Below are 137,954 nucleotides of genomic sequence, written 5' to 3' on the forward strand. Positions count from 1 at the left end.
TTTCCAGATGCAGAAAATCAATCGATACCATTTCAAAAGGATAGGTGGAGACAATGTTGTTCAATGGTGCTCTGGTTGGTTTATTGGGACGTTTGTCTTTTAGACACTTGCATTCTCTGGTGACATAATGCTCAATATCCTTCTGCATGTATGGCCAGAAAAAGCGTTCTCTAACAAGATTGACAGTTCTTTCTACTCCTAAGTGTCCCATTTGCTCATGAAGTTCTTTGAATACTGTCCTATGGTAGACTTTTGGCAGGACTAATTGTAAGTTATGGCTAGTCTTCCTATAAAGAATACCATCTGAATTGAGGTATAACTTAGACCATTCTCTGAATAAGGCAGTTACAGCTGGTGGTTCTGTTTGTCTCTCCTTCTTAGCTGGAAATCTATTTTGATGTTTGTGGTGTAGCAGTCTCCCAATGATCTTGTCTTCTTCTTGTGCTTTTCTGATAGTTTCTTTTGGGAGCTGGTTAATGCTTGCTCTGAGGCTTTGTTCAGCTTCTCCAGCTGTACTTTCTACAGTTACAGGGCACCACCATGGCATATGTTCCTCCTCTTGTATCTGAACTGCTTGGACAGTGCTACCAATAGCTTCCATGCTGATTTCTTGGGAACATTCCTTCATATACTGGTCAGGATCTAGTGGCATTCTTGACAATCCATCAGCGTCTGCATTTGCTTTCCCTGGGCGGTATTTAATGCTAAAATTGAAGTCTGCAAGTTCTGACACCCATCTATGGCCAGTTGCATTTAATTTCGCTGTAGTGAGAACATAGGTAAGTGGATTGTTGTCTGTATATACAACAAATGATGGACTATAGTACAAGTAGTCTCTAAAACGGTCACATATTGCCCATTTCATTGCCAAAAACTCAAGTTTCCCCGAGTGCAAATGGTAGTTTTTCTCTGCTGCAGTAAGAGTTCTTGAGCCATAACCAATAACTCTCAACTTGCCATTTTGCCTTTGATATAGGACAGCACCAAGTCCTTCCTGAGACGCATCACAGTGCAGTATGAATGGGATGTTGAAGTCTGGATATCCCATCACTGGTGGCTTAACTAACAAATCAATCAGTCTCTCCAGGATTTCTTGATGATGGGCAGTCCAATTGATGGGCTGATGTGCAGGAAGTTGACTTTTTTCCTTCTGTTTGGATCTATCTCTCTTTGCTTTCTTTTGTGTGGGTGATGGTGAACAAGGCCCTACCGACAGTAGATCATACAGTGGAGCGGCAATCCGGGAGAAATTTTGAATATATGTCCGGTAGTAAGACAGAAAACCTAGTGTTTTTCTAAGCTCTCCCACTGTAGATGGAGGTTTGTTTTTCAAAGCCATTACTGGAGCAATTTCTGCTGGATCCATAGTATAGCCATCAGCAGAGACACTCTTACCTAGGAACCGGACTTGTCTTTTGAACAGCTCACATTTCTTCGGTGTTAGCTTGATTCCATGCTGTTGGTAGCGCTGAAGCACAGTCCGTACATGTTCCACATGTTCAGTGAAAGACTTACTGTGAACCAGGTTGTCATCAAGATATGGTTGACAGATACTGTCTCTCAGTCCTTCCAAGCATTCTTCCATGCTTCTCTGAAATTCCGCTGGAGCTGAGCTGAGCCCAAAAGGAATACGGATCCATTCATATAATCCCCAAGGTGTTATAAAGGCTGTCAAAGGCCTACTGGATTCTTCCATAAATCCTTGGTGATAGGCTTTCCCTTGATCAAGCACAGAAAACCATGAACTTCCTGACAAACTATTCAGCATATCTTGGATTCTCGGTATAGGATGACGGTCAGGAACTGACTTCTGGTTTAGTTCTCTATAATCACAGCAGAGTCTCAGGCTACCATCTCGTTTTCTTACACATACTATAGGAGAAGAGTAGGATGATTTTGACTTTCTAATCCATCCTCTATTTATCAGGTCTTGTAGGTACTCCTTCACTTCGTTATGAAGCGGTTTTGGCACCGAAGTATATGTCTTTTTAACGGGGGTGGTGTCTTTTAGATTAATCTTTAATTGGAGTGATGGAATACATCCAACATCAGACTCATCTCTGGAGAAGGCATGACATTCTTCTCTTAACATCTGCCTTACTATGCACTGTTCGTCTGCATCAAGATGATCCGTAGGAACCGGAGGATCCCATTCCTCTTTAACTGAAGACACTTCACCCTCTGCTTTGTCAACATTTTCCACTGTTTGTATGTTTGCAGTCAGAGAAGAAACTTGAACAGGTTTTATGCAAGCTGGATATACCGCTTTGACTGTTTCCAAGTGACCCAACACGGTTTTTGGATCCAGTACAATATCATGTTTAGTGGGGTTCATTACTGGAATGGTTACCCGAGCATAGTTGTCATAAGGTACAATCACAACTGTCTCATCTGTATATATTCCCTCTGGTAACTGTGCAGTGTTACTTGGCACAAAGAGCTTTTCCTGGTTCTTCTTATGAGGTCCCACATGGACACCACACTTGACACCCATTATAGTACCTGCAGGAATAATGGTACGACGTACTCCAGTTCTTACCTCCTTCACAAATGTTTCTGCTTGGCTCACTTGGACGGCTTTTACCACCATCTCTGCTCTTCTTGTCGGCAGTGAAAATGATGCAGCCAGTGTACTCACCAAAGATGATGAAGGGATTTTTCTCAGGATGACTTCCTCAATCACATTATATCCAATGATTGGCTCTTCAGCTACATTATTGTCACTAGATACTAGAAAAGGCACCAGAAGTTCTATGTTGTCATTACCAGAGGACAGCTGAAAGGTTACTTCTATCCAACCAATGAAAGGAATTTCGGTCTTGTTTACCGCTCTCCCGCATAATGGTTCAGAGCCTAGTAATTCTTCCACTGCCCTTACTTCTGTTTGAGGAAGGTACTGCTGCCGCCAACTTTCATTGATGATACTTGCTTGAGCTCCAGTGTCCCATAATGCCTGAAGAGGAACCCCATTTAGTTTACATAGGACCATACACCTTTTTCCTATTAAATTGATGAGTTTTCTTTGGCCTCTCGACACACTTTCACTCATATGTAAGTTAGTTGTCGTGCACTTCCTAGAAGTGACTTGCTGTATATTGTTCTGTTGAAGCTCCAGTTGTTGGATACGATCACATACATTTTGGAAATAAGTATGTAGCAGATTTTCTTTGGCTTCCATACCTGAAGATGGTACTTTCTTTGGTTGGGACTGGGGCTTGGCACAGGTTACTGATTGTCCCTCATCAGCAACCTCCTGTCTTTTAACTGTGCAGATCTGGGTGCACAACATCCCCTAGCATAATGTCCTTCTTTGCCACATTTGTAGCAGTGGCGACATGTATGACCTGGATTTGATGTCTTGCAGGCCTCACAAATTGGATTCTGCTTATTTCTGGAAGTTACTTGGGATGAAACCAATCTTGGTTCTTGAGAAGTCTTAAGTAACTTTTTCAATTCTGACATCTCATTCCTCAGTTCTTTCACAGCCTCCTCCCAGCTTGTCACTTCTGTATCTCCTGAAGGTGGAACTTTCTTTGATTCTAGCGTAGGTGGGGCGGTTTGAGTTGTAGATGACTCTACTTTTGTAAGTAATCCTTGTTGTGTGGTACCAGCCTGCATTTCGCCAAGTTTGCTGATTTTGCTGGAAGAGTACTTCTTTAATTTCTGTTCCCTCTCTTGTTCCCAACTGGCAGCTTCATTCATTTTCTTTATTAATACGTCATCAGTGACAGTGGGATCATCCAAATAAGGTTTCAATTGGAATTTAATGTGTTCACTGAGCAGTCCTGTTCCTACTGATCTCAGGAATTTCCTTTGAATCAAATCCGTTTCAAATTTTTCCTCTGCTCCCACTTCTCTAGAGGCAAAGAGAAGTCTGTCCTTTAGTTCTATAGCCCTGAAGAGGAAATTTTGAGGAGATTCTTTGCTGTCTTGCAAGATATTTACCAACCGGTGGTATAAGTCAGAGTTGCTCTCCTCCTTGTAGTGTCCTTTTAGGATAGTCTTCAGCTGTGGCAGTGTTAGATCACTTTTCATCTGTAACATATTTCTTATACTCAGGCCGGGGCTTATTGCTTTAACTACTGCCTCAATCACTTCTAATTCACTGTAGCCCTTTTGCAGTCCCATGTCTATCTGGTGCATGAGATTTGTGTAAGACAGTTTGTCTTTTTGACCTCTTTCACCAATTTGACCACTAATTTTAAAGTCTTTCCGTATTGTCATTTCTGGCCACATGTTCTGTGGAGAAGTCCTGCAGTAAGTCTCTCTCTCTGACACCTCTTGCTTTGCTTGACTTGATGTCTCAGAAACAAGGGCTTTTTCTAACAGTTTGCTAGATTCCTGGAATGCTTTCTGCAAAGTAAGGTACTGTGCCTTTAAATCTTCCAATTGAGTCTGGGTCTTAGTCTCTTTTGCCTGTGCCCCGACCTCTGCCTCTGAATGCAGATCTGTAATGAACTGTTTGCACTTTTGGAGGAACAGACAGGTAACATCTTCATCTTCTGTTTCTCCCACTTCATCAAGCAGTTTATTGATGGCATTCAGCAGGTGCCTGCGGGTTCTGGCTTTGGAGATTTGCTCCCCTGGCACTTTAAGATATTTGCTAACAGCACCCAGTTCATCAAATGTTAGATGCAGCAAGGACTCACTAATGTCATTAATACAGCTCTCCACATCCATTGTCAGTCTGCTGGGCAGGATCTCACTGAGGGGACACTCACAGGATATCACTGAGATGGCTGCACTTTACAATTGGTTCTTTTCTATCTCTTATTGAGTGAATTCTGCTCTGTATCTTCTATGAATTGTCACTCAATCCCATCCTCGTCGCCATTTTTGTTGCACACCTAATGAACTAACACTGGTGTGGTTGGGGGGGTTTATATTCTTTATTCACTTTATCTGTAATCATAAGGGACATGCATCAATATGGAGAGTAGGACCTCCCTTCTTCTTGCTATCTGAGGTGCACTACAATAAGTGTCCTTACATACTATCTAGTAGTTATACATTAGCATCAAGTTCTCAGTCATTCCTAACATCAGTGACTGTATCAACATATACTGAACAATACAATATGAGAATATAACAACAACATGGCTGCAGCAATTAATCACTGTACCTGTAATCATAAGGGACATGCATCAATATGGAGAGTAGGACCTCCCTTCTTCTTGCTATCTGAGGTGTACTACAATAAGTGTCCCACCAGAAACACACCTCTGAGATACATGGTCCCACTCTAGTGTCAGATTACAGGACCTGTAAACTGGACTTTCTGTCCAGTTAAAAAAAAAAAAAAAAAAAAGGGTTTAGCCACGGAGACCAGAAGACGCTCACGGGCGGACACTTTGCAAACCCATTCACATGAAAAGTGACTGCCAGTTTTCGTCTCCTGTCCAGTTTCTCGGGCAGAGGACGGAAACCTGCAAAGCGGAGACCGGACGCAGGTGTGAACCCGCCCTAACATACATTCAGCACAGTTTACTATACAATTGTATAGTGAATACTGGATATTACCGGAAAGCAGCGGCTTCACTCACAAAACTGCTGCCGATGTTACAAGCCGTGCGGCTTCTGGGTAATACAGCAGTTATTTACTATATATAAGCAGTATACAGTACTCATATTATAAGCCTACATTCACACCACACTGAATAATGGCCATGTCATCACATGGCAGTCTTACATTCAATGAGGGGATTCACGTATCCAGGTCGCGGACCTTCAAACAATACATGTTCTCTTTCCTCACAGATCTCTTCATACACTGACTATATACTATCTTATACCATCTGACACCTCCTAAGTACAGTATATAATACACTATCTGGTACCCGCGACTTGGTCTGCGGTGATTATAGCAGTGGGTATATACAGGGGCGGGTAAGGTTTTCGTACTGTGTATAAGGTATGGGATATGAAATGTAACTTTGTATCTTGTTTTTGCTTTAATTGCGAGAATACATGAGACTTTTGTGTTGAATGTAATTTGTATTTGAGCCGCTATACGGTGTTGGTATAAACTGCACATAGTGTCTTTGGGACAGAGGGATTTGAAGTTAATATACTTCGATATACGACATTGTATGATTTGTTATTTTCTGCCAGTAGTGTGTTGACATTTTTTTGTTTGTATAAGTTGCCATATTCTGACAGCAGTCACTTTTTTATTTGTCTGTGTCGGGGGATGTCTTTTTTTGCGGGGCCGGGTGTAGTTTTTAGTTGTTGCGTTTTCGGGAAATGCTATTGGTTTGATCACTTTTGATTGATATTTGTATGATAATGAAAATAGTGAAAAAACAGCGTTTTTGGACTTTTCAGTATGTTTGCTGCTACGGCGTTAAGCGTCCAGGCAAAATATTTGTATAGCTTTGTAGAGCGGGCGATTTCGGACACAGGGATACCTAACATGTATGTGTTTCACAGTATATAACTACTTTTATATGTGTTCTAGGGAAAGGGGGGGGATTTGAATTTGTAATACCTTTGGTGTAGTGACTATGTTTGTGGAAACTTTCAGCCAAATCAGTCGAGCGGGTTTTGCGTGATTGAGGAACAAACATCCGAACACACAAACTCACAAACTCACTATAATATTAATAGGATGGATACAGTGTGAGACGACTATATACTATCACTGGAAGGACCTCACCAGGATGAAACCCTGTAACATGGAAAAGGTCCTTACGGAGTATAGTAAATAGCCAGGTCAGTGTGAGACGGCTAAATACTATCTCAGTTAAGGACCGCACTGGTATGAAACCTTGTAAGTCAGTCACACTTTTTGCTGAAAATGTTTTTTTTCCATCTTTTATTGATTTCAAAACAATTGTTGGACTAATAAAGATAATATGTGTCTTATCTTAAAATTTTTACAATTTAATCTTGTCCCTTTAAACATTACTGAAGCCGGAGCCCAGTTATTATAAAGGTCCTTACAGAGAGAGGGGTTTAGCCAATTCACAGTGAATACTATAAGAGTTCAGGAGCGACCAATAGGGGAAAAAATGGTCCCTACAAATGATGGGAAATAGACGGCTCACATAGAGTTGGCTAAATACCATCACTGGTGAGGACCTGGCTGTATATATATATATATATATATATATATATATATATATATATATATATATATATATACTATCACTGGTGAGAACCCGGTCCCTCTGGAGTACGGGATTTAGCCAATTCACTGTGGGCTGTCTAAATACTATCTCAGTTAAGGACCCGACCACTAGGGGGCAAAAAGGTCCTTACCAGTAATGGGAAATAGACAACTCACACTGAGCCGGCTAAATACTAGTCGCCATAAGGAGCAGGTCCCTACGGCGTGTAGTATTTAGTCACAACCGATTTGATATTCCCTGTTAGAGTTTGGTATCTCTATCCTGTCAATGGTCAGTATGTGAAAGCAGGTTTTTCACCTTCACATTACTGGCGCCCTCTGCTGGTCACTTCCATCTATTACAGTGTGTATCGTACCGTCGCCCTCTGCTGGTCACTTCCGTCTATTACAGTATGTTTCGTACCGGCGCCCTCTGCTGTTCATGTCCCTATATTACAGTATGTTTCGTATCGCCGCCCTCTGCTGGTCACTTCCGTCTATTACAGTGTGTATCGTACCGGCGCCCTCTGCTGGTCGCTTCCGTCTATTACAGTGTGTATTGTACCGGCGCCCTCTGCTGTTCATGTCCCTATATTACAGTGTGTATCGTGCCGCCGCCCCCTGCTGGTCACTTCCGTCTATTACAGTATGTTTCGTACCGGCGCCCTCTGCTGTTCATGTCCCTATATTACAGTATGTTTCGTATCGCCGCCCTCTGTTGGTCACTTCCGTCTATTACAGTGTGTATCGTACCGGCGCCCTCTGCTGGTCGCTTCCGTCTATTACAGTGTGTCTCGTACCGCCGCCCTCTGCTGGTCACTTCCGTCTATTACAGTGTGCCTCGTACCGCCGCCCTCTGCTGGTCACTTCCATCTATTACAGTGTGTCTTGTATCGGCACCCTCTGCTGGCCACTTCCGTCTATTACAGTGTGCTAGGTAAACAGTGCTCTCTGCTGATCACGTCCGTCTATTACCCGTTCTTGCGCCCTCTTGTGTTCACTTCCCTAAATTACAGTATGTTTCATACCCGCGCCCTCTGCTATTCGCATCTCTCTATTACAGTATGTGTCATACCGGCGCCCTCTGCTGTTCACTTCCATCCATTACAGTGTGCATAGTACTCTGTTGTACCAACACTTTCTTCTCCTCACTTTATACTGTTACAGTGAGTCTCTGACGCCCTCTGCTGTTCACTTACATCTATTACAGTGTTGCCAGGTAATAATGCCCTCTGCAGTTCACTTCCCTTTATTTACAGTGTGTCTTATACCAGCGCCCGCTGCTGTTCACTTTAATCTATTACTATCAGTTTGGTACCGGCGCCCTCTGCTGTTCACGTCCCTATATTACAGTATGTTTCGTACCGGCGCCCTCTGCTGTTCACTTATACCTATTACTGTGGGTATTTTGTACCAATGCTATCTGCTCTTCACTCTAATCTAGTTCAGTGTGTATCACACCGGCGCCCTCTGCTGTTCACTTCCCTCTATAACAGAGTGTCTCGTACCGGCGCCCCCTGCTGGTCACTTGTTTTTAGTTTAGTGGATCCTTTGTGTTGGCGCCTTCTGCTGTTATTATACAGTATATGTCGTGTACTTGCGCCCTCTGCCGTTCATCTGTAGCTAATACTTCTGGCTGCCATTTTGTTGGAGACCAATTTCCATTACTACACACGATGTTTTCTTTCCTCTGTTTTTTTTCTGTCGTCGTACCATGTGACTAGAGCTGACTGGTCATTGGTTGACTTATGTCACCTGACGCGACTCCATTAGAACCGAGCAAAGAAACAAATTTTTCGGCTGCCCGTGCGCCTCCTCAGCCTCCCGCCAGCTCTGCTCTGACCCCCGGGGATTGCTGTGACCGCTGCTGCACCCAGTTCTGCTCCTTCTGCTGTTCCGTTCAGGTCTGGCATTGTTATGTCATTCTCCCGCCGTGTGTAGGACTACAAGTGTCAGCATGCCTCACACAGTCCAGTAGTCTGGCATCTGCGGATCATTGGAGGTGGATCCCTTGGATCTTGTGGGGATCCAGTTTGTGAATGGACGCCCCATGTCTTTCAGTGATGTCCTGCTTCATGTATATGGAGCCAGTAATTATTGTGCTGAGCAGTGACTGTTGTGACCCCGCCGCAAGCTATACCCCCCCCCCCCCCCAATATTCCATCTATTGTTTACCTATCAGGTGGCGGATGTATTGCAGGGCGCCATGTAATAGTGACACTACCCCGTCATAGTAGGGAGACTCAGTAGTGCAGCCTCCAGATCTCAGTACGGTAGCTCACTATAGGGGGCTGCTGTTCCTCTCATTGTCATCCTGCAGTTTTGGTCTTTTCTTTTTGGGGCGTTTGCCTTGCCCTCGTATCATGACCTCCTTTAGGGACTGCTGGCGCCAGCTTAGATAGTGGGTGACAGGCCTCTGCCCCCAGGTTTCATCCGCTCCTGTTGGGTAGCATTGGTGTTATCCTCTGTCAGATCATTGATGTCTGTTCTTTTCTCCTCCTCCAGGTGGGGGCGATGCCGAGCTGCATAGTGAAGGGCTGCACCCACTACACGGGCATGAAGGCCTCCAACCCCCTGCTCACCATGCACGTCTTCCCCCGGGAGCTCAGCCGCATTAAGGTCTGGCTGCAGCAGATCGGTCAGAACTTTGGAGATCTTGATAGTTTTGCTGCCAAAGTTTTTGGCGAAGCAAGAACCGGTAAATACCGCATTTGCTCTGCCCATTTTGCACCAGGCAGTTACACCGCCCAGGGGAGCAGGATAGTGCTCAAACATGATGCCATCCCCACCCTGTTTCCTGGGATTTACCCTCAACCCCCACCAGACTGGAAGCCGCAGCCTTCACAGGAGAAGAAGCCAGACGCTACAGGTAAAAGTGACAATACAGACACCTCTGCACCCAAACCTGCCCCTGCCATCACCCAGAAAAAGGAGGTGGGGCCACAGGCCAGTGTGGACCTTCATAAGCGGCTACAGGAGGGAGTACGCCGGAACCAAGGGGCCAAACAGAGCCGGACTCTGGGCCCTCTGCCGGACAAGCTCCTAAACACCAATGGCCGAAATACAGGAGCTGCACGCAAAGATATGAAGACCAAAGCAGACGAGCTCAGCCACAACGCAACGCAGCCAGTGGACACAGCGGACGAGAACAGGCGAGCCCTATGGTCCCTGGAGAATGTCATGGTGAGCAAGTAACCTGTCATCTACAATCTGTATACTCTAGTTACATTCGGAGCTGCATTCAGTTTTGCTGTTTCTTGCTGGAGCCCTGCAGCTCTGGATGTGATTGTGGTGACATTCTCTGCTTCACATGTGGCGTAGTCTGAGTAGGCGGAGTCATTGGCACTATCCGTCAGGATTCTCCGCCCACTCACAGATGATCAGACACTGCCAGACCTTACTTCTCTCATTCTAGGTGAGTGACTCTCCTCTGCACATTTCCAGGTCTCTCTCCTGCAGCATTTGTCGGACGCTCCTCTCTCCTCCAGAGCGCAGAAAGCCAAGACTGGCCGCCTGTTGAACCAGACCGCTGAGATCGTCTCTGTGCTGACCAAAGAGGTGAGAGACGACTGCAGGGGGCAGCACATTGGGGGGGCATATTTTGAAAATCAATATATTTGGTATTTTGGCATACTAGCATCTGCCCGCGACTTCATCTGCGTGTTGTTGGCATGGATGATCCATGTATATTCAGCAAATAGACGGATCTGCAAGCTCTTTCTTTTGCAGGCTGGTCTATGCAGCCTGCAAAAGAAATGATGATTTTTTTGCAATGCATTAGCATTGTAATGCATTGCATTAGTGATCAGACCCCCTGGGGTTCAGCGCCCCTAGGGGGTCTAATAAATGCAAAAAAAAAAAAAAAAAAAAATATAAAAAAAAACATTTAAAAAAAATTAAAAAGTATTAAAAATTCAAATCACCCCCCTTTCCCTAGAACACATTTAAAAGTAGTTATATACTGTGAAACACATACATGTTAGGTATCCCCGTGTCCAAAATCGCCCGCTCTACAAATGTATAAAAATATTTTTCCTGTACGGTAAACGCCGTAGCGGGAAAAACAGTCTTGATACTGATAAAAATTTGAATAAAAAGCGATCAAAGCAATAGCATTTCCCGAAAATGGTAGAACTAAAAAGTACACCCGGCCCCGCATAAAAAGACGCCCTATACATCCCCGTACACGGATGTATAAAAAAAGTTACGGCCGTCAGAATATGGCGACTTTTAGAAAAAAAAATTTTTAACACAGTTTTGGATTTTTTTTAAGGGGTCAAAATGTAAATAAAACCAAATAAATTTGGTATCCCTGGAATTGCACCGAAACACAGAATACAGGGGACAGGTCATTTTGGTTGCACAGTGAACGCCGTAAAACCGAAGCCCGTAAGAATGTTGCAGAAATGCATTTTTTCTTCAAATCCACCCCATTCTGATTTTTTTTTCCAGCTTCCCAGTACATTATACAGAATCATTAATGGCGGCATCATGAAGAAAAATTTGTCCTGCAAAGATAAGACCTCATATAGCTCTGGGGGAGGAGAAATAAAAAGTTATGGGGTTTAGAAGGAGGGGAGTAAAAAACGAAAATCAAAAAATGCCATCGGCGGGAAAGGGTTAAAAGTAGCAAACTGCTTATTTGGAATAAAGGTGCTTTCCCATCCAGTGTGTCAGCACTGCCTGGAGCAGATCAGATAATATGCAAATACATGTACACAATGGACTGAGGGTTTGCTGAGTGTTTACACAGAGAGGTTCTGGCTTTATGAGAACCTGAGATAAGCTGCTGTAGGGGCAGTGTAATATATGTGAACATAAATTCATAACAGTCGTGAAGCCATGTCATTTACCGGGATAGCCTATGTGTTAATGGAGGTTACAATCTTTCTATGTGCCAAATGTCATCCAAATCCATTCAGCGGTTTTTGTGTGTTTGAGTAACTAAAATCCAAGCACACGATCTTTCACATTTATAATATTAGCAGGATAGGATTGGTAACGTTGATGGGGGGGGGGTTGGGTTCTTTTTGGAAAGGGGTCACATATTTGAATTCTTTTTATCTCTTTGTTCTCTTTTCTTCCATTAGGAGTGGACGGTTGTGAAGAAAAACTCGCACATCAGTAAATTTTATAATATGATACGAGAGGTGAGTGGTCAGTGACCGGTCATGTGATGTCACATTTTGGATGGGTTGGGTGTTCAGTTATGTGACACCATGTGTTTTGGATGGGATGTGTGACTAGTCATGTAATGTACTATGTTCTGGATAGGTCAGTGACTGGTCATCTGATATACCATGTTTTGGGTTACTGGTCATGCCACGTGCTATGGGTGGGTCAGGTGACTGATTATGTGGTGTGCCATGTTTTGGGTTACTGGTCATGTCACGTGTCGTGGTATGGGTGGGTCAGGTGACTGATTATGTGGTGTGCCATGTTTTGGGTTACTGGTCATGTCATGTGCCATGCTATGGGTGGGTCAGGTGACTGGTCATGTGCTACATTTCTGATCCTCGGTTGACATCGACATTGCAGGTTCCCATCAAGTGTGGAGATGTGGCGGTGTTCTTCTCCATGGATGAGTGGGACTACATTGAGGACCATGAGGAGCACTATAAACACGTCATGGTGGAAGAACCCAAGAACTTACCGTTTAATGGCAGCTCAGGTATGTCTTCTGTGTAGTGGAGCGCCATCTACAGGGGGCAATGTAGACTCTCATCTCTTCTATTGCGATTGTACACTCACCGGCCACTTTATTAGGTACACCATGCTAGTAACGGGTTGGACCCCCTTTTGCCTTCAGAACTGCCTCAATTCTTCGTGGCATAGATACAACAAGGTGCTGGAAGCATTCCTCAGAGATTTTGGTCCATATTGACATGATGGCATCACACAGTTGCCGCAGATTTGTCGGCTGCACATCCATGATGCGAATCTCCCGTTCCACCCCATCCCAAAGATGCTCTATTGGATTGAGATCTGGTGACTGTGGAGGCCATTGGAGTACAGTGATCTCATTGTCATGTTCAAGAAACCAGTCTGAGATGATTCCAGCTTTATGACATGGCATTGCATTATCCTGCTGAAAGTAGCCATCAGATGTTGGGTACATTGTGGTCATAAAGGGATGGACATGGTCAGCAACAATACTCAGGTAGGCTTTGGCGTTGCAACGATGCTCAATTGGTACCAAGGGGCCCAAAGAGTGCCAAGAAAATATTCCCCACACCATGACACCACCACCACCAGCCTGAACCGTTGATACAAGGCAGGATGGATCCATGCTTTCATGTTGTTGACGCCAAATTCTGACCCTACCATCCGAATGTCGCAGCAGAAATCGAGACTCATCAGACCAGGCAAAGTTTTTCCAATCTTCAATTGTCCAATTTTGATGAGCTTGTGCAAATTGTAGCCTCAGTTTCCTGTTCTTAGCTGAAAGGAGTGGCACCCGGTGTGGTCTTCTGCTGCTGTAGCCCATCTGTAGCCTCAAAGTTCGACGTACTGTGCGTTCAGAGATGCTCTTCTGGCTACCTTGGTTGTAACGGGTGGCTATTTGAGTCACTGTTGCCTTTCTATCAGCTCGAACCAGTCTGGCCATTCTCCTCTGACCTCTGGCATCAACAACGCATTTCCGCCCACAGAACTGCCGCTCACTGGATGTTTTTTCTTTTTCGGACCATTCTCTGTAAACCCTAGAGATGGTTGTGCGTGAAAATCCCAGTAGATCAGCAGTTTCTGAAATACTCGGACCAGCCCTTCTGGCACCAACAACCATGCCACGTTCAAAGGCACTCAAATCACCTTTCTTCCCCATACTGATGCTCGGTTTGAACTGCAGGAGATTGTCTTGACCATGTCTACATGCCTAAATGCACTGAGTTGCCGCCATGTGATTGGCTGATTAGAAATTAAGTGTTAACGAGCAGTTGGACAGGTGTACCTAATAAAGTGGCCGGTGAGTGTAGATGGAATGAAAACTGACTTCTTCCTGGACACACAGTGTGAACAGAGGCCAAACTTTGGTGCGTTTGGAGCTGGTAACACAATGGCCGACATCTTCCATATATCATGGAGCGGCCTGTATACCCGGTCCTATACACTCCTCCTAGGACTTGGACGAACATGTCCTAAATCAGGCAATCTCAATTATGATTATTGGTGATTATTTAGGTCACACCCCTATTATGTATAAATATGAATATGAGGTGTGTGTTGGGCAAACCTCGCAAGGTCAGCCCGGCGCTTTCATTCGGACCGACCCGAAACTGCTAAAATACTCTGGTGTCTCCTCAGACCCTGTGAAGGTGATCAGACATACAGAGTTACTCATCTTCTGTCCGCACAAAACTGCAGATTGAACCTTACAAATATTGTAATAACTGAAAGAAATGACACAAACTAAATCCTGTTGTCTGACGTTCGTTTTTGATTATTTTTCGACTATTTGTCCAGCTCTACTTTCCCCTTCTCTTTCCTGTTTTATGTCCTGATCTTCTGTGTAAAGCTATACGTCTCCAAACTGTATATATTCTGATCCTAATTGCTTATTCCTATGTCTGTATATTGTGAAATGAATCTGCTCTGAATTTTGTATCTCGCGCCCCCTATTGTAAGGTTACTAGCCAGTGAAAGATCATTCCTTAAATTGATTGGCCCCACTAATGATGATGTCCTGTTTATCTTCCAGGGGATATAGACTTTGGGGGCCCCCTGGACTTTCTCCCAAGCCCCACAACTCTCCCTCCGATGACAGGTGAGCCCCACTGTCACTGTTGTATATTTTTGGAAAGAACATTCTGCTTTAATTCTGGACAATCCCTTGAAGGGGCAGCGTTGTAGATTATTACATTGCGTTTGCATTGGTTTTGCTTTTCGATACTTGATAAATGTGAAATCCTGATAGTCCAGTCCTCATCATCTCTATGGAGAGTTACATTATCCCTCGCCAATATGGCGGTTGCCTTACTCTCGGCTAATAGTATTTTCTTGCTTGGCTTAGATAAAGAGGAAATAACAAGAGAAGATCTACAAGTTCTGGAGATGAGTTGTTCCTCAGGTAAGACGTCTCAGCTCTGCAGGTTGGACTTGCCTGTATATTGTGGAATTGTATTAACCGCCTGATACTTCACTATGCAGATGATGACATTGATGAACCAGTGGCTGACACCCCTCCGCGTGTAAAAGTAGAGTCGCCCTCAGGTATTTATAAAAAAAAAAAAATCATAGCAATGGGTTGTACCATTTTGGAAAAGGGAGATGTTACAATCCCTTTATCATTGGTGTCAGTGGTTTTGAGATAAAGACATTCCTGGATATTCTACTACTACCTTCTTTTTTTTGATTCTCCCCGCCATTTCATTGTAATCCTGGTTAATTACTTTATGTAAATGAGCCCACCGAGCACCCTTGGCGTTCCCCAGGACATCCATTGCTTCAGCTCTGTCTGACCCTACTCCTCTGGAAGTTCTTCCTGCCAGATCTCGCTGCTGCATTTGAATTCTCGGGCATGCGCAGTTCCACTCCTTCAGAGCGCCATTTTGTTGAAGCTCGCTATAGAACTCGGCAAGTTCTCCCAATGATAGAATCCCTTTAAACATTTCCACTTCTGCTGCACCAGCCTGAAGCACCTTCTTGCAACTTTAACTGCATTCTCATAATTTACATCACCGGTGGTAGGGACTAGTAGTTGGATGTGGAGCAGTACTGGTTGTGTTACAACTCTACCTAGTAACACTTGTATGTCCTTACTTATACTTCTTTATCAAGATCTGATGGTGGGATTATACTGGCAGGTAGAAGAGTAGTAATGATACAGGAGCAGAAAGAGTGGTCTCTAAGTAGCAGGACCCTCCTCATAATCAGGGTTCTTGTGTGTTTGTAGAACTGGTCATCTCCTTATATGATGAGCGCTACTTATCTTTCAGGAGACAAGGATGTTGTGGGTCACCTGGACGTTCCCCAGAGCCCTGTGTCACCCCCAGCACAGACAGGTGAGCTGCATGTCGCTGTTAACCAGTGTAGGGCTGTGTATTAAGACTACAGTAACTTGTGGGTATAAGTGATTGGGCTGAGCTACAATACCACACTCAGCCTATGGACCAGGGTTGCTCTTTCTTGCAGGAATCTGACCCATGGTTTCCCCCTATATTTCCTCGTGGGGAGGGTAAATGATGAACTAAATTAGCTGCCAGTAGTGTCGTCATGGTGCCATTCTCAAGATTTATTTTTTTTTACTTATAGGAAAACATTAAGATTTTGGACCTATGGCCTAAAGGTTTGTTTTTTTTTGTTTTTTTTTAGATAAATACAAAGGGAAAAGAAAAAAAGACGAAGATAAAGAAATCCTGGAAGAAAACCAGCCCTCAGGTAAAATATCACATCTGCAGATTTGATGGCAACTCTGTGATCCATTACTTACCCTCTAATGTCTTTCTCCCAGATAATGCCACTGCTGACCCGACACCTGAAACTCCCGAAAGAAGAGACGACTCCCCAGGTACTGTGTTCACATTTCTGTATGATCATCATATAGTATTGGAGGGAAGGTTGTGAGCACCCTCCTGTAACTTTATCTGCAACCTTCTTTCGTTGTTACTGATATGATGTGTCCGTGGAGGGGTACGGCCCTAGAACAGCAGTGATACAGGGGTGTAGTCAGGGGATGTAGAGAGTACCACACTGCTCCAAAAGAGACTTGTAAACTTCTCCCATGTTTCCATGCAGCAGCGGACACCATAGAAGAATCTGAGTCCTCAGGCTCTGAGCTCTGGATCGCTCAGGACGGTACAACTTCTTCTACATGGATCCCACAAGACGACCCAAGACCTAAAGGACGAAACTGCTTTAAATACGGAAAACACGCTGGCAGAATCCAATGTCCAGTCAGCTTGTCTGGCGTCACCATCTGTTTACCGGAGCTGCCTGTGAAGAGAGCGGAGACGGCGCTAGAGCTCCGCTGCGACCTGTGTGACATCATCTTCCCTGATAAATATGAACTGGAGCTGCACGTGCTCACACACAGTAAGAAGCAGCGGCTGTAACCACCAGCAGGAGGAGGGAGGGGGGGCGCGGGCACGTACCATCAGTCCACCCACAGTGAGGAGGAAAAATAGCGAACTGATCGGCTGCCAGCCATAATAACAGGCGTGTGTAAAGATGGCGGCTTCATGTGGAATGTTTGTTCTTTTATAAAGCGACTTCGAGGTTAATAAAAGGTTTGTTTCTGAACAGCTGCAGCAGTTTCTAGAAGACTTTACCACCACATTGTGTGAACCAGCCAGCTGATGGAAAGCTGGGTGAGGACTTGTAGAGGCAGCTTGTTGGAGATACGTGTAGTCATTCAGCCTGCCCATGTGGAAATTGTTAGAAAAGATGGCTGACAACCGAGACTCCAGCCATGCTCCCTTTATTATTGCATAAGCAGAGTAGTAACTACAACCTGGGCTTCAGGCACAAGGCAGAGTGTGAGATCCTAGTGTGTTCCATTACGGTATTTTAGGACCAATTAAGATCAGTCATGAACTGAACCAAACATTGGAACACACAATTGTGTGCATGACGCCTTATGTGTCACCCAAATTTACTAGGAAAGATCTAATTGAGAAAATGCCAAAGACAACCTTATAGTAGAAGATGATGTACAATTGCTGATTCGCAGTTGCTTGCTCCAGATGTAGACACAATGGCTGGTTTTAAGTCTTAGCAGCCCACATCTTATCAAGCCCGGATCCACCATTCTTCTCAGATCTCCAAAGGGTGACTAGATTTACTTTTAAAATTCATTAAGACTAAAGTAGTAATGGAGAGTAATAAGACTGCTCCGCACTAGGTGTAAAAACCATGATGTGAATGGAGCCTAACAACTGTGAACAGATGCAGGAACACAAAATATATACCCTGATCTCTATGTCAGTAGATGGTCATCTGTCTGTATCAGGGTTTTTTTTGCCCACTCTTAGCTTTCTTACACAAATGACAATGAATGCAGTGGAGAAGGTGCCGCCCCTGCTAATGGCGAATTCTGCCGTGTGTCACCACTTTTGTACTTTCAGTGACGAGAATCCTTTAGTGTTCCAGACCAGACTCCCATTCACTGCTTAAAATAAAACGTTAAACCCATTTTTACATTTAAGAAACGAGACCAAAAGAAGAGGCGCAAGTCGTGGCTGGGAATCATTTCATATACATATTTATAGATAGATATTTACACACATACATGTCATGTACAAAGCTACATTCTAACCCCCGAGGGTTCAACGATGGAAATAAATACTCACGTCCCTACATTACAAAATGATCGTTGCGGCTCACACAAGTTAACGCTGGTTACTATGATGCCAGGCAGCTGCTCAGCGAGTCAATAAGAATACCCACAAAAGAGAAGCAAAAACAAAGGAGTAGTTTAAAAAAACCAAAAACCCGAAAATGAAACTTTTTTTTTTTTTTTTCTCAAGGCAACCATGACATCATAGCCCTACATTTTTCAACGCCAGGCTTTTTTTTTTTCCCCCTCCCTTCAACAGAAATGTAAAGCCGGCAGCTCACCTATGTAATATCCTTTGGTACAGTTAAAATTGCAGTGGAATAAATATCAAATTTTTATTTTATTTTTTTGGAGGATGTGGCTGTAAAATCCGTTATCGTAATAAGCCGCAGATTTTTTTAAAAAACAAAAAAAAAACCTTGAACTCAAAGCAATCAAATCATCCTTTATAACCAACCCCCCAAAACAGTTATGTAGGTGTGAGCAGAGAAGCGAGTGATATATACTGTATATATACAAGTTAGTGTTACAGGATACTTTAGACTTATATAAAAAGTTATCTAATATTTTATATATAAAATACAAGTCAGCAATGCAGGACTCAAGTTTTAAAAATGTGCATGAAAAAGCTGGTCAGGACAGGAATTCTGGGGGGGAATTTGGCAAAACTTTGATATGTAATTTAAAAAATATATATATTTTAAGCACGTAGCTTAGGTTAATACACTGATATTTGTCTGATAAATGAGATGCAGAAAGCAGATAATACCAGAGGGCAGCAGAAATGATCTGGGCAGAGCCTGACCTATCAGGAATCAAAGAGGAAAAAACAAAACAAAAAACACCCCTTAAAAGATTTGCTTACTGTCACATATAATACATTAAAATTTAAAATGCTAGATATAGTCATACAATACTTCCCTGGAGGGGAAAAGGAAGAAAAAAATGGAGAACATTCTCGCCCCCACCAAAAAATAAATGGGCGGAGCTTCCTAGGACGACTTTTTGTATACACATTTCATTCTAGGTTGATGACAGCAATAAAATTCAGCTATTCCAACATTCCTCCGCACATACAGGTGGGGGAGGGCAGAATTTATTTATTTATTTTTTCATTTTTTCAGAACATATAAACAATATTTCAGGTTTTGTTTTGCGCTTTAATTTTGGCCTTGTGTACTAGACGCGCGCACGTGCTTGCGTGTGTGTGTGTGTATGTATAATATATATATATATATATATATATATATATATATATATATATATATATATTACGCACACATACATATACACACACCCCTTGGAGGCCACATTACATCCAATACTCAATGTTAGGACAAAAAAATAAATTTAGATGATTTTTTTGAGGAAAGAAAAAATATTTTAGCAGCAAAATCGGGAAGACTTAAACATTTGCTTCCAATATTTCTAGCATTTCCTATAATGATTTCTTTGATAATATGATATTAACAGACCTGATATAAGATGGCACAGAATGTGATGTATCAGTGTGTGGATAGTTGTGCCCCCCACCCTCGTCCATCCACAGGACCTAGATTTACAGCATGTGGTGACACATCTACGCGTTATGGTCAGTACAGATGTCCAGGCTTTCTCTGATATATCTATATTGATTTGGGTTTTTTGGGAAGGTATGAATTGTGTTTTAAAAAAAAAATGAAAATGTGAGTCATGGCCACTATCAAATACACAGCAAAATGAAGGAACTGCAAACTCATCTCTATATTTGTCAGTAACAGCGGAGGGAAGGAGCACGCCACACATCTATACCAGCACCTGGACTGCTTGTTCATTTTGCTGACAATTTCTCGTGTGGTGGCGCTGCAGGGTTACCAGTTTCCTCCACAGATTACAGCAAATCACTAGAACTGTCCGTAGGGGCACTGCGATCAGGTTATCAGGAGACCTTTAATCTCCTTAAAGGGGTTATGTCCAAATAGACTTTTCATACTAATAACCTATCCAACACCCAGACCCCACACAGATCAGCTGGTCTAGCAGCCTCCAGAAGCTGCAAGTGGACGGGGAGAGTTTACAGCACCGTTCCTATTCAAGTATTAGGCGCAGCAATGCAATGTCCCTAAAACCACCAATGTCAAGAACAGGGCTGTTGCCTGACTAGGAGCAGTGACTGACTAGGACAAGCTTCCCTGTCCTACAGCAGCTTCCGGGACTTGGAACAGCTGATTTGTACTGGTTCCGGGAGACAGACCCCACAGATCACATACTAATGGCTTATCCTATGGATATGAAAAATCAATATGGGGCTGGATGCCCCCTTAAAACCTTCAGTTGACCTTAAAGTGACAGTCCACCTTTCATCATCAGGTCATTTTGTGGGGTCTTATGCAGATTTATTATATAATACATCAATACAAGTATAACCTGTCACAATGAAAATGTAATATAATCTGCAGGCAGTATGTTATAGATCAGGAGATGCTGAGCAGATCGATGTAAAGTTCGGGGAAAAGATTCAGTATTACCTGTCGTTTATATATCTCTCCTCTGTCTATGCTTAGAAACGGTAACGGAGTCGTGTGGGAAGTCCTAGCAGTGACTGACAGTCCTCCGTATATGACTGTACATACAGAAAAACCTGTCAATCACTGTTAGGACCGCCCCTTTGACTCAATAATGGTTTGTAAGCGTATAAATAGCAGGAATATAAATGACAGGTTAAACTGAATATATCATTCTGTTCAGCTCCTCCTGCTCTATAACACCCTGCCCGCAGATTATACTGCATTTTCATAGTGACACGTACCCTTTAAAGCTTCAGATTTTCTGCACAGACAGCGTTTCCCATGATAACCTTGTGTCTGTCTGCAGCCTCCACTAGGGAGAGCTCAGCACCTTATCGGGTACAGTATTATTATTGAATTCTTAATATAAATCTGTATGCAGTGAGCTCCTCCAAGTGGTGGCTACAGGTAGCACACAGCTACCATGTAACCCTATGCAGGGGACTAAAGCTGTGATCCCCGTAAACATATAGAGATCTAGATGTCACCTCACTGATGGTAGACATGTGGTTGACAGATTTCTAGTCATAAGATACCCAAATTTGTCACATCCACCTTTATATACAGGTTGTCAGCTGAAAAAACACATCAATCATATGAAATAGAGTCAAAAATTTGGGGAATGGAAACAGTCATCCTGTATCTAAACTAGAACAAGGATCAATGTGGCAATGGACTGCGCCACAAGAACAGAATGCCTGTCCATCCATAAACTCCAACTCCATGACTAGGAGATGAGCAGAACAATTTAAAAAAAGAAATATGAAAAAATTCTGAAAAAAAAAAGTAGTCCTGATAGAAATCACTAGAGAATAAAAGAACAAGGAGGAGTGAGAATTATGTCAGGAGTTTCCGTATTTCACCATAGTGGAGATCATGTACAGTGGTTTAATGGATGCTCAGTGCTGAGACGTGACACAGATGATGTATACAGGGGTCGTACGTGTATATTACACCGCAGTGCAAACTAAGACCAGACCACTTACTGGGCCGTCCATGTAGTTATGGTGTTTGGAGAGAACCACTTAGTGCTTGGTCCAATGTGTTTTGCTAGGCTGCGACGATCGCGTTTTTGTGTTTCCGATAGTTATTGAAGTGTTAAAATATCAGGTAAAAGAATAGGGAATAGAAAAAAAAAATAAAGAATCATGGCAGTAATTATCTACATCATGCACAAGGTTTAGGAGCTCCGCGCCTCAGCTTCAGTCATTGCCATTACACATAACCTGCCAGACTATGAGATGACTCCGCTCCACTTTGGCCGTGGAGGGCTCAAACTGAAGGGACTCGTCCAAACCTTCAGAATCGGTTCCATCATCACCTGCAAATCAGAAAACGGAGCAGCTGTAATGTGAGGAAGCTCCACTCAATGACATTACCCATTATGAATAACCATATACAGCGCTATCATTCCCCTATGATATAATGAGAGCGCTGTACATAGTTAGTCATATGCCCACTAAAATTTTCCACCTGACTAGCAGCCATCACAAAACACGGCCCTTCCTGTTCTTACCCATTCGGAAGTCAATGTAACCCTCTCCACCGCTCATCACCAGCATGAACTTCTGATTCGCACTGTTGGCATCCTGCTGAGAGGAGGCGCCCTTGTCTCCAGACAGTTCTGAAGAGCCACAACTGGACGGGAGAATCACCTGGCCTGGAAGATGAGGTCGCACCATTAGTCGCGCTCTGCGTACTTAACCCTTTCACTACTTATCTTACTAAAAGAGTACCTGGCACCGCAACAAAGAATTTCACTGCATCCCGGTGACCATGGAAGCATAGCTGCGCGTGAGCCATAGAACAGTACGGTATGAAAGTTCCCGGTGTGACCTTGTCGCTGTTCTCGTCACCATAGACGCGGATGACACTTCCTGGACGATTTCCGGAACCAGACAGAGCTTTATTGGCTTAAGGATGAAAAAAAAACACAAAAAAAGAAAAAACACAAATTGACACTTGGTAGGTGAGCATGGGGCACTTACTTATCCCCCTACGCATGACACCGTCCTCTAGAAGCAGAGCTAGAAATAGGGGAATAGTCAGCGTTTAGTATTTCAAGACGTGGCTTGAAATCATGAGAAGGGCATGCGTAGATTCTGGAGAAAGAAGGGATGGAATGTGCTTGTTGCTTATCTAGCCTAGAGCCCTACAAGTTACCTAGAACAATCCTCTTCACATCAGTCAGGTGACGCCAGTCTAGAACCTCCAGTGATGGCCGGACTGGTTACTGACAGCTCAGTGCTCAGGACACCATATTCTGTGTCTAGCTGAGACCATTGGTCTGAGGTGGACACGATGAATTGGTGGGATTGATTATCTGGTATTATGGCAGGCCTGGAAGATCACAAACACTTTTTGGCTGGAGCTTATATTCCACCATTTAGATCTTCTGGTACGTATGAGGTGTTGCATCAATTCTTGGCACAGAATGATCAACTTTAGCTTAAAGTGTTGGCCATTCTGAAACATTTGGGGTTTTACATGACTGACTGGTGCGACCTGTGAGTCTCAATGAGGGCAACACAATATTGTCTTACAAGTTCCCTCAAACCATTCAGATCATTCACCAGCCATCGCCATCCACCACCAGTGACCTCTAAGTGCTGCAGGACTGTACTAGCTGAAGAATTGCTAGATTGACAAGTCACATCCATTAGAATGAGGAAACCATGAGAGGGAGAAGATCGGAGAGGACAGCGGTGCAGGGATGAGAAGCTCCAGAGCAGATGACTATGATGTGGTGACCGGTGTACAGACAGCGACTACAAGATTAGCTGCGACACATGAGGACGCTAAACTGCCCAGCCGTTTAGTAATACATAAGATTGCTGCCAATTAGGGGGAAGGGGTAAGACTTCCAGAAGAAGATGTTCAGGAACATACAAGGAGGGTGAGTCTACACAGCCAGTGGCTACTCGTGAAGCCTGAGGGAAGAGGCTTTGTGTGATCACTTACCCCTTAACCCAAGTAACCGTCCCTGGTGCAGTATTACAGCTATAGTGAAACAGTAAGGGGAGGGGGTAATGAACGGGAAGAAGTGTGAAGAGCACGTTCTTGAGAACCTGACAGTCAAGATTCACTTGTATGACTCTGCTGGGGTTCTTACATTTATGAGGAACCCCCATATATAAACTGTGCACAAGGAGTTGGTTTATGTCCTCCATGACCTCATATGTGACAGCTGGACATGGTCGACGCCTCATCAGAGCTTAAAAACCATGGCAAAAGAAGCAGCCATCACCAGGCACAGAAAGCAAGGAAGAACGAGATTGATCTATATGTGCCCGCTCCCCAATCTGCTGTATCACTGTGTAATCATGTGCTGCAGCTGCCTAATACTCATTTCTCATTTTCAAGATCTCTGCTGTCAGTAGATGGAAATAATTGCAGTTCACATCCACAGGCTGATAACCAATACAGATTTACCGACTACCCCACTGAATAGATGACATAAATCAATATATGTGATGTGCATGACAGCTGTAAACATCCCAGAGGGGCACTTACTTTCAGTCAGGGGTATGGAAATAATGACGCCATTGCCGGTGCCCACCCAGAGGCGGTTGCAGGACACCATCAGTGCGGTTATTCTAACAAAGGAGAAGCCCAGCTTTCCAGTGCCTGGGAAGAGAGGAACATAACCAGATCAAATTCAGTAGTAAAGATGGCAGATCGCCCGCCATTAAATTCTCTGTATGGCTTCATGAACTGAAGGCAAAAAAAAATCAAGGAACCACAGCATGAACAACTTCCCTATTGCTCTTCTGTTACTACCTGACCTGTGTCAGTACTGCAGTTCTTGCATTCTGTTTATGGCCCATGATGATCAGAAGCTGCTTGCAGGTCTTGTTGGAACAGGGGAGTGATTAAGATGGTGCCCTGGGGCTTGAGACTCACCGAGCATTTTGCTAACATACGGTTCAATGTCGACATCCTGTAAATGCTGATAGGTGTGCGCATGGTAGAGCCGCAGCGTGGAATCCAACCGGATGGAGACCCAAACGCCATCACCAACCCAGGCTAGTTGTCGTACTTGGCTCTCCTTTCTTGGATGAGCATCAAAAGATCTCTGGATGAAAAAGAAAAAAAAAAAGAAAGGTATATACAGTCCTATGAAAAAGTTTGGGCACCCCTATTAATCTTAATCATTTTTAGTTCTAAATATTTTGGTGTTTGCAGCAGCCATTTCAGTTTGATCTATCTAATAACTGATGGACACAGTAATATTTCAGGATTGAAATGAGGTTTATTGTACTAACAGAAAATGCGCAATATGCATTAAACCAAAATTTGACCGGTGCAAAAATATGGGCACCTCAACAGAAAAGTGACATTAATATTTAGTAGATCCTCCTTTTGCAAAGATAACATTCTCTAGTCGCTTCCTGTAGCTTTTAATCAGTTCCTGGATAAAGGTATTTTGGACCATTTCTTTCTACAAAACAATTCAAGTTCAGTTAAGTTTGATGGTCGCCGAACATGGACAGCCCGCTCTCAAATGATCTGAAAACAAAGATTGTTCAACATAGTTGTTCAGGGGAAGGATACAAAACGTTGTCTCAGAGATTTAACCTGTCAGTTTCCACTGTGAGGAACATAGTAAGGAAATGGAAGACCACAGGGACAGTTCTTGTTAAGCCCAGAAGTGGCAGGCCAAGAAAAATATCAGAAAGGCAGAGAAGAAGAATGGTGAGAACAGTCAAGGACAATCCACAGACCACCTCCAAAGAGCTGCAGCATCATCTTGCTGCAGATGGTGTCACTGTGCATCGGTCAACAATACAGCGCACTTTGCACAAGGGGAAGCTGTATGGGAGAGTGATGAGAAAGAAGCCGTTTCTGCACGTACGCCACAAATAGAGTTGCCTGAGGTATGAAAAAGCACATTTGGAGAAGCCAACTTCATTTTGGAAACAAAGATTGAGTTGTTTGGTCATACAAAAAGGCGTTATGCATGGCGTCCAAAAAGAAACAGCATTCCAAGAAAAACACATGCTACCCACTGTAAAATTTGGTGGAGGTTCCATCATGCTTTGGGGCTGTGTGGCCAATGCCGGCATCGGGAATCTTGTTAAAGTTGAGGGTTGCATGGATTCCACTCAGTATCAGCAGATTCTTGAGAATAATGTTCAAGAATCAGTGACGAAGTTGAAGTTACGCCGGGGATGGATATTTCAGCAAGACAATGATCCAAAACACCGCTCCAAATCAACTCAGGCATTCATGCAGAGGAACAATTACAATGTTCTGGAATGGCCATCCCAGACCCCAGACCTGAATATCATTGAACATCTGTGGGATGATTTGAAGCGGGCTGTCCATGCTCGACGACCATCTAACTTAACTGAACTTGAATTGTTTGTCCAAAATCCCTTCATCCAGGATCCAGGAACTGATTAAAAGCTACAGGAAGCGACTAGAGACTGTTATCTTTGCAAAAGGAGGATCTACTAAATATTAATGTCACTTTTCTGCTGAGGTGCCCATACTTTTGCACCGGTCAAATTTTGGTTTAATGCATATTGCACATTTTCTGTTAGTACAATAAACCTCATTTCAATCCTGAAATATTACTGTGTCCATCAGTTATTAGATATATCAAACTGAAATGGCTGCTGCAAACACCAAAATATTTAGAACTAAAAATGATTAAGATTAATAGGGGTGCCCAAACTTTTTCATAGGACTGTAGCAGTTTAGTGCAGAGTCACCCGACATCCGGCCCCATTACAACCTACAGCAGGGGAGGTAGTCATACAATTATCTGAGCCTTGTACCTCTATTTTCATGGACTTGGGGTGCACAATGTAGATCTTGTTCCTGTATCCACACCAGACCTTCTCATGTACAACCGTCATACAGCGGATGGAATGGTGAGGCCGGCCCAGGTCCAGCAGGTGGTAGTTGGATAAATCCCACTGACCATCTGCAAATCAAAGTATAGATATATATATTCTCACCCACCACAGAGCTAGGCAGTGATTCTGCGGCAATGTTCGCCCGCAATGAGTCCGTGATATTTGTTATCTCCTGTGGGGCGGCGCTGTTACAGTCTAAGATTAGGGGAGGTAACTGCGCAATCTTCATACATTGCAGATGGAGGAATCAGGGAGAGATCGAAATGACAGTGATACTGTCACCATCTGTGACATCACACTTACCGACACCTCGATGGAATATCGCCAGCGTCCCGTCAGCTAAGGCCACCAGTACAATGCCCTTCACGTGTCTGGAAAATAGAAGAATCGATAGAAGTGCCAAAGGGCAGACAAACCCATGGACTAAAACTAATAGGGAGACCAGTCTAGTTACCCAGAGCAACCAATCACAGCACAGATTTTATTTCTTAAATTGCTCCGGAAAAACGAAAGCTGGCTTGTGTTTGGTTGATATGGGCAAATAGGATCTTATTGGTAAATGAGGCCTGTAAATAGTGTATATGATTCTATATGTATATATGGAGAGATTCCTCTGCATATAATGTATATACATGGATATTGTATAGGATTATACGTATCTCCATATATGGAGACTCCTCTGCATATATGCATATTAGATAGATAGATAGATAGATAGATAGATAGATAGATAGATAAGTGTATGTGATTCTATATGTTCAATTGTGAGAAAATCAGCATTCACCATCCAATTCTCTGCTTTTATGCATCAGGGCATATTCCACCGTGTCATTAGTTACCAAATACTAGGCCAAAGCTGAAAAGTTAAGTCCAAAAAACAAAGTCCCTCCCATGAATCAATAGCTTCTAGAACCTCCTTTACAGTAATAATAATAATAATAATAATAATTACATCTATTTATATAGCACCAACATAAAGGACTGTCAAGACTGTAATCTCCCACAGCACCCGCAGTCCCATAGAAGTGAATGGAGCATCAATCACATAAACGCACTGGTGCTCCATTCACAATGATGCTCAGGGCTCAGACTAGGCTATCACTAAACTGCAATTCTTTTCTATTTCAGCTATTTGTTGTATATTTGCAGCTGTGCTCAGGATTATTGTCCTGTTACATGACCCAGTATCGGCCTCACATTTGGCTCTAGAATAGTTTGGTATATGGAGTAGTTTAGGTGATGCAGGTCCTGTGGACTCAAAACAAGCCCAAATCATCCCCCTCTATCACCATGCTGGACAGTCGATATGAGGAGTCTGTACTTATATGCTGAGTTTGCTTTTTCCTATGTTTGGCCATAATGCACTTCTTCACATCTCCCCTTTGGTGTCTTCTATCCAAAGGACAAAGTTCTAGAAGGCATAGGGTTTATTTAGAGGCACCTTTGCACCTCTGTTCTTTATACAAAAATACCTTTCCTTCTTGGCCCTGTGTCGCACATCTGACTGCTCCAGACCAATGAATCCAGACTAGATTAGCAGCATCAGGCTGATACTTGTTCTCTAAGGTCCTATGGAAGCAGTAAAGATGGACTTCATCTTTTACTCAACGCTTCTGCATTTTGGCCTAGATTTGATAAATGAATGAATGAATGAATCTGCTGATCTTCATCTGAGGTTGGATTTACCAATGATTTAAGACTTTTTAAGGACCAGATTTTTTACCATGTCCTGACTTTTTTTTTTTTATAAACAAGATTCAAAGAGGGTTGACTTGTCCATATCCATCTGAATATTCGCCACTGTACTCACACAATGCTGAGGATGGAGTCTTTCAGTTTAATCTGCAGGAGACATTTTTTCCATTGGGTGACAGATGAATGTACATAGAGTCTGCAACAGTAAAGTGACAGTGTGAATGATCATCTACAAGAGACTGTGTACACTGACAAGGGTCTTCAAACATATGTGTCATGTCCTATTAGTGAATGGCAGTGTACCTGGAGGACCCAGATTCACGTATTCCACACACCCAGCTCACCAATTAGAATGGACACCGTCATGTTTTATTCCTCCTTTAGGGACACTACAGGGGAACTGAGCACTTGTTGGCAGATTCCTGCACTAGATATAGCGATCACTGGGGATCCACACAGTTAGATACCCTCACCAGCTGATCTTTGAAGAACCTTCTAAATTAAGAAAATAAACTAAACTTTTTTTTTTTTTTATTAATTCCAGCAGACATGACTTTTTCATTGTATGTTCAATGTAGCTGTAGGAGGCATTATGTTTAAGAAGGATAAGTTGCACTTTATGAGTAAATATAAGAGAGAAAATATGGCTCCTACATATACATAGATGTATATTTAGTATACCCTAGCAAGAGGGACATGACCAGGGGTCCTTTAGTGGACTCCGGGTTAGATATGGGCGAAAAACGGGGTCTCCCTCAGTCCCTTTCCTTGAATGCCATCATCAGCACTGACCATGGCATTCACAGCGTTAAACAGCAAAGAACAGGGGGTCCTCAACTCCTTTGAAGCTTCTGCTGTATTACCTGATCACATCAGATCAGCAGGAGCAGCGCCCCCCAGTGATGAATGGACACTCCGGTAAGAGGCAGGTTGTGGGGGTACTTACTGTCCATTCTGTGCCCCCAGCCACATGGTTGGTAGGAGGCTGTTCATCTTTTGTGCCTCCTCTCTCATCAGGTCCTGCTCGGTGGGCAGTGTGGCCACTCCATCTTTGTACAGGTCAGACTCACTGCTGAGGGAACAGACTGCTCAATAACAGCATTCATCTTTCATGCAGCATCCCATCTACAAAAAACACTTAGGCAATAAAATATGGTCACTTAAACCTTACCTGGCCTGTCCAGTGGTGTCATCAGTCGTGTTTTGTACACCCAGTGGGTCAGTGAACACATGTTCTGTATAGATCCCTGCCTGTGTAATGTCGGCCACGTCTTCTGTAGGGCTGTCACCTGCTTCAGTAGCCTCTGTGGCCTCCTCTGCTGTTGGAACGTTATCATCTAACTCTGGACTGGTGGAGTCTGGACAAACATGAAGAATAATTCAGGATAGGTTAAAGAGACATGCTTACCCCAACTATAACCATTGTGGGATGTGGTGCAAACACCACCCCAGGTACAGCAGGTCCTCCAGAGCTATACCACCTACCTGGATTACTCTCTGCCTCTGGAGAGATAACACTTGGAGTTTGGCATACAATGGGCTCTGTGTCTTCAGTGGAGGCAGTGGTCACTCTGACACCAGAGATGCCCTGGTCACCCGAGGAGCTGCTGCTTACCAGGCTCTCTGATAAGGAGGACTTGTCTGTCTGAGCCGAGTCTGCATCCAGCTTTGAGGAGTCTCCTGTAGGATAGTCCGTCTCCATTACTCCTATAATTATAATAAGTGATCAATTTCTGTATGTGAACCTAGTCTTGTTTCCCCAGCTAAGAGCTTGTTACAGGTAAATCAAGTGTAAACAACCCAAACGCAGCAGTGATCCAGCACTTTGTTAAAAGTCCATCATTTTATTAGTAAACCATTAAAATCCAGTGGCATGCAAAAGTTTGGACACCCCTGGTCAAAATGGCTGTCAATGTGAACAGTTAAGCAACTTGAAGATGAAATCATCATTATAAGGCATAAGGTTAAAGCAATATCAGTGTATTATGTTTGAGTACAACGCCCCCTCCCCTCCTGATAATACTTGTCCTCCCCGCTCACACTGTATAGCACTATAGGCGCTGCTGTGGAGAAGGACGTACCTTACAGACTGTCAGGAAAGCCCTTCTGACTGTAAAGAGCTACGATACCGGCACCGATAGCTCTTTACCCGGGGCACAGATCGGGAAAGCCAACAGTGCGCTGAATTCAGCGCACTGTCGGCTTTCCAGCAGTATATAGAACTGCCTATGCCCAAACCCATGAAAGGTCCTTTTTAAAATTAGAGACTGTTCATGTTTTTGTCAATAGGCAAACTTACAAAATCAGCAGCGGATCAAATAATTATTTCCTGCAGAGAGTGTGTGTGTGATTATATATATATATATATATATATATATATATATATATATATATATATTACACACACAGATGTACACATGTTAATGGCTTACTAACAAAATGCTAAACTTTTAATGAAGTGCTGGATCACTGCTGTGCTTGGACGGTGTATCAGAGACGGACCAAGTAGACTCTTTGGGCTCCTTCACACGGGATAAGAGGGGGCGGATTTTGGCGCTGAATCCACGTCAGAATCCGCCCCCTCACAATAGAGGTCTATGCAGACCGCTAGCTTCCTTTTTTCCGTGAGCGCTACGTTCCCGCTCACAGAAAAAGAAGCGAGCTGCCCTTTCTTCAGGCGGATTTCCACAGCTGATTCGCGGCAGCAACCTCCAGACTAGGCCCATTTATTTGGGCCTGCTCCAGAGTGGGAAGCCGCGATAGTCGGAAGCTGCGGCAGGCGCATTTTGGTCCTATTCTGACACGGATTCCTGCATCAAAATCAGGACCAAAATACGCCATCCTGTACCCTGTGCGAACGCAGCCTTTTAGGTGAGCTGACTACTTTGCTTCAAGTGTAAACAATCTTCCATCAGCTAAACAGACTGCACTGCTACATTGTAACTAATGCTCAGAAGTGAGACATTGCATCATTAGAGACCACCTCACCTGGCACACTTGAGATGCATAGTACATGGGAGTTGCAGACGATAAAGCTGTCCAGCATGTTTCCTGGGTCATTGGCATCTACAATGATGACCTTCGTTGAGGAGTGGGTACTGGTGCAAATCCATACCAGGCTGGATAGCTCATCCTGATGTCTCAGCTCTTTCTGCTGCACCTGCACAATTACAAGGAATCTTGTCTGGTATTTTTAGGCAATGAGAGGTCAAATGGAGAACAGCACCTCCTGGTGGTCAGGTGTATGAGTGTCCCTGTTCAGTGGTGACTGTACAAAGCAGCATCAACATCACAGTGTTTCACATATGACATGGACCATACCTTTAACTCTTGTTCTAGTTTCTCAAGGCTGCTCTGGGATTCGCTCCTGGGTTTCTGGTTTTCTAAATCAGAGCCAGGGACGTCACTGTAGAAGACACTAGCTCCAATAATGGAGCCTCCGTCCCTGGTCTTTCCTCCAGAAAGGTTAACCCCGACAGCGCACCACAGCTGTGAAAGGAGCAAACACAGTACAAAGTCAGAAAAAGTACAATATGAAACAGACAGACAACACAACTCTGAGTGTAACTGGAAAGGAAGACATGACTATCTGAGGATTAGTACGAGTAGAGCAGACCTTAAATTGTAACTAAAAGTACCGACAACTTTTGATTTTCTGGTAGTATTTATGTCAAAAATAATCTAATCTACTTTAACAAATTTTGGATACTTTGTTAAATCCTGCATTTCTTCACCCTTCTCCTAGTTTCTGTATTAAGAGCTGTTTCTGCCTCTCACTGAATGTTACTGTGTAATGAGAGTGGGGGAGGGTCACTACAAACAGCTCTACCTCGGGCATTATAAAACATACAAACTTGCTTTTGGTGTCATATGAAAGACAAGATTCTCTTAAATTAGAGAGCTACCCAAATTATTTATAGAGATATCACTGGTTGAAAACACAGTCGGGATTAGGATATTTATATGCACCTGTATAATATATAGGACCATGGTGGCGAAACTATGGCATGCATGCCAGAGGGGTACTCACTCAGAGCCCTCTTTGTTGGCACGTGCGCTGTCCAGGCTTCCCGATCGCTCACTTACGAGGAATATGGGTCAGGATTCCCAGTTAGCAAGCAAGAAATTCTTAGCTGTATGTGCAAGTGCACATACAGCTGAAAACTGTCAGTGTAGGCCACGGGACTGTGGCGTACACTGACAGAAGAGTGTGAATTCTGCCTCAACATAGGCGCGATGATGTCATTTATCTGCGCCTGCACCGTTGTGGAAGAAGGAGGTTGCCCGGCTGCTCTTCATGGAAGATAAGGTAAGTAGCTTATTCTGCTGTGTGTGGGCCACTGTGTAGCATATAATATTGTGTGGCGAGCCCCAGTGCAGCAGATAATACTGTGTGGGAGCCCCAGTGCAGCAGATAATACTGTATGGGGATCCACTGTGGAGCACATAATACTGTGTGGGGGCCCACTGTGGAGCACATAATACTGTGTGGCGGCTACTGTGTGTTTTTGGTTTAAGACAATAGATGTTGAATACATGAGGGTTTTTTTTCCCAAAAAATAAAACCTCAGGATTAAGGTTAAATTGCCGTGTTTTCACTTTGCAATAAATTAGTGTGTTTTGGATTATAGTTTGGGCACTCTGTCTCCTAAAGGTTCACCATCACAGATATAAAATATAAAAATCCTAAATCGCAACAGTTTTTTCAACCAGTGATCTGTCTGGAAATAATTTAGATAATTATAGATAATTTAGACACTGTAACCTCCGTGTCAAATGAAAGAAGAGAATCTCCTCTTTCATGAGTCACCTAACATAAGTTTGTACATTTTATAATGCCTAAGATAGAACTGACATGACCCTTCCACACCTTCATTCTCTCTACATATTACACAGCACTGCACTCCATACACATTAACATTCAGTGAGAGGCAGGAACAGCTCTCAATACAGAAGAAATGGGAAGAATAAGTGAAGCAGGATTTCACAGAAAGGAGACAAAACCTATTTTAAAGTACATTACAAAGTTTATTTGGGACACACATACTGCCAGAAAAATCAAAAGCTGTCCGAATGTTTAGTTACGCTTTAAGAACTCAGAAAGTTAATGTCACCTTCATAGAAGTATCTTTCTCATCCAGGGGCCTCAAATAAACCGGGACTGGTAGGTTCTTCATTTTGCCTTCACTCTGGCCGCCATTTGTTGCCTATTAGCAAAAATATATCATATGTTGAGGATGTAAGCAGAGCATTTCCATCCCAGAGTATAACTTATGTAATGTGCCGGCAATTACCTGTTTGTACTTTTGAGGAAGACTCCAACCAAATGCCTGTACACGGCCATCCTCTTTCTGCACATGCGCCTTCATCTGCCGGTACTGCTCCCGCTTCTGCTCCCGCCTGGAGGCCAAAGAGGCTTCACTGCCACCCGAGAGACTGACAAACAGGAGGTAAAATAAGGTTGTAAAATCTCAAGCCTAGCCAACAGAAAGAAGCCAGCTGTGATCATTATTTTGCCTCCTGAACTCCTATAATGCAGAGGCCAGTTAGTGCTTCTTACATCAGATGAGACAGAGCCTGGTGTAAAGATGACACTATTTTAAGCTGAATGGGGGACACAGCCTCATACTGAGACTCAAACTCTAGGTGATACTTCAACATTACTCACTCGTCACTGAGAAAGTCAAAGGCTTTGGATTTATCACTGGGGAGTTTGGCCAAGGCGCTGCTCTTCTTCTTGATCGAGGGGGTGATGTGCGAGGTTGGCGCATTGTACTTGACGTTAACAGGAAGCTCTGGTTTCTTGGAAGCAGTGCCAGAGGAACTGAAGAGGCGGCTGAAGCTGAGAACAAACACAAACACCAAAGAATATTACAGGGATTGTACACAAACTGGTGTTGCCAACTAGTGGCCAAGTGCTCTGTCCTGGGCAGAAGCATTAAACTGTATGAATACTACCAATAAATGAACTACCCACTGTAACCCTTCTGATACTCACAATTGCCAGATGCTCGACCTTTTCTTTTCCTGCATAGCGGGATTTTCTCTTGATGCTCTAGAAAGGAAAAAATAAGTAAAATAAATATATTATATAGTTCCTCTTCACTGTGGCCGTATTGCGAGGAGTTACTGAGGACTTGGGACATCCTCTAACTGGTGACTGTGGGGTCCTAGAAATCGATCACTTATCACCCATCACATGGAGACTTGGTAAATGTCCCCTTTAGGTGATGCCATCACTACAGTCAGTATATAAATGTATTGTAGTTGGACGCTGTGTACCTGATCATTTCTGTCCACCTCACAGCCTCCTGCAGCTCCATCAGTCTCTCCTTGTACTGGTTCCTCTCCATCAGTACTCGTGCCATCTCCACCCGTGTGAACCGTTTCCTCTGGGCCGTGGGAACATCACTCTGCACCGGGGATAAAGCAGTGACAGTCAATAACTGTGTTTATTACATCAATTTTTAAATCCCACTGCAATTCTGAAAGCACTCACATCTTCTTCATCTTTTGACTTCTGTTTTGCTTCCTCAGTTTCTGCTCGAGCCCTGAAAGATAAAAATGGATGTAAAATCTACTGAATTGTCTCAAAACAAAGATTTATCCGCATGTTGATGGTTCCCCTCAGCAAATACCCCCTCCAGCTTTAGTCTTGGACGATAGCTATGAGTGTCAGCCATACTGGCTCTTACTGTGTTGTTTCTGTAGTCACCTGATCACCCAGCAGCTCCTGACCCTCCCCAGGTTAATATAGACATGATCTTGTCCTTGTTTTCTGCAATTAGCCTATTGGTGGAAGGGGGCACATACTTTTTCAGCTCCTCCTCCAGTTCTCTGTTCTTCTCTTCCAGCTTCTGTTTGGCCTGCTTGATGGCATCCAGTTCCCCCTGCAGTACGTCTTTCTCACACATCAACTCGTCCAGCTTGACTATCAGGTCATTCTTCACCACATTCAAGGCGTTCCTGCGTACACCACATTAAATGACCATCACACCAGGGACGCACCCGCTGAACAGTATATACCAGGCAGAAGGTCTAAATATGGCATTTTTTCTTTAAATAGGGGCAGAATAGACAGCAGTGCTGTTCATACAGTGACCATAAGATGCACGTACTTGGTTTCCAGGAGCTGCGTGTTCTCCAAGATAAGGTTTTCAACCTCCCGTCCCATTCCTGCAATATCAAGACAAGAATTAACATCTGAAGATCCAGTATCAAATAAGAACCCAAGAGGAAAAGCTTAAGTAATATGACATCCTACACAGTGTGAAAGCTTCAAGGACTGTTTCCCCAAGACAACACTTCCTGTCCGCTACCCATCCTAGAGTCACTGGGCCTCATGGCAACCAACCAGATTCAATAGTTTTTTTTTAACATAATAAAACATAAATGTAGCCCAGTGTAAAAGTTTAGGTGCTTTCTGACAGGAAGCGTGTACTTTACCAGTGTGAGCAGCTTACACAGACACAGTACAAGACAATGACAGGACTACAGGATCATTACCCAGCAGGTCCGCCCCTTCATCCACATCTCCGATAAGGTCAGTTCCAGCAGACGACAACTCCTCAAATAGTGACTCGGTGTTGCGGTCAAATGCTTTGTTCTCGATGCCTTTGGTTGGAGTACTGAGAATGAGATGGAGGACATATTAGTATGCTGAGGTGGTAACACTGGGGGGGGGGGGGGGGCGTATGAAACCAAAGCACTGCCACTAACTACAGTCCCCCCTAGTGTCACAAAGTACAGCCATTCCTCTGTCCCACCTTGTCATCTGATATGCCCGTTCTTTGTCCATGTCCAGCTCTGGAGTGGACTCTATAATAGACTGGACCTCTGATTTCTCCTCATTATCATTGGTATCTGAAGGGGGGGGGGAAAAAAAGGTACAAGTTGAGGCTCTGCCCTTCAAGATGTTCTACCAATTAATATACATGTGAAAGACATGGTCTGTTTCTATAGGTCATTTTGAGAGGACAGAACGGGGGATTTATTTAATATTTGCAGTTCATGAGACCAATGTGAAGTTATGGAGCATGGAAAGCAGTGTGGCCTCAGGAAGAGGTGGGGTAATGTGAAGTAGCTGGGCCTTGGCATGCCAGATCTCCACTGCAGCTACACCTTCTCAGCTCAGAGACTTGTCCTTTTTACATTGTTAGTTCTCTGACACAACAAACAGTATGGCTTGCCCTGAAGGACAGGAGATCCTGCCATCCCCCTCCTCCCTCCTGTCCTGGCTGCCGCCACAGCATCTCTCCTGCAGACGTAATCGATACCATCGGGTCCATTAGAACAACAGGGTATAAATAAATTAGCTAGTGGATGCATTAAGACACAAAAGAGTATGACCTCTACGACTGAGCCTTGACCTTGAGCTAGTTGATGTGCGCATCCTTCCGACCTACCATTATATTGGGTGTAGGGCGAGACATTTAATAATATTTAGAAGTTCACATTGAAAAAGAGCTTGTCCCAAGGACAGGACTGTGTGTAAGTGGGAGCAGGGAGTCAAGATCAGACTGGATTTTCAAGGGTGAGCCACAGCGTTGAGGGTTTGCTCCATTGTAACAGATCGGCACCAACAATCTGAGAGTCTGAGAGAGAATTTTATGCTGTTGTATTTAGCTCATAGTATTATTTACAATGTAACAAGTGCTCATCTGTGAGAGCAGGACTAGGCCAGATATTTTAAGTCAGTGATGTAGAGAACAAGACAATGTTTCTAGGTTGTTGTTGGCTCCTGACACTGGGCTGCCATTATTAACATGCTGTCAGTGACATCCGATGGGACCGCTCTACCTCACCTCCGGGAACTGCGCTCATCAGGGAGTGAACAGAATATCAATGAGTCCTCACAAAGGACCGAGCCAACAACGTACCAGTGACCTCAGTGCAGAGGCCCCAGTACATTCCAGAGAACTATACTGTGAGAACTAAACGCAGCACAAACTCATGCAAACCTGTCCTCCACACAGCTGATGGAACGTTTCAATGTATCAGTACAGCATGGTGTCTAGGACAGGAGAGAGATTTGTGCAGCTGAAGCTGGTCATCTAGACTGATACCTTGTAACAAGCTTTCAACTGTGTGAAATACGAGGTCAGAATTCAGTTTCTAAAAACACCTTCATTCACTCACAGTAAGCAGATATATTAATAGAGCGGAGATACAATGTGTGTATATACTGTGGTCATCCCTACCTGTGGAGGCAGTGCTGGTCTCCTGGTTGACCTGGACGTCTTCATTCTTCTTATTGTTCTCTACATTGTTGTTCTTCAGGTTTGCCTTCATGATGACTTCATCTTTTTGGTCTTTTGAGGAGGGGTGCACCATGTTGTCAGGGTCTGGGCCGGTCGTCTTGGGCCCCGTCTGACTTAGGGTGTACAGTTCGTCCTGGGGTGAGAGGAGGAATCATATGTACTACAGTAGAGGCCCTCCTATAAAACACTACATGTTACTACAACTACGGGTAGGTGCCTAGGCACTTACCTTTAGACTGGTGTTACAGCGGGCATGGTTCTGGTCTTGCAGTTTCCAGGGTCCATTTCCAGGCGTCTCTGCACCTTGAGTGTCTGGCAGAACCAAGGAGTCTCCAGGAGACAGCGGGAAGATCCCTAAAGAGATGGGCCGCTCTTTCCTGTTCAGTACATGAGATTTCCACAGTTACTTCCATAGGGACATGTCCAATGGTGGAGAGCAGCTTGTTACAATATATCAGTGCAGGCATTCCCAGTGCAAATGACACACTGTAACAAACTCCCAGTTACTAACAAACAATGAAAGTTCTCCCTCATAAGATCTTGCAAGTGGTGAAAAACAGCACCCCATTCAAAAGAGGGATTTTCGGAGATGGGGAATACATGTCCTTAATGGGACAATCCCTTTAAAAGTAGATTAGAAGGTTCCAGAAGACTGGAGGCACTCTATAGTATAAGTGAGAAGGCGACGAGACGGGGGATGGTGAATGGCTCCTACAGATTCACAGGACACAAAGCACAAGACACGAGGAGCTTATCTAAAGTGGAAATTAATTCCAAACTGGACGAACTACAGACTGACACAAGCAGCCGCCAGCGCTCAGCAGTACTGTGCAGCTACATGATGAAGACCTAGCCTGGAATCACACAAACTGGTTCTGGTGCACTTTTTGATAGTTTTTTGTTTGTTTTTTTGATCCAATTGATTTCAAAAAGTAAAGACAAATATAAAGGAAGGACAAGCTCTGGCTCAAAAACAATGCGAGTCTTAGCCTTAAGGTTTGTTCACATGCAGCAGAATTGCTTGGTCTTGGAATCAGTGTCATGCAAGTAAATGGGGCAGTTACTGCAGCAGGTGCATGGACTACTGGCCACCTCCTCCGTATCTGAATGGCTACCTTCTCTGCTCACTCTCAAATGGTGGCCGCTCTAAAGGAGTGAGTGAAGGTACAGAGTTGACCAAAGCAAATGACCTGTCTGAGAAGTTCAGGTACTGAGTGTGAGCAGAGATGGTGGCTGGTCTGAGGAGTTCAGGTACTGAGTGTGAGCAGAGATGGTGGCTGGTCTGAGGAGTGCAGGTACTGAGTGTGAGCAGAGATGGTGGCTGGTCTGAGGAGTGCAGGTACCGAGCGTGAGCAGAGATGGTGGCTGGTCTGAGGAGTGCAGGTACCGAGTGTGAGCAGAGATGGTAGCTGGTCTGAGGAGTGCAGGTACTGAGTGTGAGCAGAGATGATGGCTGGTCTGAGGAGTGCAGGTACCGAGTGTGAGCAGAGATGGTAGCTGGTCTGAGGAGTGCAGGTACTGAGTGTGAGCAGAGATGGTGGCTGGTCTGAGGAGTGCAGGTACTGAGTGTGAGCAGAGATGGTGGCTGGTCTGAGGAGTTCAGGTACTGAGTGTGAGCAGAGATGGTGGCTGGTCTGAGGAGTGCAGGTACTGAGTGTGAGCAGAGATGATGGCTGGTCTGAGGAGTGCAGGTACTGAGTGTGAGCAGAGATGGTGGCTGGTCTGAGGAGTGCAGGTACTGAGTGTGAGCAGAGATGATGGCTGGTCTGAGGAGTTCAGGTACTGAGTGTGAGCAGAGATGGTGGCTGGTCTGAGGAGTGCACGTACCGAGCGTGAGCAGAGATGGTGGCTGGTCTGAGGAGTGCAGGTACTGAGTGTGAGCAGAGATGATGGCTGGTCTGAGGAGTGCAGGTACTGAGTGTGAGCAGAGATGATGGCTGGTCTGAGGACTGCAGGTACTGAGTGTGAGCAGAGATGATGGCTGGTCTGAGGACTGCAGGTACTGAGTGTGAGCAGAGATGGTGGCTGGTCTGAGGAGTGCAGGTACCGAGTGTGAGCAGAGATGATGGCTGGTCTGAGGAGTGCAGGTACTGAGTGTGAGCAGAGATGATGGCTGGTCTGAGGAGTGCAGGTACTGACTGTGAGCAGAGATGATGGCTGGTCTGAGGACTGCAGGTACTGAGTGTGAGCAGAGATGATGGCTGGTCTGAGGAGTGCAGGTACTGAGTGTGAGCAGAGATGGTGGCTGGTCTGAGGAGTGCAGGTACTGAGTGTGAGCAGAGATGATGGCTGGTCTGAGGAGTGCAGGTACTGAGTGTGAGCAGAGATGGTGGCTGGTCTGAGGAGTGCAGGTACTGAGTGTGAGCAGAGATGATGGCTGGTCTGAGGAGTGCAGGCACTGAGTGTGAGTAGAGATGGTGGCTGGTCTGAGGAGTGCAGGTACTGAGTGTGAGCAGAGATGATGGCTGGTCTGAGGAGTGCAGGTACTGAGTGTGAGCAGAGATGGTGGCTGGTCTGAGGAGTGCAGGTACCGAGTGTGAGCAGAGATGGTGGCTGGTCTGAGGCGTGGAGGTGCTGAGTGTGAGCAGAGATGGTGGCTGGTCTGAGGAGTGCAGGTACTGAGTGTGAGCAGAGATGGTGGCTGGTCTGAGGAGTGCAGGCACTGAGTGTGAGTAGAGAAAGTATTAATGCTCACATTCAGTATTTTCTCAGCTCATAACTCCTCTGCTCGCACTTGGTAACTTCCTCTGCTCACATTGAGTATGTTCATTCCTGAGACCAGGCACCTTCTCTGCTCACACTAAGTACTTTCCCTTCTTAGTCTGATCAGCTCCTCGGTTCACATTTAGTACTTGCCTTCCACTATCTCTGCTTACACTCAGTCCTCAGACTCCCCATCCATACGGCCTCCACTCATACTCCTGTCTCAGCTCTCAGACCGCTCACCTCCTTAGCTTTGTGAATATCCAGAGATAGCCATGACTAACATACAAGGAGGCCTATGGTATACAAATTGGAGTTGGCCTCTACTATACATTTGTTACAAATTGCCCTCATCCATTTTAGATCCGATAGCTGAAGGCCGAGAGCGAATACAACACGAACACTACTGTAACTACTCCAAGGCCAAGTGATTAATTCCTCTAGTTTCCACTTCAGCAATGACAGACTCACCCAAGTCAGCTCACAGTACATGGTTACAGAAGAGCTACATATTCCAGAATTCATCCTGAGTCTTTTATAAATGCCACAACTCCCACAATGCCCTACAGCGGATGTGCTCCAGAAAGCTGATGTAGAAGCAGACAGAGGCCACAGCGACCCGTATCATTCTGCCACCCGGACTATAGATAAGCGATACTGGCTGTCTAGGGCAGGGGGTACACCTATTACCTCCATAAAAAAAACTGCTCCTTTAAGACAAAAAGTAACTCAAGGTCAAAACAGAAAAGAAACAAAAAGGATTACGGCACAATAGACAATACTGTATATATCCTGAGAAAGGATATCCAGACGTTAGTGCCATCTCAGGGGGGTTTGTTAGGAGAGCCCTGGTCCTCATGTCTATGAGGGTACAAGGTCTTTGCAACCCTTTTGTGACCGTCAGGTTGGACGTCACCTCCTCTACGGCTGTGTATGACATGGATAATGTACACAGATGCTGAAACACATTGGAAACAGCCATGCAATTTACCAAGATCAACAACTTGTGTCCCCTGCCTGGATAAGACACCAACGCATTCATTACAAAGCAGATTTTCACTGCGTACAGACTACGGCAGAGACGACCAAGATCACAACGCCAGACAGCGTCACCTCATCCAATCTGAGCATCACATATGTCACAACTATCCAAAGTTTATCAAAAACAGCACAAAATACAACACAAACATCACAACATAACAACTCTGATACAATGCTGCTTCCAGAGAAAACCGGAAAGGTAACAGTGTTTGTCCCCACCAATACCCGGGAGAACACAATGGGAATCACACACCAATAGAAACAGGACACACTTACCCTGGTGTAGGAAAAACACAGAGGTAAATAAAAAAAACACATAGCATAATAGTAGTAGTAATAATAACAGGAAATACAATACAATAAAAATACAACAGAAACTATATATGAGGCAAATCCCATGGGTGAACAATGAACCCCGCCACTGTCCTCATCCGGGGTTCCCTCTCACCACCACCTCCTGTGTTTGTATATGAACAGGCATCATCTTATACAATGAAATGCAATACCCGCCATCTACAGGTGTATCGCCACAGATACAGAGTCAGCTTTACATGTCAAAGCGGCAGGCTGGGAGTCACAGGGTTAAGAAGAGGCAGCAACAAGGCCTGAATACCTGAGGATCCTTGGTAGGTTCTCCGTCAAGGCCGGTAAGCCAGTAGAGAAGGAGAAGTGCACCAGCAGCAACACGGAGAGGGACACCAGGATGGCAGAATTAATGACCACCGCCCCGCCAACAAAGCCAAACACAAACAGAAGCATGCATCTGGGACTCATGGTGCTGCCCTGGCATGGTGGCACGTCGGTATCAAGGAAGCCGCCCGACAGACAAGGATGTATGTGGGCTCTGCCGAGGCTCGGTCATTCAGCCGATGCCACAAAAGCAATGCCATGGACAGCGGTGGTGCGAGCCTCTGCAGCAGCCCCACATCGATGACATCATCCCTCACCCTCAGTAATACATGAGGAGGGAATCCAGGCTGCAGCCAATCACTGCACAGCAACTCCTGAGGGAAAGCACACGGGGGAGGTACCACACACACACAAACACACTACACAGCACTAACCACACACACACTACACAGCACTAACCACACAAACACACTACACACAGCCCAGACACACCACACAGCACAGCACTAACCACACACACACACACACTACACAGCACTAACCACACACACAAACACACTACACACAGCCCAGACACACCACACAGCACAGCACTAACCACACACACACACTACACAGCACTAACCACACACACACACACACACTACACAGCACTAACCACACCCACACTACACAGCACTAACCACACACACAAACACACTACACAGCACTAACCACACACACACACACTACACACAGCCCAGACACACCACACAGCACAGCACTAACCACACATACACACACAAACACACTACACAGCAGTAACCACACACAAACACACTACACAGCACTAACCACACACACAAACACACTACATAGCACTATCCACACACACAAACACACTACACAGCACTAACCACACACACAAACACACTACACAGCACTAACCACACACACAAACACACTACACAGCACTAACCACACACACACTACACAGCACTAACCACACACACACAAACACACTACACAGCACTAACCACACACACACACACACACACTACACAGCACTAACCACACACACACTACACAGCACTAACCACACACACACACACACACTACACAGCACTAACCACACACACACACACTACACAGCACTAACCACACACACACACACTACACAGCACTAACCACACACACACACACACAATACACACTACACAGCACTAACCACACACACAATACACACTACACAGCACTAACCACACACACAAACACACTACACAGCACTAACCACACACACTACACAGCACTAACCACACACACACACACACACACACACACACACTACACACAGCCCAGACACACTACACAGCACAGACAATACACTGCACTATCCACACACACTACACAGCCCAGATACAATACACTGCACAGCACTATTCTCACACACTACACACAAACACACTACACAGCACTAACCACACACAAACACACTACACAGCACTAACCACACACACACAAACACACTACACAGCACAGCACTAACCACACACACTACACACACAATACAACAATACACACAGCCCAGACACACTACACAGCACTAACACCACACACACACACACACACACACAATACACAGCACAGCACTAACCACACACACTACACACACACAATACAATAATACACACAGCCCAGACACACTACACAGCACTAACCACACACACAATACACACAGCCCAGACACACTACACAGCACAGCACTAACCACACAGCCCAGACACACTACACACACTACACAGCACTAACCACACACAAAATACACACAACCCAGACACACTACACAGCACAGCACTAACCACACACACACACACTATACACACAGCACAGACACAATACACACACCACACTGCACAGCACTATCCACACACACAATACACACAGCCCAGACACACTACACAGCACTAACCACACACACACAACACTGCACAGCACTATCCTCACACACTACACAGCACAGACACGATACACAACACAGCACTAACCACACACACAATACACACAGCCCAGACACAATACACAGCACAGCACTAACCAGACACACTACACAGCCCAGACACAATACACTGCACAGAACTAACCACACACACACTACACAGCACTAACCACACACACAATACACACAGCCCAGACACAATACACTGCACAGTACTAACCAGACACACACACACTACACAGCACTAACCACACACACTACACAGCACAGACACAATACACAGCTCTAACCACACACACAATACACACAGTCCAGACAATGCACTGCACAGCACTAACCACACACACTCTACACAGCACTAACCAGACACATACACACTACACTGCACTATACACACACACACAAATACACTGCACAGCACTAACCAGACACACATACATACACACACACCACTAACCAGCCCAGACACAATACATTACACAGCACAAACCACACACACTACACAGCCCAGACACAGTACTAACCAGATACTCTACACAGCAGTAACCACAAACGTAAACTCCCCACAACTAACCACATACTGACTAAACTAAAGTGATACACTAACCACACCACACAGCAGAGGTTGTGAAAACTACATTTCCCAGGTGCACTTTGTCCTGTGCTCTTCCTAAATGCTGCACTGGCCATTCTTCCTAATAGGAATTATTCATGCGCCATCTGTTAGGACAGCACATACATGGTGGAGTAGCCCCGGTCTAATAAAAAAGCTACAGGAAATAAAAGAGAAACCGAGCATGCTCATCCTGGATGAAGAGGACTATGGGACATATCCAGTGCTCAGGAAAGGGGATTTCATTGGGCTTCTTCTAGTGACATATAATAATAATAATAATAAATTTTATTTATATAGCGCCAACATATTCCGCAGCGCTGTAAGACAATATTTTGAAAAGTACTGGTTACTGACAAATTTGTTCTTCTCGCAAAAGACTTTAGTGTGAACTAGGCCTTGAGGAAAACAACTTTCAATAAACCTCACAAGACAGGTTAGGCTTCATGCCCACATCCAAGTGTGCAGTCCAAGGGGGTTCTGATGCTCCGTTCTGAGAATTATAGAGTATAGTATAGACCCCCGGGTTGCACAGCTGTGTACATAAAGCCTTCTAGAAAGACATGAAAGTGGAGAAGGCTACAGAAGGTAAAGCCCTGGGTGACCAATCCATAGTTACACAAATTGTTGCTCTTCTCCCTAATAGTGGACATCCCAATAAGATCCCTCCTAGATTAGAATTGGCAATACTGAAAGAGAGAAGGAGCAGAAGACTCCCTGAAGAGTCTCGAAACTACGAGACCTACTATTTATGTGTCTGCTAACAGAAAGACATTAAACAAGAATAGTGCTGACAGGAGGAACAATGAAGGAAGACACTACTATACAAAAGGCACTGCAGCCCATCTGATGTATACCCAAGACAACCCGAATGATTCACCGGGCTTCTGGGAAAAAGTTTAAGGATGGATGGGACAAAGTGGAACACGCACACACAACAAGGAAACTGTACACCAACAGCAAGACTATATTCTGTGCCGCCTGGTGGAGGGAGCATCATGGTCTGGGGGCCTTGTGATCAGGAAGGGTACATTGAAGTGTAAAGTGGATCTTGTACATTTTATGGGAAAATTTCAGAACAGCTGCCTAAGACCTCAAGCTGAAGAGATGCAGGATGAAACCAGTAAATCAACCACAGAATGGTTAGGAAAGAACAGGAGTCCTTGAACCCATCAGGATACTGTAACATGACCTGATGAAGGCGCTGCACACAAGACATCAAAGAAATTTGATGAATTATAACTATTTACAGGAGAAATGGTCCAAAACCAAATTGTTTTACAAATCTTGTCTGCAGCTACAGGTTTGATGGAAGTGACTGCTGTTCGAGGAGGTTGCCTCAATAAGATCAATAAAAAGACATGAACTGTACAACTGCTTTAGTCACATTATATTAACCATGTACATATGAAACACCCTAGACACTGATACATTGCGTTATGCACGATGCGGAGCCTAGTGGAGCCTGACCGACTCAAACAGCCCCAGAGCCTTCTGTCAGCCCGAGTCCCTCAGTCCATGCAGTAGACATGACACGTGTTTGGGTTGAATACCTCTCTTAGTGATACATCACCATAACTGTGCAGGTGTCTCTACAGCCGCACATGCAGGGACATGACCAGCCACAGAACTACAACTACTGAATGTGTACAGGCACAAGCTGCAACTTTTTACTAATTTTTGTAAAAGAAAATGTTCATTTTTCACCATTCCGCAGGTCCTGAGCCCCGCACCATGTCACGTGCAGGCCAGCCTTATTTCTGCACATTTCAGCTCTCCTCCTCCCCACTAAATTCCGATCATTCATCCCTCTTTTCTGAATCAGCCTAAGTATTGTTCCCGGATTTAAATACAATGGCGCCATTCTCTCCGACAGACAAAAGCAGCTCCGGGGCCAGGACATCCCCTCCACCTCCTCCCTGTACCTTCATTATGATACTGACTCACAGATCAGATCTTACCTGATTTTACTGTGGATAGTAGATTCCAGTTGCTCGGACCCTATGAGCTGCTGCAGTTTGGTACGTTCCAAGTGTTCCATATAATTGTGGATTATCTGTGGGAAGATTTGGAATAATCACCTGATATTTGGGATTATCTGTGAAATGTGACCTTTACTTAGGAGAAAAAAAAGGGAATTGAAATAGATGTTATAATAAATGTCTGCAAACCTACTTACATTGTTATTGATGAATATGAATCCTTGATGTTTCCCGATCACAGAGCATCAGTGAAGCTTAATGGTGATGAGGCCTTAAATGAATGTTACTCTTTAGGGGTGCTACTGTCCCTACAGGTCAGTCACAAACTCTATGTGGGTGCAATTGGTTTTAGGTGCAGATTCTACCGGCAGGAGCGGCATCTATCAGGCACTTATGATATACCCCATAAAGGTTTAAGATGAGAATATTCTTCTAATGCTTCTGCCTCTTCTGGAATAACTCACAGTCTTCTCTGTTTAAAACGTAACTCACCATTTCTGGAAACAAACTGTACTGAACTTTCCATAAATCAATAGTGCAGTGTGCATAATACTATATCTAACCATTATCTGACTTGTAATCTTCCCCTCTGCGGGCTCCATTTCGATTTCTCAGTTCTCTCTGAGCTGCAGACTAACTGCTTTGTTATCTCTCATAGACCATACATGGAAAAAAGCAGAATATTGTGCTCTGTAACTCTCAGCAACATACAGAACATTATAGAAAAGTGTACTACAGTGAAAAAAGCACTTGGGTTGAGACAGAAACTTTCTTTTAGCTGCAGCAGCCTCTGTCTGTGCCTAGGTCTCTTGCTTCTCTCTCCCTCACCCCCTTCCTCTATAGACTTCTATGAGCAGCTGTGATCGGTACTATCCTGGGAGATTCAGCAGAGATTTTAAAGTAAATATCAGTTCAGTGGGGGGCTTAAAGAGGTATTTTTCTCTGACGAGCTATATTAAAACGTTTGTTAAATTCATTTGCACTTCTGATGTATGCAAATTATGTTGAAAAGTTAGTGGTCAAGTAACAATTGCCCTGCTCCTTATGTTACTTCCCTGCAGTCTGCTTGATTTTCCAGCGCTCTTGCACCTCTGAGGAAAGATTCTGGTAACCAGGGAATTGCAATTAGCGCAACTCACAGATGAGGATTTACACTAAAACCTACAAATAACAGGAACCGGCCAACCCTTGCAATGTCGCTCTTGCAGTAATATCACTGGGAACACCTCCATACCTCTGAATGTCGCTGGTGCAGGGCATTGTATTCTTTCTTCAGTTCAGCTTCTCTCTCCTCCAAGCGACTGACTAAAAGAGGAAAAGCAACTGGTTTATCTCATGTAATATTAGTTCTGTATATCATGTATATATGTGACCCCTCCACAAGCGATGTGATGTATGAGACTGCAGGAGATGCTATACACATGACAGAATGAAGATGTGTGTGTGTGTATAGGAACAGTCGCTGGGCTATAGGGACGTTTGCAGTAAGTTCACACAAAGCAGATGAGTTGCACATATTTTGACCAGATTTACAGGTGTAAAATGAACAGTCAATTACAGCAGCTGCAAAGTTTATGAGATGAAAAAAAAACCCTGTGAGGAGATTGACCTGCAGTTTGGATCTCAGACCCTCAACCTGTCAATCCATGTTGAATATTTTGACCCTGGAATTAACCATATGCTTTACAAAGGTGAACTCCGGAGAAAATCAACATCAAAATCCGAACATTTGTGCTGTAAATTGTGTCATAACCACAACAGAATTATTTTTTTTTTGCTACAATTTTCAGCATGTAAGAACCTATCCTTAGGGTGGATTCACACATGACAGATTTGTTATAGAAATCTCATTCATCTGTTTCTGCAGTCGGATGATTAAAGGGCTTTTCCCATCAAAGCAAGCTATCACCAGGACGCAGGATGGGGGAATAAGTTGCAGATTGTTGGGGGGGGGGGCATCCACTCAGACCCCCACTGATCTGAACAGAGCTGTAGTTGGGTAGTGCGTGCACTGCTCCATTTATTTAAGTGGGATTTCCAGAGATAAAGGAGTTTCCCCTTCAAAGCAAGTGAAGACAGACACCAAATCTTGTGTGTGTGAACTGAGCCTTATGGTTACAGCCCAATACAGCTCATCCTAATAATGGAACTTTACCTTGAAGAAAAGATATCGAATAACCAGGGGTGTGACTTATAGAACCCCCTGAGGTATTCTCAGTATTTCCTGCAGAGAAACGCTCCCATTCACCTGCTGTGCAAAGCATTGTAACCGCTGGGGGACCGGTGGGGCGTCCCTGGAAACTCCAAGTGGCACCATTATCTCTAGGATTGTGGGGTCCCTTCATCTGGCAGTGACCATGTACCCTGACGCCACGTCATCACTATGTATAAATAAAGATCATCTTACTCTGATCAGCATAGTTTTTCGCTTTCAGCTCCAGTTGTCTGGTCTGCGACTCCAAAACGTCCACCCGAACCTGCAAATCCTTCTTATCCTGTTCCTGTAAATCCTCAAATTCAATGAATTTCTATAAAAAACAAACAAAACAGATATTAGAGACAATGATCACACATCCCTCCAGAGCCTGTTCACACATAGAGGGCACTGCAGCTTCAATTTGCTGAGTCACATACTGTATGTGTCCACTTGGGGGCGCACTGCTCCTGATTTTACTGGACAAGCTCAGGTTATAAAATCATTTCCTGCAGGATTAACCCCTTCAAGATGATGAATTTACCCAATTTACCTGCATTTCAAGTGACAATACGAAAACCCCTCCACCTGCCCCAGATTCTCTCTCATCCATCAAAGGGTTAAAAACTCCTTTCAGCCAGTTATCCGATACAGGGCGACAGCCACATTGGCCGCCATTACAGCTCCCATAGTAGTGGGCACCAAAGTTTCCCAGGCAAGCTCTTCTAGTTATACACCAATAGGGAGAGAAGGAAAGTGTCACTGTACAATCACAGCAGATCTGTCATTCGGGATTCTAAGAAAGCTGGGTGGCTATTTATGCGGAATCCCCAGTGTCAGCCATATTGTTTGTCACCCATCTTTCCCTGACATAGTTATTAACAAAGTATACGTATACACATAGATTATATATCCATCTGGACAGATCATCCTTACATGTAGGATCATTACACAGGCTCCCCATGTTAGAAGGGCAGGACTGGTAACTGGTATACGGCTCCTGACGTCACATCACAAGACCCAGATCTTCTGATCATCACACCGGCCCTGCGGTCACAACCTCACCACTATGAAAGTGCCAGATAACATTCAACTACCGCGGTCACATGACTCCTCATATCATACAAACTTACAGAACTTGTACAAGTTTTTTTTTGTTTTTTTTTAAGAGACACATGAGACTGCTCAGGCAACAGCACCCGCCATAGATAAGATACCACACCGCTCTACAAGACAGTTACAGGATGTAAGATCAGTATACCATATACTTTACATAACATGTAAAGGAAATTTTAAGAGGCCATTACTGAAATGTGACCCCCTTCAGCTCGCCCCACACGGGCCGCAGAGTCACTGCTGACAATGAACCTGCAATGACCCTGCACAGGGATCTAGAAAGTCCCAGACCAGCAATCCCAGCCTGAGCTGATCCATCCCCACCCTTTGTGATATGACAGAGCTACAAATCCCTGGCACTATTATCCGCACCCCATACCCTCATGAGCCACACCGCTGTCCCACACCGCTCAGGAATCTCTCACTATTTACATAGCCGCCCTTAGTATAAGCAAATTAAAGCGGCCACAGCGTCCCCGGCGCATCAAATCCACAGGATGACCTGGCACCGGCACCAAGAAAACAGGTCGGACCATGAAGCACAGCAAGAGGAGCAGCTCCAAGGCCGCAGACATGTGCACAGGTGAGGGAATCCATGTCATTGGGGAGAATATAGGAGTTGTAGTTTTCCTACAGCTGGAGAGCCACGGGTTGGAGACCACTACCCTATTAGTCAATGGGGGGACACAGGGCAAAAAAGTAAGAACAAAAAAAGTAAACAAAAAATATTTCTGGATGAAACCAATTGACTTTATATATTCATAGTCTGGAGCAGCCGCAGCCCTAGGTCCAGTGACCATAATCTGACATGTCCTGATGTCATGGAGGGAGAAAAATACTACATAGAACTAAGAGAAAAATCTCATCAGCCGAGAGTATGAGAAGCACATGATTATACCGTCATGTAGTACAGAACAGGAAGGAGTAATAGTCTGCAGGGACAGAACTGAAAAGCTTATTATAACTCCTACATGGGGAAGGGTCTGTTTTCACTTCTCTTTAGAGAACAGTATTGTGATTTGCATTGCACTTGTGGCGTGTGTGGGTTCAGACAAGCAGAAAAAAGCCCCAAAAAACTGAAAAATCCCTGGTATGACTGCAGGGTGTGAATACGCCCTATGGGGAGCAGCAGCTGCAGAGGACACAGGAGCTGTCTGTATACACAGGAGCTGTCTGTATACACTGTGCTCTGCCCGCATCGAACCTTTGCTCTCCTGACCTTGTGACAACACTTCTGGGAAATCCAACCATAACTATCTTGCACTTTATCAATGTGTCAGCCATTCTTGGTGCCATAGTCATCCTGACTGTGTATAGTGTAAGATTGTGGAGGTTACGTGGCACTCTGTGCCCCAGGCCTCATAGCTGGAGGGGCTGCAGCCTCTGGTTTGTGATTTCTCATCATGTGATGTAGATTATAGAAATATTCAGCTGCTGGGCCACCAGACGTAACACCCGGTGGTCTCCGCAGCAGACGTCCCTGAGATCTGGGAGTGGAGATTTCCTGCAGCTACAGGAACTTCATAGCTGCTGACAAAGGACTGGATTGTGGATGTGACACAGTCGTCTCCCTGCAGCGCCAGCCTATGGCCAGTGCATGACACAAACTCAACTATGAGGCCAACACTCCACATACAGTCAGGAAAGGAGAACACGGGGTTAACGCAGAGCAGCGGAAGCAGCCCCCATAGGAGTCCCTCCACCCAAGCCCATCATGCAAATACATCATGTGCCCATGTGTTATACCATGTAAAGGATGGGCAGACATCTGCAAACTTATTTTATTCCTACAATTTATAGAACATATAACAAAACAGACAGACCTATCGTGTCCCGTATACGGCACCTATAGCTGAGCACAAGGCAGCTGTAACCGTACAATGTACCTATAACAGCCCCTATGAGAGTGGGGACCCCTCAGCTGACCCCGATCAAACATGACAGTCCTGAAGTTTACTGACTGGACAATATGTGGCGACTACTTGAAAGGACATTATATTTTGTGGGACATTAAAAGTATGTGGGGGGAAGGGACACTTCTGAAATCTTTGAACAGGGCCCACTAATGTGTTAAACCAGGTATGGGCCAGCGTTGGGTAATCCTGTGGCCACGTGTCCCGTGAGAGAAGACAAATGGATCAGAATAAAACCTGACTACAATAGATGTGTAGTCTAACCATGGAAAGACACATCCGCACAGGAGCTGTATACAGAATGGCTGGAGACTATTCATCTTGTTTCTTTATCACACAACCTATCTGATTGTCAATGTGAACAAATTTCTTTCATTTCTGGCATCAATGGGAGGAAACAGGTGTCAGATTATCAGAAGTTCTGAATTATTGGAAACTTTATAGGCCAGACTTGTTTTCACTGTAAAGATTCTTCTTATAATATAGAAAGTCTCTGATTGAGAGCAAAAACTTCTGCTTCTGGTCTACAGGAAAATCTATATCACTGTGCCGTTGTATTGTGGGCCTGCCCTGGTGATCAGATTGTGTATTACTAGATGGCAGATTATATCCAGACTGTGGATTACTAGAGGCTGTGTTATTAGATGGCAGATTATCAGACTATATTGCTAGATATTGCATTAGAAAATTATGTATTACTAGATTCCAGATTATATCAAACGATGCATTATTAGATGCCGGATTACATACGGACTATATTACTAGGGAATGGATTAAAACACTCTTCTAATATCTGTGTGGCGGGGGGCCTATGTGTTGGACCCACACCATTCTTTAACCAATGACCTAGGAGACACCTGCAAATTATTCACTGCCGTCCTCAACTAAGCCTTCCTAGGCAGCAGCTGAGGCCAGTAGTGCACCATGTCGGAGTGGCACCATCTCAGTCCTGACAGCAGGAACCCTCCCAGACCCCCAGGGGGCACAGCACAACATCTATACTATTTCAACCTGGCATGGCTCCCCTTCCAATACTCTGGACTCCTCCAGCTGCCGGATGACAGGACGTGTCTGAGTGAGTCAGTATTACTTGGGATCGGCCTCCTTGTTAGCGCCGGCTTTACCTGTTTACAAGACAATTACCGGTCATGCAGCCTCACTTGCCCTAATTTAGCAGGAATTTATAGGGAGCGGGTGCCTGGAAAGTGAAGACATCACAAATCAGCCAAGGAAGCGTTAAGAGCAGAACGTCAGCTCTCTGAGGAGAAATGCTGAGACTTGGAGAACAGATGGCCGTCAATGGCAGACACCAGAGACAGATGTTGTGTCAGAACAGTAATAGTCCACTTTATTACAGTAAACACACAGGAGGCGAGCCCGCTACTCTGGAGGTAATGTGAGGAAGTGGGCAAACACTGCAACTCAAAGACGACTGTCAGCTCTGGGGTACAGGTTATATCTACAGCTCCAGAGCTGAAATCGTCACGCTCCTCGGCTTCTTCAGCCATCATTATACCGCACTCCATACCAGGGATACTCAACTATTTTCAGGTGCGTTGTCCATGTTCTGCCATCAAGGTCCCGGCTGAACACGTCAGTATTTGCAGTATTTTTCAGACAAAACAATATTTCTGAGTAGAAGATAACTTAGAAAACAATATTTCCTAATGGCATCATACTGTGTCCTAGGGAACTATAAGGAGCATTGTAATGTGTGCAGGGGCGAATAACGTGACATTAAACCAGGAGCACACGACCATGCTCTATAAGTGGCCATGAATGAACGACAAAGACGACACACGGATCTCACTCGTGTGCCGGCGGGGCTTCTGTGGCCCCTTTCATTCAATGAATAGGAGTTGCAGAAGCAGGGCCGCAAAATTGGACAGGAATAGTTCCTGTTCCATATTTTGCGGCCCAGACTGTCGGCCCACACACATCACCATGTCATTCATGGTCATGAGTACAGATCCATAGAAATAAATGGGTCAGGGCGCTATTTGGGAAAACCCCAGATAGAACTAAACATGCAGTCGTGTACAAGGGGCTTATACTGTGTGGGGAACGACCAATGTGGCATTATACCGTGTGTGGGGGCACTAAGGAGCATTATATGTGCTCTCATCTCCTGATCACGAAATGTTACTTCCTTCACTTCTGCTGGCCCCTGAGCAATAGGGCCGGCACTCCAACTCTATTGCACAGGCAGACACGAAGACGAAAAGGAGGCGGACTCCCATACCTGCACAATACAGCCGAAGGGGCCGGGGAGGAGGGGGGATGAGTAAGTTAGTTAGGGAAACAGGGAGGGGAGAGAGTGAGAGGGGATCGGAGGGAAGAGCAATGCATCATGGTAGTAGGAGGACAAGAAAGCAGGAAACAAATGCAGAGGATACAGGAGCTCCCAGAGAACCTCAGAAATCACTCAAAACACTGCTAAAAGTATTTGGATGCACTTATTAACCCATTAATAGCACTAACATTTTTTTTTTTTTAAGTTTTTTTTGCCTGGAAAACCACTAAAGTTTGTAAAAGAAAAAAAAAAACTCCAATAACAGCCAACATAAAAGTGCAGCTCTGGAAGTAGCGAATACAGTACAGTACGAGTAACTCAGCATCAGTACAGGATAAGTAATGTAATATATGTACACAGTGACTGTACCAGCAGAATAGTGAGCGCAGCTCTGGAGTATAATACAGGATAAGTAATGTAATGTATGTACACAGTGACTGTACCAGCAGAATAGTGAGCGCAGCTCTGGAGTATAATACAGGATGTAACTCAGGATCAGTACAGGATAAGTAATGTAATGTATGTACACAGTGACTGTACCAACAGAATAGTGAGCACAGCTCTGGAGTATAATACAGGATGTAACTCAGGATCAGTACAGGATAAGTAATGTAATGTATGTACACAGTGATTGTACCAGCAGAATAGTGAGCGCAGCTCTGGAGTATAATACAGGATGTAACTCAGGATCAGTACAGGATAAGTAATGTAATGTATGTACACAGTGATTGTACCAGCAGAATAGTGAGCGCAGCTCTGGAGTATAATACAGGATGTAACTCAGGATCAGTACAGGATAAGTAATGTAAGGTATGTACACAGTGATTGTACCAGCAGAATAGTGAGCGCAGCTCTGGAGTATAATACAGGATGTAACTCAGGATCAGTACAGGATAAGTAATGTAATGTATGTACACAGTGATTGTACCAGCAGAATAGTGAGCGCAGCGTAACTCGGGATCAGTACAGGATAAGTAATGTAATGTATGTACACAGTGATTGTACCAGCAGAATAGTGAGCGCAGCTCTGGAGTATAATACAGGATGTAACTCGGGATCAGTACAGGATAAGTAATGTAATGTATGTACACAGTGACTGCACTAGCAGAATAGTGAGCGCAGCTCTGGAGTATAATACAGGATGTAACTCAGGATCAGTACAGGATAAGTAATGTAATGTATGTACACAGTGACTGTACCAACAGAATAGTGAGCGCAGCTCTGGAGTATAATACAGGATGTAACTCAGGATCAGTACAGGATAAGTAATGTAATGTATGTACACAGTGATTGTACCAGCAGAATAGTGAGTGCAGCTCTGGAGTATAATACAGGATGTAACTCGGGATCAGTACAGGATAAGTAATGTAATGTATGTACACAGTGACTGCACCAGCAGAATAGTGAGCGCAGCTCTGGAGTATAATACAGGATGTAACTCAGGATCAGTACAGGATAAGTAATGTAATGTATGTACACAGTGACTGCACCAGCAGAATAGTGAGCGCAGCTCTGGAGTATAATACAGGATGTAACTCGGGATCAGTACAGGATAAGTAATGTAATGTATGTACACAGTGACTGCACCAGCAGAATAGTGAGCGCAGCTCTGGAGTATAATACAGGATGTAACTCGGGATCAGTACAGGATAAGTAATGTAATGTATGTACACAGTGACTGCACCAGCAGAATAGTGAGTGCAGCTCTGGAGTATAATACAGGATGTAACTCAGGATCAGTACAGGATAAGTAATGTATTTACATTGTTCTGCAGGACATCCCTCAACTTAAGATAACTTGAACAGAATGAAGATGGTGTTATATAACTTTTCTTGATCAGAACTCTGATAGAAGGAATAGGAAAATCCCTTTTGGCCTCTTGTATAAACATTATTTGTATAAAGAGATATTCTGCAGTAACAATAGTAACTCCTGAGCTGTATTTTTGGCTGTATTTTTTTCCTGTATTTTTGGCTTCTCTCCTGTATGACAGAGCCTTCTATAACTGGCCAATACTCTGGTATTTACTCGGCACTTGTTGATTCCAGATTAAAAGGATTCTGTACTGATGCTGTAGTAAGAGTACCCCTTTATCATCTACCCCTTCCTCCCTACCAGTCTTTTATCATAATGCTCCTTTGAAGTTCTTTTTAACATGGGACTTCTTGTCCCTCTCAGATCTGCAGCTCTTACAGTCCCAGAGGCCTTGATGCCACATCAGGACAGATCAGCACAGAGTCATGTGCAAAGGAGGAGGAGGGGGGGGGTAGTATGCAGTTCTGGCACAGGCTCAGCCCCAGCAGCAGAGAAGAGACACAAGACACATCAGCCGGGCCCATACACGGGCTGTGGACCAGGAGGAACAGGGTGAGGCCCCTGGGTGGAGTCCGGGGTGACAGCCATGGCTCTATAAATAGGTGACTGGACAGTGGAGAAGTCAGAGTCCCACATGAGTCACCCAACAGCAGTGCAGAGCTATATAGTACAGAGAGCAGAGATTATATGGCACTTAAAGGGTCGAGATAGATAGATAGATAGATAGATAGATAGATAGATAGATAGATAGATAGATAGATATGGTGTAATCTCTGTACAATGAACCGTTCTGAAATTTACTGGATTTCGGAGTCTATTCTGTACCATTATCAATATACCTGCTTGTTTTTAGCAAATGGAAGCATTCTGGTTAATATTCAGAGACTGCTGAATTATTCTGACCTAATACTTCTCACTTCTGAGGGTTTGTTACAATTCTATCCAGCTTAAAGAATCCTCCGGACACCAGACTGTTATAATATATCACTACAGGCAAAACTTAACACTATGAAGAGAGTTCCCAACTGGTGACGTGTGGCCTCACAGGATCATCCAGACCAGAGACAAATGAAACAAAACTACAGCTGTGACAAGTATCAGGACATGGATTTTGCCAATTCACATATATTCACAGATAACATGCAGAAATCTTGTGAACATGTGATAAGCTGGGGAAGGACCCTGCAGTCCACTGTGGGTATGGGGGGAGGGGGAGTAGGTTTCCTCTTTTACCAGTAGCCTCCACTCCCTCTAGTACAGCTGACATAATCCATCACTCCCTGTTATCAGCCATGTCAGGAGAGGAGAGGCTGACTGTAGGACAGGTGAATACAATCTATTACTATCTGTTATCAGCCATGTCAGGAGAGGAGAGGCTGACTGTAGGACAGGTGAATACAATCTATTACTATCTGTTATCAGCCATGTCAGGAGAGGAGAGGCCGACTGTAGGACAGGGGAATACAATCTATTACTATCTGTTATCAGCCATGTCAGGAGAGGAGAGGCCGACTGTAGGACAGGTGAATACAATCTATTACTATCTGTTATCAGCCATGTCAGGAGGGGAGAGGCCGACTGTAGGACAGGGGAATACAATCTATTACTATCTGTTATCAGCCATGTCAGGAGAGGAGAGGCCGACTGTAGGACAGGTGAATACAATCTATTACTATCTGTTATCAGCCATGTCAGGAGAGGAGAGGCTGACTGTAGGACAGGTGAATACAATCTATTACTATCTGTTATCAGCCATGTCAGGAGAGGAGAGGCCGACTGTAGGACAGGGGAATACAATCTATTATTATCTGTTATCAGCCATGTCAGGAGGGGAGAGGCCGACTGTAGGACAGGGGAATACAATCTATTATTATCTGTTATCAGCCATGTCAGGAGAGGAGAGGCCGACTGTAGGACAGGTGAGTACAATCTATTACTATCTGTTATCAGCCATGTCAGGAGGGGAGAGGCCGACTGTAGGACAGGTGACTACAATCTATTACTATCTGTTATCAGCCATGTCAGGAGAGGAGAGGCCGACTGTAGGACAGGGGAATACAATCTATTATTATCTGTTATCAGCCATGTCAGGAGGGGAGAGGCTGACTGTAGGACAGGTGAATACAATCTATTACTCTCTGTTATCAGCCATGTCAGGAGAGGAGAGGCTGACTGTAGGACAGGGGAATACAATCTATTATTATCTGTTATCAGCCATGTCAGGAGGGGAGAGGCTGACTGTAGGACAGGTGAGTACAATCTATTACTATCTGTTATCAGCCATGTCAGGAGGGGAGAGGCCGACTGTAGGACAGGGGAATACAATCTATTACTATCTGTTATCAGCCATGTCAGGAGAAGACTGAAGAGTATATTCATCTGTACAGTCATGTGATTTGCAGACCCTGGAATGTGGAGTGATGTGGGATTTCCTTAGGAAGTCCTTGCAGTGGGATGTTAGAGATTGTACTTCCTGCAGAGACTCTTCAGTTGTAAGAATAGTTTGAGACCAAGTTTTCATTGTAATATTAAAACGCACATAACAGAATATCAGCGCTGCCCCACCGATGCGCAAGTGTCACCAAAGAGAAAGCAATGTGGATTTATTTGAGTTTCCATTGTCTAAATCTATTGTTATTTTCCCACAGCAGCACAGAGGGTGACTAACGCTCAAGTGACTGACTTTAAGGGGTGTCAAGAATAAAGCAATGTCAATGCAGCAAACGGATTCCAGGCAAGCAGCAGCAAGAGCCACCCAAATACTCCCAGAGGGCTCCCCCTAAATCCAAGCAGCAACATAGCTCACAGCGCCAGGACCAAAAGTGCTAGAAAGTGAGTGACACCTGCAGATGTGTCTAAGAGGGAGGACCACCAGAGTAGTCAGCGACTGACTGCATCTGATGACGGTACCCAAGCACAACAGGTATGACAAAAGAGTAAGGGGGTGATGAAGGGATAAATACCAATACAAACTTTTGAGGGTGACACGAAGTTGGTACATTAGTATTACTGGGGTACACACCAACATGACAGGTGGGGGCCCCCCACAGTAATGACAGGGTGTAGGATACTGATACTAGAGACATCACAGGAGGGGGTGCACAGTAATGACAGGTTTAGGTAAATGATAATACAGACATGACAGGTGGGGGCGCACTTGTACTAGTGGGTGACAGAATTCAGAGTGTAGTGTTAAGAGACTCTGAGCACACAGTTTGGGGAGATTTTAGAGGTATACTGTAACAGATGACAGCCTCTAGGTATGCAATATTGGGGGTACGCATGACACAGGGGGTATATGGTGTCAGGATTCAGGATGCAATATTTGTAGGCTCTGAAGGTGTAGGGGGCCCAGGTGATGCTGTGTTGGGGGTGTCAGTACTGGGTGAGTAATGAATAAGGCTCAGTGGTGACAGTACTGGGGGGGGGGGAGGGGGATCGGGGACTGACTGTATTGGAGAGTCCCAATGTTGCAGCATAAGTAGGTTCCAGTAGTGACAGTATAGGGGACTCTGGGGTGCAGTGCAGGGATGTTCCAGGGGACAGTATTGAGGGCTCTGGGGGTGCAGTGGAGGGAGGTTCTGGGTGACAGTACTGAGGGCTCTGGGGGTGCCGTACAGGGAGATTCTGGGTGGCAGTATTGGAGACTCTGGGAGTGCAGGGAGTTTCTGGGTGACAGTATTGGGGGCTCTGGGGGTACAGAGCAGGGAGATTCTGGGTGGCAGTATTGGAGACTCTGGGGGTGCAGTGCAGGGAGTTTCTGGGTGACAGTATTGGGGGCTCTGGGGGTGCAGTGCAGGAATGTTCCAGGTGACAGTACTGGGGGCTCTGGGGGTGCAGTGCAGGGAGTTTCTGGGTGACAGTATTGGTGGCTCTGGGGGTGCAGTGTAGGGAGGCTCTGGGTAACAGTACTGGGGGGCAGTGCAGGGATATTCCAGGTGACAGTACTGGGGGCTCTGGGGGGGCAGTGCAGCCAGGTTCTGGGTGACAGTATTGGGGGCTCTGGGGGTACAGTGCAGGGAGGTTGTGTGTGACAGTACTGAGGGCTCTGGGTGACAGTATTGGGGGGCAGTGCAGGGATGTTCCAGGTGACAGTACAGGGGGGCACTCGGGTGCAGGGAGGTTCTGGGTGACAGTATTGGGGGCTCTGGGGGTGCAGTGCAGGGATGTTCCAGGTGACAGTACTGGGGGCTCTGGGTGACAGTACAGGGGGGCTCTGGGGTTGCAGTGCAGGGAGGTTCCAGGTGACAGTATTGGTGGCTCTGGGGGTGCAGTGTAGGGAGGCTCTGGGTAACAGTACTGGGGGGCAGTGCAGGGATATTCCAGGTGACAGTACTGGGGGCTCTGGGGGGGCAGTGCAGCCAGGTTCTGGGTGACAGTATTGGGGGCTCTGGGGGTACAGTGCAGGGAGGTTGTGTGTGACAGTACTGAGGGCTCTGGGTGACAGTATTGGGGGGCAGTGCAGGGATGTTCCAGGTGACAGTACAGAGGGGCACTGGGGTGCAGGGAGGTTCTGGGTGACAGTACTGGGGGGCAGTGCAGGAATATTCCAGGTGACAGTACTGGGGGCACAGTGCAGGGAGGTTCTGGGTGACAGTACTGGGGGCTCTGGGGGTGCAGTGCAGGGATGTTCCAGGGGACAGTACAGGGGGGCACTGGGGTGCAGTGCAGGGAGGTTCCAGGTGACAGTACAGGGGGGCACTGGGGTGCAGTGCAGGGAGGTTCTGGGTGACAGTACTGGGGTCTCTGGGTGACAGGACAGGGAGGGTCCAGGTGCCAGACTTGGGGCTGCCGTCTCCCCCCTCACCTCCTCGGCGTGCTTCCTCAGTGCCTTCTCCCGCTCGTACTGGGTGAGCAGTTGCTCGTTGTCTTCCCGCAGCAGCTCCAGCTCCACCTCATGCTCCTGGTTCTCGGCACACACGGCTTCCAGGTTCTCCAGCACGGCCACCACAAGCGGCATCAGCTGCTTCACCGCGTCCTCCTCATAGCGGCCGATAAGCCTCTCTAACTCCCGGTAGATGGAGGCGGCCAGGCCGGACACTCGCTCCGACATGACAGCCCCAGCTGCGCCGCCAGTCTCCTCCTGGTACACCAGGCCGCCCTCCTCCAGCTCCATGGCCGCGGCCTGACTGCTACCCGGGCCCCGGAGCCGACACCACCGCTACTGGGGACACAGGCCTGACGTCAGCGCTGGGCGGAGTCATAGACAGGACCGCCCTTCGCTGCCAGTACCTCACTGGTCTCCGCCCCTCTCCTGAGCCCCGCCCTCATTTACTCATTCCCAGATTCCTGAATGCTTCCTCGAGACATCTGCATAGTCTCCTCCCACTTCATAATAGGACCGCCCTCATTTATCCCAACCCCTCCCCTTTATACATAGACCTCCCTCCAGTCCTCCTTACACATGGATATCTGCTCCTCCTTCATCGATAGCTTCCTCCATATCGCTGGAGGTTCCCTCCTTGCCTTCCTTACACATGGACGGGTCCTCCTTTATTCCCAGCTCTTACTTTAACCCATGACTTCCTCGGTAGAGGTGTCAGCAGTCCATGTCCATTATCACCTCAACAATTACAAATCTGCTCCAACCCCCCCTGGACTGGTCTTCCTCTCTCCTAGACTGTTCTTACAAGTCCTTCATTCCCCCTAGACTGGTCTTCCTCTCTCCTAGACTGTTCTTACAAGTCCTTCATTCCCCCTAGACTGGTCCTTCTCTCTCCTGGACTTGTCCTCCTAGACTGGTTCTCCTCTCTCCTGGACTTGTCCTCCTAGACTGGTTCTCCTCTCTCCTAGACTGATCTTACAAGCCCCTGGATTGAGCCTTCATTCCCCAGGAGAGGTCCTTCTCTCTCCTGGATTGATCCATCATTCCCCCTAGATTGGTCCTCCTCCTGCTTGGACTGATTCTTCAACCTCCTGGACTGATTCTCTCTCCTGGACTGGTCCTCACATCTCCTGGACTTGTGCACCTCCCTACTGGACTAGTCTTTTACTTGTGTATCTTTTCTTCTTTCAATCTTCTATGGATACCTCAAACATGGATATCTAATAGTCTTCTTCTCATCCATAGATGACTACTTCTGCCAGTCCAGAGAGGAGGACCGTCCTTCTCTTTCTCCTCCTTCTGGGGGTCGTTCTCATCCATAACTTCTACTCCCCTCCCTGTCTTCCTCCTGGTTCTCTCCTCCTTTATCCCTTCTTCTCTTCCTCATTGCTCATGGTCTCCTCCTTTGTCTCCTCCTCCATGATCCCCTTCTCCTCCCTTCTTCCATGTTTATCTCTAGATCCTGATCTCCGCCTCCTCTCCTTATGTTAACCACCTCCTTCTCCTCCTTATACTTGGTTTCCCTCCTCTCTCATCATCTTCTCCTGGCAACCTCCTCCTTATTCATCTTGACCCTCCCTTCATTCCATCTACTCTAGTCTGCTCATCTCCATGTTCTCTTCTGTGACCTCCTCCAGTCCAACCTCTGTCTCTGACAGCTTTTCCTTTTTGCCTTTTTTTTTTTTACAACTTTTTCAAGTGTTTATTTCTGTTAATGTTGATGATTATGACTTACATCCAAGGAAAACACAAAAGTCATCATCTCAAAAAATTAACCAAAACAGCTGCAAAGCTAAGCCTTACAAAGTTCAGTAGGCGACACAATCATGGGGAAGACTGATGACTTGACAGATTTCCAGAAAGCAGCCACTGACACTCCACAAGGGGGATAAGCCTCAAAAGGTCATTGCTAAAGAAGCGGGCTGTTCACACAGCGCTGTATCAAAGCATATTAATGGAATGTTAAGTCTTAGGAAAAAGTGAGGTAGAAAAAGCAACCGGGATAACCGCAGCCATGATAGGATTGTTAAGAAAAGGCCATTCAAAAATTTGAGGCAGATTCACAAGGAGTGGACTGCTGCTGGAGTCAGTGCTGCAAGAGTCACCACACACAGACATATACAGGACAGGGGCTATAAGTGTTACCTCCATGTGTCAAGCCACTCATGAGCAATAGACAACACCAGAAGCGTCTTACCTGCGCCAAGAGGAGCAAGAACCAGACTGTTACTCAATGGTCAAAGGTGTTTTCAGATGAAAGTAAATTTTGCATTTCATTAGTTTGGTCCCAGAGTCTGGAGGGAGAGCGGAGAGGCCGCTGTACACAATCCAATCTGCTTGAGGTCTAGTGTGAAGTTTCCACAAGCAGTGATGGTTTGCGGAGCCATGTCATCTGCTGGTGTAGGTTCACTGTGTTTTATCAAGACCAAAGTGAGCGCAGCCATCTACCAGGAGATTCTAGAGCACTTCAGGCTTCCCTCTGCCCACAAACTTTTTGAGAAGAAATTTTCATTTTCCAACAGGACTTGGCCTCTGTCCACACTGGTACCAAGACCTGGTTTAATAACCACAGTATCACTGTGTGAGATTAGCCAGCAAGCTCACACAACCTTAACCCCTTAGAGAATTTATAGGGTATTGTCAAGAGGAAGATGAGAGACCCCAGACTCAACAATGCAGACAAGCTGAAGACTGCTATCATACAACCTGGGCTTCCATAACACGAGCTCTGCAGTGTCACAGCCTGATCCCTCCAGGTCACATTGGCACATTGATGCCGTCACTCATGCAAAAGGAGCCCCGAAATATTGAGGGCGTTTACTGGACCGACTTTTCATTTTGCCAATATTTCTGTGTTACATAATTTTTTTTAACAGTTGGTCTTATATAATATTCTAACTTTCTGAGATAATGACTTTTGGATTTTCTTTGGCTTTTCAATTGAATTACAAAAAAAAAACAACTTTTTGATGATATTCTAATTTATTAAGAAGCACCTGAATGTTTGGGAATGTCAGACCCAACTGCTGAGTAGAGGTGGATGTTCACCTCCATGTCAATGTGATTGTATTGGAGGGTCAAGTCACCCCCTCCCCCAATTATCCTATGTGTGGTGAGACACAGGTAACGTCCCAATAAGATTTACTGATTTTGAATAGATACATTGATCGCACAGTGATCCAGTCATCTCTTGCACAGTTCTTATCAGTTCTAGCTACATATGCAGCACGGATATGACTGTTGGGGTGGTTTCCTTAAATGCAGCAAAATAAAAATAACTTAGATATAGCTATAACGATCTAGTGGCCTCCCTAAAGTCTGTAATAGGTTGTAAAAGGTCCTCTTTAAGTCATACACAGGTATTGAAGGAATTGAGCTTAGTAACTGACAGACTATTGTATCTCGGCTTCTTTGATTCTTGTAATGGTGCCACAGGTCTGTAGGATAGCTAATGTTATACCAGTATTTAAGAAAAGTAAAAAGGTGGAACCAGACAAATACTGTTCATTAAGTCTGACATCCATGGTATATAAAATATTTGAACATATTCTAAAGTATATAGTATAGTGAAAATTTACTAACTAATAGCTAGCATGGATTCATGAAGAACAGGTTGTGCCTAGCTAACATGCCCTATGGGCAGATGACATTTAATTGGGATAAATGTAAAGTAATGTACCCAAGCCACAGTAACAGTATAACTGCATATGCTGGAAATGGAACAACACGGGGGACAACAAAACAAGGACGGACCTGGGGATTCTGTTACAGGTAATATGAGCAGCGCTCAGTGTCAGTGCTCAGTGTCAAGCAACAGCTGCAAACGTACATAAGGTTTCAGTATGTTACAAGGGAGAATAAAAGGGGAACCTGATTCAATATGGCCTCTTATAAATATTATATGGCACTTCTATATATGTGACATGACCCCTCTGTAAATGTCAAATGAGCAATCTATAAATACATTATCATCCCTCTATAAAAATATCTCTCCTCTATAAATATGATTTATAACTGTATCATGACTATTATATAAATGTAATATGACTCCTCTAAAATGTAATATCAACCTTCTATGAATAGAATATTACCTCTATAAATGTATATCACCCCTCTATAAGGCTAAGTTCACATCTGCACCGTGGTCTCTGCCGCAAAAACCGAAAGCAATCAGTGGTGAGAAAAGTCCTGCACGTAGTATAAATACCCAGGAACACTGGTGGATCCCATTATAGTCTATGGCAGGGGTAGGGAACGTACGGCTCTCCAGCTGTTGCAAAACTACAACTCCCAGCATGCATACTGGCTCTGCTGTTCTGGGAACTCCCATGGAAGTGAATGGAGCATGCTGGGAGTTGTAGTTTCACAGCAGCTGGAGAGCCAAAGGTTCCCTACCCCTGGTCTATGGGGTCGGGGGTAACCTCTGTTTTACTAGTCCTCCTATCTGTTGTTTGGGCCCCCCGGTGGACTCAAAAAATGGAGAGCTATGCACTAATATGAACATAACCTTAATAGAATATTGCCCTGCTATATATGTGGTTTATTGGTAATATCGCCCCTTTTTAAATATATCAACCCTATAATTGTAATATTGCATCTCTATAAATGTAATATAACCCCTCTATAAATGTAATGTCACCCTTTATAATTTTAATATTAGTCCTTTATATATGTAATATAACTCTTCTATAAAAAGTAATATAAATGTGCATTACCTATCTATAAATGTATTATTGCCCTTCCATAACTGTAATGTCACCGCTTTAGAAATTAAATATTAGTCCTATATATATATATATATATATATATATATATATATATATATATACACTATGACCCCACTATAAGTGTCATATCACCCCTCTATGATGGTAACGTCACTCCTGTAAATGTATTACTATCTCCCTATAAATGTAATGTTACCACTCTATATATTTGTAATTTGACCCTTTCACTTGTGTCTTTTTCTGCCTTACTAGTTATATAACTATGAGTGTATACTGGGACATCATGGATCCAGGTCAACGTGCCCATAATATTATGGACAGAACGGCTTGTAACAGAAGACAGGTACCCCGGTGGTGGTGGCAGCTGGGACATCCAATACAGTGCACTACAGGAATAACGGTGAAGAAGTTGTATGAAGATGGTTATCTCCTTTAAGAATGGTTTACATAGCTGAATCTGAAATGAGTAGTCTAAACATGGAGGCAACATGCAGCGCAGATACAGCCATGTGAACTAACCCTAAAGGGCTCACTCATGGTGAAAAGGAGAACACCAGATATTTCCATGGTGGAGCCCAGGGCAGGTGGCTGCATTATGTCACCAGAGCTGTCATCTCCTTGCCTTACACATAATTATTATGATATGTTATTACACTTCAGAACAGGATCGTGTGTAGAAAGCAGCAAATGGAGCAAATTCTTCTAAAATTTCCTGCACAACTGAGGGAGATCAACACCATAATATCAGGGGCTGCATTGTCACAGAGCTCTATGTACTCAGCAAGTCTACAGTATAGAAGTATACATCTTTCTCATGTTCTCTATAACATGTTTGGAAACTACTGTGGGGTTTCTGTATGTAACTGACACTATAGCGCCTAGGGGTGTCCATGCCTGGACTGGCCATTGGAGAGAATGGTCCAGCCCCTGTTACGGTGGTGAGAACCTGTGACAGGTGACCCTTTCCAAAGGAACTGCTTTGTTAGCAAGCAAGATGATAAAGAACTGGTCCAGGGCCACAAAAAGGAGGTGGGAAAGGAAGCAAACACCTAGAATTGTGTGACAAAACTAACACAAAATAGGTGCTTATTCAGAGCCTTGCTGTAGGCCGTCCTTATAAACTGTAAGGGGACAGGACCACCACTATGCAAGGATCGACAGGGGTCATATAGATCAGTCAGGAAGTGACAGCATATCCGAGCTCCACTTGTTATAATGAGAAAATCCTGTGAATAAAAAGGTGTAAAAGTAATACATGCTAAAATCCCTTAGCAGCACAGAGTATTTTAGGAGCCATTTTTACAGCAATGATTTGATGTCATATTCATCTGTGCAGAAATAAAACAAAGGAAAAGTCGAGACTCCGTGTTATTTGTATCATGGATTTACTGACAAAGATTTTATAATAATTTCTATGACACTTCACTTTATATATTCTCACTGTGGACACAAGCAGCAGCAAAATGTGACAAATAAGCAAGCTGGATGGCAACGATACCAATAGGTGCCTGGTTCTTACAGAACAGTAGCCCCATTGGCCACATGTCTAAAATTAAACATTAAAAGGGATGTCCATGATCAGAAAAACATGACTTCTTTCTTCCAAAAACAGTGCCACACCTGTCCAAGGGTTGCATGTGGTTTTGCAGTTCAGTCTCATTCACTGCAATACCAGGCACAGTGCATTGTTCCCTTCTGTAGTGAAGGTATGGATGAGGAACATACATAAGACTGAAGTGAACAGTGAAATATAAAACATATGAAGAGCATAAAAGCTGTAGAAACCCGATGTGCAACCCAAATATAATACTATCCCCCAATGACAATATACACCGAGTGGTGCGTACAGGCAGAATACAGCAAAAGTGCACAAGTCACAATACAACCAAACCAACTGTAAGTATACCAGAAAATATTTATACTGGAGACACTGACATGACAGAAGGGGGAGGAGGATGGCGATGGTGAATCCCACCTCTTCCAATATCTGTGTCATGTGGCTCCATACATATCCAGTAGGACCATATTGTGACCACAATGCCATCTGAAAATAGACCTTCCTTGAAGAAATCAAGCTTGTTTCTTCTGCGTCTATGAGAAATGAATGATTAGTAATAGGTATCTGTTTAGTTAGTAAGAATACCAGGATCCAAGATCGGACAATCACGTCTTATAACTCCCAACCCACCCTCATCCCAGTGGTGAGATGGAATCAATCCATCTTCTACTATATCAATAACGGAGGCCATAATGAACAGCAGTTCTGGTGGTACCAAAATATGAACTCCATCCATCCTCTACTATATTTATAAAGGAGGCTATATAGGACAGAAAGCCTGCTGGCACCAAGTAATGTGATTATTCTTTCCTTTCCCATGTGACAGTTTTTTTTCTAAAAAATTTTTTTATGAATGTCTGAATTTAAATGTCACATATGAAATAAATAGGATACGCAGGGCTACACGGAGCTACCAGCAAATTCTCTAGCTCGTAATTCTTACCCAGTCACCCCAAACATAAAACACTGCATGAAGAGGCTCGGTGAAGATGGCGGAGAAGGTGTGCAGGTGTCTGATTGGACCTTGTAACTCATAAAAGGACAACTGTCCAGCCTCATAATCCAGATATATCCTGAAGTTCTGAGAGGAGACGTAGTGCGAAATCTGGCTGACGTCACTGGAATGGATCGCCGAATACTCATTATTGAATTTACATAATCCCCAGGACTTGTTGTTGTTTCCAATATAGGATTGGACGCCTTTCCTGTCAATACTGGGATAGCACACCCCTATCATCCAGTCTCCTGATGCACTGGTTTCCACTTCCCAATAATGTCGTCCTGAGGAGAAGCTCCTGGTGCTTAATACTTGGCAATACTGGAACCTCTCTGGGGTTTCAGGACGACAATGATTTAGATCAGACCAGACCACAGTTTTCAGATCCCCGGATACTGAGACATAATTACCAGCCGTGTTCAGATCCAGCGCTATATCCAAAGACTCGGACACATAAATCCCTCTTTTCACTCCTGTCATAATGTCAGCTAATCCAGCATGTAAGGCTGCGGAAATCAGACCTTCATCTAGATCTCCAGCCTCATGGACCTTCTTATCTTCTCTCTCTCTGTCTTCATCATCTCCCTCCTGACGGTCATAAAAGTCATCTCTTATGGATACCCTTCCTTGTAACACAGTGACAGGATCGCTCATGCGACACAGCTCCTCAACATCGAACATCTTCCTGGACAGCTCGTCCTTCTTTATCTCCAACTGCTGCATCAGGTTAGAGACTGTGTGTGACACCTGCTCTTCCCAGACGGAGATTTCACTTAGGACCCTCTTCTCCAGATGGTCAAGCTGTTCTCGAATGTCTCTAAACAGGACATTGACTTGCTTTGTCACACTGGCTGCTTTTTCTTGCACGTCTGTTCTTCGTTTTTGTAAGTTCTTAACTCTTTTCTCGGTCTTCTTTTTCTTTACAGTCAACTTTTCTAAAAAATGTACTAGTTTGTCTCTCTTCTTTTCAAAAGCTGCATTGATGGGCTCCACATAGTGTCCTTTATGTTCTCCAAAAGCAATGCAAGATACACAAATGCAGACTGCATCTTTGGAGCAGTAGTATTCAAGGATCTTCTTGTGTGTGGAACATTTTCTCTTTCCAAAAGAAGTGGTAGGATCAGATAAGACATGTTCTGGGGACTTGCTGTGAACCTTTAGGTGACTCTCACACAGCGAAGCTTCACACAATAGGCAGGATTTGACAGCAGGTACTGGGGAATTGATACAGTAAGTGCAGAATATCCCCGCTGCTTCATGGTCTTCGTGAGACATGGATGAGCACTCTGCTGGGTGGCAGAGATTCAGGTTCTTCTGCAATGCTGGTCTCTCGTGAAACCTTTTTCTGCATTCAGGACAGGTGTAAACTCCAGACTCCTGCTGTGTGTCCAGCTCACGATCTATGCACCCCTGGCAGAAGCTGTGCCCACACCTCAGGGTGACAGGATCTGTGTAAATGCTGAGGCAGATGGAGCAATTCTGCCCATACTTGAAGTCAGCAGATGCCATAATTGCAATCAGGAAGTGTCTCTTTATCTGGCAAATCCAGTTTCAATATCCACAATTGCTCTACTCACCGGGAAAAGTCTTAATTCTTCCTTTGTTGTAACTTTTTTCGTGATTTAGATGGCTTGGGGTTGATACGGCATATTTCCCCCTGCGGTTATGCCCTGAATACACAGACGTACCTTTTTTTTTTTTTCCTGTGTCTCTTTCTCTGTGAGAACGGAACACCAAACCGTCAGCTGTGTTGAAAATTACGCCGTTGCCAGCAGAGTTCGCCATCTTGTGGCAAAAAAGCAGAAGACAAGAAGATTAGTTAGTTTATTAAATACATAGTAGCAAAAACTCCACAAGAGGAATGTCAATGCCATGGGTGACCACCAGGAGCTGATCAGAGTGATGAAAGGAGCCCACCTGTGCATATATCCTTACTGAATTATATTGTTCATCCATATATCCTTAGTGAATGCATTGTTTATGTATGTGTCTAGTGGCGTAACTACCGCCATAGCAGCAAAGGCAGCTGCCACAGGGCCCGGGACATTAGGGGCCCGGTGACAGCCGCAAACGCTGCTATCATTATACTCAGGGGTCTTTTCGGACCCCCGAGTATAATGATTGGCGGACCGGGAGAGGTAAGAAACATAAAAAACACTGTTACTTACCTCTCCACAATCCTGGCCAGGCCTCCTTCCTAGTTGTCTGACGTCTCTGAAGTCACATGAACCCGGCCTGCGTCCCGGGTCATGTGACGTCCGACGTCATTGAAGAAGGACGGCAGCGGAGGCCGACAGCATAGGAGCCGTGGGACAGGTAAGAAATATCAGCCAATCCGAACAGCACGCTCGCATAGAAATGAATGGACGTAGCCGGGTTAAGCGGCCGGCCACCGTCAAAGCGGAAGTACCAGGTGCATCCATTCATTTCTATGGAGCGTGCTGTTCGGATTGGCTGATCCGAACAGTACTCACTCATCTCTAGTAAGAAACAGTAGTTTTTTATGTTTTTATTCCCCCGGGTCTTCGATTATTATACTCTGGGGTCTGAAAAGACCCCAGAGTATAATAATTGTTTATGGGTGTCCACAGTGGGACATAATACTGTGTGCAGGGGCCACTATGGGACATAATACTGTGTGCAGGGGCCACTATGGGGGATAATACTGTGTGCAGGGGCCACTATGGGGGATAATACAGCACGCAGGAATGCGTAGGAGGGGGTCGGTCGTAGTCTTCGGCGTCTGTGTCGGTCGGGGGGCATGTCAAAAGTTCACCACGGGGCCCCGCCATTCCTAGTTATGCCACTGTATGTGTCATCAGTATATTACATTGGCATGTCTGTATACAAGTAACGTCAGGGGGATTTCTCCCTGCAATCGTAATATCAGATACACTGCCAAGGCAATTTTATTGCTTTACAAATTCATGGCCCCATCAGAATCAGTCAGGCACAAGAGAGGGGGAGTTGTGACTGGACATTGACCTTAGGCAGCTGTAGATTATTCATCTCTCTAAGGTGCAGATGAAACCAATAATTTCCCAGCTTTCCAAGGTGTGGAAAGGAGAAGGAGAGAGCACTCTGAAAGGAGTTGTGGCTAAGCACAAACCAGGAGCTTTGCCTTACAAAAGAATGAATATCTTGCCGCTTTGTCATACCTTGTAAACCAGCATACAAGCTAGGCGCGCCAAACCCACCTGAGAGATCCTTCAAGCTCCATAGAAACAATAGGACTCTAGTTTTCAGGTTTTTCTCCTTTTATTTTAAAAAAGATTTTTGTTTTTCTTGTCATCGTTTATCTTTCTCTCTCATATATAGCACTGAACAACTTGGGTATTAACTCGTTAAATGTAGTGGTGCTTTGTATTTGCTCTGTTACTGTTACAGAGATGCGTGCACACGGAAGTGAGGTTTTTGCTGAGCCCAAAGTCAGCAGTGGTGACAGCAAGTATTTGGGGTGGCTTGACTGTGTTGGAGTGTGACTTAGGCTTAATTTACAGCCTTAATGAGGGGTGAGTGTAAGGGTTGATTCACACTAGCGCTTGTATTCCGTCCACATGGAGACCCTCCCCCCCCCGAACGGAATACCAACGCTAATGCAAGCGCTGTTCAGTTAAGCACATGGAGCCCATAGACTATAATGGGCTCCATGTGCTTGCTGCGCACTGACCGCACAATTCATTCGTGCGGGCAGTGCGCGGCAAGCACACGGATCCCATTATAGTCTATGGGCTCCATGTGCTTTGCAATTGCGATCGCATTCCGTCGGGGGGGGGGGGGGGTGTCCATGCGGACGGAATACAAGCGCTAGTGTGAACCAACCCTAAGATTAAGTGAATAGAGTGAATGGACCCATGACAGCCGCACCTACGTCACGTGTTGGGCGGCAGCAGGAGTGGGGTGATACATTTAATGCACCCATCAGATGGTTTTAGCAGCCACTCCTATTGTAGTTTTTCTGTGCAAATCTTTCTGGTAGTTTACACTTTTTTGGCCAGATAGTTAAAATAGCACATGTGATATTAAGGACAATGTAAACAAAAAGGAGGAGAAAAATGCTTCTTAAATTTTCTTTTTTTTGTTTTCCTACTCCATTATGGCAATATTTATGTATGTGACAAATTGGGGGAGATTAGCAAAATGTGTCACAATTTTTACATAATTTGCAGTAAACTAACATGCTATGTTCCAAATTTATCAAGTGTTTTGCCCGAGTCTCATTGAGGACATATCCTAAGTTTAGACTTTGTGCGCTAAAAATGCGCCAAGAACTTTTAAGCCAACTAATAGGAGGTGTAATGTTAGGCCAGACAGTCTAAGGCTGGGTTCACACGGGTTTTTTGGACCGGATTTTGGAATCCGCTTCAGAATCCGTCTCAAACAACCGCCTCCCATTGACTTCAATGGGAGCTGTTTCTTCCCACTAGCGGAAAAAAAAAGCGAGCTGCCCTTTCTTGCCGCAGATTCCCGATGCGACACTCCCTCCCGACTAGGCCCATTCATTTGGGCCTAATCCAGAGCGGAAAGCCACGACTGATGGAATGCTGTTACAGTCACGGCTAGCTGCGGGAGGCATTTTTTGGACCGGATTCTGAGGTAGATTCCAGTGTCAAAATCTGGTCCAAAAAACCTCTGTGAACCCAACCGAAGAGTCCATTCATACGGAGGAAAATGGTGAGGAATTTCCTCTGCATTCTTATCCAGCCAAGAACCTCATGTGCCGAGTTAAATATTCCACAAACTTGAGGACCTATCAAGATGTCATGTGACCGGCCTACATGGAAAATAGGAAAGGAAAGCCACCGAGTGTCATAAGCAAACACAGCAGGTTTATTACACAGTATACAATATACACAAAACTTCTTTCCTATTACAGATCAGGAGTAAACTGCAGCATGTAACACAACAACGACAACTAGAGATGAGCAAATAATATTCGATTGAATACCTCGCTCCCATAGGAATGTGTGTAAGCGGCCAAACACGAAGGGGTTAAGCGCAGTGAATATTCGATGCGCTTAACCCCGTGGTGTTCGGCCGCTTACACGCATTCCTATGAGCGAGATATTCGATCGAATACTATTCGCTCATCTGTAATGACATCACTTTGTCCCAGGAAGGAGGCGAGGGGAACTTTTAGAGGTTTTCCATCATCTTATAGGCCAAGAAAGTTCTCATTCACTGAGATCAAGCAAAGACGCTCAAAACTAAATGTAATGTAAATCAGAACGTTGTAAAACTTTTCATAGTAACATTAGTGATACCTTTAACAAAAAGAAAAATAGTTTAGCAGCTTGGTGTTCTGAGCAGTTTGCAGGTCCTTAAGCCTTAAGTAGGGCTGTTATGAAATAAACTTCCCTATAAGGTCCTGGCCTGGTCCATACTAGTTATTCTCTATAGGAGAGACAATTAGGGACAATCTTTGGGCTGTACTAGTCAAGTCCTGAATTATGATTATGAAGACAGTAAGTGTCTGGTCTGGGGTCTATAACTGTTTGGGGGGTCTGTATTTAAGGGATCTGGTTTGGGGTTTGCAGTCTGTATTTAGGGGGTCAGGGATCTGTCATGTTTAAATAGACTGGTTGGGGTTATAATTCGGAGTCTTAATTTATTGCAGGGTAGAAATTTCATTAGATTTCATCTAGAGTCTATATTTAGGGAGTCTGGCCTGGGGTCTGTATTTATTCTGGTGTACACATTTTAATTAGGTCTGATCTGTGGTCTCATGTGATGTCTGTATTTGGGTATGTTCACACGGCGGAAAATGGATTCCGCGTGTGAACAGACTGCGCAGCTAGCCACGATGGAATGCCGATGCAGTGCACCAGCATCCGTCACAGCATTCCGCTCCATATTAGGCCCGAGTGAATGGACCTAATCGGGAGGGAGTCTCGCAACATGGACGCCGTGACCGAGTCAGCCACGGAAGCCGCGGGAAGAAGGGGTATGTCACTTTTTTTTTCCACTACTAACTAGCGGAAAAAAGAAGCGAGCAGCTCCCATTGAAGTCAATGGGAGCCGTTTTTGGCAGCGGATTTTGAGGCGGATTTCACGTAAAAATCAGCTGCCAAAAAACTCTGTGTGAGCTAGCCCTTTAGAGAGTCTGTAATTATTCAGGTATACCTATTTAGGTGCTCTATAAAGTAAATAAACGAATATATGACACTGGGCAAAAATAATATAAGTACAAATATCAGAATAAATATTTGAGGTGAATGTTTTTGAGCGTACAGTCCTGACCTGGAACATCAGGTATCATGTAGTCGTCTCTTCTCATTCCTGATTCTCAACCAACTGTTTTGTACCATGAATGCAGCATGAAGGGGCTCAGTGAAGGTGACCGAGACCGTGTACAAGTATCTAACAGGATTACTCAGTTCATAAAAGGACAGCCGACCGCCATTGTAATCCAGATAGACTCTCACACCATTACAGGAAGCCCTGGAGGGTAATGAGATGATATGACCATTATATAGTACCATGAGCCTGCCATCACACCTCTGCAGACACCAGGACTTGTTATTACATCCAAGACTGGACTGGTCCCCTCTCCTGTCCATACTGGAATAACACACCCCTATTCCCCAATTCCCATAGTCACTGGTCTCCACCTCCCAGTAATATCGCTCAGAATTAAAACTTCTGGTACTTACAACCTGGTTACCCTCAAATCCTTCATTTTTTTCTGGAATATTCTGGATTGTTTCAGAGTGATTCACAGTCTTCAGGTCATCCGATACCTGAATATTATAAGCAGCTGTGGTGGTGTCCAGTACTAAGTCTGCAGGCTTTTGTATATAAAACCATATGTTTAGTCCTAACATGATGTCACATAGTCCTATTTGTAATGTCTTTGAGATCAGACGCACATCCAGACCACCAGCATTGTGTAATAGTTTACAACTTCTCTCTCCTTGTATTATGTCACCTGTAGAGGACTGTTGTTCTTGTAGGACACTAAAAGGATTGGTCTCATGACACAGCGCCTCGGCCCGACGTTTACTCATTAACAGCTCATCCTTCTTTTTCTCCAGCTCCTGGATCAGCTTCTCATAAGGATTTAAAGTCTCTTCTTTCTTTAACAAGATGTCAGTGACGAGAGTTTCCTCTAGGACCAGCAATTGTCTTCTGACCTCTCGGAACCGATCATGGACTCTTTTAGTTACCACACCTGCCTTTTCCTCTACTTTTCTCATGTCCTCCTGTAAATGTTGGACTTCTCTCTCAGTCTCCTCTATATCTGAGTTCATTGTCTCCACAAGCTTTCTCAATCTCTCCTTCTTCTTCTCAGAAGCCTCATTTAATGGTTCCACTTGGTGGTCACGGTGCTCAGAATCCAAACAGCAGGAAAAACAGATACAGGACTCATCCACTGTGCAGTAATACCCCAGGATTTTCTTGTGGATGGGGCATTTCTGGTTCTCCAGGTTGGTGGGGTCAAGTAATGTATGCTGTACCGACCAGTTATGGTTTTGGAGATGTTGCTTACACATGGAGGTCTCACACTGCAGACAAGTTTTAACAGCAGGACATGACAGGTCACAGTAATTGCAGAAGACGTCGGTGTCATCATTTTCTTCTTGCGTAGAGTGGAAATGCTCTGCAATATTGCTAAGGTTTATGTTTTTGCTTAGGACAGGTCGAGATCTGAATCTTTTCCTGCATTGAGGGCACATATAGAAGTTTGACAGCGTTTCCCATGCATGATCAATACATCTCCGACAGAAATTGTGTCCACACCACAGGGTCACTGGATCTTGAAATACATCTAAGCAAATAGAGCATTTTAGTTCAGCTTTTAGGTCTGCCATAGCTAAAAATCACAACGAATAAAAGAGAAACTTGTTTAAGTAGCCACTCCTCTCTGTCCGGGACTTCCCTAATGCTCGTGTAACTGAGATATCTGCTGGAATGGAGGAGGCGTATCGTCCTGCCTTCTAGCAAAGGGTTTTGTAAGATTCATGCACATTTACAGTTAGAGTACGCACATATCTCTGACTTTAGGAGAGTACAGCTATATCAGACTGTAGTACGATATACATATTCCTGACTGTAGTAGGGTACACCTTTATCGGACTGTAGTAGGGTACACCTATTCCTGAGTGTAGGAGAGTACACCTATTTCTGACTGTAGTAGGGTACACCTATTCCTGACTGTAGGAGAGTACACCTATTTCTGACTGTAGTAGGGTACACCTACAGTCCTATGAAAAAGTTTGGGCACCCCTATTAATCTTAATCATTTTTAGTTCTAAATATTTTGGTATTTGCAACAGCCATTTCAGTTTGATATATCTAATAACTGATGGACACAGTAATATTTCAGGATTGAAATGAGGTTTATTGTACTAACAGAAAATGCGCAATATGCATTAAACCAAAATTTGACCGGTGCAAAAATATGGGCACCTCAACAGAAAAGTGACATTAATATTTAGTACATCCTCCTTTTGCAAAGATAACAGCCTCTAGTTGCTTCCTGTAGCTTTTAATCAGTTCCTGGATCCTGGATGAAGGTATTTTGGACCATTTCTTTCTACAAAACAATTCAAGTTCAGTTAAGTTAGATGGTCGCCGAACATGGACAGCCCGCTCTCAAATGATCTGAAAACAAAGATTGTTCAACATAGTTGTTCAGGGGAAGGATACAAAACGTTGTCTCAGAGATTTAACCTGTCAGTTTCCACTGTGAGGAACATAGTAAGGAAATGGAAGACCACAGGGACAGTTCTTGTTAAGCCCAGAAGTGGCAGGCCAAGAAAAATATCAGAAAGGCAGAGAAGAAGAATGGAGAGAACAGTCAAGGACAATCCACAGACCACCTCCAAAGAGCTGCAGCATCATCTTGCTGCAGATGGTGTCACTGTGCATCGGTCAACTATACAGCGCACTTTGCACAAATAGAAGCTGTATGGGAGAGTGATGAGAAAGAAGCCGTTTCTGCACGTACGCCACAAATAGAGTTGCCTGAGGTATGAAAAAGCACATTTGGACAAGGCAGCTTCATTTTGGAAACAAAAATTGAGTTGTTTGGTTATAAAAAAAAGGCGTTATGCATGGCGTCCAAAAAGAAACAGCATTCCAAGAAAAACACATGCTACCCACTGAAAAATTTGGTGGAGGTTCCATCATGCTTTGGGGCTGTGTGGCCAATGCCGGCATCGGGAATCTTGTTAAAGTTGAGGGTCGCATGGATTCCACTCAGTATCAGCAGATTCTTGAGAATAATGTTCAAGAATCAGTGACGAAGTTGAAGTTACGCCGGGGATGGATATTTCAGCAAGACAATGATCCAAAACACCGCTCCAAATCCTCAGGCATTCATGCAGAGGAACAATTACAATGTTCTGGAATGGCCATCCCAGTCCCCAGACCTGAATATCATTGAACATCTGTGGGATGATTTGAAGCGGGCTGTCCATGCTCGGCGACCATCTAACTTAACTGAACTTGAATTGTTTGTCCAAAATACCTTTATCCAGGAACTGATTAAAAGCTACAGGAAGCGACTAGAGGCTGTTATCTTTGCAAAAGGAGGATGTACTAAATATTAATGTCACTTTTCTGTTGAGGTGCCCATACTTTTGCACCGGTCAAATTTTGGTTTAATGCATATTGCGCATTTTCTGTTAGTACAATAAACCTCATTTCAATCCTGAAATATTACTGTGTCCATCAGTTATTAGATATATCAAACTGAAATGGCTGTTGCAAATACCAAAATATTTAGAACTAAAAATGATTAAGATTAATAGGGGTGCCCAAACTTTTTCATAGGACTGTATTCCTGACTGTAGGAGAGTACACCTATTTCTGACTGTAGTAGGGTACACCTATTCCTGACTGTAGAAGAGTACACCTATTTCTGACTGTAGGAGTGTACACCTATTTCTGACTGTAGTAGGGTACACCTATTCCTGACTGTAGGAGAGTACACCTATTTCTGACTGTAGTAGGGTACACCTATTCCTGACTGTAGGAGTGTACACCTATATCAGACTGTAGTAGCGTACACATATTTCCTACACCTACACACATGGACAAAATTGGTGGTATGAAAGAAAAACCCACAATGGTCACAGAAATAACTTGAATAGAACCAGTACAAAGTATGTGACGGGGCAGATTGACATTATTTTACTTAGTCAATGGTATGTCCAGATGGATACAAGATTACGAGTAAGAAGTGACGACTACCACATTGCTGCTCAATAAGAAGACATATAAGGGGCTTATAATCCTTTACCTGCCCCCTGACACTGGTACGAGAGCGATTATCACCCATAACTCTCAGATTCAGCAAGATACCAATCCCTCATCTGGGTAAGATGATGATTATGTAGAGTCAAGGAAAGAAGGGAAGCACAGACTGACTGAGAAGACTGACTGTCACTGTCATTTACTTCCTTAAAGAAGGGTAAAGTTCAGGTCTGTGCAGCGTCACTGCTCTGTTTTATATGTTGTTTAACCCTTTAAGGATTCGCCTATTTTGGGTCTTAATGGCTTATCTAGTTGTGTTCCAAGAGCCCCATCTTTTATATTTTGCCAGTTATACAGTTGTAAGAGGGCTTGTTTTTTGTGAGATGAATTGTATTTTGTGGCATCAACTGGGGAACATATAATTTATTAACTCTTAACTTATTAACTCTCCAAACAAGATGACAAAATCTTAATTTATGCCAAAGACGTTATATATTTAAATATTACAACCAAGAAATTTGGAATAAGAAATTCATTAGAATGCCCTGAATGACAAATGTTGCAAGCAAATACCTTCCATTGATAGATGTACCCTAAAGTTAGAAAATGACCAAAGCTGGGTCACCATTGTGGCCAGTTATTGGTTCAGTGGGCATCTTGGGGCTCTTCCTGCATTTTTAGAGATGCCAGGAAGTAAAGACAATCAGAGGAATGGGCAGAATTGGAGTCAGAGCAGCGTGGGATCAGTGGGTATGCCGTCTTATTTTTGTACAGCCTGCAAGGTAGTTTTAATCCTAATTTTATTTCGATGGATAACCCCCTTTAATAATGGTTAACATCATGGTTCCCTCTATCTACCTTGCTATATACCCTACACTATTTATTTGGCCATGGGCTTGCGCAATAATCCAGATATATCAGATATTGGATTGGGTACAATCATCACAAGATAGCTCTGTCGAGGAGGCCTGAGATGGCCAAAGGTATAAAAACAGCTGAGGCGGGTTCACATATGCGCCTGGTCTCCGGTTTAGCCAATCCGGCCGGTTTCTATCTTCTGCCCCGCAAAACTGGACAGGAGACGGAAACCAGGCGGTTACTTTTCAAACCCATTCACTTGAATGGGTTTGCAAAGGTGACCGCACGTGTAAATCTTCTTACTTTGAACCATTCAGCTGTTTCCATATAATAAACATGAAAGATGGGAATACTCCTTAGGGTATGTTTACCTGGAGGAATTTAGAACATTTTTCCCTACTTGATCTTGCTGTGGATTCCTCAATTGATCCAGTCAAACAAGCTGCGGCGTAAAACACTCGGCTTAGCTCCATTCATGGGAGTCTAGTCAGTGAGTAAAATTTTGCCTTGGCTTTCTGCCTTGAGAAGTCCGTTTCAAATTCCTTTTCACTTTTTGCTGTGTGAACATACCCTTAAACTATCTCTAAGAGGAGATGTTATAATGACCACAATAAGGAACACACTAGTCATTTGTATATAAAAACATTTTTTATTATTTTGTGGTAATATATAAAAGAATGCACTCAATTTATTTAAAAGGATCCTAATCTCAATTTTTTCTGCCCATCACATAGGAATAGCCTTAAGAAAGGCTATTCCTCTCCTACCTTTAGAGGTCTTCTCCACGTCACCGTTCGGTTAAAATCCCTTTTTTTTTGCCGGTATGCAAAATAGTTCACTCGCAGGACTGGAGGCGGGCCTCAGCGCTCAGACAGTACTGGGGGCGTCCCCAATGCTGCCAGAGAACTCTCCAGCACCTCTTCTTCAGGAACTGCCTCTTCACGTGTCTTCTTCCGGGGGTTGGTTTCAAACTTCTAGCCCTCGGGCCTAGGACAAAGCCAACTGCGCATGCCTGCCGGCCACAAGAAAATAGCCGCTTACACAATATTGTAAGCGGCCATTTTGCATTCGACTTTGTCCTAGTCCTAGAAGTTTGAAGCCAACCCCCGGAAGAAGACGCGTGAAGATCCCGTTCCTGAAGAAGATGGAGGCGGAGCTGGAGAGTTCTCTTGCAGCATTGGGGACACCCCCAGTACTGTTTGAGTGCTGGTGCCCGCCCCCAGTGCTGTGAGAGAACTCATTTGCATACTGGCAAAAACCAGGATTTTAACCAAACGGCAGCGCGGTGAAGACATCTAAAGGTAGGAGAAGAATAGCCTTTCTTAAGGCTATTCCTACGTGATAGGCAGAAAAAAAAAAGTTTGAATGAGTTTAAAGGATAGGATCCCTTTAAAAAGTACCATATGTATGAGATTATATATATATATATATATATATATATATATATACACACACACACACACACAGAAACACTAGAAACAGATAGCGATAGTATTGTCTTTACAATTTTACAAGCTATAAGTCTAATATTTCTGGGGTAAAAAACAGCCGAGTAAAAATTCTTCAATAATAAATCAGCATCAGACACTGAAAATAACTAAAAACAGTTTTCTAAGAAATAAAAAAAAAGTGGCAGCAATGAAATCAACATGCACCAAAGTGGAAGCTAAATAATAAATCTGAACTGGTTAATGAATGGAAGAGGCTCCTATTTCTGCTACAGCCAGTTATATGGCAGACCTATATCTATGTACGAATAACAAGAATCAGTGGAGGGCTATAGGGGAAGGCCAGCAGTAGGATCTCCCATCCGAAGATAAGGAGTCAATCAGTAAAGTCTCCACTGTCCTCATCAGAAAGCTCAATAGGCTCAGTTTCTTCTGGAGTGCTGATCTGCAAACAACCATTGAATATGGTAAAACCAGCTTGTAAGGGCTCGGTGAAGATGACTATGTAGGTCTGTATATGTCTTATGGGACAAGCAAGATCATGAAAGGACAAGTGTCCTGCATTGTAATCCAGGGAGACTCTGATGTGACTGCAGGAAGTCATGCCAGGTAAGTACGCACAGGAATTATTATGTTGCATCCAGAACTCGTTCTGACGTCTCCGCAGGCACCACGACTTGGTGTTACATCCCATAAATGAATTTTTTCCTGTCTTGTCAATGCTGGCGTAACACACCCCTATCATCCAATTCTCAGACTGTCTGCTGTCCACATCCCAGTAATGGCGTCCTGCAGAGAACCGGTTAATACTTAAAACCTGGTGATGCTCGAACCGGTCCTCTTTTTTGGGGTAAGCCTGTATTATTTCTGAGTAGGCAGCAGCTTTCAGGTCATCTGACACATAAATATCATTAGCAGCCGTGTTCATATCGAGTAGTAAATCTGTACATCTCTGCTTGGGGAACCACCACTTTTTGGCTTTTGATGTTATATCTGGTAGAGATTTGTGTACAGTCCCTGTATCTCTCCCAGTGTTGCTACAGTCTTCTCTACCTATCACCAGCTCTTCTAGTATGGCTATTGGGTCATTTTTGTTGCACAGTTCCACAATACAAGTTTGCTTCAATGCTCTCTCCCTGACTTCGTTCTCCAGCTCCTTAATCTGTTCCGTAACATTGAGTAACTTTTGCTGTTTCTTTGACAAGGTGCCATCCATAGAATTATTTTCTTGTAAGTCTGCTTTTTCCTGCATTTTCTGAATGTCCTCCTTAAGTTTCTGTATTTTCCATTTGTTAAAATCTGTCTTTGCAAACATTTGCCAGAAAAGCTCTAGCAGATTTCTCTTCTTCCTCTCACAGGCCTCATTCAGCGGTACCACCGGGAGTCCCCGATATTCTTTGGACAAGTAGCAGGTGACACAGATGCAAGTTGCATCCACTTTGCAGTAATACCCCCTCATCTTATTATGGATGGGGCATTTTTTGCTTTCCAGGGCAGTAGAGGGGTCAATCAAGTTATGTTGCACTGACCTGTTGTGATACCGGAGATGTCTCCGACACATGGAGATTTCACATTGTAGACATGTTTTTTCTGCATCAGTGGGGTGGTCACAGTAGGTGCATTTGATGGAAACCTGTTCTGTAGTGCGGAACTGCTCTGCAATGTTTTTCAGGTTTACGTTTGTGGTCGGGATAGACCTTAATGCAAATTTTTTTCTGCACTGAGGGCACATAATCTTTCCTGAAGTCCTTGGGACATTTTTAATACACGTAGAGCAGAAGCTATGTCCACATACCAGGGTGACAGGGTCTTTAAAAATATCTAGACAAATAGGGCAGCACAGCTCATCTCTGAGAACTGAGTCTCTGAGATCTGCCATCATCGACGTCGAGTGCAAGAAATGAAACAGAAACTGCTTAGAAGTCCACACCCAAAGTACTAAGATTACAGAGCTCCGAGTGAACGGGAAAATGACCTCCTTGTCATGTGTCAGTGCTAAGAACTGTGAAGTCACTGGAGGAATTTATCATAAGGGGAATTCAAAGAGTCTGCTCCGCTGTAGTCTGCCATGATTGAAGTCTGCCATGATTGATAGATTTGGCACATCTAGAGGGCGAGTAATGGCAGCACATACAGTACTGGAGATGTGGTTGTGCTGTAATGAAGCAGTGCTAATGTTTTTATTAGCTTTTATTCATGTTTTAAAGGATCTGTGTGAAAAAAAATAAAACAAAAGTCTTTCATGATTTGCATTTTGCTTTTACGGTATTCACTTTGCATTACAAGTAACATAGCAGCTTTGTCCCATTTAAAGGGATCCTATCATTCACACACTATTTTTTTTTTCTAGGTACCACATCAGAATAGCCTTTAGAAAGGCTATTCATCTCATACCTTTCCTTTTCTGCGCCGCTGTTTGCCTGCAATCCTGGTTTTTCTCGGTATGCAAATGAGCTCTCTCACAGCACTGGGGGCAGGCCCCAGCACTCGAACAGCACTGGGGGCATCCCCAATGCTGCCAGAGAGCTCTCCAGCACCGCCTCCATCTTCATCTGCAACGAGGCCTTCAATGCATCTTCTTCCGGTGGCGTCTTCTTACTTCAAGGCCTCGGCAAGCTGACTGCGCATGCCCACGGCCACAAGATAAATGGCCACTTCCACATGCTCAGTCGGCTTGCCCTAGGCCCAAGACCTAGAAGTAAGAAGACGCGGTGAAGTCCTTGTTGCAAATGAAGATGGAAGTGGCGCTGGGGCCCATTGCTACAAGACAGCTCATTTACATACCGAGAAAAAACGGAATTGTAGGTGAACGGTGGCACGGAGAAGAAAAGGAAAGGTAGAAGACAAATAGCCTTTCTAAAGGCTATTCCGACGTGGTACCTAGAAAAAAATAGTGTGTGAATGATAGGATCACTTTAACTATGTCTTTGTAGAATGGGGAGAATATACAAACTCCTTGCAGATGTTGTTCCTGGCGGGATTCGAACCCAGGACTCAACGCTGCAGTGCTAACCACTGAACCACCGTGTTGCCCATGAAGGGGCGGATTCTGACGTGGATTCAGCGCCCAAATCCACCCCCTTTTGCCCCCTGTGTGAATGAGCCCTTATAGTCTATGGGGTCCATCTGGTTTTCTTAGGTAACCACTTTTTAATGCCTATAGGTTTCCGTTCAGGTGGTCCCCAAGTGGACTCCCTGAACGGAATACCGAACGCTGATGTGAACCAGGCCTTAGGAATCAAAGGTTGAAGATGCCCGGTTTTCGCTAAAATGAGTCCACTGAAGGACTATGGAATTTGCACATATCATGCAGTAAGCCAGGTCAGTAGTGGTTGACTGCTGAAATAGGCCATTTCATCTGATCATCACCATGTTGCAGAAATGCAGCTTTTTTTTTTGTTACAGATTTTGCAGCGTTTTTTTTTTTAACAGAAATTAGGAGTGGCATGAAAAGGATTGGAAAATATAAAGGAAGCTCTTAGATGTTTCCATCTGTTTAATCCACTCCTAACTTTGGCTCAAAAAAAAAACCAAAAAAAAAAAAACAGCAAAATCTGCAACAAAAAATGCTGCGTTTCTGCAATGTGGCGCCTTAGGAACATGGGTAGGTTCACACAGAGTATTTTGGTCAGGATTTTGAGGCCGTATCAGTCTCAAAATCCTGACCAAAAAGACGGCTCCCATTGAAATCAATCGGAGTCGGTCAGTTCTTTTTTCCGGGAGCCGTTTGTTCCCAGAAAAAAGAAGCGACATGCTCATTGTTTCAGGCGGATTCGCCTCGCGACATCCGACTGCAGACACGCCCTACTTACTAGGTCCATTCATTTGGGCCTAATCCAGAGCAGAGTGCGCTGCACCGGCATCCAGTCACAGCTACCCCTATTCTGATCCGGATCTGGTCCAAAAAAACCCATGTGAACTTATCCTAAAGTGGTTCTCCAGGACCTGAAGATAATGCTCACTAATGACCCAGTCTGATCAACTGTTTCAGCTGCCTGAAGGTGTATATGAGGTATATGGTTGGAGGCAGCTTGGCTCTCATTCAAGTGAACGGGAGATGCCATTCTCCAGTGCTATCATTACAATGTACGGAGTCGTAAGATGTATACAGGTTGCCGCTGCATACACGGTATTGATGGCTCCTGGAAACGGCAGCTTCACTCCCATTCACTAGACTATGAGTCTAGTTGCTATTAGATGTATACCTTGTATCCAGCTTCAGACATCTGAAACAGCCGATCAGTGCGGGGTCCTGGTGTTAGACACCCACTGTGGATAGGTCATCAGTATCCATTACCTTCAGGTACCCTTTAAGATGCTTTAAGTGCAGGGGACATCACATCACTACTCCATAGCTGCCGCCATGCTCTGTAACCGTCCGTTCTGATTGTCAAACCTAACAGTCCGGACCATCGTTCATAGCCTGGCTTAGTTAATGGTGGTGAAGTGCTGAAGCAGGGTCGGACTGGGGTGTTAGTGGAATTGTTTCTAGTGGCCCACTGCCAGGACTCTGCTGATCATCGGTACCAAGACAATACAGCTAAAGGTAACATATCGGGAGCCAAGGTGCTCACGCACTATACCATGTGCACTATCTAAACCTACTGTTACACCTTGTATGGCAAGTGAATAGCATGGATCCTAGAAATGTTACCATTACCTGTAGCTGCAGTGTCCTGGAAGAGCTGATCTGCAGAGGTCCTGGCTGTTGTATCATTGCAGATGTAATATTGATGGCCTATCCTAAGGACAGGTCATCAATATTAGAAACATGGATAAATCCTTTAAAGTGGTTGTCCAGGAACTGGAGCAACTCATGTGGTGGGCGGGAGGTAAAATAAAATAAAAAATACTGACCTGTCCTCGGCGCTCCCTTGTCCACCGCCAGTGTCCGTTCAGTCTCATGCTGGCGCCTCTTGCTGGACTGCCCTGCACCTCATGTGACCACTGAGACCAATTAGGTACAGGATTTCCAGAAATGAGTCGCCGCCATGAGACTGAATAGACACAGGCAGAGAACAACGGGGTGCTGGGGACAGGTCAGTATACTTTTTTTTTTTTTCACCCCCCTGGCGGCCGCCACATTGATCACTCCATTTTATAGACAACCTTTTTTAAGGGGTTGTTTGGGCCAAAAAAATTTTATGGCCACTTCACTGGTCCCCCCAATACAATGGCCTCTTTACTGGTCCCCCATAATGTATGGGGAACAGTGATGGGGCCATTATACTGTGTGGGAGCAGTAATGGGGTAACATCCTGTGCAGAAGGGGGACGTTAAACTGTGTAATGCACATTAAAGAGGTTGTCCAGGGTTAATCTTTTTTTATGGCCCATGCTCAGGATAGGCCATAAATATCTGAAGCCCCACATTGCAGAAACACAAAGTCTTTGGCTACTACAGAAAAAAAAATTCTGTGTTTTACAGAACCAGCAAAGTGAATGAAACGTAATTAAATTTACCTCATCCACATATTGCAGGAAAAAAAAAAGATGTGGAACACCCGCAAACTCTAAAATGCGTGCACTTCTAAAAACATGGCCGGTTACTTTCAGCTGCGCAATCGGGAGAAAGCGCGGGGAAAATGCATCAAAACCTCAATGAGGGTCCGTTCACACGGAGGAAAATGGCGCTTTATTTGGCGCTGAATTAAAAAGTCTGCCATTGACTTCAATGGGTGCTGATAGGTTGTTTTTTTTTTCCACTAGCGGAATTTTCCACACCAAATTCCTCACCATTTTCCTCCGTGTGAATGGACCCTAAACACTGTAGAAAAAAATACATTGGGATTCACCGCTATTTTTTTTTTCCACAGGGTTTTTTAGCTGCATCTCTTTCTTGGGCCTAATCACACTATAAGTATAAGGCCTAACACAGCGTCCTGCAGCAAAAAAGCGCTGCGGGAAAAATCCTGATGGCAACACATCAGTTTTTCCCACAGCGCTTATTGCAGAAACTCCACAGAGATTTCCTCTGAGGACTTTCTGCTTCCATTATACCTATAGGGAAACCACCGGTGTTACTGTAGGTATAAGTGACATGCTGCGATTTCCAAAACTGCAACAGTTTTGGAAATTGTAGTGTGTCCGTGTGTATTTTTCTGCAATGTATGGATGGGATTGCATACACTATATACCTACACACTCAGGCCTGGTTCACATCTGCGTTCAGTAATCCGTTCGGGTAGTCTGCATGGGAACATGCAGACAGAAAACTACTTCACAATCTACTTTCCTCTCCACATGACTCGCAAGGAAAACACATGCACCCCATTATAGTCTATTGGCTCCATGTGCTTTCACTGCACACCGCTTGCTAATGCATTTGGTAGTCTGATAGGAAGAGGGGTCCCCATGCGGACTCCCCGAACGGAATACCGGACACAGATGTGAACCAGGCCTTATACATATACCATACACATTATCATAGCATATATACATTTATATACATTCATATACAAGTCATATATGTGTGTGTATATATATATATTTTTTTTTTATATGAATACTATATATACCCACACTCACACATACACATTATTATAGCATACTGTATATACATACCTGTATACAAACATACAGTACTCACACAATATACAAGACACATACTTTACACAAATGTACACATATTAAATACACAGATTTTACCAAAAGAATATACTCACATTTTCCAGAAGACTGAACCATCACAGCAGACTGCTCCTGTCTTCCCCACACGCTCCGATGTGAGAGACGACGACTCACTGGGAGGAGGGGGAGGAGAGAGAGGGAGGAAGGCCGGGCAGCAGGGACGAGACGTCATAGAAAAGCAGGGATAGTTGCTGCAGATAAGTGAGGGATTACAAGCAGCCATTAGCTAATGCTGAAGCTGCACCTGGTGTCCTCTGATAGTTACTTTCCCTATATATTGGGAGGACACCATGTACAGCGTCAGCATCAGCTCACAAGGGGACTAGAACTTCTAATCTTCACCCACATTTCAACGTGCTATAATACTTCTGTATTGCAGTGCATTGTACATAGGCTGCCTATGTGCTGTAGGGAAAGGCAGCTAAGAGGTTAATTGGCCTTCTGGCTCTCTTGGCAATTTCATTGTGGGGGATCCAAGGGGCTGAAGGGGAAGCCAGGTTGCCCTCCAACCAACCAGATGGCATAAACACTTTGGATCATGGCATCTGAAGGGTAAAACCACAGGAGTAAGGCTAAGGCCTAGTTCACACGGAGTTTTTTGGTCAGGGTTTTGAGGCCATAAATGTCTCAAAACCCGGGCGAAAAAGATGGCTCCCATTTAAATCAATGGGAGCCGTGCAGGAGCTTTTTCCGGCGAAAGCCGTTTCTTCCGACTCCCGGAAAAAAAAAGTGAGGTGTTCATTCTTCAGGCCGAGTCACCTAGTGATTCCGCCTGAAGACACACCCTCTTCCGGATTCGGCCCATTAATTGAGCCTAATCCAGAGGAGGGTGTGTGGCTGGAAGCCGTTGCCATGCACCAGCTTTCAGTTCCGCAACACGTTTTATGGACCGGAAACTGAGGCAGCCTCCGCCTCAGGTTCTGATCCAAAAAACTCCGTGTGAACTAAGCCTGTGTTCACACTGAGTTATTTAGTCAGGAAACTGACTCAAATCCCTCCTCCTAAAAACGCCTCACCATACAGTCCTATGGGGAGGCGTTTTTAGGAGGAGGAATTTGAGTCAGTTTCCTGACCAAATTCCTGACCAAAAAACTGTGTGAACGCAGTATTTTCTGACTCCGTTGGCTAGTCTCAGGTCCTGACTTGGAAGTGCTCACACAGACACAGCTAGATCAGGGCTCTTAACTTATTTTGATTCAGGCTAAACTGTTTATATATTTTTCTTCCTCTCTCTTTTTCTCCTCTTATTTCCTGTGCTCCCCCCACCATCACTTTTCCTCCTGAGTTGCCCCATTCATTTGAGCCTACTCCAGAGGGAAAAGCCACGACTGTCAGAAGGTGCGACAGTTGTGGCAGGCGTAGTTTGGCCCGAGAGCGACACAGCTCCCCGCGTCACTCTCGGTGCCAAAATCCGCCCTTCCGCTCCCCGTGTGAACTAACCCTAACTCCCCCTTTCCTCCATATTGCCCCACTGCGCTGGGGTTTTACTTCTAAATTCATTTGACATTTTATGCTAAAATCTAAATAAAGAATTAAAAAACAAACCAGCAAAGATGGAAAAAAAAAAGCCAAGAGAAAATGAAAACAACCATAGACAGGGAATCCGGAGTCCAGTTGATGATCCTCAGTCACCTAGTGCTGTCAGCCCATGTTCACACAGCTCTTAATATATTACGTTTATCTTCAATTTCTGGCATCTCTAGCTAACATTTCCGGTTTCGCATACAGCAAGGTCCTTTATGGTGCAACATAGAAAGGATAGCCATGTGTTATATGTCAAGATATTGGAGATTTGCTCTTTACTGTATGACATCTTGCTGTTATAAATAAGAGCAATGCTGGAGTCCTGTACAGGTGTAGAATTGTGTCTGTACTTAGTCCTGGGGGGTGATCACTACCGTACATGTACTAGAGCACCCCTCTGTGCACATAATGGCGAGAACAAGCTACCCCATTTATGCCACCTCATCTGGATCTTCCTAAAGGATTCCAATTGGTCTACACATCAAGTTATTATTTTTTCTGAATGCTTCACGAATTTGCGTGTCAACCTTGCGCAGGGGCCATGCTAATCTTCTCTGTATCGTTCCAATTTTAGTATGTGTGCTGCCAAAGCAAGCAGCAAGTTTTTTTTCACATAGATTATTCAAATAGTTTTTGTGTCTTTTTTTCAGTGACACATAGGGCTTTATTTTTATGTTATTTTTATTTCTGCATATTTTTTCTTTTTTATATATACAGTCATGGTCATAAGTGTAAGGCCAAAACTGTGGAAAAAAAGGCAAATTGGACATATTTTCACACAAAACTCCAAAAATGGGCCGTTCAAAATTTTGGGTAAATAACTTTGCTTCAAGCATGTGATGCTCATTCAAACTCACCTGTGGCAAGTAACAGGTGTGGGCAATATAAAAATTACATCTGAAACCAGATGAAAAAAAAAGAGAAGTTGACTCAGTCTTTGCATTGTGTGCCTGTCTGAGAACTTGAGAATCAAAATTGTGGAAAAATATCAACCATCTCAAGGTTACAAGTCTATCTCCAGAGATCTTGATGTTCCTTTGTCCACAGTGCACAACACGATCTGAAGATTACAACCCATGGCACTGTAGCCAATCTGCCTGGCTGTGGATGGAAGAAAAAGATTGAAATGCAGGAGAGTCCGGATGGTAGATAAGCAGAACCAAACAAATGCCAAAGAAATACAAGCTGTCCTGCAGACTCAGGGTGGATCAGTGTCAGCGCCAACTATCTGTCAGGACACCCAGGAGGACCTCACTGCAGTTTGCTAAAAAGTGCATGATTAAGCCAAAATCCTTCTGGGAAAATGTCTTATGGACAGATGAGACTTAGGAGCCTGCACACGGAGTTTACAATCTCTTATTCTGAACGTAAAACTCGTTCAGAGTGAGTGGCGTAAAAAACAGATCCCATTAACTTGAATGGGTGCCGGCATACGCGCATGTCACATTGAAATCAATGGGAGGATTTTTTTTTAACCTATTGCTTTCAATCTGATATGCACGTATCATTACGATATAAGTATAATATGACAGCTGGGGGGGCAACATGGCGGCTCACTGGTTAGCACTGCAGCCTTGCAGCGCTGGAGTCCTGGGTTTGAATCCCGCCAGGAACAACATCTGCAAGGAGTTTGTATGTTCTCTCCGTGTTTGCGTGGATTTCCTCCCATTCTACAAAAACATACTTAAATGAAAAAAAAAAATGTACATTGTGATCCCTATATGGGGCTCACAATCTACATAAAAAAAATATATATGACAGCTGAATATGATAAGGTATCTGTTCATTTATTTCCACAAGACTGGGCAATATGAGGGGCATCCTCGGCCCCCACAAAGCCGGCAGATCACTCCAAGTCCTTTGTTCAGACAAAAGTCGTATCCACCAGAGAAGAATCATGTATGCACAAAAGAAGTCATGGACAAGGATAACATTAAGGCTGAAGCCCCACATTGCGTAAATGCTGCGTATTACATAACCTGCAAAGTAAATGAGATTCTGGCTGATCCCATCCAACGTAGCAGAAAAAAATCTGCAGTAGAAAAGCTGCGTTCTGAAAAACGCCCGTGTCTTTGAAAATCGCAATATGTCGATTATACCTGAGGAAACGCTGACATTTTCCCTATAGGTATAATAATAAGGCAGAGAAAAACTCAGCGAAAACACAATGAAAAATGTTGTGAAAAAAAAGTGTGCATTTCCACTGCAAATTTTTCCGCAGCGTTTTCTTGCTGTTTTTCACTACGTGGGGCTTTAACCAAGAATGGAAGTTTAATGCACCAGTTAAGTGGTGGCTGTGTGTATAGTGGTGTGCATTATATATCTTTCATATAGGGGGCGACATCCTTACAATTATTGCATGGCACACTGACTGCTTCATCATTGACCTTTTAAAAAATCAGCATGTGATACATGAAAGATTGCTGACCCTTGTGATAATAACATGAACATTGTCTATGCCAGACCATGGGCTGATATTTATCCACTGTAAGTAAGGTTCCAAAGTACAGTGAATGTACAGAGAGTGTTTTATAGTCATGACAGTTTGGGTCGGCCTTCATCACCATGTTGCAGGATAGGATTCTGTTAGCTGATGCAGACACTATCATCCACATTGTCTATATTGTTCCTTTTACCTTTGGCTTCATTTCTTATGTATGACTTATGAACTCTGAGCTCACCTGCTTAGACATAAATATTCAGTTTCATATAATAATACTGACACAGCAATGAAGGAGGAGAGGCCGCCGCACTATTTTTACTGTGGTGCTCCTCAGATGTTTGGAAGATTTTTGTACATTTTTTTTTAATTCCTCAAATGCCATTGTCATAAAATATATATTTATATAGGACGTTGAGATATTTTATTATATTTTTAGGATACATATTTTATTATTTTTTGGGGATATTTTTTGTTATATTTTCAGGATTCACATTATATTATAAGAGAGGAAAAAGCAGATTGTACTATTTACATCATAAATAATTGTCTCTTTTATTGTACGGATTGTTACATTTATAGGGATACAAAATACATGTTATTTACTGACGCTTTACTTCATAAAGTCAATTAAAATACAATTATTGCATGTTTGTAATAGAATTATTTGTTCACATGACTTTCTTCATTTTTCGCAATCCTGTAAACAGACATGTAATTTTAATGCTTTTTTGTCTCATTGTACTGATAGGATTTTCCCAAACTGATGATATCCAGTGTTTATCATGTATTGCCCCCATAACAGTAATAATAGCCATAAGATGGTGGCCTCTTATATGTTAGTATAGAGCAGTAGCCGCTATTACCTTGATCTGCCACAAGGGCTACAGTAATAGTGATTCTCAAATAAATCCTAAAGCATAACAGAAGGTGGCGCTATATACATTGCTGAATTATAAACTCCTTTCCATCACTATGGAGACATCAGGGATTATTTTGCTTATTTATTGATTATTCTTACTTATATAGCGCCAACATATTCCGCAGCGCTTTACAGCCATTGTGGTCACTGTCCCATACAGGACTCACAATCTAAATTCCCTATCAGTATGTCTTTTGGCAAACACGGGCAGAACATACAAACTCCATACAGATGTTGTCAATGGTCGGATTCGAACCCAGGACTCCAGTGCTGCAAGGTAAAGGAGGTGAAGGAAGCAATGAGGATTTATTCTTATTTCAATCTATATGATGTTCCACTTATGGTTCATTACTGTTAACAATAAAGCTTCCTACTATAACAATGCCGGCCCCACAATTCTCAAGAACTGGTGTCCTGGTCCTGGCAAGGAAGTGGTTACACGTGGTCACTCTCTATATAAGTAGGAAACAGCGGTGGCTACAAGAAAAAAGTCCTCAAATGAATTAAGGGACAATTTCACTATATTATTTATGGGGACATTTGAGTAGGGATACCCACTGATTCCCAAAATAAGAGGGAAGACACTATCACACAGCTTGTCAGCAAAGGGCGCTGAGCTGCAGTACCAGCTCTCAGCCACTGTACAGGGCATGGCGCTATCGTCTTCCAGCTCCTTACACTGCATACTAGAGGGGCTGCATGAACAAACAGCTGATCCATGTGGGAACTGGTTGTTGGCTCCCCAACTGATCAGATATTTATGGCCTATCCTAAGGATAAACCATGTTTATAAAATTCCTAGACAACCTCTATAAGGCTCAGACATCTTTCATGTTATGTGAGAGTAACTTCATATCACATTTACCTGTTTTTCAAGACAAATTCTAATTTGTGTAACAGGTAAATTTCTGTCAAAATGTATTCACTTTAATCTTCTTCAGGAACGGCCTCTTAACGCGTCTTCTTCCGGCGCTGGCCGGAAGAAAGAAAATGGCCGCTTACTTACTGTGTAAGTGGCCATCTTTCTTGTGGCCGCGGGCATGCACAGTCGGCTCTGCCCGAGGTCTAGAAGTTTGACCCCTAGCGCCGGAAGAAGACGCGTGAAGAGGCCGTTCATGAAGAAGATGGAGGCGGCGCTGGAGAGCTCTCTGCGAGACAACTCATTTACATACTGACGAAAACTGGGATTTCTACCGAACGGCGGCGCGGAGAAGACATCTAAAGGTAGGAGAAGAATAGCCTTTCTTAAGCCTATTCCTACGTGTTAGTCACAAAAAAATTGCGTTTTAATGATAGGATCACTTTAACTGTAGATTGTGAGCCCCAGATAGGGCTCACAATGTACTTTTTTTTTGCTTTCCCCCTATTCTTTGTAGAATGGGAGGAAATCCATGCAAACATGGGGAGAACATACAAACTCCTTGCAGATGTTGATCCTGGTGGGAATTGAACCCTGGACTCCAGCACTGCAAGGCTGCAGCGGTAACCACTGAGCCACCGTGTTGCCCCTATTTCAATTCTGTTTACCGTGTATAGGAGAAAATAGTATAGTACCGAATTAGCCAGAAAAAATCATGAAATATTTGATCATTTTGCGTCCAAAATACAAAAGTGTTGCAGTTTCAGTAATAAATTCATTTAGACCTATAACTTATGCATTAACTCTAGGTTCACATCTGTCCATGGCTCGCTGTCCAAGAGCCAGACCACTAAACAGACTATAATGGGGTCTGCTGGGTGTCCGCCATTTCTATGCTGAAACCAGTGGAGAGAAAAGTCATCCGTGCAGGATTTCTCTATATGCCGATTTCTGGTGGTTTCTTCCGTTTGAGACTTGAACAAGGGATTATGTAGATAATCTTGTTTCCCTTAGTCCTAACAGCGGCACAATGTGGGGTATTTCGTGCCCCTGTGTGCTGGTAGGACAGGCGGAATTTTAATTAGCCATGTATTAATTTCACATGGCTTGTTCCCTTTAAGAGGGCACAGATACCTCCCCCCTGTGCGTAAATAACAAGTAATAATACATACATTCCAAAATAAACAACAATAGGGGGGGAATCCTTGTGCCGCTGTTAGGACTAAGGGAAACAAGATTATCTACATAATCCCTTGTTCCCTGTCGTCCCTACCAGCGGCACAATGTGGGGAAATAGCAAGTAATCCCCATAAGGGTGGGAGATTAAACACAAGCAGAATGTAATACAGTACGCCCGAAGGCAGTAGCTTCTGAGCCATACCGATCAAGTCGGTAGTGCTTCACAAAGGTCAATTCTGAAGACCAGGATGCTGCTGCACAAATCTGGTCCAATGTGAGAGCCTTGACCTCTGCCCAAGAGGTCGATACTGCCCGCGTCGAATGGGCCCTTAGGACGGTCGGCGGAGGTAAGCTCTGACTCACAAACGCCAACTTGATTGCTTCCTTCACCCAGCGAGAGATGGTGGTCTTAGAAGCCTTGCGGCCTTTATGGCCCCCTACATAATTTATTAACAAGTTCTCAGATCTCCTGAAAGCGCGTGTGCGCTGAAGGTAAATCTGCAGGTTCCGGACTAAATCTAGGGTATGCCACTTCTCCTCCTCAGGGGAAGTGGGCACGGGAAAAAAGGTTGGCAAGCAAATGAGCTGACTCACATTCGCCCTAGAAGAAACTTTCGGCCTGAATCCTGGCAGAAATCTCAACTGAACACGGTCTTCAAAGAAGGCAATGTAAGGAGCTTCCGATGAGAGTGCTTGAAGCTCCCCTACTCTTTTTGCCGAGGTGATAGCGAGGAGAAAAGATACCTTATAGGTCAGCCACTTTAGATCCACCTCCTCCAGAGGTTCGAATGGAGCAACACAAAGTGCCGTTAGGACCTTGCTGAGGTCCCATTGGTGGACAGGAGCAGAAACTGCTGGTCTCAGCCTAGTTGCCCCTTTGATAAAGGTGCTCACTAAAGGATCCTGAGACAACCGCCTCCCCAGATAGGCGGACAAAGCGGCTACATGTACCTTCAGGGTAGAAGCTGCAAGCCCTCTGTCTAGGCCGTCCTGAAGGAAATCCAGGATCGCCCTCACAGGGGGATCGGAGGAGTCCACTTCGTGTTCCGTGCACCAGGCCTGGAAAATATTACCGATCCTACGGTAATTCTTATTGGTCGAGGTGGCTCTGGCGCTGGCTAAAGTCCTTAGGACGCCTTGAGACAGTCCTCTATTCCTTAATAGGGACTGGTCAACCTCCAGGCTGTCAGATTGAATCTCCTCAGATCGTGGTGTCTCAGCTCTCCTTGTGTCACCAGATCTGGGGGGGGGGGAAGCCTCCAATACCTGCCTTGACTCATCCACATGAGCTGGGCAAACCAAGTCCTTTTCGGCCAGAACGGGATTATGGCAATTCCCGAGACTTGGTCCTGTCTGATTTTCATCAATACCTTGGGTATGATGGAAACTGGAGGGAAAATGTATATCAGCCTGAACCTCCATGGGATGGACAGGGCATCCACTGCCAAGGCATTGTCCTCCTGGTACAGAGAGCAGAAGGTTTCCACCTTGGCGTTGAGTCGGGTTGCCATGAGGTCGACATCCGGAAGGCCCCATGTTTGGACAATCTGATGGAATATGTCTTGATTGAGAGACCATTCTCCTGATACAGGGATACCCCGACTCAACTGATCCGCTACTATGTTCAGGGAGCCCTTGATGTGAACAGCGGATAGGTGGGTCAGATTCTTCTCTGCCCACGTGAAGATCAAGTTCGCCTCTCTCAGTAGGGCTGGAACCCTGGTGCCGCCCTGTTTGTTCAAGTATATTACCGTCGTCATATTGTCTGACCGGACCTTGACTGCCTTCCCTTCGAGAAAGGGGGCGAGTACTTCAGCGCCAGATACACTGCTTTTAGCTCCTTCAGGTTGGAGGTTCCTACCTCTGGATTCCTCCACAGACCCTGGACAGTCCTGCCGTCCAGGTGGGCTCCCCATCCCGAATGGGACGCATCTGTTGTCAACAGGGTCCAACGAGGTTGAACCGAGGACCTTCCGTCTTTCAGGTGTCTCCACCATCTGAGGGAAAGACGGGTACCGGGAGAAAGGCAGATCTTCCTGTGCAGTCCCCGTGGAGATCCGTTCCAGGCTCTCAACACTTCCATCTGAAGGGGACGCAAGTGCCATAAAGCCCAAGGGACCGCCTTGGCTGAAGAAGACATCAGGCCTAGGACCCGCATGGCGGTGCGAATGGTGATCCATCGGGACCTGAGGAGGCCCCGAACCGAAGCTTCTATTTTTGCTCGCCTTGGACGAGATAGGAAAATCTGCATGCTCTGGGAATCCAGAACAAACCCTAGGAATTCCTTCCGGGTGGATGGCACTATTTCTGACTTCTCCCAATTGATCAGCCAACCTAACTCCTGGAGGAAGGCGATGGCTATCTGGAGGTGGTGATGGAGAATTGAAGTAGACTGAGCTTTTATAAGCCAGTCGTCGAGGTAGGGAACCACGAAGAGGCCTTGAAGTCTGAGAGCGGCGGCAACTGGTGCGACCATCTTGGTGAATACATACGGAGCTGACGATATGCCGAATGGCAGAGCAGTGAACTGTAGGTGCTCTCTGTGACCAGCCATAAGAACGGCTATACGTAGATATTTCCTGTGTGGCGGGAAGATGGGGATATGTAAGTAGGCATCCTTCAGGTCCAGGGTGACCATGACCTCGTTGCGCAATAGGAAACTGGTTACTGAGTCTATGAACTCCATCCTGAAAGGTTTTTTCTTTATGAAGAGGTTGAGGAACCGAAGATCTATAATCATCCGCCACCCTCCTGTGGACTTTGGAACCAAGAACACGGGTGAATAAACTCCTTGACCCACTTCGGGAGGAGGGACCCTTTCCAGGGCCCCCTTTAAGAGATATTCTGCGACGGAAGCCTCCAGGCAGTCTTGTTGTAGGGCTGGTAAGACCCGCGTAGTGATGAAACGATCCACCGGAGGATGGGAGAACTCTATTGCGTATCCTCGCTGAACAACTTGAAAGACCCATGGGTCCAGAATGCGAAGATGCCATGCCACAAGGAAATTCGAAAGGCGCCCTCCTACGGGAGAGCTGGTCACAGAGAGCGGCGTCTCCTCAAAACCCCTTCTTCTTAGGGTCCTCCTTGGGGATCCCGCGACCCGCCCCTTTCGGACGGTATCTGGGGCGTCTCTGGCTTCCTTGTTGAGGCCTGTATTGAGACGTGGAGCCTCGACCCCTAGAAGGGGGAGGCCTTCCTCCTCTGGTTGCTTGTGGTAGTGATCTCCCTCTACCATCAGCCAATCCCTCCATCAGATCGTCCAGCCCTTGGCCGAAAACCTTCCCAGGTTGAAAGGGGAGGGAACACAAAGAAAACTTGGAGGCGACATCAGCCCGCCAAGGTTTGAGCCACAAGGGCCTCCTGGCGGCGGTATTGAGGGCCATGGCCTTGGAAGCCAGCTTCACCTGCTGTCTTGCCGATTCTCTCAGGAAATCCGTAGCGAGACGGATCTCCCCCATGGATGCCAGGATGTCGTCCCTGTTAACCCCGGAGTCGATATCCCGTTCCAGGCGGTCCAGCCGGGCTTGAAGCTTATCAGCTACTTCCGTTGAGGCGATGCCCACCGTCACCTGGGCTGAAGCAGACGAATACGCCTTCTTGAGCGTTGAATCCACTCTTCTATCAAGCAAATCCTGAAGATTTGACCCGTCATCGATGGGCACGACAGTGCGACGGGAAAGCTTAGAGATGGCTAAATCCACCTTGGGTGGTGGACCCCAGCGATCCAGCTGGGAGGGATCAATCGGATACACTGCTTTGAAAGCTCTGGTGGTGACGTAAGCCTTCTCCGGCTGCTTCCATTCTTGTTCCATTAGGCTGGCCATGGAGGCGTCCACTTGGAAAACCCTCCGCTTCCCAGAGGTGGACGCAGAGGCTTCCCCCTCGCCAACCTGGTCCCACGACCGGATGGCCTTCAGCAGTTTATTAGTCTTTTCCCGATGGAAAATTGGTCTGCTGGTACAGGAGGACTGATCGTCCGATGATATGGACACCTCCTCCACCTGGAGGCGCTCCAGGGAGGGCAGTGAAGCAGAACGCCTTTCCACGCGCTGCTTCTTGGTGAGCTGAGCCAGTGAAGTACGGATATCCTTTAAAGAATCATCCTGCAAAAAACACAAGGATACTTAGAAGCCGGAGGGGACCCTTCCCCTCTTTGCGGCAACCGTACTCACCATGTACTCCTTGACCCATGCTACCATATCACTGGTAACGGGTTCCTCCCGCAGAGGTCCCCTGCATTGCTGGCAGCGTGACCAGTCATAGCCTAAAGGCAAAACAATGACATTCAGGATACTCCCACCATTGGGAGAATTAGCAGACGAAAAAAACGCACCTACCATCAGGTAGTGGAACGTCACAATCAATGCAAGCCAGGTGTCTCCTTTTAGAAGACTTCTTCCGTCTTACTTGATCCCCGGGAGGGGTAGAAGAGGAAGACATGACAAATAGAAGCTAGCTTTCAGCGATACCTAAGCATGGAATATGAAACATCAGAGGAGTACATTCAAGGAACCATATGAGGAGACTCACCCAGCTTCTGCAGACCACTTACCAACCTTCAGCAGAGTTTGCAGTAGAATAAATGCAGTTTGAAGCGGTAACCACAAGCCACAGCGCAGAAACCAGCTAGGGATTAGACTAGCAGGCAATGAGGGATGCAACCTGCCCCCTTTTTACAGCCCCATATCCGGAAGGGGCGTGGCCTTAGTCAAAAGCTCCGTTCCTTTGCCCTTCATAACACTCCTAGCCCTTCAAGTCACGCTCCCCCCTTGAGCCAACTACATTGGCACGTACCTTAATCTCCTGAGGACCTCCAGTGTCCAACGCTGCTGTTCGCGTGGTCCCGGAGCGGCGAATGCCGAAAAACCGGAAGTTGCCGGTGTTACACTTCTAAACGACCGGCCGGAACCCTCCTACGCAGAGGAAAGGTTCCGCGAAAACCGGAAGTTCCCCTCATGGAGCCGCGCGAACACGCCGGCTGGCTGCGCGCGGCTCCGAAGCCCAGCAGGACTGGATGCCGGGGAACAGGAGGTAGGATTGCGTGAGGGAGGTGGGCAAAATAGGTAACCTTAATCTTACCTATTCTCTTTGCAGGACCGACAGAAGTCCAAAGGGGCAGAGTGCATGATTGAAGACACCTGAACAGGTCTGAGCAGGTAAGTACCTGAAACTTCTTCTTACTCTTTCTCTTTAGGAGGACACAGAGTCCTCCCCACCTGTCCGATCCTTTACACAGGACAGAAAAAAACGCACAGGGGGGAGGTATCTGTGCCCTCTTAAAGGGAACAAGCCATGTGAAATTAATACATGGCTAATTAAAATTCCGCCTGTCCTACCAGCACACAGGGGCACGAAATACCCCACATTGTGCCGCTGGTAGGGACGACAGGGAATAGTTTTTGCTGGAATAGTTTTCAGAAACATGATGCATTTTCTGAACCCCAGAGTTAGCCGAAAAGTGGAAACCCCCAATAAATGACCACAATTCAGAAAGTACATCTCACAAAAAAATTATCAAGGGATATAGTAAGGATTTTGACTCTACAAATTTTAAATATAAATTATTAACACTTAATGAAAAAGAATATAATTTTTCCCGTTAAATTGTTGCCGCATTCTACCCAGTTTTGTCAGCAGAGACTGCAAAAGAGAGAACCCTGAATATCAACCAAGAGCTCAATAGGTGACCCTGCCCTATCTATCTGCTGGGTTGATTTGATGAGTACAGTGACAGATTCCCTTTAAGCAGGTTATTCTTGGTACAACAAAGGATTATGTAGATAATCTTGTTTCCCTTAGTCCTAACAGCGGCACAATGTGGGGTATTTCGTGCCCCTGTGTGCTGGTAGGACAGGCGGAATTTTAATTAGCCATGTATTAATTTCACATGGCTTGTTCCCTTTAAGAGGGCACAGATACCTCCCCCCTGTGCGTAAATAACAAGTAATAATACATACATTCCAAAATAAACAACAATAGGGGGGGAATCCTTGTGCCGCTGTTAGGACTAAGGGAAACAAGATTATCTACATAATCCTTTGTTCCCTGTCGTCCCTACCAGCGGCACAATGTGGGGAAATAGCAAGTAATCCCCATAAGGGTGGGAGATTAAACACAAGCAGAATGTAATACAGTGCGCCCGAAGGCAGTAGCTTCTGAGCCATACCGATCAAGTCGGTAGTGCTTCACAAAGGTCAATTCTGAAGACCAGGATGCTGCTGCACAAATCTGGTCCAAGGTGAGAGCCTTGACCTCTGCCCAAGAGGTCGATACTGCCCGCGTCGAATGGGCCCTTAGGACGGTCGGCGGAGGTAAGTTCTGACTCACAAACGCCAACTTGATTGCTTCCTTCACCCAGCGAGAGATGGTGACCTTAGAAGCCTTGCGGCCTTTATGGCCCCCTACATAATTTATTAACAAGTTCTCAGATCTCCTGAAAGCGCGTGTGCGCTGAAGGTAAATCTGCAGGTTCCGGACTAAATCTAGGGTATGCCACTTCTCCTCCTCAGGGGAAGTGGGCACGGGAAAAAAGGTTGGCAAGCAAATGAGCTGACTCACATTCGCCCTAGAAGAAACTTTCGGCCTGAATCCTGGCAGAAATCTCAACTGAACACGGTCTTCAAAGAAGGCAATGTAAGGAGCTTCCGATGAGAGTGCTTGAAGCTCCCCTACTCTTTTTGCCGAGGTGATAGCGAGGAGAAAAGATACCTTATAGGTCAGCCACTTTAGATCCACCTCCTCCAGAGGTTCGAATGGAGCAACACAAAGTGCCGTTAGGACCTTGCTGAGGTCCCATTGGTGGACAGGAGCAGAAACTGCTGGTCTCAGCCTAGTTGCCCCTTTGATAAAGGTGCTCACTAAAGGATCCTGAGACAACCGCCTCCCCAGATAGGCGGACAAAGCGGCTACATGTACCTTCAGGGTAGAAGCTGCAAGCCCTCTGTCTAGGCCGTCCTGCAGGAAATCCAGGATCACCCTCACAGGGGGATCGGAGGAGTCCACTTCGTGTTCCGTGCACCAGGCCTGGAAAATATTACCGATCCTACGGTAATTCTTATTGGTCGAGGTGGCTCTGGCGCTGGCTAAAGTCCTTAGGACGCCTTGAGACAGTCCTCTATTCCTTAATAGGGACTGGTCAACCTCCAGGCTGTCAGATTGAATCTCCTCAGATCGTGGTGTCTCAGCTCTCCTTGTGTCACCAGATCTGGGAGGGGGGGAAGCCTCCAATACCTGCCTTGACTCATCCACATGAGCTGGGCAAACCAAGTCCTTTTCGGCCAGAACGGGATTATGGCAATTCCCGAGACTTGGTCCTGTCTGATTTTCATCAATACCTTGGGTATGATGGAAACTGGAGGGAAAATGTATATCAGCCTGAACCTCCATGGGATGGACAGGGCATCCACTGCCAAGGCATTGTCCTCCTGGTACAGAGAGCAGAAGGTTTCCACCTTGGCGTTGAGTCGGGTTGCCATGAGGTCGACATCCGGAAGGCCCCATGTTTGGACAATCTGATGGAATATGTCTTGATTGAGAGACCATTCTCCTGATACAGGGATACCCCGACTCAACTGATCCGCTACTATGTTCAGGGAGCCCTTGATGTGAACAGCGGATAGGTGGGTCAGATTCTTCTCTGCCCACGTGAAGATCAAGTTCGCCTCTCTCAGTAGGGCTGGAACCCTGGTGCCGCCCTGTTTGCTCAAGTATATTACCGTCGTCATATTGTCTGACCGGACCTTGACTGCCTTCCCTTCGAGAAAGGGGGCGAAGTACTTCAGCGCCAGATACACTGCTTTTAGCTCCTTCAGGTTGGAGGTTCCTACCTCTGGATTCCTCCACAGACCCTGGACAGTCCTGCCGTCCAGGTGGGCTCCCCATCCCGAATGGGACGCATCTGTTGTCAACAGGGTCCAACGAGGTTGAACCGAGGACCTTCCGTCTTTCAGGTGTCTCCACCATCTGAGGGAAAGACGGGTACCGGGAGAAAGGCAGATCTTCCTGTGCAGTCCCCGTGGAGATCCGTTCCAGGCTCTCAACACTTCCATCTGAAGGGGACGCAAGTGCCATAAAGCCCAAGGGACCGCCTTGGCTGAAGAAGACATCAGGCCTAGGACCCGCATGGCGGTGCGAATGGTGATCCATCGGGACCTGAGGAGGCCCCGAACCGAAGCTTCTATTTTTGCTCGCCTTGGACGAGATAGGAAAATCTGCATGCTCTGGGAATCCAGAACAAACCCTAGGAATTTCTTCCGGGTGGATGGCACTATTTCTGACGTCTCCCAATTGATCAGCCAACCTAACTCCTGGAGGAAGGCGATGGCTATCTGGAGGTGGTGATGGAGAATTGAAGTAGACTGAGCTTTTATAAGCCAGTCGTCGAGGTAGGGAACCACGAAGAGGCCTTGAAGTCTGAGAGCGGCGGCAACTGGTGCGACCATCTTGGTGAATACATACGGAGCTGACGATATGCCGAATGGCAGAGCAGTGAACTGTAGGTGCTCTCTGTGACCAGCCATAAGAACGGCTATACGTAGATATTTCCTGTGTGGCGGGAAGATGGGGATATGTAAGTAGGCATCCTTCAGGTCCAGGGTGACCATGACCTCGTTGCGCAATAGGAAATTGGTTACTGAGTCTATGGACTCCATCCTGAAAGGTTTTTTCTTTATGAAGAGGTTGAGGAACCGAAGATCTATAATCATCCGCCACCCTCCTGTGGACTTTGGAACCAAGAACACGGGTGAATAAACTCCTTGACCCACTTCGGGAGGAGGGACCCTTTCCAGGGCCCCCTTTAAGAGATATTCTGCGACGGAAGCCTCCAGGCAGTCTTGTTGTAGGGCTGGTAAGACCCGCGTAGTGATGAAACGATCCACCGGAGGATGGGAGAGCTCTATTGCGTATCCTCGCTGAACAACTTGAAAGACCCATGGGTCCAGAATGTGAAGATGCCATGCCACAAGGAAATTCGAAAGGCGCCCTCCTACGGGAGAGCTGGTCACAGAGAGCGGCGTCTCCTCAAAACCCCTTCTTCTTAGGGTCCTCCTTGGGGATCCCGCGACCCGCCCCTTTCGGACGGTATCTGGGGCGTCTCTGGCTTCCTTGTTGAGGCCTGTATTGAGACGTGGAGCCTCGACCCCTAGAAGGGGGAGGCCTTCTTTCTCTGGTTGCTTGTGGTAGTGATCTCCCTCTACCATCAGCCAATCCCTCCATCAGATCGTCCAGCCCTTGGCCGAAAACCTTCCCAGGTTGAAAGGGGAGGGAACACAAAGAAAACTTGGAGGCGACATCAGCCCGCCAAGGTTTGAGCCACAAGGGCCTCCTGGCGGCGGTATTGAGGGCCATGGCCTTGGAAGCCAGCTTCACCTGCTGTCTTGCCGATTCTCTCAGGAAATCCGTAGCGAGACGGATCTCCCCCATGGATGCCAGGATGTCGTCCCTGTTAACCCCGGAGTCGATATCCCGTTCCAGGCGGTCCAGCCGGGCTTGAAGCTTATCAGCTACTTCCGTTGAGGCGATGCCCACCGTCACCTGGGCTGAAGCAGACGAATACGCCTTCTTGAGCGTTGAATCCACTCTTCTATCAAGCAAATCCTGAAGATTTGACCCGTCATCGATGGGCACGACAGTGCGACGGGAAAGCTTAGAGATGGCTAAATCCACCTTGGGTGGCGGACCCCAGCGATCCAGCTGGGAGGGATCAATCGGATACACTGCTTTGAAAGCTCTGGTGGTGACGTAAGCCTTCTCCGGCTGCTTCCATTCTTGTTCCATTAGGCTGGCCATGGAGGCGTCCACTTGGAAAACCCTCCGCTTCCCAGAGGTGGACGCAGAGGCTTCCCCCTCGCCAACCTGGTCCCACGACCGGATGGCCTTCAGCAGTTTATTAGTCTTTTCCCGATGGAAAATTGGTCTGCTGGTACAGGAGGACTGATCGTCCGATGATATGGACACCTCCTCCACCTGGAGGCGCTCCAGGGAGGGCAGTGAAGCAGAACGCCTTTCCACGCGCTGCTTCTTGGTGAGCTGAGCCAGTGAAGTACGGATATCCTTTAAAGAATCATCCTGCAAAAAACACAAGGATACTTAGAAGCCGGAGGGGACCCTTCCCCTCTTTGCGGCAACCGTACTCACCATGTACTCCTTGACCCATGCTACCATATCACTGGTAACGGGTTCCTCCCGCAGAGGTCCCCTGCATTGCTGGCAGCGTGACCAGTCATAGCCTAAAGGCAAAACAATGACATTCAGGATACTCCCACCATTGGGAGAATTAGCAGACGAAAAAAACGCACCTACCATCAGGTAGTGGAACGTCACAATCAATGCAAGCCAGGTGTCTCCTTTTAGAAGACTTCTTCCGTCTCACTTGATCCCCGGGAGGGGTAGAAGAGGAAGACATGACAAATAGAAGCTAGCTTTCAGCGATACCTAAGCATGGAATATGAAACATCAGAGGAGTACATTCAAGGAACCATATGAGGAGACTCACCCAGCTTCTGCAGACCACTTACCAACCTTCAGCAGAGTTTGCAGTAGAATAAATGCAGTTTGAAGCGGTAACCACAAGCCACAGCGCAGAAACCAGCTAGGGATTAGACTAGCAGGCAATGAGGGATGCAACCTGCCCCCTTTTTACAGCCCCATATCCGGAAGGGGCGTGGCCTTAGTCAAAAGCTCCGTTCCTTTGCCCTTCATAACACTCCTAGCCCTTCAAGTCACGCTCCCCCCTTGAGCCAACTACATTGGCACGTACCTTAATCTCCTGAGGACCTCCAGTGTCCAACGCTGCTGTTCGCGTGGTCCCGGAGCGGCGAATGCCGAAAAACCGGAAGTTGCCGGTGTTACACTTCTAAACGACCGGCCGGAACCCTCCTACGCAGAGGAAAGGTTCCGCGAAAACCGGAAGTTCCCCTCATGGAGCCGCGCGAACACGCCGGCTGGCTGCGCGCGGCTCCGAAGCCCAGCAGGACTGGATGCCGGGGAACAGGAGGTAGGATTGCGTGAGGGAGGTGGGCAAAATAGGTAACTTTAATCTTACCTATTCTCTTTGCAGGACCGACAGAAGTCCAAAGGGGCAGAGTGCATCATTGAAGACACCTGAACAGGTCTGAGCAGGTAAGTACCTGAAACTTCTTCTTACTCTTTCTCTTTAGGAGGACACAGAGTCCTCCCCACCTGTCCGATCCTTTACACAGGACAGAAAAAAACGCACAGGGGGGAGGTATCTGTGCCCTCTTAAAGGGAACAAGCCATGTGAAATTAATACATGGCTAATTAAAATTCCGCCTGTCCTACCAGCACACAGGGGCACGAAATACCCCACATTGTGCCGCTGGTAGGGACGACAGGGAACAGTTACTATCAGTTTGCCATCAATACTAAAAACCAGAAAACCCATTTAATGCTACAATCATGGGGAGAAGAGGGATATGCCCACTATGTTCCTTGATAAATTCCTTGTGGGGTGTGGTTTCCAAAATAGTGCCATGTCACAGGGGATTCCACTTAGCTTATATTTCAGGGGCTCTGCAAAAGTGTCATACCATCCAAAAACCAAACCATCTAAGGGTTGTTCACACTAGTGCTTGTATTCCGTCCACAAGGAGTCCGTATGAAGACCCCCCCCCGAACGGAATACCAACGCTAATGCAAGCGCTGTGCAGTTAAGCACACGGAGCCCATAGACTACAATGGGCTCCGTATGCTTGCCGCGCACTGCCCACACAATTCATTCGTGCGGGCAGTGCGCGGCAAGCACACGGAGCCCATTCTAGTCTATGGGCTCCATGTGCTTTGCAAGCACATTGCTTGCAATTACAATTGCATTCCATCCAGGGGGTCTCCATGCGGATTCCTTGCGGACAGAATACAAGCGCTAGTGTGAACCAACCCTTAATCTGCTCTGTATAACCCAAACAGACTAAAATCTAAGTACCAAAATATAACAGCCATTAAACTGTTCCTCTGTACAAGAACATGACTACTATAATACTGCTCCTATGTACAAGAATATAACTACTATAATACTGCTCCTATGTACAAGAATATAACTACTATAATACTACTCCTATGTACAAGAATATAACTACTATAATACTGCTCCTATGTACAAGAATATAACTACTATAATACTGCTCCTATGTACAAGAATATAACTACTATAATACTGCCCCTATGTACAAGAATATAACTACTATAATACTGCTCCTATGTACAAGAATATAACTATTATAATACTGCCCCTATGTACAAGAATATAACTACTATAATACTGCTCCTATGTACAAGAATATAACTACTATAATACTGCCCCTATGTACAAGAATATAACTACTATAATACTACTCCTATGTACAAGAATATAACTACTATAATACTGCTCCTATGTACAAGAATATAACTACTATAATACTACTCCTATGTACAAGAATATAACTACTATAATACTGCTAATATGTACAAGAATATAACTACTATAATACTGCTAATATGTACAAGAATATAACTACTATAATACTACTACTATGTACAAGAATATAACTACTATAATACTGCTCCTATGTACAAGAATATAACTACTATAATACTGCCCCTATGTACAAGAATATAACTACTATAATACTGCTCCTATGTACAAGAATATAACTACTATAATACTGCCCCTATGTACAAGAATATAACTACTATAATACTACTCCTATGTACAAGAATATAACTACTATAATACTACTCCTATGTACAAGAATATAACTACTATAATACTGCTCCTATGTACAAGAATATAACTACTATAATACTGCCCCTATGTACAAGAATATAACTACTATAATACTACTCCTATGTACAAGAATATAACTACTATAATACTGCTCCTATGTACAAGAATATAACTCCTATAATACTGCTCCTATGTACAAGAATATAACTACTATAATACTACCTCCTATGTACAAGAATATAACTACTATAATACTGCTCCTATGTACAAGAATATAACTCCTATAATACTGCTCCTATGTACAAGAATATAACTACTATAATACTGCTCCTATGTACAAGAATATAACTACTATAATACTACCTCCTATGTACAAGAATATAACTACTATAATACTGCTCCTATGTACAAGAATATAACTCCTATAATACTGCTCCTATGTACAAGAATATAACTACTATAATACTGCTCCTATGTACAAGAATATAACTACTATAATACTGCTCCTATGTACAAGAATATAACTACTATAATACTGCCCCTATGTACAAGAATATAACTATTATAATACTGCTCCTATGTACAAGAATGTAACTACTATAATACTGCTCCTATGTACAAGAATATAACTACTATAATACTACTCCTATGTACAAGAATATAACTACTATAATACTACTCCTATGTACAAGAATATAACTACTATAATACTACTCCTATGTTCAAGAATATAACTACTATAATACTGCTCCTATGTACAAGAATATAACTCCTATAATACTGCTCCTATGTACAAGAATATAACTACTATAATACTGCCCCTATGTACAAGAATATAACTACTATAATACTGCTCCTATGTACAAGAATATAACTACTATAATACTGCTCCTATGTACAAGAATATAACTACTATAATACTACTCCTATGTACAAGAATATAACTACTATAATACTGCTCCTATGTACAAGAATATAACTACTATAATACTACCTCCTATGTACAAGAATATAACTACTATAATACTGCTCCTATGTACAAGAATATAACTACTATAATACTGCTCCTATGTACAAGAATATAACTACTATAATACTGCGTATTATCTTGGATTGTTTACAGCATACTGTTCACTGTCATGGGTTTTCCACGCTCTCTGGTGTTCATGCCTCAGTCATGGCGGGGATCAGGTTACAATCTCTCTGTACAGAGGCTTCGCCCCTTTGGTTTGTTTTTGCTCTCCCTCCCATGTGGAATGTCTCAGGTAGATGCTGATGTCAGGACACTACATGAAGTGAATGGAAGTCCTGGAGCTAAAAATACGATGATTCATGTGCAGAATTCACACCCACACAGAGAATACTGTGGGTGAGGTGCGGGAGAAATGAAAAAGATTGCACAGATGATTTTACGATATTCACATCTTTCAGAGAGAAACAGCCGATTTAGCAGGAGACTATAAAAGCTCTGTCTAGTATTTGTCACAATGTGTCGGACTCTGCGCTTTATATAAGACATTGTGAGGGAACACAGGCAATAATGTGTATCTCTGGTGACACTGGTGTGACTACCATTAGTCTTCCCATGGGGTTGTCACCCAGCTTTCTCCATATACGACTGTCCATCTCCTGATTATAATTAGTTACATATTTATGTAGATTTGCCATTCAGGATGTAAGGAAAGCTGACAACCACAATAGGAGATGAGATGGCGGCCTTATTATTTGTCACCTGCTTTCTGAGAAAAACACTTCTGTAAAGTTGTTAGAAACTCTGTTTGACATTTTATATTCTCCTACCTCTTCCAAGAAAGCTGGGTGGGTAAAGCTATCGTATGGCTGTGACTATTAGTGACCTGCAGTGATGTCATCCTTGTGAGAACTGATGTCACTGTGTCACATGACCGTCTTTCCTAGATAATGGAAAGAGTAAAGAAAGTGATATATCTATGAAGAGTGAAGACAGATATTACTGAAATACACAGCACACACTGCAGCTCTGTACTGGGGAGACTCACTTTCTGAAAATGGAGTCTTCAGACACAAATTTATGCGCAAAAAATTAGTAATCAATAAATTAAGAGACAAACAATAACTGGGGTGTGGGGGAGGGGGACATCAAAATTGTGGTGTGTTACATTGTAACCTATACCGGACTAGGCTAATCTCCATTTCCATACAGATATTTAGAATATTTTTATCTTTTCCGTTCACATCAAGGCCGTGGCATTCATAAGTCAGGCCACCAACTCCTTTATAAATGGCCGCCAGCCATAGTCAGTCAGATTCTTGCGTCCGTGATTGTGCTTGCAGCACTTTTCTCTCTGCATGTTTTGTGCGGACACCGAGCGGAAACCACATGGACCCCATTATAGTCTATAGAGTCTGCGGATTTCCCAGGTAACCGCTTTGTAATGTGTATAGGTTTCCATTCGGGGGTTCCCCAAGTGAACTCCCTGAACGGAAACCCAAACACGAGTGTGAACCGAGCCTTAGATTCGACTTGCCCTGTTTCATAGCGCCATGTGAGGGCTCACTTTCCTCAGGACATACCGTACTTTGTATCGACACCTTGTAATATTCTGAACAATGTACTGGAAACCTTATAAAAAAAAAAAATCAGAAAGGGTGTAATAGGAAATTAAAATAATAAAAAATGATGTTCGCTTTAGTCAGTACAATCACAGTGATTCCAGATTTTGACTTTACAAAAATAAAAATTTTGAAGAAATATAAAAATTTCCTTGAGTCACTATTGTCTGACACCTGTAACTTTTCATACACTTCTATGTAAACACTTGAATAGCTTGTAAAACATGAACAACAGATTTCTGATGCATTTTTCTGATAGCAAATCTGCTGCACTAAAACTGCACAGTGTAAACTGAAGCTGAGAGATTCTCACATTACACAGTGAAACAACATTTATAGGAATCCATCACGTTATCCTGACATTGCAATGGTTGGAGAACCAAGATAGTAAAATCAATGATCCTCCGAAATAAGATCATGAAAGAACCCCGCATTGAATCAGGTTTACTACAGCAAAATAAAAGTCATAGGAGCCGTCTATATACTCAAGATACTCAAACCCACCAATTTCAGCAGGAACAGTCAGTCACCCTAATGGGCCCAACATATGACATGAAAGTAATGGCATCCCCAAATCCAAGAGGGTTAACAATGGCATTGCCCCCCCATTTACACACAACTAGTTCCCTGACTTCCCCCATTTTACCCAGCAGTGACCTGGCCCAGTGTATATACAGTACAGGAGATTCTGCCGGATCCATTCACAACTGCACAGAACGGGATGAAACAAGCAAGAGCTGTCGAAAGTAGTTTAATAAAGTTTCTGTCTTTAGTTCATCGTCCTCATCTCTTCTCCCTCCTGTAATCTTACTCCTTACTCACTCCCAAGGTGCAGGCGCCAGTCACAGACCTCCGTGCAGAGGATCAGGCCCCTTATTTCCAGGAGAAACCTGATGAGATCTGTCAGGATATAATTGCCCAATCCTCAGGTGACATTGATCCCCTTATTGCCACATGAAGGGATCAGCCCCTCTCTTCTTCTCGCAGTAGTGACCCTTCCCCTCACACCACCTCCAGTCTGTCACCTGCCATCACTACTTACCTTACTAAAATATTTAAAGGGCTATTCCCACACATATAACCATTATTAAGTTTGTATATAATTAAAAGTTAAACATTTTTGCACATGTAAGAACGTTTTTTGCAGAGTTTTAAAGATTTTCTCTAAATATCTTGTGGTCACAGTCTCTTGATCAGTCACCACTGGATACAACCATGCATACAAGACCCTTCTAAGGTCAGAAAACCAGCCATGAATTTCTTATTGTGCCTGTGATATCTTCTTAGACATGTACTGCCCCTTCATGATAACCCAGCTACAGTAAGAAAATCGTGACCAATGCCAGACCATAGAAAGGTTCTGCATTCGTGGTCATATCCATTGGCAACTGATCAATTCAAAAGACTGTCACCATTAAGATGGTTAGAGGAAAACTTTAAAACTGCAGAATTTGTAAGTAATGTTTCATTAATTACTTCATTATCTACAAATATAGATATGATGTTCATAGGAATTCCCCTTTAACCTCAGGCTCGCTTCTGGAATCTTTCCCTCCTCTATTGAAGAAACCCTCCCTTGACCCATCCTGTGCTGCTATAGACCTGTCTCTTAACTTCTCCAAAATCTTAGAATGCTTGGTCTATTCTCACTCAATCCACCATCTTTCCACTAACTCTCAACCCCTAAGTGTCCACTCACAGTTTTTTCGCAAGTAATTTATGGCTGAATCCGTGTCAGAAACCACGTGGAAAAATGCCTCCCCATAGAGTTCTAGGGATTCCGCTAATGGGGGGGGAAAAAAAAAAATAAAGAAAGGAGGAAAGAAGAAAAAAAAAAGAAGCTTCCTTCAAGGCAGATTCCACCAGTGAAAACCAATGCAGTCAATAGGAGGCAGAAAAGCCACGTGGAATTGGCAAAAACAGCTAGCTTTTTTTTTTTTTTTTTCTTTCAAAAGGTCCAGACACTGATGGAGGGAAAAAATAAAAAATTCCGAATTCCTGAAGCAGATTTTCTCCTCGCCAAAATACTCCGTGTGAATGGACCCTTCCAAACTTGCTTCCACTCTGCTGAAACCACCCTCACATAAGTCTCCAATGATCCCCTGACAGCTAAATTTAATGGTGACTATTCCTCACTATGTTCTGTCTGCCTCGTGGACACTGCACTCAGGTCTCATCTCAGACCGCACTTTGTGTATCATTTGTCTCTTCCCCTCAATGTTGGGGTTCCTCAGGGCTCGGTCCTAGGCTCACACCATCTAAACCAGATCTCTCCATTTCAGTCTCAGGCCTTACTATAACTCCTAGACAGACTGCCTATGGTCTTTGGGGAAGGAGGGGGGGGGGCACGCGTGTTATGTTTGACTCAGACTTTCCTACACCCCACCACCAGATACATACAATCACTTACATGCACATGTCTTCTCCATCTAGAAAACAAGAATACGCCCTTTCCTTACCATGGAAACATTAAAGACACTGTTGTCCTGATTATCTCACCTAGATTGCCAACTCCTTACTAATCTGTCTTCTCCTCACTAAACTCTCCCCTCTACAATCTATTCTGAATGCAGAGGCCAGGCTCATCTGTCAGTCTAGACGCTACTGCGATGCCTTCAATCTGTGACAGTCACTACATTGGCTGTCTATTCATACAATAAACTTATCACCCTCATCCACAAGACTCTCCATAATGCCGCACCTCCCTAATCTTTATTACCCAACCCGTGTTCTCCGGTCACTCAATGACCCAAGACTAACATCCTCTATTCTCAGAACCTCCCACACTCATATCCAAGACTTCTCCAGAGTTGCACCACTTCTCTGGAATGCTTTATCCTGGACAATCAGATTAACTCCCAATTTCTACAGCTTCAAATGCATCCTAAAGACACATCTTCAGACAGGCCTATCACAATTCCTAATTTAAAGCCTTCAAGAATTAGAATCCTAAAAAAAACCAACCCTCTGTTTATGCTCCCACATAACCCCACAGGATATGCTGCTGTATCATACTACCTATATGTCCAGACACCATCTGTACATTAAAGGACATGACTGGTGACAGCTCATACAGCTTTAAGTGTATTGAAAGTAACCTCTATCACAAGAACAGCTGGACCATTGTACAAGGACTTCCTATGAGGCCCTGCTAACTCAGATTTTAAGCTCTTGTGAGCAGGGCCCTCTGCCCCATTGTATGAATTGACCTATTACTCTAATGTCTGTCTGTACTTGACCCCAGCAATTTGTAAAGTGCAGTGGAATAAGTTTGTGCAATAAATATAAGCTATATACAATGATCACTCCATGGATGTTGCCCATCGTTTAGAGGACACTAACACTTTAGGCCATATTAGAGCGTTGTTACTACAACCCCTTTAAGAATTTACCACTTTCCATCCAGTCCTCTAACCTCAAAATAAACTTTCATTTTATAGAATGTAAATCAGCAGTTTTATTGAGTTGACTTTGTATGCTATTAATCCCGAATAGAGGCAGAGTGCTGATGCGCTGGTCTGTAGACCATGAATGGAGGCAAAATCCATTCAGAACACTGCAGCAGCAAGTTCCATTGTGTGGCCGACCCTTCTTGCACAAACAAACGCAAGGACAGGGGGGGGGGGGGGGGAATAGAAATCTGCATTCCCAAAAAAAAGGAACATTTCACACAGAGTCACAGATGACGCAGACGGGTTCAGTACCAAAATGAAGATTACTTTAATTTAAAATAATTTTAATACAAACTAAATATAAACTATTTCAGCTCTTAACATGTAAGACACTGACTTCATATACTTTAACATTTCTTTTTATCAAGTATTGCACAATTTAGATACAAAAATTACAATTACATATCTCCATCTTATATAGCAAAAATCTGAATTTGTAACAGAAAATACAACTCTGAAATTACAGGTATCCCTCGATATAAGGTACAGTGAGGAATAAACTTTTTTTTTGAACAACTGGTGTCTTGAGACGTCAACTTCGGAAATTAAAAAAAAAAAAAAAAAGAAAAAAAGAAAAGTCTACATAAAGCTGCTGAAGGAATCACAGATCCGTAAAAATCTTGAAATGTGTCATGTAAATATATTTATATATAAAACACAGACAGAGCTGGAAAAACTCATTCCCCTTTATACATTTAGACAATATAGATTTTTTTTTTTAGTTTACTTTTTCCCCCTGTATCCACCTTTCAGGCAGGTGGACATGCAGGGTTTATTCTAGGCCATGTATGCATACATTATACATACCAATAGCTTCAATTTAGAAAAACAAAAGTCAATGCCTATAAAAAATTAGCTTCTAAATACTGTAAGAGGCAATATTCCTTAAAAAAAAAAAAAAAAATGTAGTGAACACAAAAAAAAGTTAAATAACAGAAGAAAATGATGTGCTTCTGCAACCAACCTTGGATTACAAGGGTTACAAGCTGAGGGAGGGAAGAAGAAATATATAAAAAAAAAAAAAAAAAAAAAAAAAAAAAAAAAAAAATCACATTGGGTCATGCAGCTTGTACAATACTTTGGATATAGAAGCAGTTTTATTTCAGGTTAGTTAGCCATCACCGGCTGGAATTGCTGGTTAGTATACTGCACGTTACTCAGGCTGAAACTCAATCCTTCCACCAGGGATTTCTCATTGAGACCACCGTAAGCCGCAAACATGTCAAAAGCATTACTGTATGGTAGCGGGCCAAGGCTCAGGCCGCCATCACCACCAGGGCAGTTTATGCTGGACCTTCCTTGATCTTGAATACCAGGGAAGATAAACTCCTTTGCGTTAGGGGAAAGGGCAGAGGTTTTTTGAGGGAGGTTGGTAAGGCCAAGGCTGTAGACAGAGTGCATGGACGAGGACATGCCGCTCTGCTTTAACAAGTTATTCACATTGAAGCCAAACTGCGTCGGGGAGGACCGTGCCAGCTTATTACGGGCGTTTGTCTTCATTTTTGTAGATCCGAACTTGGTGGCAGCAAACGTGGCAGTTGTAAAGGTTAAAGGCTGAGTCGCTCTGGGCATAAAGGTTGGACTTACAGTAGCAGAGTCACCAAAAGGGGGTGATGGTGAGCTGGAGACAGGAGATGCTTGGTCAATGATTGGCATGAACGCCTGGGCCTCAGGGTTAAAACTGTTCTTAATCTCCTTATCCAGCTCTGCTCCATTCTCATTGTTGTCATCAACGTAGAGAACTTTGACTTGTCCCTTCTCCCCGATCTGGTAGGAAACTTCTGAGGGATCAATCCACACATTGAGGTCCTGGGGAAGGTTCCTGCGGATATCTTCAATATCCAGTCCACTTTCATTGGCTGCTTGCTCTATGACCGGCTCCACCTTTTCTCCGACGTGTATGCATCTGTACCCCGAACCCTTGTAAGGTTTGTCTGGATACCAGTGACCTTCATATTTCTTCTTCAGGAGTCTTTCAAGTTCTTCACCAAAAATGTTGACTCGTCGCCGGGGCAGCTTGTTATACAGATAGGAAATAATAAAATTCAATGCTACCTGGATTTCAAGCTGCATATCTGTCTCACTCTTCGATACCAGCAAAGATGGTGGCAAAACGGCAGAGGAAGCAACGATGAAAACCTTTGTTTTTTCCTGAAAAATATAAAGAAAAACAGGAGGTCAAACTTTTTGTACCTTTTTCTACAACTATTCAGATTAAAAACAGCATTAATGTCTAGTAAATATTTATAAAGAAAACCCACCACAATCTACTATTATTAATCTTTATACTTTGACCTTTATAAAATTTTACTACTTAGATTTTTTTTTTTTTTTGTCCTCCTAAAGTGTCAATGTTAAGACCTGGACAAACCAGATTGGATTTCACTTTTAATGTACACAGCCTCAGCTCTCAGCACATTAAGAGTCAATATTTACTCGGCTCAGAGGTTTCTCTGGTTGGAGGAGGGCTGCTGCCTCCTTCTAGATATAAGCTGGATACAAGACAAGGTGTTCAGAGTGGCAGGACAATCTCCACCTGCAAGTTTCCCTGCTAACCTAATCTATGTAGATCTACAAATAAATGTTAGTGCACAGGACTAGGCCTAGAGAGTGAAAACTCTGACTCTGCTAGATCCTGTTTAATACTCATACAGCCCCCAGGGCTCCCGGTCCCCTCCCCCTGGATGTAACACAATCTTTGAGACAGTATAAGGCGACCTTTAAACATTTGCTTGGATCAGCAAGGGTGGGGTGGAGAATAAAGATCAAGACACAACCAAAGGTATTTAATAAAACATGTCAGACATGTCGAATTATACAGAGGACTGGTTAACGCCCAAAGCAGACTTAACCTGGATCTCCCCCCATAACATCCTAGAAGCTCAGAGACAGATCATGCAGCAAAGAGTCCAGTGCAAGAAGAGAAAACGTTTGGGCTAGAGCAGGTACGAAACTGGCTTATACACCCGGGTGTGTACAGAACATGCCCAGTGTCAGGGATATTCAACGTATAATTAGGAAACACTACGGCAACCCAGCAATACCAGTCCTGCCAGTTATATGCTGGCACATGTAGTCCAGCCACATCTGGGAGTAGGAGAGGACACCCTGCACAAAAGTGCTCAGACCTGTGCCCAACTGAGGGATAAAAATACCCCGCTGCTTCCAAAAATAAAGACAGCCAAACCCAAGCTATAAATACAGGTAGTATAGAAAATATATTACCAGCCAACAATAGCACCCCCTCCCCAATCTATGACAGCCAAATAAAGTCCTCATGCCAGGCACAAGAAGGGCCCAACACATGTAACAGAGCCCCAGCAAGAATATGGCAGCCAGTCAGCCTACCATTTACTGGGCATATATAGAGCCAAGCGATTACATATAGATGTATGTGGTTACTTCCTACTGTAACACATGCCACATATGGGCCCCTACACATTACACAGATTGCTTTCTGGCACATATGAATCCCTGTTCTTTACCAAAATATCCTGACAGATGGGATACTGCAGCAAACAACATCACATACTAGCTCCTGTTAGCCACATAGGGGCCCTAGCAAGCCACAGGCAGCCATTAAGGCCCATGTACAGACCCTCATGTCGGTTATAAACAGTCTAGGCTTTTTAGCCACATATGGTCTTCTGCAGAGCCAATACAAACATATACATGATAGTCTCATATGGATTCCTGTTCATGTACCAGGCCCTATTAGTCAAATTTGGGTCCCTGAAGGTCCTATACATCACATACTGTGCCCAGTCATATGAGGACCTCTAGTAATCATGTACTAGGCCCAGGAAGCCTCATAATAGCCTGTCATAGTCATATCAAGCCCCGTCAATCACATACCAAGGCCTATCAGTCACATATGTATCCCTGCCAGTCCTATACATCACATACAGGAGCCAGTCACAGAAGGGGCTCCATTATTCATGTACTAGGCCCGAGCAGCCTCATATTAGACCCTAGTTACAGTGTACCAGGCCCAATCATTCACATACAGGCCGTCACATATGTGCCCCTAGTCACAGAGGGCCTGGGCCTTGTCAGACACATAAGGGCCCTTGCAGGGTCTATACATCACAGAGGTCCTGTCAGCAATATACAGGCCTCCCTTTACTATATAGCAGACCCTGTCAGGCACATACTAGGCCCTGCCAACCTCATATATGGGTCCCTGCAGCTCCTATACATTACATACTAGGTCTATCAGTTACATAGGGGCCCCTACTTGGCACGTAGCAGGGCCCCCACCAATAACATATGGGCCCCTGCGAGTCCCATACACGACATAGAGGACGCTCATTAACGTCCGAGACCCTGCCAGTCAGTAAGTGTTACCCGCACAGGCCCAATCCTCACATACGTGGCCCTGGCAGGGCTAGGCACCATATATGGCCTACGTCAGTCACCTCAGGGTCCCTCTCAGCTACATACACAGGCCCACCTGTCACCTAGTAGCCCCTGTCAGTAACCGACGTCACACACAACACCCCCTTCACAAACATACGGGCCCCTGCTAGTCAAAGATGGGGCCCTTAGTAGTCACCTACAGCGTACAAAACCCTTTAAGAGGCCCCCGTCACCCTCATAGGGGCCCCCATCAGTCCTTTACGTCACATATGGGCCCCATCAGCCGCATTCCTGCCACATACGTGTCCCCACCATACACACACACGGCCTCCGTCACAGGTAGCGTCGTGTACAGCAGGCCTTACCGAGGATAGACCTCCGTACAGGGGCTCCGCTACCAGTTCCCTGCCCCTCTCCGAGCGACGTACTTGACTTCAGCCCGTCTTCTGTCAGGTAGATTATTTATACGGAGTCTCCGCCATTCTAAGTGCAGTGGGCGGGAACGATGCAAGGTTCCTGCCAATAGCAAAGCGAGGCATCGGGAAAAGCGAACTTCTATTGGTAGATACGGCTGTCAGTTAAAGAGGCGGAGTAGGTACGTCATGAGGCTGGATGATTAGCGTCCTGTGATTGGCCAATAAAGATCCAATGGTTGGGCGTGCTGTTAAATGTGGGTCAGCAGGTGTCAAGTGATTGGATGATTGAACTGTCAATCACCAGAGACATGAAGGCTCTATTTATAGGAGTGCTGCCAACTGCAATGGGCGGTCCTTTGACGTCAAGAGCGGTCATGTGACCTACAGCTGTCCGTCTATAACACCTCCCCCTATATAATAACATTATTATTATTATTTTCTGTATCTCACTTGTTTATATATGGCCAATATATACCTCCAGATAATATCATCATCACTGACTGAGCTACTAGGCTCACAAGCCAACTCCCTGTGTATAACATCATGTAATGTATATAACATTTACCAGTATATAATCTAGGGATTGCCAGCATGCAAACAGCGCCCCCAGTGACAGGGTGTCAACATTGCCATCACATGACTAGCACCCAGGGGAGTAGCCACAGGGTGTGTAGAAGTAGCAGTCACTATAGTACATGGCCGGCGCCCAGGGGAGTAGCCACAGGGTGTGTAGAAGTAGCAGTCACTATAGTACATGGCCGGCGCCCAGGGGAGTAGCCACAGAGCGGGTAGAAGTAGCAGTCACTATAGTACATGGCCAGCGCCAAGGGGAGTAGCCACAGAGCGGGTAGAAGTAGCAGTCACTATAGTACATGGCCAGCGCCAAGGGGAGTAGCCACAGAGCGGGTAGAAGTAGCAGTCACTATAGTACATGGCCGGCGCCCAGGGAAGTAGCCACAGGGTGTGTAGAAGTAGCAGTCACTATAGTACATGGCCAGCACCAAGGGGAGTAGCAGTCACTATAGTACATGGCCGGTGCCCAGGGAAGTAGCCACAGAGCGAGTAGAAGTAGCAGTCACTATAGTACATGGCCGGGGCCCAGGGGAGTAACCACAGGGTGTGTAGAAGTAGCAGTCACTATAGTACATGGCCAGCACCAAGGGGAGTAGCCACAGAGCGGGTAGAAGTAGCAGTCACTATAGTACATGGCCGGCGCCCAGGGAAGTAGCCACAGGGTGTGTAGAAGTAGCAGTCACTATAGTACATGGCCGGCGCCAAGGGGAGTAGCCACAGAGCGGGTAGAAGTAGCAGTCACTATAGTACATGGCCAGCGCCAAGGGGAGTAGCCACAGAGCGGGTAGAAGTAGCAGTCACTATAGTACATGGCCGGCGCCCAGGGAAGTAGGCACAGGGTGTGTAGAAGTAGCAGTCACTATAGTACATGGCCAGCACCAAGGGGAGTAGCAGTCACTATAGTACATGGCCGGTGCCCAGGGAAGTAGCCACAGAGCGAGTAGAAGTAGCAGTCACTATAGTACATGGCCGGGGCCCAGGGGAGTAACCACAGGGTGTGTAGAAGTAGCAGTCACTATAGTACATGGCCAGCGCCAAGGGGAGTAGACACAGAGCGGGTAGAAGTAGCAGTCACTATAGTACATGGCCGGCGCCCAGGGAAGTAGCCACAGGGTGTGTAGAAGTAGCAGTCACTATAGTACATGGCCAGCGCCAAGGGGAGTAGCCACAGAGCGGGTAGAAGTAGCAGTCACTATAGTACATGGCCGGCGCCCAGGGAAGTAGCCATAGGGTGTGTAGAAGTAGCAGTCACTATAGTACATGGCCAGCGCCAAGAGGAGTAGCCACAGAGCGGGTAGAAGTAGCAGTCACTATAGTACATGGCCAGCGCCAAGAGGAGTAGCCACAGAGCGGGTAGAAGTAGCAGTCACTACAGTACATGGCCGGCGCCCAGGGAAGTAGCCACAGAGCGGGTAGAAGTAGCAGTCACTATAGTACATGGCCGGTGCCCAGGGGAGTAGCCACAGAGAGGGTAGAAGTAGCAGTCACTATAGTACAAGGCCAGCGCCAAGGGGAGTAGCCACAGAGCGGGTAGAAGTAGCAGTCACTACAGTACATGGCCGGTGCCCAGGGGAGTAGCCACAGGGTGTGTAGAAGTAGCAGTCACTATAGTACATGGCTGATGCCCAGGGAAGTAGCCACAGGGTGGGTAGAAGTAGCAGTCACTATAGTACATGGCCAGCGCCAAGGGGAGTAGCCACAGGGTGTGTAGAAGTAGCAGTCACTGTAGTACATGGCCGGCGCCCAGGGAAGTAGCCACAGGGTGGGTGGGTGTGTATATATTTAAATATATTAGGCTACATTGTTTCCTATGCATATTCTGGGACTCTGGATTTGATCTGGTTGTTACTTTTAGTTAATCAGAATGAACTGTGTACTATTGGCTAATTCCAGGTACCACAAGTATAACATGCGAATTGCAGCCTTTTTAGATCTTTGAAAGGTATATTTATTCCCAACCTTCCAAATGGAATAACATTGAATATTCTTATATATTGTATAATACAATCTCTCAAAGGGAGTAAAGATTTTTATTAATTCCATACACCATACAAAACAGCTCCTTAAATATAATACTGTATATACATATATCCACATTGGTATAACATAAAATGCCAGTTTAATACCGTATACAACCACTGCTGCCATATTTCAATGCTTGCCAAATTATTTGTTTTAATAATTTATGTTTTACATATTTTTTTATCATTTTTTTTGTCCATGCAGTCATTAGTGTATTTTTCTGTATATGTTTTTAGATCTGATGAAGAGGTGGAGTATCCTGTGCGACTCCTATACCCCAAAACGCGTCATCTGAAATAAATAGCTACCTATCGTTTAGAACAATTGTTTATGTCCCGAGTGAACGCGTTCAACTTCCATCTATTGGTATATCCAATACTTACCTGTTGCATTCTCTTCGACCTCGGTCATCCTAGTTGAATGCTGCCAAATATATTCAGTGTGCCGATAACTGCATATATATGCTCCTGTGACCAAAAAAACTTCAGGCTATTTTAAAGATCCGACAATCATTCTACCAACATAGTATGGAGATTTTTTGCAAGTGGAACCTGCCTCAAAAAACCCCCAAAACAACACAAAAACTAGCTTTCCCATTCATTTCAGTTGTATTTGAAAGACAGAACCCACTTGTAGACAGTTTGACATTTCCTCCAAAACCACACCAAAAAAATAAAAAGTTGGCTAATAAGTAAAAGAGCACCATAGTTGCACCTTCATGGAGCACTAACAGGGAGTGAAATGAAGTCATTCCCCTGACATGGCAAACAAAAGCACTGCAAAGGAACATAATGGAGCTTCCTCTAAAGACCACACAAATGGCGTGGCCAATGGACAATATTTTGCTGGCAACCATACAACTGGCCACAGCCATGTCTGTAACCTTAAAGGGATTCTACCATTAAACTACCTTTTTTTCTAATGAACACGTCGGAATAGCCTTAAGAAAGGCTATTCGTCTCCTACCTTTAGACGTGGTCTCCGCCGCGCCGTTCCGTAGAAATACCGGTTTTAACCGGTATGCAAATGAGCTCTCCGCAGCAATGAGGGCGAGCCCCAGCGCTGAAAGGCCGATGAGCGCATCCCCATTGCTGCCCAAGAGCTCTTTCCTGTGCCGCCTCCTTCTTCTGTTGCTCTTGTCCTATTAATATTATAAAGGTGAAAGTTTGTGTGTTTGGATGTTTGTTAGTCAATCACGCAAAACCCGCTTCACCGATTTGGCTGAAATTTTCCACAAACATTGTCACTACACTCGATTGCGCAATAGGCTACTTTTCGTCACAATAGCGCACATACGTTTTTCCCAGGACCCCCACAAAACCCAAACTCACATCACTATTTCTGCAATCTCACACACTTTGGACCATAGCAAGCCACAAAATTCATATTACCCTCTACAGCAGAGGTCAGCAACCCCTGGCACACGTGCCAAGAGTGGCACTCCTGCCATATTTCACTGGCACACCAGCAGCACGGGACCTGCAAGAGTTAAATGAAGTCCCTTAAGTGCTCTGCTAGAGCTCAAGCATAAGGACACTCCCCTTTGAGAGGGGTGCAGGAAACCCAGGGGGTGGAGCTTAATCGCTCAGGTCTGTGCCTGCTATAGTGGTCTGCATCCTGCAAACATTCCCCGAGGAGGAAAGGAGCTGCTAGCAAAGTGAAACTGAAAAACACACAGGTACATAGGATTACTGTTCTCATTAATGTCAGGCATTTGGGGTTATTAGTTTAGTCTGAGTAACTCCATGTGCCTCACATTATTAGGAATAAACCCCATCATGTCCCTCATATTAACCCCTGTGGGCCCCATATAAAGGTTACTAATATGTGAGACATATGGAGGTACTAATAAAAGACCTCAGTAATGAAGATACTTAATTATTACCTCCAAGTCTCTCACATATCAGTAACTCTTACACAATGGTTAATGTGAGGGACATGATGGGGTTAATTGCTATTAATAAGAGGCACATGGAGTTGCTAAACGGTCATGAACAGGGCCAGACTTTATGTGGCTGCTTGAGAGTATCCTGTGCCCAAAACTTACATGTACTGGCGCAAAATAACAATCATACAATGTCGTATATCGAAGTATATTAACCTGAAATCCCTCTGTCCCAAAGTCACTATGTACAGTTTATAACAACACCGTATAGCAGCTGAACTACAAATTACATTCAACACAAAAGTCTCATGTGCTCTCAGAATTACAGAAAAAACAAGATACACAATTTCATATCCCATACCTTATACACAGTACGAAAACCTTACCCACGCCTGTATATACCCACTGCTACAATCACCGCAGACGAAGTCGCGGGTACCAGCTAGTAGTTCTATACAGGAGCATAGAGAGGCCACCCCAAAATGGCCACCGGCCGGCTCCTGCATTGCAGTTCAATACAGGCGGCCATTTTGGGGTAGCCGCTCTATGCTCCTGTATCGAACTACAAGAGCAAGAGAAGCCAGAAGAGGCGGAGTTGCTGCAGAAGGAGGCGGTGGCGGCGCAGGAAAGAGTTCTGGGCTGCAATGGGGACGCGCTCATCGGTGTTTCAGCGCTGGGGCCCGCCCTCATTGCTGCGGAGAGCTCATTTGCATACTGGTTAAAACCGGTATTTCTACGGAACGGCGCGGCGGAGATCACGTCTAAAGGTAGGAGACTAATAGCCTTTCTTAAGGCTATTCCGACGTGTTCATTAGAAAAAAAAAGGTAGTTTAATGGTAGAATCCCTTTAAATCCCTCAAAGACAGAAAAATCAGCTGGAAATATGTAAGATGAACCTGACTCAAAGTTTTACTTAATTACTGAAGAATAAAACAAACAAAAAAACAAACAAAAAAAAAAACAGTATAACTACAGCATCAAAATCCACAGCAGCATATGTTTGATAAAACCACTCCCCAGTCTAACTGTACAGTCCTCCATAAGTAGCACACAGTGTGCAGTGGCTCAGTGAAGGTGGTGGTAAAGGTGTATAGATGCGTGCATGTGCCAGCAAGATCAAAAAAAGGACAACTTCCCTGCGTCATAGTCCAGCCATATCCGCATCTTTTTGGCTGCATATCGACGTGGCGACAGGATATCCATGCCGTTGTGGATCGTAAAGTTGTGGTTTCCTGACCCTGCACATATGCACCAGGATCGTGCATTATTACCAATGTAGGAGCTGTCCCCACTTCACACATCCCAATCCTCCAAGAGCAACCGCCAGCCTGCACTTCCCAATAATGGCGCCCTGAAGATATACCACTGGAGCTCATAACCTGTCTGCCCTAGAATCTCTCTGGGTTATAGGGCCGCAGCAGATTTCTTTCTGACTAATAAGCAGAATTTGTACGGCTGGACACATGGACATCAGTAGCCGCTGTGTCAGAGTCCAGCACAAGCTTTATAGGTGGCTGCAGAGAGAAGCACTGGCCTGTCCCAGTCACTACTATAATAAGGAGGAGTACACGGTCTCAGAGATGGAGTCTTCGCCTCACGGTCTTGCTCGTCGTCTGTCTCACATGGGCTGTCGGTGTCTTTCTCCTGGAGCACAGTTATGGGGTCACCCAAGTTACACAGCATCTCCATGTGGCGCCTCCTTTTGGACAGTTTGCTTGAGAGATTCTCCAGGCGGAGGAGCTGGTCAGACATTGTTCTGGATGTCCTCTCTTGCCTTGTGGTGATTTGAAGTTGCAGGCTGGTCACGTGTAGTTCGATGCCTTTGAGCAGGTCGCGGACCCTTGTCTCTAGGCCACAAGCCTTTTCACGTACAGAGGAAATATTTTGCCTCAGAAAGTGAATCTTCTTCTCAGCATCATTGTACTTGGTGACCACGGTTTCTAGAAGATTTCGGAGGTCTTCCTTTTTCTTCGCAAAAGGCTTCTAGTACAAATTCCAAGTGGTGGCCCTGGTGCTCCTCAGATATCCTGCAGGTGGCGCAGGTGCATAAGGCATGCTGGGAGCAGTAGTACTGCAAGACCTGTCTGTGCCGAGGACAGGTGCGGACCCCCACAGATAGACTCATGTTCGGGGGACTTGCTGTGCACCCTCAGGTGGTCAGTACATAGTGAGGCCTCACACAGAGCTGGACCGCAGGCACCGCGGCCTGGATTCAGTAGGTGCAGGAGATGCCCATGAGGGTCTGGAGGTTTGGACTGCCCCCGGTAACGCTGCCTGACGTTGCTGAGGGTGATGTCTTCCTGCAGCTCGGGTCTGTTAGGGAAACTCTTCCTGCAGCTCGGGCAGTTGTACATTTCATCCTCCTCCTTGACCCTCAGCGCATTCCCAATGCAGGCATAGCAGAAGCTGTGGCCGCAGCGCAGTCACGGGCTCCGTGTAGATGCTCAGGCAGATCGCGCAGTTCAGCTCCTCTTTCAGTTCCCAGGACGCCATAATGGCGAAGCCTCTCACAACATTCAAACCAACAAGCTCTGCAACAAACTCCGGCTAAACAGGCAGCTCCAGAGCCAGCTAGTTCTTCCAATCAGCAACCGATAGGAAAGCCAATCACAGGTCAGCTTCTATAGCGACGTATGAGCCGGGATCTGTGATTGGACGGCAACATGTCACGCGCTCCCAACGTAGCCCAGCCAGCGCTACTATTGGCAACGGCACTGTTGTAGTTGTATAAATGGCGGCTATCGCGTCCCTTGGCCGTTACTTAGTGCATGAAATGTCTTTGCTATAGATCCTCCTATAACTGCGGGAGAACTACAAGTCCCACACTGTGTGCTGCGAGTTGTTCCTCTCTGGCTGATTTTATCTCTGGTCATTCACTGTGGTTGCGCTTTACCTGACCACCACGTGGTGGCGCTGTTGGCTCAGCTCGCTCATGTTATGGGGCCCCTGGATTAAAGGACGTCATTTTTAACCCCTTAAAATTAAATTAAAGTTCAATTTTGTTTTAAAGCGTCTGTTAGTCCTAATAATGGGTTAATAAGTGCACCCAAATACTTCTAGCAGTGTCTGGAGTGATTTCTGGAATCCTCCGCATTTGTTTACATGGTGTAGATTCCTGTTCCTTGACTCAGAGCTGCCTCACACTACCTCCCCTCCCCCTCCTTGTTTCCCTTAGTTTAGGCATAAAATTCCAGTAGATTTCAGCCCCTCACCCACAAACCATCCACTTTTGGGGTTAAATTTACCTGCATCCTGCCTCTCTTATGGTCGCTCGCACCTCTTCGCACCCTTTTCCTGGCAACTATAATGTTATAATAGTTGGGACATTTTCAGACGCAAAGATACCAATAATGCAAGGTTCACACTAGCCTCACCACACCATTGCTCTGGTCCGTTGGCATCCCGCTAAAATACGCCTTTGTGTACAGAGACTCAGGCACAAATGTGAATGTGGCCTTTCTGTTGTGTTTTTGTTTTACGTTATTTTTTTTTTCAATATATATTTCAAGGGAGTCTGTCGGCATCAAAAAAGGCTATTAAGCAGCCCCAGTAGCTTATAGAGCCATGAGCACTGTGCTATCCCGTGTTTGTAGAATGGCCTTTAGGCTAGGGCCTCACTGGATGTCCCACGGCAAAAACAGCTCTGCAAGAAAAACCACGGTGGCAACGCATTGCCGTCCTTCCCGCAGCGCTTTAAACGTAAAGTTTGCAGAATTTTCCTCCATGGGCTTTCCGTTATAATTATACCTGTGGGAAAACCGCTGGCGTTTCCGTAGGTATAATTGACATGCTGCGATTTCCAAAACCACACCCGTTTTGGATATTGTGGCATGTCCGCATGGCAGTTTTTACCGCAAAGTGGGCATAACATTCACTAGAATCCCATCCACTTTGCTCGTACTGTAAAAGTTTACGCTAGTGTTGTTTGTTCAGAGGGCCAGAACAATGGACTGGAAGATTACTAAAATAGTGGTTACATACGGAGCCCAATGAACTTCATTGGCTATAATGGGGTTCGCAGAGTGTATCTTGTTTTGAAACTGAAAACAAACTGCAGACGTAAAAGCGTTTTTGTTTTTTTTGTTGTTGTCTACTGATTTCAGGTGGACATTGAGACTGAGTCTGCTATGGACACTCCGGCACTAATGTGAACGTTGACTTATTTTGAAATAAAACTGCTTTTTATTCCTATGCAAATAAGCCAACTCCAATTGGAAGTTTTAACCCCTTGGATGCTGCAGTCAAACATGACCATCATCCAGGGGGGTTCTGCCATGTTGCCGCCTCCCTCCCGAATTCACTGTGGTGAGATTGGGGGGGGTGCCGATATCTATTATCTGCAGCCTGGGGTCTGGCCAGTGACCCCAGGCTGCCTGGAGGCCCCAGTACCTGGTTGATCTTTCCAGGACCTCAGTAAGTAGCCTATGCATCCTTATAGGACAAGTAAAAATAAAGTGTGTAAATTTTTTTTCTAAAGTTATATAGCCCCAAAATTTCCCTTTTTACATATATAAAATTAATTATATTTAAAAAAAAACATAACCTAAGAATGAATAAAAACAATAAATATTTGGTATCACTGTGTCTGTAATAACCTGTGCAATAAAACCGAAATAATATTTAACGTATACAGTGAACATTGGGAAAAAACGTTGGAAGGAATAATTTTTCACCATCTCACCTTACAAAATATGCTATAAACAGTGATCAAAATGTCATCATATGTGATCATATGTACCCCAAAGCAGTACCAATAAAAAGCACGGGTTGTCCCGCAAAGAAATTAGCTCTCAATCAACCTTGTCAACCAAAAAATAAAAATCTTAGGGCTAGTTCACACGTGGGCAAAGGGGAGGTTTTTGACAGCGGAATTCGCTTCAAAAACCTCTCCTTTAACATGGTGGTCTATGTAGACCACTAGCTTTTTTTTTCCTCCTAGCGTTTTCCGCCTGAAGAAGCGACATGACCTTTCTTCAGGTGGAAAACGCCTGCAGAATTGCATAGAAGTGAATGGGAGGCGAAAACCGCGCGGTTTTTTGCACACAAAACCGCGCGTTTTTTTGCAAAAAAACGCGCGGTTTTCGCCTGCTATAGCTATAGCACATATAGGAAAAAAAAAAACTAGCGAAAACCGCGTCAAAAACCTCGTCAAAAACCGCGTGGAATGCAAAAAACAGCGTAAAAAAAACTCCTCGAGGTTTTTTACCTCGCACAAATAAGCTAGGCGGTTTTCACGTGTGAACTGACCCTTACACCTCTCAGAAGATGGTGATGTAAAAATGAGAGTTCTTTCCCCAAACAGGTTTTTGTTCTGCAAAATTAAAATCACATAAAAACTCTATAAATGTGGTATCGTCGTAACCGTACCAACACGCGGAGTAAAGATCACATATTACTTATGCTGTATGGTGAAAAAATGAAAATGTAAAACTCAACGCCAGAATTAATGTTCAATGTGAGCACAATGTGAAAACAAAAACCCCAAAATCGGCAAATCAATAAAACACAACTGGCTGCAGCAGGAAGGGAATGTATAAGCTGTGAGAGCGGATATCAGGTACATTATGTAATACCGTAGGTTATTTCATATTCCACAGAAGTACCAAAAAAATTCCCCCAAAATCATTAGGACAGAACTGTTGGCAAGAAGAAGGAAATGTATAAGGTGCGTGAGCGTATATCGGGGTACATTACAGATTCCTGAGCACTGACCCCCCAGAATGCCCCCCATCACCTTTGTATTAATAGGTAGTGGGACAATAGTTTGGGATTTGTTGTACCCAATATATTCCCCACAGATTACACAGTCACTTCCGGGATACTAATGCCCCCTCTACCATTTGATCATTTCTCTGAGGGGGCAGTTTTCTGAATGGGGGCACTTTCTGGTGGGTTCCTCTTTAGTTGCACCTCAGAAACTCTGCAAATATAATATGGCAGCCAAAACCCAAATGATCTAAATCTGCGCTTGTGTCCTGCGGTGCCCAAACATCAGTTTCTGCCCCATCTATGTCCTGGTTGTACCCGGGATACCCCACTGAACTAGCAATGTCTTTGGGCACATAGCAGGGTGCAGAGGAGAAGCGGCGCCATGGGTGCAGAGGAGAAGCGGCGCCATGTGGGTTTTGGAGACGGTTTGTTGTTTGGACAGACCCTGAAATGCCAGTAAGTGGAGCCCCCTGAGCCCAGTTTGGACACTACACCCCTCATGGGTACAGTCTGCAGTTTTGCCCCCCAGGTGTTGTATTAATGTCCATTCCAGAAATGAAGGTCCCAACAGACAGGGAAGGGAATATAACAAGCTCTAGAGGAATCCGACATGTCCGTGCACTGAACGTTGTGCTTGTACCAGAGACAGAGTGACTGGTGGTCATGTGACATTGCGCCTGGTCAGCGCCCTCTCCTGAGGTAAGAGGGACCGATCGGCTGCAATCACATCGCACCAGAACAAGCACATACACATTACATACAATCTATACGGACCGCCGGGCGCGCTGCTCTGGAAGCGTCACCTACAGTCAGTGACCACGCCCCCTTTCCCAGCATGCACTGGGGCGGGTGTCTCATTTGCATACTCCGGAGTCATACAATAACTTCATTTTCCCCCAAATCTTCGATGTTTTGGAGGATTTTCTCGGCCCTTGTGAGGAATATAAAGTAAAGTCTCACAGAATCCTGTCAGCTCGGGAAACCCTGTAATAAGTCTCCATAATGTAAGAGTCTGGGCAAGATGGGACTATATAAAGCGCTCTCAGCAGCCATGCAGTCGTGCTCGCTTCGGCAGCACATATACTAAAATTGGAACGATACAGAGAAGATTAGCATGGCCCCTGCGCAAGGATGACACGCAAATTCGTGAAGCGTTCCATATTTTCGCGTAATTCCTCAGAACAAATATTTCCTTTTCGCCTCTTTCCTGAGGTAAAACCTTTTTCTTTCCTTCTTATAGATGGTTCTGTAGTAAAGTAATAAGCGATTTACCTCAGGTCACCACAAAAAACGTGTTTGTATGTCCTGTGACCGCAGTATAGTAAAGTGACTGCGCCCAGGACGCCATGTCTGCAGGTTTAGGCCTGGTTCATATCTGTGTTCGGTATTACGTTCGGGGAGTCCAGACTCCCCAGACAGAATACGGAACGCACTGACCAGTGGAGAGCTTAGACTAGAATGAGGTCCATGTGGTGTCCGCACAAGTCACGTAGAGAGAAAAGCCACCCATGAAGTTCTTTTCTCTCCACATGACTCGTGCGGACACCACATGGACCCCATTCTAGTCTAAGCTCTCTGCTGGTCAGTGCGTTCCGTATTCTGTCTGGGGGGTCTGGACTCCCCGAATGTAATACCGAACACAGATGTGAACCAGGCCTAAACCTGCAGACATGGCATCCTGGGCGCAGTCGATTTACAATACTGCGGTCACAGGACACAAAAAGAACTTTTGCATGTAATGTGTATGTGCTTGTACTGCTGCGATGTGATTGGAGCCAATCGGTCCCTCAGGAGAGGACGCTGACCAGGCGCAATGTCACATGACCACCAGTCACTTCGCCTTCCCGCCGCTGAGCTCCTAAGACAATACTGAGCCGGGGGACATTCCTACATGTAGGTTCTGCTGTCCACTTGAAAAATCAGACATCTATGTAAACGGACACTTAAGAACACTACATGCTGTCTCATTTAAAATAATGCAAATTGTAAACAGACGCAGCTAGTGTGTACGCCCCCTTACAGGCACGGTGCGAAGAACAATTTCAGTGCCACACCAACTTGAGAGCTGCCGAAACATCAGAGCACAATCATCAGCGGATCATCAACGCCAACAACATGCTCATTATATGGCGTCCCAGCGAGCTGCTGAGATAACGGAACAATCACAGGCACAGCGCGAGGAACGAATTCCGCGACAGGCCAGATTGAGAGCTGCCAAATTGCCAGAGCAGGCAAACCATCAATGGCAGCAATTTGCTGAATATAGGCGGATCATTGACACCAACAACACGCAGACGAAGTCGTGGGCAGAGGCTAGTGTTATATAATTTTGATAACTAAGGCCTGGTTCATATCTGCGTTTGGTATTTCGTTCGGGGAGTCCGTTTGGGAATCCCCCGAACCAGTGGCGTAACTAGGAATGGCGGGGTCCCCCCAACCAATGCTGAAGACCCCGACTGACCCCCTCGCATTCCTGCGCGCTCTATTATGCTACATAGTGGCCCCTGCACACAGTATTTTGTCCCCATAGTGGCCCCTGCACACAGTATTTTGTCCCCATAGTGGCCCCTGCACACAGTATTATGTCCCCATAGTGGCTCCTGCACACAGTATTATCCCCCATAGTGGCCCCTGCACACAGTATTATGTCCCATAGTGTCCCCTGCACACAGTATTATACCCCATAGTGGCCCCTGCACACAGTATTATGTCCCATAGTGGCCCCTGCACACAGTATTATGTCCCATAGTGGCCCCTGCACACAGTATTATGTCCCATAGTGGCCCCTGCACACAGTATTATGTCCCCATAGTGGCCCCTGCACACAGTATTATACCCCATAGTGGCCCCTGCACACAGTATTATGTCCCATAGTGGCCCCTGCACACAGTATTATGTCCCATAGTGGCCCCTGCACACAGTATTATGTCCCACTAGCAGTTACCCGCAACTTTGTCTGCGGGTTGGCGGTGGCGCTGAACCGCTTATATTTCTTGTCCCCCCATTTCTTCCCCCAGTTTCTTGTCCCCCCCATCTCTGCCTCCAGATTCTTGTCCCCCATCTCTGCTCCCAGTTTCTTGTCCCCCCATCTCTGCCCCCAGTTTCTTGCCCCCCCTTCATCTGCCCCCAGTTTCTTGTCCCCCCCATCTCTGCCCCCAGTTTCTTGTCCTCCCATCTCTGCCCCCAGTTTCTTGTACCCCCATCTCTGCCCCCAGTTTCTTGCCCTCCCCTTCATCTGCCCCCAGTTTCTTGTCCCCTCCATCTCTGCCCCCAGTTTCTTGTCCTCCCATCTCTGCCCCCAGTTTCTTGTACCCCCATCTCTGCCCCCAGTTTCTTGTCCCTCCTTCATCTGCCCCCAGTTTCTTGTCCCCCCATCTCTGCTCCCAGCTTCATGTCCCCCCCCCCCCCCCTACATTGGCCCCAGTGTAGTTGGACTCACCTAGGCACGGTCCCCTCGCCGCCCTCTCCGCTCGCTCACTGCACATAGTTGTCGGGCGGCTGGCTGTGTGTGGCATATATGAGGCAGAGCAGGGGCCGGCGTCAGGTTGCTATGACAGCCGGAAGCCTTGCGCTGCCTCCCTGGCCTGTCAGTCTTTCGCTTCTATTGCAGCCTAGGCAGGACTGCAGTAGAGGCGCCAGTATTGTGCAGTACATTGCAGAATACTGGCGCCTCTATTGCAGTCTACCTGCCATACGCAGCCAACCTCCCGACACCTATGTGCAGTGAGCGAGCGGAGAGAGCAGCGGGGGAGCGTGGCAAGGTGAGTCCAACTACACTGGGGCTGATGTAGGGGGGGGACATGAAGCTGGGGAATGTGGTTGATCCCTGGGGACACCGACCTAGGGACTCCACCCCCCGGGACACCCCCTCCCCAACCTCCTGTACCCGCTGTACTGACCTGTTATGTGGTGTGTCGGGTGCAGCAGCCTCCTCCTTAGCCGTCCACGTAGTGTGTAGGTGGCCTGGGATAGCTGCGGCGCCGGGACCATGTGGGCTGCATCTTGCTCACAGTGTCCATGCTGAATCGGCATGCCCACCGTCAGCCCCCAACCTATGGTGCTGCAGCCCTGGCTCCAGAGCCCGCCCACAGCCTGCCATGCACCAATAGGAGGTGCGTGCACAGACAGCGCTGTCGGAATGCCAACTTCTACAGCCGTGCCGGTTTCGCCGCGGAGAGCATAAAACGCTCACTGGCGCTCACGGCCAGATTCGGCATGACAGGTTTCCGTCTTCTGCATGCAGAATGCATGCATGAAACCTGAGAACGGACTGCCGAACTCTAGTGTGAACCCAGTGTAAAGGACATAATACTGTGTGCAGGGGCCACTAAGGGACATAATACTGTGTGCAGGAGCCACTAAGGGACATGATACTGTGTGCAGGGGCCACTATGGGGCATAATACTGTGTGCAGGAGCCACTAAGGGACATAATACTGTGTGCAGGAGCCACTAAGGGACATAATACTGTGTGCAGGGGCCACTATGGGGCATAATACTGTGTGCAGGAGCCACTAAGGGACATAATACTGTGTGCAGGGGCCACTGAGGGACATAATAGAGCGCGCAGGAATGTGGAGGAGCGGGTCGGTCGAGGTCTTCCGTGTCATGTTGATGGGGGGGGGGGGCATGTCAAAAGTTCGCCGCGGGGCCCCGCCATTCCTAGTTACGCCACTGGATATATGAACATTGTAATGGTAGGTTCCTGACTACGATCTAATGTGGAAAGCTGCTGAATAAATATCAGTTAACAAATTTTGTTGCAGATATTTCTGCAGCTAAAAATCACTTTCAATCTTCTGCATGGAGCTGTTTTAGTGACAAAGCACAATGATTTCTCCAGGCCCAAATGAAATGACTAGAACTGTAGCAGAGATTTCTGCACACAAATATACACAAGATTAATTTAGTACATACAAATTTATGCGGTTCCTACATTAAATTATTACAAATTATGAATGATTTCCAAATGTATAAGTGTCCGGTAATGACCATCACAGAAATTGCTGTAACAGATAGGCCACAAGTATAATAATTTCCAACATCTCCATTGAACACTATAATCTGTGACATTGACCTCACGATCTCTTCTGCTTCCTTCTTTGTTTCCCTCCACAGCAGGTTCTTAGCAGAAATCTGAGGAATTTGTATATCAGACAAGAGCACAGGAGAAGTGCTATAAGAAGAACAGCAAGGACATCCAGGAGATAATACTGGTACCACGTAAGGTCATGACCTGCTGCCCGCAGATGCCCGGCTCCTCCATGGCGAATGACAAACTCTGTCCAAAACACAGCCAAGTCCCTTGGTGGAACAGGGACATCATGGTGCAGTTCTGAGAGATGTTTCATGGCTTGGCTGTAGGAAGGGTCATCGATTACCAAGCGTATAGCACTGACTATATCCTGGGCAGTGATATCTTGTGTGTTCTCCAGGAGGACAGCAGCCCCTCTGGTCTTTAGACGAAGGATATTTTCATACTGGTCACTAAAGAGCGGGAAACCCACTATGGGAACACCATGGCATATAGCCTCATACACACCGTTTTCACCACCGTGGGCTAGGAATACCTTGGTCTTTGGGTGACTGAGAAGATCATTTTGTGGAAGCCAATCAACAGTCTTAGTGTTATTTCCAAGGGTGTCCAGAGGTTCCCCAGTGTAACGCCAAATTACCTGCTCCTTTAGTTGAGCCAAGCCAGCTGCGATCTCTCTGGCGATGTTATGTGGCAGGGTCCTAACAAGAGTACCCAAGGAGAAGACCACAATGCCATGCTCTGAGTTGTCCACAAAGTCTTGAATATCTTGAGTGAGCGGTTTGGGAGCTTTGCACTGGAAGCCTCCAATGTACACGGTATTAGGCATGGTAGGACGTGGGAACTCAAAGACAAAGTCTACTTTCATTAGATAGATGTCGGCCTTCTTGTACATGTCATACACACTGACATCCATGTGAAGATACTGCTGAACTAATTTGTCATAGACTGAAAATACCATGATGTGGCTAATAACCTGGCATACGCAATAGAGCACTACATTATTAACCCTTTCTGAGAAAACCATTCTGTTTGTTAATTTGGAATTTAAAACAGGCACATAGGAAAGAGGGGATGGTGCAATAGCAAAATGTATGTCTTCTGTGGGCATCCACCTTCCAAATAATATCACGGGAAGCTTCAAATAATGAGCCAGTATCACTCCTGCTACGTTATAGGGGTCGGCAAGAACCGCTTCAAAACTGCCATGCTTCAGACCTTCCATAATCTCCTGATTCTCAAGTAAAGCTTCAGTGGCCGCCGTGCCCATCTGGGTGCATGTCTGAAGGGCTTTGATCATCTCCCAGCCCATAGTGAAAGATGACCCATGCTTGGTGAAAGTCATGTTGAAGACGTAATCTTCAAACTCCCTCCAACTCATTGCTTGTTTTATGGGTACCGTCAGTACTTTGTAGTCTTCAGAAACCTCCTCAATATAAAAACTGGTTGAGAATCTAAGAACAGTCAACTCATGTCCTCTCTGTATCAGCTCCATCATGAGGATTTTGATGTTAATCCAATGGCTTCCCTCTCCCGGTACCACGAGAATCTTCCCAGCCTGTGCAAAGGTTAGGAGTCCCAGGACAAACGTAAGGAGGAAACCCCCACCTGTCTTGTCAACAGCAATCATGACATAGAAGTTAAAGATCTGGAAGACCTTCTGGGAAGCTGATGTTTCTTAATATACAATTTGCAGGAGGAAAGAAGCTGTGTATATGACTTCCAGGCTCGATGTATACTGCAGAGTCATCCTGACGTAGATTGGCTCCTCCTATAGCTTCTCTAACAGGACCTTCAACCTTCTTACTTTCTCAAGTATATGGAAGGTTTTGAAACGTATAACTGCTTGTGTTTGCAGAAAGTAATAGGCTCCTTATCTGTCAGCATGCAGCTGATAATATGCTTTTTGCTACAGTTGCTTTATCAACTTTACCCGGGGGCAGACACAGGGATTGTGAATAAAGTGTTAGATTTAGAATATGTCTGTTCCCCATTAATCTGACCAGCAGCACAACATATGGTGAATTCCCCGCTCTGGTAAGGGGAAAAGTGTCATATCTCTGGGGGTCTGACAGACGGGTTCCCCAGCTATCAAGAGAAAAGAGGCCCGAAAGCAGCAGCCATACTGAATGGATCAATCAAATCTTGGCGCAATATCTTAGAATCCATATTAGTTCTCATAAGGATAACTGGTTCAAATTGCTACTATGGGCTCAGGTCATCTATAGCCACCATAAGCATTTAGGAAATGGTACTACTGCATTCACTTGAAGGGATATGGTCCAAAACAAAGGCCATGTATTCGAAAAAGGAGGCGATAATGTTCCATTGCTCACTGAGAGATTGTCAAATAGTACAGCTCAAAAGAGACTTATGTCCATCTATTGTAACCTAAGGATAGGAGATGTGTAGGAAGCGGTGGGGAATGACTGACAGGTAGGAGACCCATAAGGCATAATGCAATCTGTCCTAAAAAAAAAAAAATCCCAAATTTTGATTCAACTGGATTAACGCTCAATACAATAATTCTGTACATTTAAATAGAATTTGATGTAATTTTGTTGCAAGTAGGCATGTAAGCCTTTTATGAAGCTGTGAGAAGTTACTGCTGTGACTAGTAGGTGACTACCGGTGACTGCTCTTACAGTAAAGAAGCAGCTCCTGAGGGAGCTACTCCATAGATAAAACTAGACTGGTCCATCAGATGATCACGGCACACAACACGGTTCACTGCTCCAAAGTTCATTGTGCTTTACACCACTCCATCTGCCAGTTGTCATTGTGCCCAGGGGACACCGTTTTTGACAGGTTTGGACTCTGTAGTTACTGACTCAGCTGAGTGTTTGTGACTTATCTGCTCAATCCTTGGCCTCCCAGCACTCAGCGATGCCCCAGTTTTGTTACTTTCCGTGGTCTGTCCCCACAGGTCCTTCCACCTTTCAATAAAACTGCTCACAGACGATGTTAGGATATCTAGGAAGGAATAAATTTCCAGAAGTGACTTGTTACAGTGGTGACTCCTATTACAGGACTAAGGTAGAATTCAGTGAGCTCCAGAAAGCCGGCCATATTGTCACTATCAATGTTTGTAGGCGACTGCAGAGCAAGGGCCTGGATTTTATTCATCAGGGACAATGGGGATGAAGGTATTCAAGGATTTAGTGCTGGGGTACAATATGTCTCTCCATTTGGTGTATGTTGCATACAAATTATTAGCACCTTCATGCATATCTGTACAGTGCACACCATGGTATCAAGTGCAGAACCAATTCAGGTGGAATTTGTAGGTCTACAACCTTTAGCTTTTGGTTGCCCATTTCTTATTTCTGGTGCACTATGGTGTAATAGGGTTTACATGCTTCCAGTAGTGGTACACCTCTCTTTTTAGGAGAACTGTGGTCAAGCCCAACCCATGGTTGACTGGTTGAGTCATCTAATGATAGTCCGTTCCAGCCACTGGAGAGTGTGGATGTGTGTGAAGATTCCTGCTAGTGAAAGGCATTGGCCATCTCCAGTACAGTTACAGCCCTAAGAGAAAGAAGAAATTATGCCCATGGAGAGGAGATTAAGAAAAATGCCAGAGAGAGAAGTTGAGGTTTCTTAGAGCCTCACAAGTTGGACCATGCCTTCTTACAGGTATTCATTCGGCCTCCATATAGTGGAAGAGGTGAGAGTATAGCTATATGGAAGTTGGAGCTATCAGGAGCTGGACTTGGACATCTTCACACCTGCCTTATACCACATCTTACAGTGGAATTCCCATTGCACTACTGCATTTGTCTGGAACCTGCACCTATTGCTGTTGCATTACTTCATTAAAGGTGCATCTAATGTTCAACTACAACTGTTGCCTCCTGAGTCATTTCTGCAGTTACCATTAAGGACCCTTCCAATCACCATCACCAGGCTCAGTGAGGCTGAGGACTACCACCAACTGGCTCAGTAAGGCTGAGGACCACCACCAACTGGAAGCACCACAGGGGAAGTACCACCTCCAACAGCAGGCCCCCTCAGCACTGCACCAACTCAGGAGTTGAGCTAGAGGGGTTGGTTGAGTGTTAATTGCTGACCGATGACAACAAATATTATTCCCATTCTGTGGATATCTTTAAGGGATTTCTGTACTTAAGTACCACAATGCCTTTCACCTCAGTGAACTGAACAACCTTGAATAGAATGAGGGCTTTCTGAAACTTGTGGTTCTGCAGAAGGTGGTAATCCATGATGACGCATTTATTGTTTAATGCACAATATTGAAACTCTTACTACATCACACTGAGACAACTGCCAGCCAGGGCCGCCATCAGGAATTTTGGGGCCCCATACAGCCTAAGTGTCTGGCCCCCCCCGGCTGCCGCCATTTTAAAACTACTTTATTTTGCGACATACCAATTCTGTATTACATTTCCCTTTATTTAGCAGCATTACAAAGCTTCATCAGATTCTATTTGCAGGTATAATCTGCTACGTGTGACAGCGCCTATAGAGAGCCAGCACCATTTATAAGAGCCCTCCTAATAAATCCTCAGGGCTTATTCACATTGCGGTTAAAATCATCTGTCAACTTATCCCTGCACGAAGAACTGGCCATTAAAAAAAAAGGGGGACCTGCAGTTCTCTGTACAGTGATAAGTGGGGAGCTGATTGTGACTGGTTACCAACGTATCCCGGCAAGGGAGGCCAAAAACGCAACGTGAATACTCCTTTAAAGTGAAAGTCCCACCCCCAAACAGGCTGCTATGCTAGTAATATACCCGCCTACGTCATTATTAATACAAAGCACACATACCTTTGGAGGTCTTGTGTGCTTTGTAGTTCTCCAGCTAAAAACTTATATATTATATATTATTGCCCCAGTTCCCTCTCCACAGTGCCGCACACCCGATGCCCCAACAATCCCCCTTCAACACCCCCCCCCCCCCCGTCCACCTTCTAACATCTTTCCACTGCCCCCTGTACCCATACCTCCCAACTTTTGAAGAACCAAAAGAGGGACAAAAT

At 45.0% G+C, this 137,954-nt stretch overlaps 6 protein-coding genes, 2 non-coding genes and 1 pseudogene across 12 annotated transcripts; 2 read left to right on the forward strand and 7 right to left on the reverse strand.

The window, feature by feature from the left end:
- Positions 1-8,870: 8,870 nt before the first annotated feature.
- Positions 8,871-17,325, forward strand: LOC142210347 (uncharacterized). The gene is made up of 13 exons (XM_075279431.1): positions 8,871-9,012; positions 9,614-10,291; positions 10,553-10,666; positions 12,199-12,258; positions 12,647-12,779; positions 14,083-14,139; positions 14,805-14,870; positions 15,117-15,173; positions 15,254-15,316; positions 16,042-16,107; positions 16,418-16,483; positions 16,557-16,613; positions 16,841-17,325. The coding sequence occupies exons 2-13, from the start codon at positions 9,623-9,625 to the stop codon at positions 17,155-17,157; spliced, it is 1,725 nt and encodes a 574-aa protein (XP_075135532.1). The 5' UTR covers positions 8,871-9,012; positions 9,614-9,622; the 3' UTR covers positions 17,158-17,325.
- Positions 17,326-18,283: 958 nt separating this feature from the next.
- Positions 18,284-61,226, reverse strand: SPAG9 (sperm associated antigen 9). 4 transcript variants are annotated; one of them, XM_075279434.1, is made up of 30 exons: positions 60,829-61,226; positions 49,097-49,217; positions 47,924-47,994; positions 46,669-46,763; positions 37,975-38,122; positions 37,686-37,878; positions 36,252-36,348; positions 35,992-36,113; positions 35,604-35,661; positions 35,299-35,451; positions 34,985-35,036; positions 34,768-34,898; positions 34,484-34,540; positions 34,154-34,327; positions 33,780-33,921; positions 33,600-33,692; positions 31,807-31,974; positions 31,474-31,645; positions 29,971-30,192; positions 29,657-29,843; positions 29,432-29,554; positions 28,601-28,681; positions 27,094-27,161; positions 26,710-26,858; positions 24,830-25,001; positions 24,440-24,553; positions 23,888-23,926; positions 22,663-22,839; positions 22,443-22,586; positions 18,284-22,247 (listed from the first exon to the last, which is right to left on the reverse strand). In XM_075279434.1, exons 1-30 carry the CDS (start codon positions 61,135-61,137, stop codon positions 22,129-22,131), a joined length of 3,951 nt encoding a protein of 1,316 aa, XP_075135535.1. In that variant the 5' UTR covers positions 61,138-61,226; the 3' UTR covers positions 18,284-22,128. The 4 variants fall into 4 exon arrangements, with proteins under 4 accessions (XP_075135535.1, XP_075135534.1, XP_075135536.1 ...); XM_075279433.1 differs by having other exon boundaries at positions 29,432-29,557; positions 60,829-61,225; XM_075279435.1 differs by lacking the exon at positions 23,888-23,926 and having other exon boundaries at positions 29,432-29,557; positions 60,829-61,224.
- Positions 61,227-67,004: 5,778 nt separating this feature from the next.
- On the reverse strand, positions 67,005-69,824 carry LOC142210361 (E3 ubiquitin/ISG15 ligase TRIM25-like). Its single transcript, XM_075279464.1, has one exon. It carries the CDS (start codon positions 69,635-69,637, stop codon positions 68,057-68,059), a length of 1,581 nt encoding a protein of 526 aa, XP_075135565.1. The 5' UTR covers positions 69,638-69,824; the 3' UTR covers positions 67,005-68,056.
- Positions 69,825-74,376: 4,552 nt separating this feature from the next.
- Positions 74,377-75,939, reverse strand: LOC142209946 (E3 ubiquitin/ISG15 ligase TRIM25-like). Its single transcript, XM_075278979.1, has one exon. The coding sequence runs from the start codon at positions 75,937-75,939 to the stop codon at positions 74,377-74,379; it is 1,563 nt and encodes a 520-aa protein (XP_075135080.1).
- Positions 75,940-81,010: 5,071 nt separating this feature from the next.
- LOC142209947 (E3 ubiquitin/ISG15 ligase TRIM25-like) lies at positions 81,011-82,516 on the reverse strand. Its single transcript, XM_075278980.1, has one exon. It carries the CDS (start codon positions 82,514-82,516, stop codon positions 81,011-81,013), a length of 1,506 nt encoding a protein of 501 aa, XP_075135081.1.
- A 6,762-nt stretch (positions 82,517-89,278) lies between these two features.
- On the reverse strand, positions 89,279-89,381 carry LOC142211029 (U6 spliceosomal RNA). The gene has a single exon (XR_012717129.1). It is a non-coding gene; the product is annotated as a U6 spliceosomal RNA (small nuclear RNA).
- A 23,818-nt stretch (positions 89,382-113,199) lies between these two features.
- Positions 113,200-117,822, reverse strand: TOB1 (transducer of ERBB2, 1). Of its 2 annotated transcripts, none has more exons than XM_075279491.1 (2): positions 117,680-117,822; positions 113,200-115,106 (listed from the first exon to the last, which is right to left on the reverse strand). In XM_075279491.1, the coding sequence occupies exon 2, from the start codon at positions 115,026-115,028 to the stop codon at positions 114,063-114,065; it is 966 nt and encodes a 321-aa protein (XP_075135592.1). In that variant the 5' UTR covers positions 115,029-115,106; positions 117,680-117,822; the 3' UTR covers positions 113,200-114,062. The 2 variants fall into 2 exon arrangements, with proteins under 2 accessions (XP_075135592.1, XP_075135594.1); XM_075279493.1 differs by having other exon boundaries at positions 113,200-115,098; positions 117,673-117,822.
- An 11,156-nt stretch (positions 117,823-128,978) lies between these two features.
- Positions 128,979-129,085, forward strand: LOC142210937 (U6 spliceosomal RNA). The gene has a single exon (XR_012717043.1). It is a non-coding gene; the product is annotated as a U6 spliceosomal RNA (small nuclear RNA).
- Positions 129,086-132,979: 3,894 nt separating this feature from the next.
- LOC142209427 (UDP-glucuronosyltransferase 2A2 pseudogene) lies at positions 132,980-134,592 on the reverse strand (annotated as a pseudogene).
- Positions 134,593-137,954: the final 3,362 nt, after the last annotated feature.

Source organism: Leptodactylus fuscus, chromosome 6 (assembly GCF_031893055.1).
Source record: "Leptodactylus fuscus isolate aLepFus1 chromosome 6, aLepFus1.hap2, whole genome shotgun sequence".
NCBI classification, from domain to species: domain Eukaryota; kingdom Metazoa; phylum Chordata; class Amphibia; order Anura; family Leptodactylidae; genus Leptodactylus; species Leptodactylus fuscus.

Excerpts from the sequence above, each read along its gene's own strand:
- TOB1 (XM_075279491.1), bottom strand. The coding sequence starts at position 115,028 with ATGCAGCTTGAAATCCAGGTAGCATTGAATTTTATTATTTCCTATCTG.
- SPAG9 (XM_075279433.1), bottom strand. The coding sequence starts at position 61,137 with ATGGAGCTGGAGGAGGGCGGCCTGGTGTACCAGGAGGAGACTGGCGGC. Across the intron at positions 46,764-47,923 it reads TGCACCAGCGACATTCAGAG|ATAATCCACAATTATATGGA; the intron begins GTATGGAGGTGT and ends ATCTTCCCACAG. Across the intron at positions 22,840-23,887 it reads ACGGTTACTTGGGTTAAGGG|CCAATAAAGCTCTGTCTGGT; the intron begins GTAAGTGATCAC and ends TTCATCCTTAAG.
- LOC142209946 (XM_075278979.1), bottom strand. The coding sequence starts at position 75,939 with ATGGCAGACCTAAAAGCTGAACTAAAATGCTCTATTTGCTTAGATGTA.
- LOC142209947 (XM_075278980.1), bottom strand. The coding sequence starts at position 82,516 with ATGATGGCAGATCTCAGAGACTCAGTTCTCAGAGATGAGCTGTGCTGC.
- LOC142210347 (XM_075279431.1), top strand. The coding sequence starts at position 9,623 with ATGCCGAGCTGCATAGTGAAGGGCTGCACCCACTACACGGGCATGAAG. Across the intron at positions 10,292-10,552 it reads GGTCCCTGGAGAATGTCATG|GTCTCTCTCCTGCAGCATTT; the intron begins GTGAGCAAGTAA and ends GCACATTTCCAG. Across the intron at positions 14,140-14,804 it reads TGAACAGAGGCCAAACTTTG|GGGATATAGACTTTGGGGGC; the intron begins GTGCGTTTGGAG and ends TTTATCTTCCAG.
- LOC142210361 (XM_075279464.1), bottom strand. The coding sequence starts at position 69,637 with ATGGCATCTGCTGACTTCAAGTATGGGCAGAATTGCTCCATCTGCCTC.